At 39.9% G+C, this 144,179-nt stretch overlaps 1 protein-coding gene and 1 long non-coding RNA gene across 5 annotated transcripts; one reads left to right on the top strand and one right to left on the bottom strand.

Moving 5' to 3' along the window:
- Positions 1-24,942: 24,942 nt before the first annotated feature.
- On the bottom strand, positions 24,943-109,512 carry LOC104331180 (TLE family member 1, transcriptional corepressor). Of its 3 annotated transcripts, none has more exons than XM_075411707.1 (20): positions 108,339-109,512; positions 107,758-107,858; positions 106,202-106,265; positions 106,064-106,108; positions 87,389-87,451; positions 86,362-86,466; positions 66,694-66,898; positions 65,946-65,962; positions 57,384-57,500; positions 54,227-54,280; positions 52,562-52,714; positions 51,611-51,755; positions 50,703-50,893; positions 49,209-49,285; positions 35,591-35,840; positions 33,601-33,848; positions 31,507-31,654; positions 30,979-31,129; positions 30,474-30,550; positions 24,943-30,312 (listed from the first exon to the last, which is right to left on the bottom strand). In XM_075411707.1, the coding sequence occupies exons 1-20, from the start codon at positions 108,360-108,362 to the stop codon at positions 30,205-30,207; spliced, it is 2,343 nt and encodes a 780-aa protein (XP_075267822.1). In that variant the 5' UTR covers positions 108,363-109,512; the 3' UTR covers positions 24,943-30,204. The 3 variants fall into 3 exon arrangements, with proteins under 3 accessions (XP_075267822.1, XP_075267823.1, XP_075267825.1); XM_075411708.1 differs by having other exon boundaries at positions 66,694-66,895; XM_075411710.1 differs by having other exon boundaries at positions 86,392-86,466.
- Positions 109,513-110,280: 768 nt separating this feature from the next.
- Positions 110,281-128,775, top strand: LOC142358835 (uncharacterized). 2 transcript variants are annotated; one of them, XR_012761897.1, is made up of 4 exons: positions 110,281-110,433; positions 110,521-110,622; positions 124,763-124,904; positions 128,212-128,775. It is a non-coding gene; the product is annotated as an uncharacterized LOC142358835 (long non-coding RNA). The 2 variants fall into 2 exon arrangements; XR_012761898.1 differs by lacking the exon at positions 128,212-128,775 and adding an exon at positions 126,852-126,923.
- Positions 128,776-144,179: the final 15,404 nt, after the last annotated feature.

The following is a 144,179-nucleotide window of genomic DNA, read 5'->3' as shown; positions in this document are numbered from 1 at the left end:
AATTTAAATTAATTTAATGCTGCTCTGACTTTGCATATCAGGAACGGGCCTAATCTGCTCTCAAAAAATGTAACATGCCGTATATCTGTTGGTCATTCTATGTCTAGCACTCGTCACATTCATGCACATTATTATTCTTCAGGACTATCTGCACTGTTCAGAATTATTTTATTGTCACCCCATTTCATCCTGAATTTTCCTAAGTAAAGTCATCACTTGTTTTCTAAGATCTTTACTTTTCCTTTCTGTGGGAAATTTTGGCATTTCTACTTCTGGTTCCAGAAATCCAGAACCTTTGACTTTAGACCAGCTCTATTATCTTGTTGTGTATTACAGTAGGCAAATCATCATCATAAGAAAAGGAGCACCATGGAAAATGGAGAGCACCTTCTGTGCAAACCACTTTCCTTTATTCTCGCATGGTTGCATTTGATGTTCTCAGCATAAGAATTTTAATATAGGGCTCAGATCATCCCTTTGCAATCTTCTTTACTTCTTTCTAAAGGCTGACTGGTAAAGGCAGCGAAGACCTGAGCAGGCAACTGACAGAAGGGGCAACTGGGACCTGTTCATCTGCCACCCTGTCTGAGTGTGAGGAAAAGCAGATCTTGCCCAGATAACCTGGCCCGACGCAGGCCAGCAGCAGCCCCAGCTGCAGCTCAGGTGGCCAGTGCTGGAAGTGCCACCAGCACCTAAATCACCAGGGGACACACACAGACCACTCGCATAGCTCAGCTCTCAGTAGAAGGCAACATCTTGTTGTCCGGCTGTGTTACAAATTCTCCCCCATCTCCCTTGGGGTAAAGGTGGCACCTCTCCTCAGGGTCTCCCATAGGCCTCCCTGCTCATGCCAAGCTGATGCAACCAGTACGCTCACCTTGAGAAAGGGTGCTTTAGGCAGCAATCACCTCATGGGCGGGGCCACCTCATTATGGAGCAGAGACACCCAGCTATATACTCTGCTTCCGGTCTCTTTTCTGCAAAAGCTCTTTAAGCTGCTCCACTGCTGCTGTCCATTGCACATCCCAGAGGAGAAGAGAGAGCTGCCAGCTGGCACCAAGATGACTTACAACCAGCAGTGGCCATCTGGGGAGATGAGAAGATCCAGGGCTAGCTAGATTTAGTCATAAGATAATTTTGGTGTTTATGACCATATGTCTCTTACGTGCATTACTCAGAGGTAAAAGCAGTGCCAAAACGAGAGAGATCAAGATTATTGTGAAGCCGAAAACAATAAAAATAAATCCAAGTTTGGGGAGGGAGATGCACACATTTCATCCTTGCCTAGACATGACTCATCAGTACTCTTCTCTCCATGCATCCCAAGGAGCTGCCCCAGTGCTTCCCTGTCTCCCCTGTTCACTCACAAACCACGTCGAGCCACGGTTTTACAGCTACTTCACTTCTCCTGCACACAGCTGGGCGTATCATGCATAATAACTCAAGGACTACCATTACACTACTGTTAAATAACTTTTTGTCCACTAATGAGGATGCAATTGGATTAGCTTTCACTGCCTAACCTCAGAGCCATACTATGCAGCCACTTATAAACACTGCTTCATTTTCATCACAATGTTAATGCAACAAGGAATTATTATAACCTTTTTATAGACACTCAGAGTGATTAAATTGTTTGTTCAGAGTCAGCAGCAGAGTCCACAGCCAAAGTCATAAAACCTAAAATCCCTCAACTTGAAAAACACATAGTCATCCATCGTCTGTCTCCTTGATAACTGTGATGCTACATGTGAGTTTCCAGGGATGGTCACGGTCCACTGCTTCTCTGACCTCAATGATCATTTCCCAGATTTGCAAATAGTAGAACAAGAGAATGAACTATTATAGAACTAGTTTATCTTTAAGCTTAAGAAAAAACTGCAGACTAATTACACAATAAAACCTCAGGGGTTTATACAAACAAGTACCACATTGTATACATTGAAGCAGAAAGGAAAATAGTCAGTATACAAAGAAAAATATTTCAAAAGTACAGCTACAGCCAAAGAACTACAAATAAATTTATTTAAAGGTATTTATCAGAAATCTTACTAAGAGATTTTGATGACCCTGGAGATAGCCTCTTAGGGGAATTTCCATACTCCTCTAGGCTTTAAAGTTAGTCCTGAGCAGGAATTTAATAAGAGAGTGAGGACTCTGAATGTATTCCTGTTGCTTCAGATTCCCCCACCTCTCATTCCTGCCCTTGACAGTACACATCTTTCTGTAAGAAATCTCCCAGTTCTGAAGAACAAGATGCCAACTCACTGCATGTCTTTCATATCAAAAGAGCAAGTTTAAGCACCAGACAACACCTACTTGCTGAACAGAATCTTAACCCTGAATAAGCTATTTTCTACAGAGAAATGCATTAAAAGTGGGCAAGAAGGATCATTTTCCAGCTATGCAGGATCTAACGAAGACTCCCACTGCTGTACCACATCCAAGAAAAAAAAACAACTTCTGTTCGTCCTGTTCACTTTACGATTAGAAACCATATGAGAAGTTACACATGAATGACATAAAAAGGAACTATAACGTAAGCAGAGGAGTTTCAATCCTCTTTTCCTTCCTCATGCTGTACCCAGATGTATGCCTCAGATTTTTTTTATCCAGATCATTTTTCCTTGTATTTTTAAGGGGGCAATCTTTTCTTTTATTTCAGTACAACTAATATTTCAGAAATATATTAAAAGTTCGCACTATTTTTAATTGCAAAATAACTACATAAAAATATTGTCTTCTGACCATTTATAGATTCTTTCTGCTACAAAAATAAGCAAGTTATTTTGATAGATCTGTCATTTCAACATAGTTATTTGTGCACTTGGGTTGTACAAGGTGATATGTTCAGTTAAACACTGTTACAGTGAATAGTGTCACTGTTGGGTAGACTTAAATGTTGACAGTTTAGCCTGGCTGATCTCTAGTGATTCGTGGAGATAAGCTCATTATAACTTCAATAAGGAAACTGTATTTTTTGTTCTTTCATGTGATATAAACAAGATGTTGCTGGAGTGTCAGGAAAAATTGCTATAAGAATACAGAATAACTGCATTGCATTTTTCAGAAGAACAAGAAAACAGCAGAGGAAAAATACCATTCTCTACCAAAATAAACGTTCTTTTTAGGATGTTTTCCTGGGTTAAGAGCAAGAGGAAAAAAGGAAAAGGATTAGATAGATAAATGTTGCATACAATATACTTCAAGGCTAAGTGAAAATTTTGGCAAATAGAATAAAGGTTCATTATCCCTCTCCCTGGTTCTTTTAGTTTATCTCCAGGTAGACAACTTTGAACTGCTCATGAACCGGAATCCAGAAACCCTTCTTTATGTCTAAATAGCCACAGAGAGCAACATTTTCTGGAAAACAACTTCACAACAGAATAGCCTAGAAAGAACAAACGAAGAGACACCATAAAGACTGTCTTTCTAGTGAGGCTTTTTTTATTGTTTGAGGATGAAAAATATCAAGGTATGAGATTTATGACAGGAAAGGAATCCTACTTTCTGCACAGTTCCAATGTTGAGGAGGTTCTGCAGTATCTGCAGACATACATGCCGCAGATGGTGTGATTTATACACTCCCAGTATAAGCTTCCTTCTTTTCCTGTGCAAAACAGTTTTCTCTGCACTCTTCTCTGGCAGTAATGCCCAAACCATAGTGTTATCTGCAAATCCTTCATAATGTAGCTGAGAGCCTACCTCATGGTTTGCAGACCGCTCAGTCACCTCTTGTCTTTTGCTTCTCTCTCACTGTCCCGTGCTTGTTCTGCACCCCAGACATCTGCTGCTGTCTGCAATATATGGGACTTTCACTTTCTTGGGGTCACCAGCATCAGCAAGACACTTGTTTTCTCAGTGATTCTTCAGTACTTGGCTGACATCTTGCACTTTCTTGTAATTTGACATCAGGCATTACAGTATTTTCCCATCTTCCACACAGAAAAACCCTAGGTAAAAGTCGGTTGAAAATGTTGCAGTTTCTCTCTCTTTTTTTGTTTAAATCAGAATTTACAAATTCCGACAAATGCCACTGCTTTCAACAGACACTGATGCGGACACCTTTCAGCACTGTTGTGTACAGAACCTTCCACTCAGGCCAGCAAAGGGCATCACTTACTTCATTTTGGCAACACATCAACTGAAGAATAGTTTTCTCTTCCTCCCTCTGGCTGGCCTCCTTCTCATACAGGCACTTCTCTTGTCCATGACACAGACTCATCAGGAAAATCTCATGGTGAGGGACACTCACAAATGAAGTTGTGCTAACGCACAGGTCTTGGTGCTTGTGCATTAGCTTGTTTCCTTTCCCATATGAAGATCAGTCTATTCTTACCCTACAGTTTCGTTTGCTTCCTCCAGAGAATGAGAAGTGTTTGCAAGTCTCGTACACATACATGCATATGCATTTCTCCCCATTTCCCTTTTAAAACAACCATTTGTCTTTTAGTCTTGGATCTTTAACGTAACATTTTCATTTTTTAGGTAAAAGCAGCGTGAGATGCTGTAACTATAGACCTCAGATGTCCTCAGGAAATTCAAAGTGCGTTAGCTAAGCTGTTCTCAGTTTCAATAACCTGGGTGTTTGGAATTAGCACTTGTCACATTTATCTTATGTTAGAATGGTTACAAATGCATCACTGAAACCATGACACTTTAACAAGCTGCCAGCATAGATTAGTACTATCTAGCTTTTCCATGGCATTTTAGCTGTGAATCTCAAAACACGGTACAGAAGACGGTAAGCAACATGCCATTTAGCAGACAGAAAAGATGGAGAGACAGCGTGGTGAAACAGCCTGCCAGAGGCTGCTCAGGAAAACAGTTCGCACCCACTGAAACTGGGTTTGGCAACATCATGAACAAGGGTGCTCCCTGCCTGACTGCTGGCAAACCTCCACAAACACCTTGCAGTCATGTGTCCAAAGAGTAGGGTTTCCATGCCATGTCATGGACGTCAAGCTCTTGTTGCTGCAAAAGAGAAAAGGCAAGGCACAAGACTCCCTACAGGAATCCCTTTGCACCGATTGGCCTTCTCCTATAACGTTTCTTCAGTCAATTTTTCGCCAGGAGTGCTTTTCTGTTCTACCACAAGTGCCATATTTTCAGACTCCATTCAGACCCAGTCCTACTGCTGAAATCACTAGAAGCCTTCCCATTTTATACATGCAAAACAAAAGTGAGACTCAACCAAATGTGCTCCCTTATGAAAATGCCACTAACCATTATAACTGCAATATATTTCTTTAGCAGATGGTTACAACCAAACTGGTTTTTAGCCAGTCACTCTAGTCCACCATGGTGTACCATACCTTCCTTCACTACAGCATATTGAAGCTTTTATTATGAATCATGCAGATGAGGCTGAGCAACAGCTTTCCAGGCTAGCCCCTTCTGGGTGCGAGCTATCTGGAGACGTTCGCATTTTCGGAGCAGGGCTGCTGGAGGCACCCGGCAGGGACCCCTGGGCTACGTTTGAAGTTTGAGGTGGCAAGGCAAGCAAGCAGCCCCAGTCTCTGTGCCTCTGTGCGAGCAGTGCCATGGGCAGATGAGGCTGAGCAACATCTTTCCAGGCTAGTGCCTTCTGGCTGCGAGCTATCTGGAGACGATTGCATTTTCTCTAGCATTGATAAAAGACAGGTTAAGCAGCAGACAAAAAAAAAAAAGGACATTTTTAAACATCCTTTTGATAGAATACAATAAAGTTAGTTTATGTCAGTTTAGAGGTAAGGTGGCAAAAACAGCAGGACCCTAGTTTTCAAAAGTCAACATCTTTGTTAAACGTTCATTTCAAAACATTCTGGTGAGAAGGCCATGGCTTGAACAAACAAAATTCCAACTACAGCTTTGAAGAAAGAGAAATCGGTAAAGCAGAACTGGACATCCAGAGCTTAATTTCTTGGCTACTTCTAGGAGGAAGCAAATGCATATCATGCATAGAGGACCATGCTTGAACAGCTTTGAATCCCTGTATGTCTGACATATTTGAAGAATACTCAAAAGCCATCTCAGAGAGGACCACAGCACTATCTAACATTTTTACATGTGTGCATGCCTCAGTATCACCTCTTCTATCTCGGCAACACCTAAACATTTGCTAAGGTTGGAGAAGGGATCAGTGTGACACAGCATAGGCTTTCTGTTGCCTATTCTTTCTTTTTGCTCACTTTGAAGAGCTGATTCAGGCTGCATCAGCTAATGACACGGTTTAAAAGTAGCTGGAGTGAGAATTAAAATTTTAATTTGCATACCCTGGGTAGAGCACTCAAAACAGAGTGAAAAACACCGAGATCTACTTTCAAACTGTTGGACTTTCATGGCAATGGCAGAGTTCAAAACAGAACTCATGTTGCCCCCTCAAAATTACTCAATATATTAGGAAGAAATGAACAAGATGATGATAAAATTTTAAAGGACAAGAAAAGTTTTAAAAATATTTCATCATGATATTACACAGGGCATCTACTTTGATGATTTCATGCTCATTCTCCTGTGTAGATCAGTCTTTCCAGTTAGCCCAGGTTGTCCTGTGATGCATCACTTGTAGCTCACAGTGGTTGTGTTTCCCTCCCCACTACCCCCAGTGAAGCCCAGTGAGCACTAGGAAGAAGAGGAGCCTGAAGACCAAGAAGACTGCAGCATCTGAGAATAAAGAGAATTACATTTTTAACAACAAAAATAGATTTACTGTGGAGAAGATAACATGCCTCTTGCCAAAACTTCACATTTTCAGTTAGCTGTAGTTACAACCAGCAAACACCTTTTTAATGGTAGAGGGCCAGCAGCTATTCTAACCAAATTTCTGCGATTATTCATTATAACAATCAATAACAAATTATCTAGTTAGATACTGATATGGAAGTAATATACACTTCTAAAGGAATTACTTCACAAATGAGCAGGTTAATATATTTCTTGTAGTATGATTTTCAATTTGTCAGCCTGACAGATAATGCACACAGAGAAAACGACGAATTTCAATGTCTAAGTAATTCTGTACCCCCCTTGATATTTACTGTATATACACACAGGTGCATGGAAGAAGTGGAATCATTCAGTAAATCATGCTTAAACTTCACAGCCAGAGTACCCAGTATTTCATGTTAAGCACCAGCTGTCAAAGAAACAGTGAACATATCTATTGATATTTGTATCTGTGCATTGGTAAGTACGCATTTGCTGCTAGGTGAAGGGTTTTTGTTTTGATTTACATCAGATACTTTTTTTTTCAAAATTTTGAGAAATTGGCAATAATGTTATTTTTGGCTAAGAAAGGAACTCTCTCTATTGTCTAAAGGAAGAGCTGAAAATAAACAAAAGCTAGAAGGAAGAATGTGATATTCAAAGGCTTTAATGACACAGAAGATCATACTCAACCATCCCACTCTTAACTTTATGAAACAAAAAAAGAGGGTGGAAAAAAACCCAAAACTATTCAACAGGACAGTGTATGATTCTTTGTTCCAGCAAACATAGGAGTTCACAGCCATCTTATTCCTTGAGATAATATTTGGAAAACACTGTATTCTAGAAACAACTCCTAAAGCCCTCCATATTTTCTTAAGACAGAGGAAGAGGAGGGAAGGGAAATTTCAGTCAGCATCATAACCCATAGGAAAAAAATACAGAAAGTAAGACTATTAAAATGATACTCCAGGGATTACTATACTGAATAGATGCTCATATAGGCAGATGTTGGATTTCTTCTTAGAGGACGAGGGTTAAGAATAAGTGGTTCTGGGCTTACAGGATAACATTCAGGCTACTCTGAGTTACAAGCTCCATTTTCCTTTCTATGCCCCAAATCCAGTTTTATAGAAATATTCAACTTTTCGTTCCTAGTTTCTTCTTCATACTCCCAAGGCTACTTTCCTCCTTCTCATCTTTTTCTCCTTGCCATTTTCCTCAAATCTTATTAGACATGGTTAGGAAGAAATTATTCTTCTCAGATGAACTAAAAGTTGGAAGCATTTTTTCATAGAGAAATGACAAATACTCTCCACCACAAAAGGAAAATAAAAACAGAGGAAATTCAAACATAATTATGTGCACATTGTTTGCAAAAACCAGCATTTTTCCTGTGCTTTCTTTAAAAAAAAAAAGTTCTTTACATACTTTCCACTGAAGCGTAAGCTTTCAAGCAACAAAAATTTCAATCAGTTCCTACCAATCTCAGAAAGTCTCAATGCATGAGACAAAAAAAAAAAGGCTAACAAATCCCACAAAAACACATGAATCCAAAAAACTCATCTTCATGAGAATGCAACGGTCTAAAACAGCATAGCAGCCAACAGCAAACACTCTTCTGCAGTTTATTCCTTCTGACTGCATGAAGAAACCTAGTCCTTTGCTGAATGTCCTTTTTTCTTCTCTAGCTCTTCTCATTGACTCTCTTTTGCAGAGCTGTGTAGTTCCAGCTCAAACCTGTTTAAACAAAGCTTGGGGTAGGCTGCAGGGAGTCACACATGAGGTTCACTGCCTTCAGAAACACAGCTAGGACAAGGTGAGCCTCTTTTTTTATTTAGAATTATTTTCAAAGCTTTAACTTCTAGCTGGAAATGAGGATGGTGGGCAATGATTTATTCACCTTTTTCCTTTTTTAAAGCCCTTCTCCAACCCTGGTGATGCATATGGGGAAGGAAGCTTTGTGCCACACGCCTGGGGTAGGCAGTGGCAGTGGCTCAAAGCCAACTTAATCATCTAAAGTGGCAGACACTGAATTTTGGCATTCTGGCCTTTCTGGTCTCTGGGAAGGTGTGTCAGCAGGACTGTGGTCACCTCCGTGTCCCCTGCTCCTCATCTGCTTCCAGGCAAGCTCTTCCCATTTGCAGTTTTCCCAAGAGCAGTTTCTAGGCCCTGGAACTTCCTTCTGTTCCTTCACCTCTCACATGAGGCAGCCGCATTCACATAACTACGTTAAAAACAGTTTTCAGATTAGGAAGAGTCAATTGAAGCATTTACACAGTCCACAGGAGTGTGGGAGTGCACCTTCCTAGCTTGCTTTCAGATATCATTAAATACTACCTATCAGGTCATTTTTGCATTGGTTGCAATAATGAAATTTTAACATGTATTTGCATTACTAAACATGTTGCATATATTTTTGATGTTCCTTTGCCTTGATTTTGTCAAATGCAGCTAAAAGAACATACACAATCACTATTATAGCCTTGTTCCCAAATCAATACGTATTTATTCGACGATAGCAGTTCTTTCTTTTTGCCTGATGTTACCCCCAATAACAAGTGCGGTTGCAATTAGCAAAAGACTTGTGAAAGCAGAGCCATATCCACCTAGCTTTTGAAAAACAAAGCTAAAGTAGTACTGATGCAATTCAGCTTCCCTTCTGGAGGTTGACAGCTGTGTAAGATGCCTTTCAACACAGTGAGAACAAGTATTTCCCCTCCTCACTTGTACTGAGTAACCTGGAGATGTAATTTATGATGGATTCACAAACAAAATGGTCAATGGTTCAGTACAAACCAAACATAAGCAGAGACATTTCTAAACCTGTCTGTCATGCTGCTTACACAATCTGTTGATCCATTGAACAAATATATGTTGAAAGATTAGGCGGGAGTTGACTGCCATTCAGTAAGATAAATGTAGACTAGACTCATTTTCTGCCTGACTTAACACTTAAGGATTTGTATTAAAGGGGAGGGGGGAGGGAATTCCAGCCACCTAGATCTTTGGAATGAGATTACTCTGTTAAGGACCTCACACAGAGGTCCCCACCAGCCCTTTTTCACATACTGAACCATCTGTTTTCTGAATAAAATTGCTAGGCAAGTGAACTGGTACTCAAGGAGCACTAATTCTGGCTATTCAGTTTTTTTCTTGGCAGAAGAAAAAAAAAAAGGCAGAAGGATGAAGTTGTATGGAGTATAGTTGTAAGTTAAAAGTGCTAGCTGTGCTGCCACAGTCTTTGTTATACTGTTGTTTCACAGAAGAGTTACAGGCTATTAAGCCAGAGAGAAAACTGAAGACCATTAAGCGAGGAAAGGTATTCATGCTGCCTATGGCCATCCCCTGGCATACAGTAAACCTAGTCTTTACTCAGCTTCTTAGTGACAGTCCCTCTGAAACCTGCAGCTTTCCTAGAGGAAGAGCCCTTGGACTTTGTCAGAAAAATCCTTCACCAAAGGACATACTGCTTTTTGGAAGTTGCATCTAAAAAGATTTTGGCTAAAGCATAATTTGTTGAGATTGGAAATAGCACCCAGTGGGAAAAGAGCTTGTTTCATGACTCATGTTTCCCATGAGACCTGGGAAACACTGGCATCCACACCAAAACGGGCTATTGAAAGTTTAGGTGGGTGAATTCTAACAATTTTAAACCATCTTAGGTAATTCATCATCATGATGCATTTCCTTTTCTGACAAACCAAAAAATTCCAACTAAAGAAGAAAGTTTCTCATGTCTTCCTAGAAACTTTTGAGGTGTTATCCTGAATATTTTAAGCAGTTTGCAAAAGAGACCTGAAGAGACTTTGAAGAGACAGTAGATACAGCTGCGTGGTCAGGCAGACCTGGCTTTTAGTAACATGGAATAGAAAATGTGGTAAAATTCCAGATTCACTGAAGTCAATAGTGACATTTCCACAAGTTTCAACACATGCATGTTTTCACCACCTTGCAAAAGACAACTTTCCCTCTGGTGTCCAAAGTTTGAAATCCACATGCTACTAGGAATGTGTCTTAATGCATCGATTCCAGCAACCTATACCGTATGTCTACTTTGTGGTCCTAGATCTCCTGTCAAAGATAAGTTACTCACCATCCTAGAGCCTTCCATCCCATGACATCTGAAATGCACTTCTAAAGATTTTGGGACAAGTGACAATTTTCTAAGCATCATTATGATTCTAACTTCTAACTCTTGCTCCATTTCTCACAAAAGATAGTATTTGTCAGAAGCAGACTGGATATGGATATCATTACACAACCACTTGTCCTGCAACACTTTCTTGGATCAACACTGGCAAGTTCCCTTGGGTATTTTGCTATCTCACAAATAAAAACAAACATCTTGCATGCATCAGTGCCTATTTCCCTTGTTTTACAGAGAAGCTACTCTTTTCTTTCTCCCAGAAAGAAGTACTCAGCATACTAAAATATGCATAACCTAGGCCATCTCTTCACCTTTCTCCCCATTTGTTTCATTTACTCTTTCTAAAGCAGATCCTGTCATCTTTAGCATAGGATGCCTTTTTGTTTATTTGCTTCAACAAGTGGAGGCTAATGGAGTGCTGGTCCCTACTGCACACTACTGTAATACTGAAAGCAGCACCTCAGCAAAAGTAGCAAGCCCATTATACCAGATACAGCAAACACCGTCCAAACATTACTATGGTTGATTGCCCCTCACTGTCTCATGAGCAAACACTATTCTCTGCACATTTAAGTTCAAATTCACTGTAAGAATGGAAGCATTTTAGAACATAGATTGTTTTGCTTAACAATCACTTAACACATATGATAAAACCAAGCACACCCACGTTTCTAATGTATTTGATATTACCATGGTACTCCTACCCCACTCAATATTCTCCTTCGATCTTTGACTCGTTGTTGTGGTACCATGTACATGGCAGATAGTTTACGTGGTCTTGGATACTACCGTGCTTTATTTTCCAGCTGTGTTGCTACCACAACACAATGCAATTCTGCAACAGAAATAGATGAGAATTTGGCCCATTGCTGGGCTGTGAACAGTCTCGAGATGATGCTTTGCTGCATGACTGTTGTGATGCATACTGGGCACTGCAACTTTGCACCTGATATATTCAGTGTGAAAAAACAGCAGTCTGGCCAATAGCCAGAGTCTGAACTGGACTGACAGACTTCTTCAAAGAGAAGATGTTATAAAGCTGCTGCACTTGTTTTGAGCAGCTGTTTCTAGCACCAAACAGCTTTTGTTAGAATCTGATCTACTGAAGTAAGCACTAGGAAACTCCATCTTATGACTTCCAATTTATATGTATTTACTTAATGTTTTTTCAATGAATTAATTAATTCAAATTGGGTAGTTCAGAGAACATGATCTATTTAAATGTCATACCCCTCTCCAGAATTACTTCCTTATAACTAAACAAAGATCAGGAAGAAAAAAGGTACAACCTATTTCCTTCAGTTTCTTGTTACTGCATTAGACAGTAACAAGACAACTGTTACTGTGGTATTAGACAACATCATACGCATGTCAGTACTTCTCCCATACATCCAGGGAATAGTCATACTATCTACTGCAAGCAACTGAGACAGTAAATTCCTAAAAGAAATGAAGGTAGGGGTACAATATTATTTACATATTGAGAACTGTTCACTGTAGGAGCTTTTCTCATTGTAAATGGACAGAGTTCAGGCTCCTGCACCTTTTAGGAAGGGTGAAAGAGATGGATAAAAGCTAGATTTATTTCGAAAGTGACAAAAAAAGAGAAAACCAACAAAGTAGTGACACCCAGAACTATCTTTTCTACCCTGTTCTTTCCCAAGTTTAAAAATAGACACTGTCCCTTTACAGATGAGTCAGTGAGAATCCTATTATTGTCCCAGCATATGCTTGTTCTGTTTCATCAGAAATTTGATTTTCTGGTTTCTCAGTAAATTCACTATCAGAAAAAATCAGCATATAACACCCAGTGCTCTTCCATAACACATTTGGGTGAAAAGCGCTGATGGTTTGATGCTTTCTTGGAGTTTTACTCAGATGGATTTTTTTACATCACTAGTAGTAGGTATTAGAGTTTCTTTTAGCATCTAATTCTGTCAGAAAGAATTTGTAAAAAAACATCTTACTTAGGTTCTCAGAATTTCTTCAGTTTTAGCCTACTTTGGTTGAACAACTAAATACGAACACCTGCCCCAAATTTTGGGTAGTTTTGGCAAGCCTTTAAAACAAATCAAAAAGAAAATTAAAAACATCAAAAAGGTATAGGAGGAAACAGTCTGAAAACATGAGTAGACAAAGACATCTAGCATATTTAAGACAAATGTTTCTTATTCAATAAGTGACCATCGATGATAAGAGCAAGGCATATACCCTGGCTGAATACATTACATCTGCAGCTCCCCATTTTTTGAACATCTAGATTAATCCCAAACAAAACCATTGCATGAGCTATCTCTAGGTACCCCAAACCAATGGTTCACAGGGTTGTACACTGGTTTAATTAAAGAAAAAAAGAAAATGGAAGGGGGAAGGGGAGAGAAAGAGAGAGAGAGAGAGAAAGAGAGAGAGAGAGAGAGAGAAAAAGAGAGAAAAAGAATTGTTGAACTGTTTAAATCCTTCAGAAGAAAATATTCATGCATTTGAGATTAGTTTGGCAGTCCCAGGCTTTTTAACCTAGCCGCTAAAATTATACTAGAAAAGAAAGCTACAATATGGTTCTAATGAATTCACTGGAGACAGTTTGCATTTTAAAGAAAACATAAACTTGACCATCTGGATTAAGTTATGGCAGATTGCTGAGTATTTTTCTTCCTTCAGTCCCACATACATGTCTAGCAACATCATATTTGGCACAGCAGTAACCTGTGATAGACTCCATGGCTCTTTTGAAAGCCTGCTGGTACCTGCTCCAAACTTGAGAAGTCAAATTGTAATCATCGTGATAAATGACAGTCAAGGAAAGCCTCATTTTGTATTTTCTTTTGCTTAAGATAGCCACTACTATTGGCTCTTTCTTTTCTTGATGCCATAACATACACATAGCAAGCAGCATCTATAGACAGCCAAGTCAGTATATCAGACCAGTTAGGGTCTAAAATGAGTGCTTTACACCAAGAAAAAAACAAGACAAAATGAATACCTGCCCATAAGAGCCCTGTTATTCATAAGCTCCTAGGAGTGCAAAATATGGACCGTTCAGAACAACTTATTTGAATTCATCACACTTTCCCCACTCTCCTCAAGACAGATGCGCATTCCAGTTTTTATCCCTACTCAGCTGAAAGGAGGAACAGACAAGCTATATTTTTTATATTAGAATTAACATAGAACAACACAGACATCAACCAATGAAAGCACCCAGACAGCACATAAGAAATTCTGAGTGGGGAGAAAAGGGCTCAACAGCTACTGAAGTAGCTCAGTTCTTCATTCAGCACAAGATGCTTTTCACCAAACAACAAAATTTTGTACAACTTGCAGCCAGATCAGGCTCATGTCTCTAAAACCCCTTTAATTTTCCGTCCTGGCACTGGCAGATGGATTTGCCAGCTGCCAAAAGCAGGAATTTTACTAGCAGTACCTTACAATGTCCTACATACTTTGAAGCTTCAAACACACTTAAATGCAACATTTCAAGGACAACAAAAAGAAATCCTGTTTGAAATACAGGAAGTTGAGACTCAGTTTTGCCCAGAGAAGGAATCCCACCGTGCTTTAAAATATCTGATTCAGCAGAAGGTAAGCAGCAGCACGAAGAATGTCTTTATTATGTCTTGAGAACACAGTACAGGTCACCCCTGCTTTCTGTTTACACTGCAGTGACTTCTGAAGCTTCTGGAGCAATTTGTTCAGCTGTGTCTACAAGCCACATTATGTACCACATTTCATCTGGTAGGCCACATTTTATCTTACCGTCAATATCCACATATATTGTTTGATATATAATCATTACACTGGAAAAACAGTGTTTCTGCCCCACAGGAACTCTGCCTTACAATTTATAACTAGCAAATAAAATCTGTGTATCTCAATGACACAGCAGAGTACACGGTGTCTAATTGGACAAGAACAGAGCGGGGCTTTTACAATAGCTGAAGTTGCAAGTAGCTGAATAAGGAGCAGGAGGAGAGTAGCTCTCTTTGGATCTCCTCCAGTCCATCACTGCATCTGGACACACGTGCATATCAGACTGCACCAACAGTAGAGCTGAGTGCTCCCAGGTCTTCCCCAGTAAGTCTGCCCAGAGGAAGGTGGCCATGCAAAGATTGATATTCTTTTAAATTCACTTTTTGTGTTACTATCACTAGCCAAGCATATTCCAGTGCACATAATGTTCCTGTGACTGCACAGGTTATATAAAGAGCTTTTAGGACAACTCGGACACAATAAGAGCACATAACAGCTTTCCAGTGCTTTTGTAGTTCACTCAAGAATGAGTTCTTCTCCATAAAGTCAATGCTGCATGCAAGTGCTGTACTTGAAGTTAAGCAGAAGTCATCTCAGCTACTGCATGTGAGGGACTGACTTATATACAGAAGACCTTTAACAGTTCAAGGATGGAAACCACAATGGTATTTTTAAGGTATAAATTCCTTCTTCATATAACAAAAGGGGAAAAACCACGACAGGATTTTACAGCCCACTCAGGAATTAGTCATACCGATGGAGGAGTTCAATTTACCATTTCTTTTTTCCCTGCGTAAGGTTGTGTTTTCCAGCTCCTTCTCATCCCAGCTGGTTTCCACCTTCACTGCTGCTTCCCCATGCCAGTCTAACCTTCTCTTCTACTTCACCCCATTTGCCTCCCACACTTATGGCAGGTGATACACCTTGCCATCATTAGTGAATGCAAGTTAGCAGTTGTCCCACTCCAGCAGATGAGAAGTGCATAATAAAAACTGGGCAAGGACAACAATGAAGAGGAGGAAGAAAGTCTCTCTTCTCTCAAAGATTCCTAGAGAGAAAGAGCAGCCCATAAATTGTTCTGCCCCATCAAACTATTTCTGTGTGCCAGGACAGCATACCATTCTCTGGACTGCACAGCCAAAGAAGAAGAGGCAACAGTCCTTACTCTGACTGGATTAAAAAAAAAAGTCATAACAAGAATGGTTAGGCAGTGAAATGCGTTGTCCAGAAAACCTGTGGTATCTCTATTGGAGTTATACAAAACTCAACTAGGCAGGTCCTAATCAACCCAAGTCTGAGCAGATGTTGCACAAGACATACAGATATCCCTTCTGACCTAAATTTTATCCAATAATACTATGACAAACGACTGCCTGAGACTTTCCAAGCTAAATCAGTAACTTTGGTAAGAACTGGCTTTGTGGGAAAATGAGGTAGCAGGAGGTCAGAAGCCTTTATGATAAACATCAACATTGGTTTTACCTCCTTGGTTTTACTGAAGTGGTCACAAATAGAGACTAGGAAGCAAGAATAGGATGATATGAAGCTAGAGGTCTACATTAAATAAATGACATAGTTTTATGGTACAAATACAACAGAATTCGCTGAAAAATAACTAGATTTTATCAATGGCTGCTGGCATAGAAGTATACTTGAAGAGGCCTATGGTGGATGTGCACATGCCATGCTCCCTTCAGTCTAGCAAGTAGGTCTACTACCCTAAAAGAAAAGCTTTTTTCCAGTTGGTTATTGTTTTTTCCCCCCTCCCAATAGATTTCCCACTGGATGCCTGAATTGGTAGTTAAGTGACAACATCCCTCCACCCGCAGCAGGAAATCAAGCACAGATCGATTGCACAACATGACATTCACTGCAAAGCTAACACAAATAACAAAACAGCTTGCTTTTAGTACCAGAAGATACTAAATGCTGTAGCCTCCTAAGCTGCCAAAGGTCAGCAGATTTGGATTTATTACCATTTCTAACCAGTTTCATCTAAAGAGGTCAGTCCTGATTTACCAGTTCGCGCAGAATAGTCCAGCAGCCCAACCCACTCATCACACTGGTTCCTCAGGACTGCATAAAAGAGAAATGGGTATTTTGCTTGTGTGCAATCACAAGACAAACAAAAGTCAAGTGGAAAAGAAGAGTAGAAGAGTCACAGATGTTACACAGGCCTTTCAAATCCTCCCCCTCTTTGATTAAAGACATTCAAAAAGGAAATGCTTCCTTTAAAAAGCTCAAAACTGCAACAGAAAATAAGTGAAAGTAATATCAAATTAAAGTCGTTCTTCTAGAAGGAGAAACTTGATTGCTGTGGGATATGACAGATACTCAGACAATTGCTCAGAGCTGAAGCTGTTCTTATTGTTTAATTTCTGTTTTCTTTCATTTTGCTTTTGTAACATGAGTTTCTTCACATTGGCGTAGCAGCAAGCTACCTCCCAAGGAGCTGAAGAGACAGCCAAGTAACTGGCAATGTTTTACTTTTGATTGGATGTCTTGCTTGAGGCATGTTTTCAGGCTTTAGATGAAAGCACGGGAAATTGCTATGATAAGCGTCAGACTTTAAAGTGGTAGTGTAATGGGGAAGGCACTTTGCTATAGCACATATTGTAGAACATTTCAAAGCAACACAGCAGCACACTATTCTGTTCCTGACAGAAGAAGATTCTGTCACTATATATGAGATTAACAGAACCCACACAAATATAAAACCCACTTTTAAGGATTTCTATAACCCGAGAAAAGCAACAGTGATTTTGAACGATACCTGCAATTTTCTGTATTATTTGCCAGTTTGCAAAGATTAGAGAGCAAAGAATTTTCAGTAGGATTGCCAAAGAATTTTTTTTTTTTTTTTGGCGGTAAATGCCACGCGGTGTTCATCATTTTGTGACACTCGCCCGTAGTAGTTCCGGAACAGAAGCTATTGATTTCACATTATAGTTGCCCATGCTGCAAAAGGCAGAAGCTTCACCTGGGCAAATGCTTCATCCATTTCCTGTCCTATATCCAGGTTCCAAAGTCTCCAGCACGACTGCTCAAGAGTTAATCATCAACGTATTTGCATTGGGAATTTTCAATCTTTTCTAGATACTGTGTTCCTGAACAGGAAAGTGAAATTTCTTACAAGTAAGATGTTTTCCTGGGAACAGAGAAGAGGACCTCTGATGGTACCTATATACAGCCTGTTTTCATTAGAACAACTCTAAGCCAGCTGGCTCAAACGAGAACATTGAGGTCTCTGCCAAAAGCACATTACACTTTAACCACAGTAGTTAGCCATCACCTGGTTGGATAAGACCATTTCTCAGGAACTTATCAAACATGCAGATAAACATTTGCTTGGATATTTGCTCTTCCACTGCCTTCTTTCCTGAGGGTACTAAGAAAAAAATCAAACACCAACAGTATATCCTGGCTTTGCTGTATTTAGTTCAGTAATACAAATGTAATATTCCACTTAGATCTCTTAAATTAAATATAAAGTCTTGGCTTACCTTTCTGGTGTTACATCTTCATTGCTACTCGAGCGTGCTGTTTCTAACGTATCTCCATTTCCTCCGTAAATGCAAAAGTCTTCCCTGCTGGCAGAAAAAATAATGTTGCTTTCCAATCCAATCCACAGTCACCTTCCTTTCCAGTAAACAAGCCCCAGATAAGCAGTTCTTCGCCCTGGCTGGAGAAAGGCAGCAGAGCCAGGGTGTGCAGTTCCTTCCCCTCAGGTACGTCGAATCTGCTGCAGAGCAGCTTGCTGCAGGGAGGCGAGGGAGATGACAAGTTCGCTGTTAATTTAGTGGATACCCCACAAGTGGAAGCAGCCACAACAAGCCAAACACTTGATGTCACCCCACAAACCCTTTTCTTCTAGGTCTTTTTCTTCACTTGCTCCTGGACCATCTTGGACAGGCCCGGACCCCAAACAACACTTAGTCATGGGGCCACAAATTATTTATTCATAAATTCAACAGCTCTTCCTCACCCTTAAGAGACTTCTTTATACCGCATCTTTTGACCCCAGTTTCCCACTGCCTACACCCTCCTCCCCTATATTTTTCCCAGCAACCCTTCTCCCAGCAGGCCCCAAACACCAGTCCTCTTCCCTCTGCTCTGCACCCCTCACTTCCTTACCCAGCACTGCAGCCTCAGCCCCTTCCCCAGCAGCACTGTGGCTGGCTGTGCAAGCTGGAGGCCATACTGTGCTCCACCACCTTGTGCACGCACCTTTGCTTACTCTCCTGACATTACTGAGGGTCCACAAGAAGATGGCACCTGGGCCCCTCAAAACCCCTGGCCCCGCCATTGAATCCAACCTTTTCACCAGCCTCTCCCACCTCACAGCCAAGGGCTAATGAGAAAAACCCAGTCACAAGGGAGGCTTTGCTCTTCATCTCCCCCCTCCCCCCCCCCATTTCAACTTGCTCCCTCCCCATCCCAGCACTGAAAGCCTTAGGAAGGGTTGTGGCTGTGCTATATGCCTTCTTAGTGCCTTTTTAAAAGCAGAAAACTGAATATATATTAGAGTAGAAAGAAAAGCTTTGGGATATTTCATTGAAAAATAAGCTCTTCAGCTAACTGGAACAAGCACTATCGGATTTTGTCCTACAGTGTTGGGTTCTTAACACCAAATGGTGGGGACCAGGTTGATTTACTCTCCAGCTGGAGTATCAGAAAGGTATGGTGCAGGAGAAAGGATATTTTGGTAGAGCCCAGGAATCAACTCAGATCAACTGTTTCATAAAAATCAAACCCCCAGTAGAAGCCATTGATGGAGAACTTGAAAAAAATTGTGAATTGTTTCAACGAATGACCATGAATATAATTCTGGGTACAATGAAATATTCATAGTTAAAAATTTTTGCTGGGGCTAAGAAAAATGACAGCAGCAAAATATTTGATATTCAACAGGATACTGCAGCAAACTAAAACCATTTTGTGACATTTGAATATTGGATATTTGAACAAAGATGGGAAAAAAAAGCTGCATTTTCCTAGTGTGGCAAGTGAGAAGTGTTACACAGGAATGCATCATTTAAAAAAAAAAAAATCAAATCAGGCTGATTAAGGAACTCAGATTTTGTTTTTCTGATGTGTTATTGACTGAACTTATGCAATATGAAAAACACGGCCTGACCAAGTTCAGAGTGACCAGAGCTTAGATTGACAACAAATTCTCTTTGAACTAATTACAGAAAAAGACAGCAAGCACAGCTTAGTGTCCCGTCTTTTGCTGGCGCTCATAAGCTGTTACAGGATGAAGGGTGTTACTTACAGCTTGCACTTCTTTTCCAGTCATTAAGTATTGGCTGAGAACTGGTTTGTCTCAATCATTTTTCCCCCCCCAACCCTCTCTTAAACCACCCAACTACCCAGAACACCATTTGGTGCACTCCAGATACCTCACAGCCCAGTCTGACTTTTTGTTCTTTCCACAACAAAGCAAGAGGTTGCAAATTTGAATTTATGAAAAGAAGCTTCTGCTTTTTGTACAAGAAACTTTTGTTACATCTTTGCTCTGTGTAGAGTAATGGGCTTGGCTTCATTAAAAACAGTAGGCATGCAGGCAGCAGTGTTCATAATCCTATCAACCAGGAGAAATTAATTTCTAGATACGACATCACTCAATTCACTTTGTTACAAGAGAAGGCAAAATCAGTGATTAGCCAGGGCAGATTTTCTGTGTCCTCTAAATGGGGCAGATTGTGTGTGTCCTCCAAATGTTCTTTGCTCATTCCAATGTAAGTATTGCACTATACAAAAACCCCACATTTGTTACTAAATGGCAAGGTTTATTTTGAGAATGTAATTAGTATGTAATATCTTGGAAGATGAACAGCTATTGTAAATACAGAATAAAGGCTCAAGCACCGTAACTCTTCTGTTTCTGTATTTGTGTTTTACAAGAAAAGACACACAGCACTAAACTGCATAACTTCCATAAAAGGTGCTATAACTAATTTAGAAAGACATTGCCTCAACAAATTAGCATTTCAGATCAACATATGTGTGCATGCATGATCATAAGAATTCAAAACAGGGGCCCAGAGAGCTCTGTACCATGAAGCTACTTTAAGCTGTGCTTTGAACTACAAGCATTACCTGTTTTGTCATGCTGCCCTATGCTCAGCTCCTCTGCCTCAGCTCCATAAGGCAGGCCACCAATTTTCTCTAATCAGTTGTGTGAGTATTTGTTAGTAAGCCTTGTCAGCTCATTTACATCAGTGGACACTAATACAATAGGAAATGAACATATTGATTTCACTCAGATCCCTGGGCAGCCGCCAGTTACCAACAGATCTCAGCTGAGTTTGAAAACTGCAATGCTCTTGATTGCAAAATGACTTTTTCCCTGCTGCTGCCCTCCCCATGCTCACTTCTGATCAATACGTCATTCTGATTCACACACACATCTTCCTCACAAGGCTTTGAAACAACTAAGTACGACTGCAGGCTCAAAAACAATGTTGGCGTTTATTTTTTATGCTGCAAAGTAATTCTACATATCCCCTCTCTCAGGATTCACGGAAAAGTCACCTCTTATTGAAAGGCCCTATAAAATTGTGGTAAAGTACACGATTAGAAAGGTAGTCCTAGTAGAAATGACAAGAGGATGAAACTCAATGCATCTTAAACCATGAAGAATGCATGGGAATTTGTTTAAACAAGACAGGGGTCAGTTTCCTAGTGGGAAGTAATTTAATGCTAAAATCGATCAGAACTAGCAAGTGTCCTATGACTTCTACACTCAGCAGTTACAGTATAAATCAGCTCCATTTCACTGTAACTGCTCCAAAATCAAATGCTTATTATGGATATAGCCAAAAAGTTGTTCCTACTCTGACAAGATTAGACCAATCAGAAGCAATTATAATTTTTCTTTTTTAGATTAGTTTCATAAAACTTCTTTCAGTTTTGTCACTAAATCTTTTAATTTCAGACGTACTAGCACATTTAAATACACGGTGGTTTTTACCGATCTGTACAATGAAATTTCTGGATTAGGCATTTACATCTTATCTGCTGTCTTCCAACAGGAAGGAGCTGGGGGCAGAAAAACCCATCACTAATACTTAAGCTTCCTGGAGCAGGCTGGCTACAGCCATAGCTAGGATAGTAATTTGTACCCTCCTTCAACCACACATAATACAGTCTTTATTCAGCAAATAGCAAAGTCATTTCACACCATGCCAAAGGTCAGCTTTTGCTGTATTAATAGCTGCTCTGGGAGGATCAGTGTTGTGCTATCCTACATTTTTTCCAGGGCCTGGAGATGCAATTTCCTACAATCTGCAGGCAATTTCCCACCAATTTTCTTGGGGAGCTAATAGGCTGTGACAGGAGACGAAGCTAGCAAGCAGCAGGCGGCTTCAGAAAAGACAAATTGCATCTCTGCCACCTAACTGGGCTATCTAGACAGACAGTTTATGGTTTTGTAGTGTTATTGGGCCCCATGCTAACAGCAAATCATTCAAGCTGCTATCTGAATTTCATATTCTTTTCCTTCTGAATTTGTTATCACCACATATCACTTTGTAGCACTTTTTCTAGAAACGACAGTTAAACACAGATCATGTATGATTACTAGTTTTAACTGCCTTTTAACTAGACAAGTCTTGCTAAATGCTATTCACACTTAGAAACAGAGAAATATACAGTCGCACTGTGAAACACAGTGATATTTCTGATTATTGTCATACTTGTCAAGGTACAAAGCAGATGCCCACAGAAAGAGACTGATTTGTAAGCTAAATTCAGATGAATCTCACAGTGCAAACTATGGGAACATTTAAAAAAATCCACTACAATGAGCACATCTATTTTCGTAAGAAAGTCCCACTGATCACATATAGTACAAAATAAAAGCATAAAAAAAAGCCAAAGATAACTGGTAAGTTCTCCCTCTACTCTAGCAGTGCTTGAAACCCCAAAAGTTAAACTGAACAATCTACAATGATTCAAAACCATTCAAACAACTGCTTACCTTACAGATTTAAAATTATTTAAAGTTATTAAAACTAGTAAAGCTCTAAGAACGTATCACCATATCCACTTTAGTAGAAATGAAACCAATCTAAAGCTGCGAACCCTCACCTAAGATATAAAAAAATTAACAAATTAAAGAAAATTATTCAAAGGCACATAACACTAGCAACTATTGCAAGTTATATCTGTCACTGTATTTCCCCCTACTATTACAGCAAACCCAGGGGATAAATACTGTAAACACATTCTGTTACAGAACCCTGTACATCTGTATGTTTTTCTTCAAAATATAGAAGTTTCTGAAGGCATGGAGATTATTAAAAACAACCAACAATATTAAGGACATTATTATAATTAGCAAAATTTGCAAGGTTAATATTTTCCCCTCCCCCAATAAGAATAAATTAGGTAAAAACAATCCCATCTAAATTATTGCTGTCCACTGGGAGACAAAATTATTACTGAGATGTATAAAATTTTACTATAATTCAACCCTAAGGATTTTTTTTAATTACTTAAGTAATGAAAAAATGTAAAATTACAGTGAACAAACTGTTGAAGTATTCTAACATGCATTTTGAAACTCTCACATTTAAACCACTTGTCATTAATATCCCCATTTCATATTTGTGGTTTTTAATAAGTTACAGCTAGATAAAATACTGAAGAATCAGACAGAATTATAAATAGAGTACCAGGTAAATAACTTGCACTCAAAAGAGTGTTTACACAAACAAATAAAAAAGACTATGAAAACAATTAAAAAATCCAGAAGCACTTCCTTAAACAGATTCACTGCTAAAAACACAAGAGTATCAGGACTTGAGAGTCTTGAATTTAACAAATGAAAATTAATGATTTCTCAATATAAGTCTATAAACTTCTTGAAGTACACATTCAAAAACTCAGTTATATCATAGATTAGCAAATATTCACTCAACTGCTGTCAGAAATACACATCTTACATACTCAACAATCAGAAAGACAGAAAAAGGTAGAAGCATTATGTATGTATAGCGTATTAAAACATCTCCAGAGGACTAATACTTATTCAGGAGGAAACACAGGAGAGCACAGCAGTAAACTGGTCCCTGTATGAAAAGGAAACTTATTCCAGGAAGTAGATTTAACATACCCACAAAAGTTGAATCACTGAACTCCAAATTTTTGTTGCATGCATGGCATGCTAGGCAAATACCAAACTGACATTAAGGTCATTTACATACTTAACAGCAGTGTTTGGCTGAACAATGAAAAATATTTTGATTTTGCAAACCCATCAGATGGTATATTTACTTGAAACCTAATCATGAAAACACTCAGGTCCAACTGCAAGAAATAACAACAGCTGATTATTTTTAAGAATAAAGGGAAGCTTCATTGCTTTCCAAAATATCTTGCTACAGCAAACCACGAAGTAAGATTTATTAGCTTATCATAATTGGGGCCAATTTTTAAAGTAATGGAGTAATCCACTGCGGATCGCTGCAAGGAAATGGGACAAAGACCATGAAGTGAACAGATGGATTTTATTTCAAACAAATTAGGCTCACTACCAGAAAGTAACAAGTGATTTCTAAGTTTCCCAGTGCTACAGGTTAACTTCCATTTATGACCCCTTCATTCTGCTTGTTAATTTTTTTAATCTGCCATTAAAATCAGTCCTTGAAGGAAGTCCTGCCTTTATTATTTGCACTTACAAGCTATCATCTCCACTTTCTATGCTAACGATAGAGTGTACAAAAGGGATAATGATAACAGTATGTTTGATTACCTAATCTCCAAACTATGCATTATCTTCGCCTCTAACTCATTCTTGGCAGAACACAGATAGAAATCAGATTCAAGAGATACTATACCTTTGTACTGTGAACATAGCAAAGGCAATCCTCGCCAAGTTCTACACAATAGCAACTGTCTAGTGCTCCTTGCAGCATCTCGTCTTATGAATCAATAACACCTTACTGTGGGCAAAATCACATGTGAAATTTTAGGAGAGCAAAGATCTCTAAATTTTCAGAAGCCACCACAGAACTTTTCTATGGCAAGTCAACTGCACCAACCAGCAATTCCACAATCAACAAAAGCACGAGTATGGAACTATGACACTATTTTATCTCTGGGTGTTTGCTTCAGTAAGGGAAATTATTACAACGTACACTGGCTGATATCTACGCAGCTATTCACTAAAAGATTTAATCAGGTTTTCCTGTAGTCTGCATATCACCAACAGACTTGTTAGCAACAATAGCAACAGAATTCTTACTAATGCATCAGCCAGAAAGGGCACAGCCTGTTGTTCAGCTTCTAGGAGTGAAATGTTGGACCCGGCAATAACGAATACTGGGGGGGGGGGGGGGGGGGGGGGGGGGTGAGAAGCAGAATGTAACCAAACCAAAACTCTGCTCAGATTCAAAAATCATAACTAACATTGGTCCCCACACCAACAATTTTTTGGTATTCAGTTTTCTGAGAATAGCACTTCACCTCCAAGGAAACACAAATCCATCTCTCAAGAATTAATATATCATAGAAGCAATATTTTTTTGTTGTTTTGAGATATAGCTTCTTTAAGAACATTGTGCCCTCTGAAAATATTCTTTCATTCTTGTTATTTCCCTTCATGTATTGTTGTATTCAATTTATAGATTTTTTTAAAGTTATGTAGGAAGAAAAAAAAAAAGAAATAAATCAACACTCCACATGCATGTGCTTAAAGTGCTCAAAGCACTGGTTTCACTGGTTTAGAAAATGTTTAAATGTTTAAGCTCTCCTATACAGTTGAACAGAAATTCTGAGTAAACTAAAAAATGTCAGTAAGTTAGACTCACAGGGCAGATTTTTTAAGTACCTAGTTCCTACATGTCTGGTTTCCCTAGCAAAATCTACCACGCTGCACTAAACACTAAACTGCAATGGGACATCTGGGAGCATGCTGCTGAAAATGGGATTAGCAATTGCTGGAAAGCTGATCTTGAGCTACAAAAATATTAGGCAATGGGAAATGTTGACAACTGGCTGTGATTTAACTCTCCTCTTGGTATTAAATGACTGCTTATGGATGTCAAAGAAATGCCCAATTCCAGTTCAAATACCCAGCGCAGGTGTCCTTGAATTATGATGCAGAAACTTCTGAACAACTTTACTGAGAAACAGAAGTCAGTGAAAATACACACTGGAACCTCATTCTAGATGAATTTTTGTAGATTGCATGTTAGACTACCACCAAAATGCATCTGTTTATATGTTCCTGTTCTCCCTTGTCCCTCCGTGTATTCCCTGCCATGAAATCTTTTTTTCTTTCTGGTGTTCACCAGGTCCTACTCTGAGTTGCTTTATCTTTCCCATTCTGTAATAAAAGACCTTCCTCTGGCAAGACATCATGACTCAAGTCTTTTGTGGACTTCTCACATTCTACATTCTCACATTCTTTCTATGCACTTGTGGTAGGAAAAAAAAAAAAATCCTTCAAAGGGACAGTAGAGATGGCACCAATCCAGCTTCTCCAGTGAAGTGGCTTAAAGGGTAAACACTTTATCAGTAGCGCGAAATCTGAATTCAGTAATCTTCCTTAGCCTGAAAACATTAATATCCACATTTCTTAATCACTAGAATGGTGGAACTTCCCCGTCGACTCAAAATTGCACCAATATAATAGAAAATATGAAGGACTACTCCAATTAGATTACATGATCCCACAGGCTCATAAGTGGGACAGTCTTTCCACAAAAACAAACCACCAAAAAAATATCAATTTGTCAATCTGGGTTTAAGTTCAGTAACTTAGATGCTTCTGAAAATTCTACTTGCATCACCATTACAAAGATCTGACAGACAAATTATGGTCAACCGTTCATACACAAAAGTACGCATGTGAGTAGATGACAGATTCTACTTTGATGTTTATATTAAAAAACAACAGTATTCCTTTAACAACCTATGAACTTCATATTCATCTGGTGCTCCCTCTTCCTTCTAAAGTAACAAAAGCTTTTGAGATGCCAAACAAGTTTAAAAGAATTAATGCACATGAAAATTCTCTCTTGAGGACCAGCAGTTTGAGGGTTGATGTGGGGAACTATCTTTGCTTGGAACTATAATTAAAAAGAGCTACTCTGATACACTGACAAAGGCATTGTATGGAATAATACGATTTTCTGGAAAACTGATTTATAAAAGGTTATGTCTAGTGCACATATACAAAATATACATATTAGAGCTGGCAAAGGATTTTGTTCAGTTGAATTGATATTACCACAAATCTCCTCTTCTTCAGTTATTGTTTGCACTGACATCCAAAACGTCATTTGTAAGGACTCCCTGCTTCTGTCTGGCACTAGTGTTTGCCAGAGTGGCATTCAGACATCTCTGAATACTGAGGGCCACACAGCAAACAAAGACTGTCCCAGAAAGGGGCTAATCAAAGGAATGTTTTAGGATTGTAATTAAACTCACAAAAAAATATTAATTACCTACACCATAGTTACTGCTGTACCTCTTTTCTCCATATGCTTTTCCCAGTGACTTTTCTGCTATTGCTGGTCTGGGCTGGTCTGTTTCTTCATTTAATATGCATTTATTTCCACCCACTACTTTACACAGGACTATAAGAACTTACAGAGGTTTTAATTTCTAAAAGTTTTAAATCTTGTAGGTAATAGTGTAGACAGACATGCAAAGATTTCACCAAATGTATCTTTTCATTAAAAACTACATCTGCTGGTGGAATAGACTTTACAATTTGACAAATGGGGAAAAAAAAAAGTTTCATAAACTGTACGTGAAACCTGAAACAAAAGAATTAGGAGGACTATTGTATGATGCATCCCCAGGTTTTCAGAACCAAGGCTTAAAGTAGATCTGATTGGCAAAAAAAAAGTAGTAATATCTTAATTACAATGAAGAAACATATGGTACAAAAATGATTAAATTCATTCTCATGCATAAACAATATCCATTTCCGTAACTGCTCTGATTCACTGTGCATTCTAGAAGCTAACAAGGAAAGACAAGGTATACCACGATTTCCCTGACACTATGATTTTGAACCTCCTGATTGCCAAGAATGTGGTCTTACTAACAAACTACTATGTCATAACTTATAGTAGACTCATATATATGTGCATTTTTTTTTTTTGAAGTTACATGAATGTGTTAGAATACTTGCATTCTTGGATCCTCTGCTATCAACCTTTATGAAAGGCAAAAGAACATATATGATGTAAAAGCCAAGGTGATAGTAGTTTGGAAGAAACCCAAATGTTTGTTAACTACAGTAAACTTGCCAGTGCTGCTAAACAAAGTTGATGATCATTGGCAGAGCCAGACATTCAGAAAAATTTCAATCTGAGAACAGGGTCAGCGTAAAAATCAAGTAACCTAGTACATACTCTTCTTTTAAACTTTTCCTTTTTAAAATGGCATAGAACTTCACAGCATTTCAATGTAGCAAATATAATTAGTTTTTCTGAAAAGCCTGATGATTCTGCTTTTGGCCTCACTATGTGTGAAGGGAACATGACTACCACCTAAGCTGGTCTGTCATTTTCATACAGATAGATATTCACAACACAGCAACAGACAAAGATATAGATACATATGAATAGAACACTAATTTTAAGTGTCTAGGAAAACAGATTATCCTGAATGGTTAACATTTTACATTCCAAATGCAAAGTTAATGTATTAAGGCTATTACAATTCTAGATGCTATAAAATCATTTCAGTGGAATGGTCATGTAAACTGAAAACTGATGTCTCTTCAGACTGGAAATTGAGAAAAAAATTGCCCCCAGATGAGAAACTCCCTATCCAGTCATTGCATCTGTCAAACTTGTTTCTTCTTAGTTACATGCCTTTGAAAGAGCAGGGATATAGGTCATTGTCAAATGCTAGCAAAATGAGAAAGCAGCTCTTCACAGACGAGTCTTAACCTGTCAGCCAGTTTGTGTAATCTGAATAATTTCTTCAAAGATATCCTTCTGTTCATCTGTACAACATCAGCAACAGAAATTCTAATTAAACTTCAGAATGTAGGAAAAGTATGGCCCTCACTAGTGCAATAGCTAGGTTTGTCTAGCCCACAGTGGTAGAACTCATTAGTTTGAAAAAAACAGTTGGAATAAAACGTACATGTTCTCATCCATTTCTCTTTCGTACACCAAGAAAACTTGATCTGAAGATGCATGGCTGTGGTAACTTGGCTGCTTAGCATTGCTCTTCACAGATGTCACACACCAACACCACAGTGGAAAGGACTCAAAGATTGCTCATTATGAGTACACAGAGCCTATAGGCCTGCATAACATAGGACACTCAGGAAAATTAATTCTAATTAATTTGTACAGTGGATTAATTAAAAATCAAAATATTCCTTTGTCAGTATTCTCACAAGATATTAAGAAGCAAGTTTAACTTAGTTTAGATTAATTCACTTCACTTGCAGCCCTGCAACTATTTAACATTGCTTACACGATCCCCTGTAAAAGTCACGCTTTTGGTAACTTAATTTACCTGAGTAACTAAGTATAGACAAGACATTAAAAAGGAAATAGTCATTAACTACCATTTCTCTGTAAAATACGCACAATGCAACTTATCTAGCTTTGTTTAATCAGACATCCTTAGTTAATAAAGGCTCTGATGTACTTCGTTGAAATGTAGTCTCGCATGAACTCTGTTCAGCTGGGGGAGAAAAAAAAAGGGAAGTCACCTCTTCATCTAGAGACATGACCAAATGAGTTATGATCAGGCACACATTATATCTGCCAAAGAAGATATACATGGGACATCAGAATAAACTTAAAATAAACTGCACAACTTTATGAAATGTTCAATTTTTATATTTACACTATAATTAGTACAAAATTGCCTTTTAAATTTTCTGTAGCACAAGACAGTATCTACTGGACTTGATATCCTAATATGTGGAAACAACTACTTTGAAGTATGATAAAGGAATCTAGGAAGAGTTATAAAGAATAAGACATCATTTTCAAACTATACATAGTGTTTGCTTTTGCTTCTAAAAAGGTACTTATATCCCCAAAAGATTTCATTTTAAATAAGCAGGGTGGGCTGGGAGGGGGCAGGGGGGGAAGACCGTTTGTTGATACTAAAGCCTTTACTGTAATAAACTAAATATATTTACAATTTATACAAATGTTTGACCTTCAACAAAAATACAAAAAAACATCACAAGATGCAAAACCAGGAAACAAGTTCATCTGAGACGTCACTGCTCTACACAGGACAGAATGCAACTTGAACTGCAAGGAACACAAAGGTATTTATCCCCCATATTCAGGCAATGAGAACAATTTGCATGAGGTCACAAAGAAAGAAAAAAAAAATGAAAGGCTCCAACTTTCTTCAGTAGACTCAGCTTTTAAAAACTATGTCAAAAACCTAGGCTACATCTGTCCATCTTGCCTCTGTGTTCCATTTGGTCCACGCAGCCAATATTTAGTTGCCGGATGTTGCCTTCTATTTTGAAAAATCGTAGTAGTTTCATGGCAAGGTCTGGAACCTCAATACTTTCATTCCTTTTTAAAAGGCAAAACCTTTCTACTTCTACAATTAAGAACAATTTTGGCCCAGTTCAACTTCTAAAAGTTATATCCCCATCACATTTTTCAGTAGATAACTTCATAGACTGTAGCCTTTTTGTCTCCAGAGCCAGTGACTATGTACTTATCATCCACAGAGATGTCACAGCTAAGCACTGACGAAGATTCTTTGGACTAGAAAAAAAATAGAAATATATTACATAATTAAAAAAAAAAGTCTGTTACCCTCATCTCATCATCCCATTTTGGGTAGATCACATAGTTGAAGATCTGAGTCCACTCTTAGGACTCTAGGTGTTCTAGTTTTTTTTATTTAAAAGCATTACCATCCTCACCTGGAAGATACTGGCTCCATAAGGAGTTCTCCACGCATTAAGAAGGTTATCTTTCCCAGTACTCACAAACCATTTACCTAGAGTATAAAACAGAAGGACTATGAAAACATATGAGATACACCTGACAGATTTTGGGTTTTCAACTCACATCTACGAAAACTGTTAATTGATTACCATTACAAAAGCTCCGCCCCCTAATCAACATACACTTTTGTTCAAAATCAATGTGGACATTCATGCTTTTGCAGTGTGTTACACACTAGAAAATCCCCAGACTTTGTAAGCAGAAATAGCTTTCTACACGCAAATCAACTCTCACAGCAGTCTTTAGACAGATGGTTGGTTGTAGATAAGTACGTTTGAAATCATAAAGCAGAGATATTTATTTATAACAAACTGACACACCAAGTTATTTTTGATCAAATTAGATATGACTGTGTAATAACTAATCAGCAAATCATCAATTAAAGCCCTCATCTCCAGTTCTGTGTTCAGGGCAACTTACCGCAGTATGCAAACTTGAGTGACAATACACAACTCTCATGAAGGTGCAGTTGATATTTGTCTGGTTTATTTACATGTAGCACTTCTACATTGCTGCTCTCCATTCCCACAGCTAGCCATTCACCAGTAGGACAATAACCAAGGGAAAATATCTGAAAATTAAAACACATTTATGCTTTTAACTTTTTTTCTACAGTCATTAAATTGATTGAGAGAAGCAGAGAAAGAGAGAGAGAAAGGCCAAATCAAATTCACATAGTTCAACAGCAAGACTGCTGTTCAAAATTCAAGTGACTAAGTAACCCCTGCTCTTATCTATTAACTTGGAAAAATAGGAAAAAAGAGTAGTGTCAGGCTATCATTTTGCTCTGGAAGCTAAACATATGAAAGCTCCAAAATAGTGTATTGTGAGCAGCCAAAAGGAAGATAGGGAACAATCTCCCAGTTGCACTGGGCTCAATCTCAGCTCTCATCCTAAATGTCTCCCTCCCACTGCAAACACCCACATGCTGTAGGAAAATCCAGTTACCTGTGATGTGAAGTCGTGCTGTTGTAGCTGTCTCCCTTCTCTCAAGTCCCAGGATCTGACAGTGTTATCCAAACCTCCTGTCCAGAGCTTGGTACCATCATTAGAAATGTCAATACAGCTGGCTCCATCTGTGTGGCCCTGGAATTGCCTGATAAAACAAACCAGATTGAATAATGATTTCCTGCCAGAGCTCAAGGTAAACACTATCGTGGTGTTAGTTTTGGACTCTGTATTAACGTGTCATCTCTTCTGTGTCCGCTGATGGGCAAAAATCATCCCCTCCCTCTTACTGAGCATGAAATACAACAATATTATAAAAATATTTTCCAGGTGCTAGAGAAATTAATTGCATCCTGGCTAGCTGAACAAACTCAAACATTTCCTATCAGTTTTTCAAAAGCAAAAAAAAAGCTTGTGAGAATGTTAAAGTACAATACCTATAGCTAAAAGCACTAAGGACAATTAACACAAGTGCTAAGGGAACAAAACACCTCCAGTTTCAGAAAACACCTTCTGTATTTTTCATTGGCTGTCAGTCAAGACAATAAATAATAAGCAGAGATATTGACAGGAAGGGATCCAGATAGAGATCCAGACGGTTAAACACAAGCATTGCTGAGTCAACGAAATTGCATTCTCTGTGGCAGGAGATCACAGGAGTCTAAATGTTGCAGTTTGTTTTGAAACCTTCTCATTAGTAATTCTCAGCTTTCAGCAACCAGAAGGTCATCTCAAGTTTTCCTTAATCCTTCGGCAAAAGCTTTCTGAGGCTCCTGCATTTTTCATCAGCAATTAGCTTTAGGAAAGTCCTGTGCCTCAATGTGAAAGGTGGAGGACAGGGAGGGGAAAGACAACTAGCTTGGGAATGAAGGGTATGAATCACTAAGAGCTGTCACAGAAAGGTCATGCAGCACATTTTGGTTTGTAGCTCTGGTCTCAGAATTCCACGTTATCACTTAGGAAGACCAGCCAGCAAGTGGTGGGAACACCTACAGCAAACACTCAAAGGGCAACATAGTCATAGATGTGCATAGATGTTTACAGAGAGTAAGCATGCATACAGCAAACTGAAGATTTTATATAACTAAAATCTTTTTTGTTGACCTAAAAGTTAAAGTGAAATTTGCATGCACATTAATATAACTCTCTGCACGTAAGTTTAGGCTAATTATTGATATACAGGAAACCTAACTGAAACACGTCAGACTAGGCAGACTCTTCAGTGTTTGTGTTCAGAACTCTTAAAATATCACGGCCTTTCCCCATTTAGGCTCTCTATACTCATAATATTATAAGCCTCCACTACTTTGGTAAGTATAAATCAAAGTTATCTTCTAGTAAACCACACAGCTCGTTGCCAAAAGCCATTCCACACATGGCCCTATCTTTCTTTCTTTGTCATAGCACTAGTGCTGGATATTGACCTGCGAGACACTTTAATCTTCTAGTAATATTTTAATTAATCAGAGGTCTAACAAAATATTTCAAAAGTAATTTACATGGCAATCCATTTATTCTACTCTTTGCAACCCATTCTAAAAGCTTCAGAGATCAAATTCGCCCCAAAAACTCAAATACTTCTTCCTCATGAATGACCAAACATCAGCCCTTTATGCTTTCCTGAAGAACTGAGGGGATCCACACTTTCGACCACTTTTGCAAGATTAATTTTGTTACTTATCACTAAATAAGAACTGAAAATTCTCTTTATCTTAATCCTTGTTAAGTAATAAAGTAAAAGAACAAACCTCAAAGAGTTATCTGAAAGACACGTTCAGTCTACATCAATCACAAACCAGCAGAAATGCTTCCTGTAGAAACCTGCAGACAAATCCCAACTGAAACCAATAGGAACTTTTACACTGACTTCAGTAGCTTATGGACCTACACTTCAGGCCCTGAAAATGCATCTTCCAAGACTAGGTTGAAGCTACCAAAACTAGTTTCTGCCCAGCTCTGGTGCAAACTGTGTTCTTTGGATAAGAAATACTATTTACTTTGCTGTCATGAACCACTATTCAGGGAGATAAATATTTATGTAGCATCCAAAGAGTAACTTCTATTAAAGTTTGCTGTAAACAAGTAATGACTTACCTGACCAATGTCTGATTATGCAGATCCCACACTGCAATGTTCCCATCACTGCAGCAGGAAAAGCACACCTTGGAATCAGGGCTGATAGCCAGAGCATAGCAGGCAGGGGCTGAGGATGTCAGCTCTGCTTTTATACGAGGAGTTGGTGCTGCCAGGTCCCATATGGATAACGTGCTGGCTTCCCCGCCAACTATTAGGGTGCATCCATCAGGTAGCAATTTACAAGAGCGGATGTAGTTATCTCTGTTCTGTACAACACAAATCACCTCAGTTATGTTAATACATGCCTGCCAGTAATGACCACTAATATGATTCTGACTGCATCCAAGTTTTAAACAGCAGGCTATTTTTTCCATTACCAAAGTAATGAAGAGGAACCAGTAGATCCTAAAAGGTTTCAAAAGCCTGCTTCTCATCACTAATCACACTGCAGCTGCAGACATTAAACTGCAGACTCCTATTGCCACAGTCTACTCTGTTTTAAACCTGACGAATGGCAAGTCTTCCATCTCATTACACACAACCAGAGCCAAAGTAAGCTTGCATTTCTGCAAGTGCACTCCATCAGCTAAGGTCACCAACAACAGAAATATTAAAGCAAATGACCTTCCATTTGGCATTTAGACAACCCTATAAGAAAACGCAGTTCAAGTCACATGCCTTTCAGGTTTTGGAGTTTTCTTTCAAACACTATTTTTTATTCAACATTTGAAAGTTAAAATATTAAGTATTCCATACTGGTCTTGGATTTATGATTGGCCTTTGTTGTTCAACATGATTCTTATCATACTTCTATTAAGTTTCACATTTGTGATACTATTGCTGACTGAGAGGTACTACAGGAGATTTAGAGGTGGAAAGCATTTCAAGCTTCACTTACTACAAGCTTGACTCCTTAAGTGTATTGGATGTCCATTTCTCTGTAACAGCTGCCAAATTAACACAGTAACAGTTCTTTAGGAAATGGAGAGTTAAGATCTATAACTCAAAACATACAAAAAACCTGCAAGAAGCAGTCAACAGCATTCTTTCTACTACTTTTTTTTTTTATTCACAGCAAAGAAGCAGTAAGTAGTGCAGCGAAAATGTTGGCTTAGTTACTGTCAGCTGTTACTGCTCCATAACTAAAATGAAGGCAGCTAGGACTGTGCCTCCAGACACGTACCTGCCATGAAACAGAATACATATTCAACCACACTTTTACTGTTAGACAGCTAACACAAGAGTAGCCGTAAATAAAGTCTAAAGGCTAAAAAAAACAAACCAAAAAACCCATTGCATTAATCAGATCAACCTTGAAACTAGAATACTTTTCTTTCAGAATATACATTACTGTGCTTGATGACATTGTCTTCTCAGTCAACATGTCACAAATCTCTGTGCTGCTTCTAATATGAGAAGCATCTTTTACTGAGCCATTGAGGTGGCTTTTCAGCTACCTATACTACCACACTCAGCCCCTTCTGTATCCTGCAAATGCAAAAACAAACAACGAAAATGTATAAACTTGTGGATCACCAACAAAAAACACAGCATGTCTTAGTGACCTTAGTACCCTGTCAAATTATTTCATTATGTGGTTGCTATCCTCTTGCAAAAACAGATTGTCACTGCTGGTGTGAAACACCTAGGAAGGTTCTGTGCAGCCGCATATAAGCCAGGCTACATTCCTTCTAAACTCTTGCACAAAAATCATCAGCATGACTAGAAAGAGGAAAAAAAAAAACCAAACAGGTACAGTGTCTATACAGAAATCTTATCTAACCTGTTATTTGTTGCTTAGTGATGATATTTACCCCTAAACAAGCCAACATTCTTCTCTAACTCCACCTGTTTAGCATAAAAAAAAAGACAGCTAAATAGGTAAAGCAGGAAACAGAACTGCCTGCTATTTTCTTGTAATATGAACAAAATCCAGACAAAGACAGTTATTTCCTTATTAAGTCTCCAAGGAGAAGCTACCCTTGTGCACAAGTTCTTGTTCACTTACCAGGCAGTCCAGCTGAGAAACAGGGCTCTTGTTGCCAGGCTGGCTGATATCCCAGACTTTGACACACCCCTTCCCACCCGTGTACACGTGTCTAGTGGGGTTGCTGATGGTAACTGCACACACAACTTCGCCGTGGTTCAGAGTGTTGATCTGACGGGCATGGCGAGGGATTCCTGGACCGATGAGGGCATCAGGAGGGAAGGGAACCGGCTGCATCTGACCATCTGCAGTAACATGAAAGGAGTAGGCTCTTTTGGGGAAGGGAAAGAAGAGAGAAGAAAACAAAAATCAGCCAGTTACAGTGCTATAACACAAACAAAAACACTTTTTTTTTTTAATTTGATTTCTTTGCCAATATTTTCCTCATGAATATCAGAGCTACAGTGCCAAGTACTAAAGGCATATAAAACCTCAGAGGTGGACAAGGATTCACAATAGTTATTTTCAGTTTGCCTCGCCTTAAGTATTTGTGCATTGGGAAGCACATTAAATTTTACTCTTAACTCTACAGACCAAGGTCATGGCTGCTATCCCTCAGCCACCTATATAATTAAAGATCTTTCAGCCCCTGATTTCCAGCCAGTAGTTCCAAGTCTCAGCACCACGAGTCCTGCAGCAGCAGCCGCTCACCAGGTACTACTCTTTCAGATTTCTTCCATGAGGCTTGCACTTGTCGCCTTGCAGTAGCACTAGCCAAAGTTCAACTTTCACTGTTTCTGCACCTCATCTTTAACATTAGCACCAGCTGTGCTCACATGCCTCTTTCCAGCTGGGAACTAGCACTTTAAACAGAAAATGGAACCACACAGAGTGGTTGCACACACCTTGCATTAGAAAGCTGATACCATCTTCTCATAAGTCTGGCTTCTTGAGTAAGTATTTTGGAAAAGCTGAAAGGCTCAGTTTCCCAGGTAATTCTGGCACTTCTGTAACATTTTGTATTTGTATTCAGTGAATGATTTCAAGTATATGGAAACTGATGGTTAAGGAAGTCAATCCCAGTACTGAATAAAAAAAGTCCTCCTTGAGGAAAGTACACGAAATTATTTCTTCACACTCACTGTAATGTTTGAAGTCAGCTCTACTCAAGCACCAGGGCACAAACAGCAGCTACTAAAAGTTTTGGGCGCAGAAGGTTTTCTTTGTTTGTCTTAAATAATACTGAAAATACTATTGCAAAAGGCTGCTTTTTGTTATACCAGTGAACTCCTTTTTTACTCTTTCTGTTTTAGTACAACCATAGCTCCACTTTTTGATGCCACTGTTGCATTAACAGCATTCTTCAAGAGGCCAAAATGTGTAAAAAATGGTGATATAAGACTATCCTATTTTTTAAAACTAATGAGCTACCCTCTCCCTAATGATACATTTATTTTTCTAATATATCCTTGTGTTCAGATTTGCCCTTTATTTTCCAAATGTACCTTCTTCCTCAGAAATCTTCAGTCACTGTATCTGAAGTACTAATATTGTATCCCTCTTCCAAGGATCCAACAATACATAACTCCACTTAATCTTCTGTTCTGAGGTCTGAGCTAGTATTTTCAAAGTATTTTATTGCATGTTTCCAAGTACTGCACAGTTTGAAAGGAAGAAGCAAGCAAGATGCCTGGATCCGTAACAGACATCACAAAGCAACTGAATATGCCCAGGAGGAGAGCAGAAGATATACCATTAAAAAAGAGTGTGAAGTGGAGAGGTGAAAAAACTCTACAGTTCTTTCATAAAGAAAGTAATAGTGGGAACAGTCACCCCATGCAATATCACTGTTCTCTCAGAAGGGAAGGGCAAAAACTGCTTAACAGTAACTGCTGTTAAACAAAGAAGTCATTAGTGCATACACGTGCAATTCCTATACTTCATTCATGTTTCACAGCTGGACGTGTGAGTTGAAAGCCTGCTCAGAGAATATACAGAAATGGAGGATGAATAAGTGCAAAAGATGACAAACCTTTCTTGCCACGGAAATGTCAAGAATAGGAAATGCAAGATAAGAATGGAAGTGCAAAGTTCACTTCCTTACATATATACAATATGCACAGCATATCAAATGTGTTTCTTCCCATGGGACCCTTTCTCTTTTTTGCACAATAAAGGCTTTACTAGAAATCTGTATCATTTCTGTGAAGAGGAATAGACACAGGACTGTCCCAAAGTAGTTATTCACTGAACAGATGAGACATAGGATGGTAGAAGAAGCAGAAGAGGAGTGGCAACAAGACTGCTTGAGGCTGAACAACTGCTCAGGTTCAGGTACAGAATCCACTTCAAGAGTCATGGCACTTAAGAGGCTGAAAAGCTGGGCCCCATCCTGGGCTCCAGATCAAAGTCAGTTGCAGAATATTTGTTAGCAATAAGTACACAGAACTGCACAACTTTGAAGTCTCAGCCTGCCCTTGCATTTATTGTGGACAGAAGAAAAACAATTAAGCAAGTATTAAGCAATTTTTCCAGCATGTTCAAGATGAATAATCCACTTGTACACGATTTTTTTTAATGGAAGGTTACAGCATAAATGTTCTGTTCAATTCAAAATGCCTAAATAATTGGTGTTTTGAAATGCTTCTGTACATACACACAGCTTCTCAGTTCTTGCTGAGATGGTGTGGGAGGAAGGCAATAGGAACATTTTTCAAGTGCTTCATGCATACTGTAGAATTACGATGACTATTCTGCTCCAAAACGTCAGAGCCTTACCCACTGTACTTCTAAATACGTAGAATTTTACCATTATGCTCATGTTTAAACTGCAGTTATACAGGTAAGAGCAGTCTCTCTTTTATCACCATGAGCAGGCATTTGCTTCCAAGACTGGCTGGTTGGGACCCAGGATGACTGAGTTTGAAGACCTAACAAACAGATCAGTGATAGTTTCTCACAAGCCAAGACAGCTTCTTCTGCAGTGCAAGTTAACAGTAATCCACTGTGTAAAGAAATGGCTACACATTGCCAAATGACATTTTGCAGATGACACCAATCTGAGTGGTGCAGTTGACATGCCAGGTCATGATGCCATCCAGAGTGACCTGGACAAGCTGGAGAAGTGGGCCTGCGTGAACCTTATGAGGTTCAAAGCAGCCAAGTGCAAGGTCCCGCACCAGGGTCGGGGCAATCCCCAGTATCAATGCAGGCTGGGGGATGAAGGGATTGAGAGCAGCCCAGCCAAGAAGGACTCGGGGGTACTGGTGGATGAAAAGCTGGACATAAGCCAACAATGTGCACTCGCAGCCCAAAAGGCCAACTGTATCCTGAGCTGCATCAAGAGTGTGGCCAGCAGGTGGAGGGCAGTGATTCTGCCCCTCTGCTCTGGTCTGGTGAAACCCCATCTGGAGTCCTGTGTCCAGCTCTGGAGCCCCCAGCACAAGAAGGACATTGAGCTGTTGGAGTGGGTCCAGAGGAGGGCCACAAAAGTATTCAGAGGGCTGGAACACTTTTGCTATGAAGACAGGCTGAGAGTTGGGGTTGTTCAGCATGGAGAAGAGAAGGCTGCAGGGACACCTTATAGCAGCCTTTCAGTACCTGAAGGGCACCTATGTGAGACACTAGGAAAATCTTGTTAGCAAGGCCTGCTGTGACAGGACAAGGAGTAATGCCTTTAAACAAAGGGAGAGTAGAATTAGACTGGATGTAAGGACAAATTTTTTTGCAGTGAGTGTAGTGCCACATTGGAATAGGTTGCCCAGAGAGGTAGTGGAGGTCCCATCCCTAGAAACATTCAAGGTCAGGTTGGATAGGGATCTGAGCAGCCTGGTCTAGTTGAAGATGTCCCTGCTCACTGCAGAGGGGGTTGGGCTAGATGACCTCTACAGGTCCCTTCCAATCCGAAGTATTCTACGATTCTAAATCCCTCTGCCCCAGCCAAGACAAGCACACAAAAAAGTAAAACCTCCTGTTTGCTTGAAGATGTGTGCCATGTCATGCTAACATCATCCCTGTCAGCATATTTACTTGCTCTAGTAACTTGTATCTACTAGGTATTACAGTATAATATTTCATTACATACATTTTACTTTAAAATACTTGCATCAGTTGCAACACTAGCACTCCCTAAAGAAGGAAAGCTTTCATCTCCAAAGCATAGAGTCCCAGAGACAGCAGTGCAAATTACTATTTGCAGCTCAGTCACTGTTGTCCTTGGCTACCTCTCCATCAAGTCACCATGACAGAGGGCTGACTTTGCTGCTTCTGTGGAGGACTGTACTTCCAGTGCTACACCTACAAAGCTGTAGGCGTACTTACATACAATTAAGAAATTACTCTGTTTTTAAGCACAGAATCACAGAATGTTCGGGGTTGGAAGGGACCTCTGTGGGTCATTAGTCCAACCCCCCTGCCGAAGCAGGGTGCACAGGACCTTGTCCAGGCGGGTCTTGAATATCTCCAGGGAAAGAGACTCCACAGCCTCCCTGGGCAGCCTGTTCCAGTGCTCTGTCACCCTCAAAGTAAAGAAGTTCTTCCTCATGTTCAGATGGAACTTCCTGTGCTTCAGTTTGTGCCCACTGCCCTTTGTCCTGTCATCACTGAGCACCACTGAAGAGTTTGGCCCCATCCTCCTGACACCCACCCTTCAGGTATTTATAGGCATTTATCAGGTCCCCTCTCAACCTTCTCTTCTTCAGGCTAAACAAGCCCAGTTCCCTCAGCCTTTCCTCATAGGAGAGATGCTCCAGTCCTCTTACCATCCTCGTAGCCCTCCGCTGGACTCCCTCCAGTAGCTCTTATTCTTGCTTGAACTGGGGAGCCCAGAATTAGACACAGTACTCCAGATGGGACCTCACCAGGGCAGAGTAGAGGGGAAGAAGAACCTCTCTTGACCTGCTGGCCACACTCCTCTTAATGCACCCCAGGATCCCATTGGCCTTCTTGGCAGCCAGCGGACACTGCTGGCTCATGGTCAGCTTGTCATCCACCAGTACTCCCAGGTCCCTCTCTGCGGAGCTGGTTTCCAGCAGGTCCGCTCCAAGCCTGTACTGGTGCATGACGTTGTTCCTCCCCAGCTACAGGACCCTGCATTTGCCCTTGTTGAACCTCATCAGGTTCCTCTCTGCCCAACTTTCCAGCCTGTCCAGGTCACGCTGAATGGCAGCACAGCCTTCCAGTGTATCCACCTTTCCTCCCAGTTTGGTGTCATCAGCAAACTTGCTGAGGGTACATTCTAACTCTTCATCCAGGTCGTTGATGAAGAAGTTGAACAAGACTTGGCCAAGCACTGACCCCTGAGGGACACTTTTTTTTTTGCTAGTCTGAGATCTTGCTGCAAATTTTGTTGCTAATGAAGAAGATTGGTGGGGAAAAGAGAACTATTTTTCTCATGCAAATTAAAGACAGACTACCTTTATCTTTTAGCATTTTTCTATTTATTTTTCTTCTGTTTCTTTTCTGTCCCTTTGATGTATCTCCCTATCTCTATCTCATTTCCTACCTTCCTTCCTCCAGGATGATCACTTTCTCCTTTCACAGGGGGCAGAAAAAGCATCTGCCATGTGTTATGGGTTCCCACTTAATCCTGCCTCATCTCCCGTTGTTAGAAGGCTCCTTACCCTTTGGTGGCTTTGTGTCTGGTACAGAGGAGTATGGCAGATCCCTACAGAGGGTCCTGTGCTTTTGGGATACTTCCCAGACAGCCAGCCAGTGCCTCCAGCCCCATCTCCCACCTCTCTTAACCCAGACAGCTCATGCTCAGAATGCACTAGATATATTCACAGGCCTGAATTCTCAAAACCGAGAAGTATTTTGGTTGTCCAGCCTTAAAAGAGCAAAACTTGATAAATTCTGGAGTTCTATAAAGCTCAAGGTACTTCTTGACAGACACTCCTTGCCCACCCATGTTTCTCTTCAAATTGCTATTGGTATCTGAATTCCATAACACTGCAAAACTGTAGTGTGCATTTTTGTACTTTTATGATGATCTTTTAGAATGGACAGTGTGTGTACGCCAGCAACTGCTGTTCATTTTCATGACGATCATGGAATTCTGCCTCACAGCATTCTGCCTCTATGAAATCACTGGGTTCCATGATTATCCATCTTTGGTCAAACGACTGTTAGCATTAAGATAGCCCTTCCTCATGTGGGGCTAGCAACCACAGCAAATAAAGAAAATGTTCTTATACAATGCAACTGCAATTTAACATGAAACAAGCTAAGTACACATCAACTAATATGTAAATATACACTTGTAAATAATTGTGTATTGTGAACTGTTACAAGACAGTTCTAAGAAACAGTATAGTGTCACTTATAATTATATTCTTTCTGAATAACAGAAATATTCTTCTGACCTATTGCATCCAAAGACTTCTCCTCATCTGTGTCAAAGAAGCACAGAGAACCTTCAGAGTTCCTATACATTACGATATAGTAGGTGATACCAATGCAACCCAGTTTCTCAGCTTAAATCTGATAATTATGGCCTTCCAATTTCAAAGTAAGTATCAAATAAGTATAAAATAAGTAAGTATCATCTGACATGCTGAGGAGAGTTCAGAATAGTTTTCTCCTCTTCAAGGAAATATCTAATAGGCTTCCACACAAACTCACTGCTCAAGAACACGGCAAATAAACGAAAATACCTAACCCCCAGGTACTTTAAGTACTCAGATTCATATAATGCATGCAATTCCTGCCTACTTTAAGTACATGCCTTAAAAAAAGCGCTTCCACTTCATCCCTCCAATTCAAACAGAATTCTTTAGCTAGAATAAAAATACCCTAAATGCAAACCACAAAACCAGAAAGTTCCTTCTACTGAAAAGTGCATTTTACTTTTACCTAGTCTTTGTACTTTAGCTTATTTTTAGTTGTAGTTATCACAACAGTGAACATCTGAGTATGGTGTTTCATTATACAGGAAAAAATCCTAAGAAATAAGGATACAGGTATTTCCATAGAAATAACAAATCCTTTTAAGTTCGTCCAGAGGTGCAAGAGGAGAAAAAGCCCAGCTTCTTGTTGTAGAATATAGTAAAATTAGCCTTCCTTTAAAATCTTCCTCATTGTACGTTCACTGAACAAATGTGAAGATCATGAGAACTGATATCTAATTGTTGCCTTGAACAATTTCAGAACAGTATACTATTCCATTAAAAAAAACAAAGAAAAGTCAGCTTATAAGTAGAAGTTGAAAGAGTTCATATTTACCAGATTAAATTTCCCATTCCTACTGAAATGACAAACGTATATTTTCAGCTCTTTCTGGCGTCTGTGTACAACACCTCATGCTTCAATTAAAACCACATTTGAAAGAAAAAACCTGAGAAAAAAACCTGAGAAATATATTTGTCCTCAATGCTACTGTTAATTCACAATTTTAGACACCAGGGAAGCAACAGAATCATAGAACGGTTTGGCTTGGAAGGGACCTTGAAGATCGTCTGGTTCCAACCCCCTGCCATGGGCAGAGACACCTTCCACTAGACCAGGTTGCTCAAAGCCCCATCCAGCCTGGCCTTGAACACTGCCAGGGAGGGGGCAGTCACAGCTTCTCTATGCAACCTGTGCCAGTGTTTCACCACCCTCATGGTGAAGAACTTCTTTCTTATATCTAATCTAAATCTACCCTCTTTCAGTCTTAAGCCACTATGCCTTGTCCTATCACTACACACCCTTGTGAAAAGTCCCTCTCCATCCTTCCTGTAGGCCCCCTTCAGGTACTGGAAGGCTGCTACAAGGTCATCCCGGAGCCTTCTCTTCTCCAGGCTGAACAGCCCCAACTCTCGCAGCCTGTGTTCACAGCAGAGGTGCTCCAGCCTTGTGATCATTTTTGAGGCCCTCCTCTGGAATCGTTCCAACACATCTGTGTCCTCCCTATGTTGGGGGCCCCAGAGCTAGACGCAGGACTCCAGGTGGGATCTCACCAGAGCAGAGGGGCAGAACCATCTCCCTCCACCAGCTAGCCACACTTCTTTTCATGCAGCCCAGGATAAGGTTGGCCTTCTGGGCTGCAAGCACACATTGCTGGGTGATATTGAACTTCTCATCAACCAATATCCCCAAGTGTTTCTCCGCAGAGCTGCTCTCAATGCATTCTTCGCTCAGCCCCTATTTGTGCTTAGGACTGCCCCGATGAATGTGCAGGACCTTGCACTAATGGCCTTGGTGAACTTCATGAGACTTACATAGGCCCACCTCTCAAGCCTGTCAAGGTCCCTCTAGATGGCATGCCTTCCCTCCAGCGCGTCAACCACAACACGCAGCTGGGTGTCGTTGGCAAACTCGCTAAGAGTGTGCTCAATCCCACTGTCCATGTCACCAATAAAGATGTTAAACAGCGCTGGTCCCAGTCCTGATCCCCGAGAAACGCCACATGTCACTGGTCTCCACTTGGACATTGAGCCATTGACCGCAACTCTGAGTGCGACCACCCAGCCAATTCCTTATCCACCTTGTGGTCCATCCATCAGTTCTGTACCTCTCCAATTTAGAGACAAGGACATCATGTAGGACAGTGTCAAATGCTTTGCACAAGTCCAGGTAGATGACTTAAGTTGCTCCTCCCTTATCTACCAATGCAGTAACCCCATCATAGAATGCCACCAAATTTGTCAGGCAGGATTTGCCCTTAGTGAAGCCATATTGGCTGTCAGCAATCACCTCCTTATTTTCCATGTGTCTCAGCGTAGTTTCCAGGAGGATCTGTTCCACGATCTTGCTGGGCACAGAGATGAGACTGACTGGCCTGCAGTTCCCTGGATCTTTCTGTTATCCGTTTTTAAAATGACGGCTATGTGTCCCCTTTTCCAGTCAGTCAGAACTTCAGCAGACTGCCATGACTCCTCAAATATGATGGACAGCGGCTTAGCAACTCTGAGGCAAAAGAATCATTGAATACCTCAGTCTTCTCTCCAACCCAGGTAACCAGGTCTCCCATTTCTTTCTGCAGAGGGCCCACATTTTCCATAGCCTTCTTTTTATCACTGATGTACCTATTGGAGCTTTTCATGTGGCCCTTGACATCCCTGGCCAGATTTAATTCTATCAGGGCTTTAGCTTTCCTAACCTGATCCCTGGTTGCTCAGACAATTTCTCTGTATTCCTCCCAGGCTACCAATACTGTGGGTCTAAACCTTACCACTGAGCTTGAAAATCTATGGTCAGTGCAAAATACAGCTATTAAAAGATGTGGTTTACATCAAGCAGAAATACACAAGAACATTAATTTATCAGCTATAGAAGACTAAAAGCTAAATAAGTACCTCACTGGAAAGGCTATGCAAAACAAAAAATATGATTACAGCAACACACCAAGAACTAGTAACACAGGGCATAGCTGAAGGTATCAAGGTGACACAGAGCAAGACTCAGACACCACATGTTCATGTCCAAAACTAGTAATCATTTCCTGCCCCCAACCTAAGACAAAGATAATTATTGATTAGGTGATGCCTCAAAGAAATCTAGAAGGAAAAAACACACCCCTCAAAAAAAAAAACCAAAACAAACCCAAAACCAGAAGAACTACTAAGAAAATAATAATCTACTGATGGGAATCAAATTTGAAACCAAGAATATCAGAACTTATTTTACGCACATTCACAGACACATATAGTCCTTGTCCATAAAATTACTGAACTAAAAACAGCCAAAGAGAAAAAACAACTAATATGAGATCCATGTGTGTACACCAAAATAAAGTAATATCAAAAACTTGAAAAGCCACATAGAAAATAATTTTAAAAAATCATCAACCTGCTACCAAACGCAAAGACTCGCTCATTTGTATAATTAAGAAATTGCTGAACACATTTTGACTTCCTAGATTGTTAACCAATTTCCGAAGTACATCACCACCACTGCTAACAAGGTTAGATCCCGCAAAGAGCAAAACTGAAGGATTCACATTCAGGAACATAAAAACAAATTCAATGTGACTCCTTAATTGCACTCTAGGAAAAGGCAGATTTTGAAAACAAACCATGAGTACTCCATTAGTTTGCATGACTACATAACCCATGTACTTTGTAAAGAAAATGTAAGAGACTTGCCAAACGTAGGTAAGAGACACTGAAAGATGCTGCAGGTAACAGACAGCATCTAGCTAGCTGCAGCCAATCCAAGATTAAAATAAGAGACCATTCTAATGCTGTCAATGGAAAGATAACAGATCAGTTTATGGAAGTTTAGGTTTGCCTCACTTAAAATAAAGATAAGCAACAAAGTAACTTTACAGGAAATGACTAATGCAGTCCAAGTAACACAACCACAAAAAAAAAAATTACAGAACACATCAAATCAAGTGGAGAGTAGGGAGCCAAAATAGGCAATCTAAAATTTATAATAATATAAATAATATAATAAAGATTTAAAAAAACATAAAACCTGTAATTTAGCTATGAAATACCAGGATACTAGATGTAGCAGCGTATATGCATTGCTTTTATGCCTTGAATAGTGCAGCAACTAGAACTCAGCCACAGAAAATTTCTGACTGAACAAAAACAGGTTTTCATAGCTTATAATATAAAACATTGTCAGGCATTACTAATGGAATAAGTCATTGAAAGCTTATGAATATAGTTGTTTAAGAGTAAAAACTTACTGCCACTGGATGTGATCTCCAAAAATACTTTAAGTATGCCAGTTCTACAAAAGCCAGCAAGAATGAGTCTGACCCTTAATAACAGAATGTTTTGAGAACAAGGCCTGTTCCTTGACATACTAAATCTAAATACACTACCATCTGATATATAACACCAACTCACTGATCCCTCACTTCAGTAATCTTGTCAACATACCACAAAGATTTCTTTAAGTAAATTCAAGATTTAACAGGTTTCTCACAGTGTTAACTGATAGTTACGTCTGTTCTCAGAAGCACTGTGGATAACAATGAAAATACATTCAGGATGGCTCTCCTAATCCAAGTCTGCTGCTTTCCTACTGTTATGGAAAAAAAGTAGCAGAAAAAACACACTTTTTTACCTGTAATCTGGTGTCTTTATAAGGATGTTTGCATGACTGACATGATAATGTATCACTAGCTATCAAAACAATTTCAAAATGAAGGCAAACAGAAATGTGTGTGTATATAACTTTCACCATAGTGTGTCTTAGACAGTATCCTAAAAGCAATAGTTTCTGAATTTTTTCTGAAGCCGTGAAAGGAAAAATTAAACTATGATCAACTGGTAAAGAAGCAAGTACGTAACAGGAACATCCATCCTAGGAAGGGCTCAGTGTTAAGCGAGTTTCAAAATTATGTAAGTACCCAGATAGAGAAAAACTACTCTAACTGAAATGTTCTGTTGAAAGAGAAGAGCATGAAGAGACAAAGAACAGGTTCTAACAGCGTGTCGAAAAACCTGTTATAATTCTCTCTGTCCCACTCTCTGAAAACAGATCAGTCAAATTTGCAGTCTACGCTTTGTTTGTACCTGCATAGACTAGTTGTCCAGAAATACTTACCAACTAACCACATTTTCTAAGAGGTTATACATGCTCATGACCCTACTGCACATGGATATGCTCAGTCTCAACAGTCTACCAAAGCCAAATTACTGAAAAATTCGATGACTGCTGTTTTGGACAATTTATTTTATCATAACTGGAGAAAGGCCAATGTCACTCCAATCTTCAAAAACGGCAAGAAGGAGGACCCAGGGAACTACAGGCCGGTCAGCCTCACCTCCATCCTGGGAAAGGTAATGGAGCAGCTTATCCTGGAGGCCATCATCAAGCAAGTGGAGGAAAAGAAGGTTATCAGGAGTAGTCAGCATGGATTCACCAAGGGGAAATCATGCTTGACCAATCTAATAGCTTTCTATGATGACATGACTGGCTGGGTTGACGAAGGGAGAGCCGTGGATGTTGTCTACCTCGACTTCAGCAAGACTTTCGACACAGTCTCCCATAATATCCTCCTAGGGAAGCTCAGGAAGTATGGGCTAGATGAGTGGTCGGTGAGGTGGATTGAGAACTGGCTGAATGGCAGAACTCAGAGGGTTGTCATCAGTGGCGCTGAGTCTAGTTGGAGGCTGGCAACTAGTGGTGTCCACCAGGGGTCAGTACTGGGCCCAGCCTTGTTTAACTTCTTCATCAGTGACCTGAATGAAGAGTTAGAATGTACCCTCAGCAAGTTTGCTGATGACACCAAACTGGGAGGTGTGGTAGACACACCGGAAGGCTGTGCTGCCATTCAGCATGACCTGGACAGGCTGGAAGGCTGGGCAGAGAGGAACCTGATGATGTTCAACAAAGGCAAATGCAGGGTCCTGCACCTGGGGAGGAACAACCCCCTGCATCAGTACAGACTTGGGGTGGACCTGCTGGAGAGCAGCTCTGTGGAGAGGGACCTGGGTGTTGTGGTGGACAACAGGTTAACCATGAGCCAGCAGTGTGCCCTGGCTGCCAAGAAAGCCAATGGGATCCTGGGGTGCATTAGGAAGAGTGTGGCCAGCAGCTCGAGGGAGGTTCTCCTTCCCCTCTACTCTGCCCTGGTGAGGCCTCATCTGGAGTACTCTGTCCAGTTCTGGGCTCCCCACTTCAAGAAAGATGAAGAGCTACTGGAGAGAGTCCAGCGGAGGGCTACAAGGATGGTGAGGGGACTGGAACATCTCTCCTACGAGGAGAGGCTGAGGGAGCTGGGCTTGTTCAGCCTGAAGAAGAGAAGGCTGCGAGGGGACCTAATATATACTTACAAATATCTGAAGGGTGGGTGTCAGGAGGATGGAGCCAAGCTCTTTTCAGTAGTGCCCAGTGATAGGACAAGGGGCAACGGGCACAAGCTGAAGCACAGAATGTTCTGTCTGAACATGAGGAAGAACTTCTTCCCTCTGAGGGTAACGGAGCACTGGAACAGGCTGCCCAGGGAGGCTGTGGAGTCTCCTTCTCTGGAGATATTCAAGACCCACTTGGACAAGGTCCTGTGCAGCCTGCTGTAGGTGACCCTGCTTTGGCAGGAGGGTTGGACTAGATGACCCACAGAGGTCCCTTCCAACCCCTACCATTCTGTGTGATAACATCAATAAACCACAGCATCACATAAGAATTTTATTTAACCCCCTCTTCATCAGCAATTAAAACTTTTAAAGAACCTGTTGTAAAAGTTATCCTACATCTATGCACCACCTGCTGCGCAACTGCTTCATCATCCTTTTGCTCTCCAGCTGCACACTTACACAAACATTGTAAAGACCTTGCTCCACTACGCAAGGTGTGCATCAATTGCAAAAGTACTGCTTCAGATACCCATTGTGATGACCAGTTGCAGACTCTCATGCCTGATAAAACAGGTGCCAGACAAGGAGTCTTTAAGTGTGCAGTACAGATTTATGCTCAGTATAGTGCAAAGTTTAATTTCAATATGTTTTTATCTTACACATTTTACTGCTGTCTGACAGCCTGTAGCCCCCTTAACTTCCCCCAGAAAGGAAGAAATAAAGAACCTTAAAGCACACCTTCAACAGCTTTTCCTTGGAAATAAGCATATGCACACCTGTTTTGGGATAAGACAGCTACCATTTGAGAATTTATATGCAGTACCCCTTAGCAGTAGAAGTCTAAAACAATGTCTTGAGAACAACCAGACATTACTCTCTTTGGAATTCTTGTTCACTGACAAAAGATAACTTTATTCTCTCTAGGTATTTCAGATTTTACCAAAACCTTTTAAGTTACTTACGGTTTTCCCCCAGGAATCCCGGCTAGATTCGGAGGGATTCCAGGTACTCTCATGTGAGGTGGAGGATCAAACCCAACCTGATAATGAGAAACGAATTAATCTCACACTTGCAAATTCTCATCTGGCAAGCCCTTTTTCTTAACCCCAATGTGGCTTTTACACACAGTATTAGACATGTGCATGTCCGGGGGGGGGGGGGGGGGGGGGGGGGGTAGGGGGTGGAGACAAATATGTTTTCCCTAGGCATGCTTCTGCTAGAAGTACTCATATGCAAATAGAAAGCCAATAATGTATATCATGCATTCACACCACTGAATGTAACACAAGTACCCCTTGTGTTAGCACAGAGCGAGCCCTGGAAATCAGAGCCCGTGCTGTGTCAGCATGTAGCCACGCCAGTGCTTTTTAGCTCTGCAATGGCTAGCGTGTACCCATGCAGGCACAGCATGGTGCTGGAAAGCAGGTTCAGGCCCAAGCTAGAATCTCTGCACAGCTCCACACTGCACTGCGTGAGCACATCAGCTGAGAGGCCTCTCAGAGCCACACTGCAGGGTGCAGACAAATTTCTCTACAGCTTAAATATACTATGCTCTCTTTACATATCACAATCCTACTAAACTTCTGTAGCCTGAATAAGTATGTACATCAAATAATCCAAACAAATTCTGGACCAAACAGACTTAGTTTTTCTTCTGAACACTGTATCTGAGTTAAAATTCTTATTGCTTTAAGGAATGCATATGCTATTTAGAATTTCTACATTTTACATATAAGCTCTGTTTACCAGTTTGAAAAAATCAGCCATATCTATACCAATGAGAAAATAACAAGCTTAAGTCCTATCTTGCAAATTTACAAGCAGGTAAGTTTGTCTATGCATAAAGGTGCCACCAAGCTTGTGTTTGCAGAATCAGGCCCCTAGGTTATTCTGCTTGACAGCACTACAACTATAGTGCTTCATTTACTAACTCCATGCACAACAGTAACTGTTCTTAACACACCTTACCACAGCGCTCCAAGATATGTACCGACCAACTTCTCATGTTGATTTCCACAAAAACAAAATACAATGACAGAGATGTAGATAAAAAGACTTCTACATGCTTCAAGATTAATTTGGTATGTATGTATGGAACACAAATCTGGTTCAGCAACACAAAAGCAGATGACCACAGGACCAATTTAATACTTTGTAGCTACCAAAACTACCATTTCATTTAAAGCATAAATTATTTTTTTCAGCATTTATTTATCACTCAAAGCACTGATGAAGGTGAGGAAAAAAGGAAACATATACAGACACACCAAAATTCTTCATTTTCAAGGTGCAAATTTGTTTGTCTAACCACGCAGCAAAGCAAAGCAACACAGTGAAGCTGCCCAGCCTCTGGCGCTGTTGCAACTTAGGAAACTGACAGTGCTAAATGAAGCGTATAGCTCTTCTCAGTGAACCACAACTCACAGGACTGAGATTGCATGCAACGTATGGCCTACCATAGGAGATCTTCCATAGGCAACCACAGCAGCTGCAGCAGCAGCAGCACTCATCTGGGGTGACATATTGTGCAGACTGGCATAGGCTGCCCCTGGACTGGTTAACTCTCCATTCATGCCAGCATGAGGTACCATTCCAAATGGAGCAGGGTATGGTCCTGGTACTGCCAACGGTGTCCGCAAACCTGCAGCTACAGAATAACGAGAGCAAGTAGTTTTATTTATACACTCCTGCATACAGGGAAGAAAACAGCCCTTGTTTTCCCCTACAATACCCAATACTCCCCTCTACATATGTACACACACCACCAAGAAACACTGCCATATTTTATCAGTACCACCGCCTCTTTTCACTCAGTGTAAATAAGATCTACTGAAGTCTGAACTTGCTGATTACTTCTAACAATCTCTTCTAGCATTACCTATTTCCATTTTTGTAATATTTCCCTGTTTACACTTATCTCTCCTTTGCCAAATTAAGCAGTAAAGCTGACAGACATGGTTTACACAGCTCATGTCTGAAGCAACTGTGCTGTACCGGCTGAATAGCAAAAGTAAACTTCCCCCTGCATTTGTCAAGATTTACACTGCAGCATGTATTAGTAGACTCAGACAAAAAGCTGGAGGAGAGATTGTATTCAGAATAAGTACATAAACTTCTGCGAAGTCTTTTTATATTGTATTCAGTCTCTGGATTATTTGCAAAAAAGATAAAGACAAAAGTAAACAAAGAGGGATAAAAGATAGAAAGATAGTCAAACTCTTGATAATCCAAACATCTGCTTCTCATTAAGCCCTCTCTTGATATCAAGAACAAAGCAATACATTTAGTTAACATTCACACAGAACTACATACATAAAAAAAGATTAATTTTGGAACCATAAAAACACGTGAGGTAATGCATTACCAGCTTGGTTAACCAGAGGGTCCATTGTTGGAGGCTTGCCAAGGCCTGGACGAAGTCCTGGTGTTGCGCTAGTGCCTGGGGTTGGCACATCACTTCGAGGAGTTGGTGTGCTGGATTTCAGAACAGGCGTGCTGGCTTTTTCATGCTGGTATCATTAAATAAATTAAATGAGTATTATTTTTAATCCATGCCATATTATACAATTTATCACAACAGCAGCTGGGATGTTGGGCACCTAGCATCTAGTCCCTCAGCCAATTTCCGTAAATCCATGCAATGCTGACAACTAACTTGAGAAATGCTGACCTTTTTGATTACTGCCAAAATTAAAATAAGAAACATAGAAAGTTATTTTTGCTTCTTCCATTGGCATGGAAAAAAAACACCCAAGTTAATTTTCAGGACAATACAGCATGCATCACCAAATTGTTTTCGCTTGATATAATTACTGTCTCAATTATTACTGGAAACAGCAAATCTAAGTACAAAACCAAAACACCATTATAGCTGATAGTGTCAAAAAATGTGACAAAAGATACAGAGAATCTGATCAAATTATTAGTGATACTACAGGAAAAGTCTTCAAAGAGTAACAGCTTATTTAGAAGACTCTGACAAAAGCCTGCAGGAATTCTTGGCGACTATATATAGACTATGTTAAACCATAAGCTATTGTTCAAGAAAAAATAAACAATACTTCAGCAACTTTTGTACTTTGTAGCAAATTTGCAACGCATTTGACAGAAATGTAGGAAATACAAGACATCAAAATGAAGTAACAAATATTGCTGAGGAGGAAAGCTGAGTAATACTATAAAGGTCTGGAAAAACAGTCGTCTATTTCAGCTTCAGATTTTTAAAGTGACATACTTTCTGCCCCAAGTAGTTGCAGGAGAATGGAGAGATTACAAGAAAGAACAGCATTTATCTGGATAACAGACTGCTACCCACCATACTCATTTCTTTGGATTTGAGGGAAGTGGAACTTCCTGAAGAGGCCGTAGATGCTGGACTACTAGAGGCGTCTTTCTTCAGCAGGCGGGTTTTATCTATACCGTTTTCACGTGGTGAATGAGTGGGACTTGCCCTTGGAGAAGAAGGATCCTAAAACAATGGGAAGGGGAGAACAGCACAGAATACTGTCATGGGTTGGTACACAAACACCACTAAGGAGTCTATGAGAAAAAAAGCCAGAAAAATTTAAGTAGCAAGTTCAAGTGACAAGACACTGTTATCTCTATAGAAAAGGCTGAAATTCCTTCATCGATTTAGAGACATAAGTTCATATAGTAAACAATATGGTTTTTACTACAGAATCATAAACTGTTTCCAGGCATAGAGTTTGCAATCTAAGTATACCTAAATACAAACTAAGGCAAGCACACACAATATAAGAGCAAGAAAGACAGTAACTACAGTAAGTTTACACTGGTTTTTCCATGTATATACTCCACCCGATGCTAGCAACAACAAACATTTCAGTAATCTCTTTTAGGCCATACAAACCTTGCTCATCTCTGTCTTCAGAAGAAGAGATAAATACATGTGCTTTATTTTATATGCCATAGAACCTGTCACTTCTTTCTAAATACCACCTCTAATTGCTTAATTACTTCAATCTACAGGAAAAAATTAAATCACCTTTCAGGTGATTACCTATCTTTCTTGCAGAGGCACTTGCTGCATTTACTTTAACCTGAAATAGCCATGCCAGCAAGCCACAGTGCCTTTAGAGCTCTGCAGGTTCTCCATGCTGCTTTGGCTCATAAGAACAGCAACAGGGAGGAAGAAGTCCTCACAAGAGGGCACTAAGTCTACAATCGATTATTGAGCAGCTTCACCGTAAGCAGGGCTTCTGACAGGATTACTGAAATCCCTGGTTGGATACCCATTTTTCTGCCTGACTGGTAGCACTTTGGGCACTTGGAGCTGCTGGAGACACTTGTTCTTTGTCAGCTTCTCTCCCTGTGCTTTTCACAGAGCAGAAGAACCTCGCTACCACATTCAGGCTTCCTAAATGCCTTTGTTGTATGAAGTAAAAGATGAAGAAAAGGGAAGACCCATCCCTTGACCTTGATGCCACTGCCAAATTTCTGCTCTGGAGAAAAAAGGTGGCTACAACATCTGGAAAATTTTGTGAATTGACTGACTTCACTCTGACTTCATTCTAAAAACCAAACATTTCTGGAAAATGCTGTCTTTAACACAGACTATTAAAATACTATTAATTTTTAAGGTACCAAAAACGTTTTTAATAATAATCCTACTATTAAATACAAGGTTAGGCATTGTCTTCCCTTTTCATTTGAAGACAGTAATTTGAAAACCTCAGCCCTCCACCTGTATTTCACCACGACTCTCACCACTACAGAGCAGCTGTCAAGCATCAGAACATCACTGCAGAGGGAACAGACCTGGACAAAGCAGCAGAAGAAAAAGCCGAGAGGGCAACCAGATAAAGCTGAGAAAACACAGTAACTGCAGTACTAACAAAAATGACAAGTTGTGAATATTTTAACATATCCACACAGAGGATTCTTTTTCTTCTAACATCTAAATGCACTTTTCCTTTAACCTTTGGGCAAACGTCAAGACTACAAAAATGAAAAAATTTACCTCATTGGATACATCTACAACCAAGTTATCGTCACTCTTGTCCCCATCACTGTCCTATTAAAAATAAATAAATATAGTGTTCATTTCAATCAGTACATTAAGAGCCCAGAGAGAAAGACTACGCATCTACTCAGACATGTTTTGTTTTTCCTAAACAAAAAGCAAACAGCCTTTCATTAACTTATTAGCAATAGGGAAAACAATGAGAACAGAAAAACACCACCTTATTTCTGCTTCAATAACAAAACCCCAATGAAGTAGAACTCGTTGAAAGGTGGTGGTCTCACCATCAGTGCAAGCAGGTCCAAAACCGCTCCTCATTACCGTCACAAACAGTGTTATCACTACTCCTAAAAGAGAAACTAATTCTGTTCATATGCTAATCTTACGTGTTAATCTTACAGAAATTACTTCTTGTGCATACCTAAAAAAGCAACAGATCTCAAAAAACTGGAGCTTTCTAACATTTGCTTGATGAATCAGCTTCCTGAAAATGACAGGACAATTTTTCTCCTTTTCCAGAAAGGAATGTTTTAGGGAAGAAGAAGCTTCAGAAATGGCAAGGCATTTCAACATTTCTGCCTAAGAAAACCAAAATACTTCAACATTCTTAAATGGAAATGTTTTACTGTGACTTGTCAAGCTTCATTTTGACTGTTTCACATAAAACTGTGTTCACCTGCACTGTTCTAGTGCTTCATGATAGCTGTTACTCAATTGCCTCCTGGTCCCTATCTCCAGAATGGGCTGGGATGCCCCACGACACACATTCTATGATAGACAGTGGTCTAGTGATTTCTGTAGTGCACCACAGTGGTTCAGCCAGAAGATGAGTCTTGATTCAAAAACAAAACCTAACAAAATCAAGTGAATGACGAAACTTAAACTTTTTGTGTGGGCAAGTTTGACTCTTCCAATAAGAATACTTTTTAGTTAAAGAGTTTCTAGGCAAACAAATCGGGCATACAAGATTGCTCAAACTGTCCCTCATCTCTTGCTTTCAAAGTGTCTAGGCTATTACACTTAACACTGGCAGACAGAAAGTAAAACACCAGTTCCTTCCTGTCACTTCAGGCCATAAATGGTAAAAAACCCAAAAAAACAAATCCAATACTCAAATAAAAACCCAACAGATAGTCTCAACCCTTCCCTTCTGCTTTAGCAGCTGAATATTGCTCCAAGAAATAAACATATTTGGGACCTAAGAGTGCCACTGAAGAAACAATGGTGGCTCTGTTTGCGACTCAGGAAGTTGTCCAGCCAAAGGGTGCAAAAAAAGGAACAGTAAAGCTTCAGACCTGGTTATCTGCCACCTTTCGAAAAGTATGAAGCTCCCATAAGGCAAGAATAGGTTAGAATACATTTGACCATGTGGTAGCACAGTAGGTGGGACATTTATTCACCAGAAATACCACCCCTCAGCAGGGCAAAAATAGCTGCCAAGAAATGATTAAGTACAGTCCACTGACTTTGTCATCTTGAGAAACAGAATTTTTCTGGGACTATAAATGACACCTCCTATAGGTACTATTAATAGAAAATTCTCCTCACTAACAAACTCATAAGTTGAAACTATACAGGTCCTAACATGAAAGTTAGTCACAAGTCAAAAAGAAAACAAAAATTGCATTTTGCATCTGATTTCGAAAAGCAAAAATTCCTACAACTCCTTCATGTCCCTTCTGACAAAAGCAGTACTTCCTTGTCCCTACAATGGCCTCATCTAAAATGACCTCAAAATCAGCAACTCTGTGTTTGCAGAATCAGGGAACCTTTAAAAAGAAAGATCATCTTCCAGGTTAGAATAGTCACAACTTTCAAATCCTTGTTTTGCTGAATTCTTTATTTTTATGCTGCCTTTATCTGTAAAATTCATTTCAAGCTAACAGAATAACACATTCAAAATGTGGATTAAAAACTGCTTCTACAGTGCAATAATATCCTTGCATTTCTTTCCAGTAGAAATACAAGAAAAACAAGAAAGTTAAGCTTTTTCTTCCTTTTTTTATATATCAAATGTAACTTAAGAATGCTTAATCTTCAAATATTTAAAATGAAAAACGCCCATACACTATCAAAACCTCAAAGTTGAGGGGGTAATATGGGGAACTTTGCTAAACCCTCCTGTAATCAAAAGAAGATTATTAGAAAGCAGTGGAAATGCAACTTGCAAAACCGTAACAGTAATACACCACCACAATGTGCAGAAAGGGGAAAGTAACTCCATCTACTGTCAGTAGCTCCAGGGATAACCAATAGCTGCTAAGAGACATTCTGGGTCCAAGCGGGGAGAAATTACCCTACCAAATACTGAGGAAATACAGTGGCACCTGATTTTCTCCTGGTTTTCAGCAACCAGGAAGTAAGTAGTGATTGGAATCATATAAACCAGGCAATTTGCCACAGACTAAAACTTTATTGCTATGTCAAAGAATAGTATCTTCTGTTAGATTTAAGCTCTGCTTTGCAGTACTCTTTCACACCATTCCTAAACTCTAAAGCCTGTTCCAGTATCATCCTGTGATATGGCTGAGCATTTATACTTGAAGTTGAAAGCCTATGTGAACCTTCCGAGGTTCATGTATGCCACACTGTTGTACTGAAGTGCCTCTTTGAAACCAAGCAACAAGCAAGCTAGTCAAAAATGCAGAACACAAACCGTGAATTTTTTGTGTTTCAGTTCGCTTTCTGCTGAAATTGCCATTATCAACCAAAAGCAAACTTTAGTAAGTTGGTACGGCCTTATAACATATGCAATCTGCAATGGTAACTATTACTCAATATAGCAAGTTAGTATCAAAAAAATGTACTAAAAGCCCCCAAATCAACAAAATCTTCCATTTCAAACAAACCAGCGGGTTTTAGAGCAGTCCAGAAGGGACCTCTTGCTCAAACTCTGAGAAACATCCCAGAACACTTGTGAATCTCAGTTACTCCTGACTCATTATTCCCTGTTGAAGAGTATTACTTGACAATAGCCAAACTACTAAGTCACTACTCTTCCCATAACATGAACAATGGTTTCTCTGGCACATATATTTGTGTACTGCATCAGCCATAGGAAACACATTGCCTTGTTCTTAACAACTCTTAACTCCTCATACAAGCACAGTATGTACAAATAAATTAATCATTTCTTTGACACATATTTGCTTACATAGTGGCTGGAATCCTTATCATCCACCTTTCTCTTTTTGATGTCATTGGTATATTCAGGGCCATTCCTGCGTTTATCTGTGCTTCGCAGACTGTCTGGGACCAACAGAGAATTACTCTGTAAAGACAAAAACCAAGGTGAATTAAAAATTCATTTCAAGATTCCTTCATATATGCTTAAAAACTCAAACTGGATCTGACACGCTTTAGAAATGTTATACCTACATAGTCCTTCATTCCATTTAATTCAACTCAAAGTCCTCCATGTGAACATGTACAGCTTCATGCATTCCAAGCAGCTTGGCTTTTCATTGTTCAACTTATCAAAAGTTTAGTTCACTCGTCAGTCACCATCTATTGAACTAATTAATTCAACTGAATTTGTTGTTTAGGAGAAGCAAGCTTACTGTTTATTCATGAGCAGGTAACAATTATTTTTTTTTTTTAATATATAGACTCCATATCATAAAAAAAGACTTACTAAGTATAATCTGACTCATTGCCCACTTCTGGCCACCATAAATAAATGAGGCTTTGGTTTATCTACACCTGCAGGCATAGATAGATATACAGCAACTTGCCTTTAACTCCTAAAATGACAAATATTTATCAAATAAGGTTATGCAGTAATTATTTGTTAGCTGCAGTAAGCACCAACTGGATGCCTTCAACAAATGTATTGCAAACAAAGATCAAATATTTCTACTCCATGCATAACATTCACTACCGGTGTGAAATTAAGGTTAAAGTGTTGTTTAATCAGACTTGATCTGAAAAACTGAGGCCAACGTACACACACACAAGAGAAAAAGCAAAGACTAATCTTTTCCTCAAACTACATGGACTGCTTTCATTCATGCTAAGCTATGCTAAGTACGAACTGTTGACCCAAAGAGAAAGGCATTTTAGACATTCTTCAGTCACATGACAATCTGACACCACTGCGATTCCCATCTCCATCTCGGTTCCAACTAAAGCATTAAAACGTGTTACAATTAGTTCTTTTAAGTGCAGGATTAGCATATGCAAAAGGGCAATTTGTTCAGTGATGTGTTAATGCTGTGAACAATACTGAATGAGTTGAGAATAAAACTTCTTTCACAAAGACCTGGTAAGCTTAGTTCCCAAAAGCCAAGTACATGCTTACATAAATAAATGGTCAAGTAAATATATAAGCAAATACGTATTTACATGCAATCTCTCAAGAGAAAAGCCTATTAACCACATATATACACTGTAAGTGTAAGCCCTCAAAGGAAATACTTAGATCTACCCAAGAGCCAGAGATATTTACTCTTAATATATCATAAGCATACACTAACTGTGCACTGAATGGCTTCCCTTTGCAAACCTGATGACATCACGGTAGTTTGCTCAGACACTAGTCCCAAGGAGAACAAGATACATAGGGTAATCTGAATCCTCTTTTTCCTACTTCAGAAGCTGCACTTTAAAGCCAACTCTAAGCTCTTTTATTCCTGACTATTCATGCTAAACAAATGCCTGGGGGCTTACATAAAGCATATAGGAGTGTTTAATGAAATTCAGTATGAAGAAGCTCAAAATAATGTCTTTACTGAAATGTTTTGCAGCTAAAAAGTGGGCTTGTTGGATCACTGAACTAATTACCTCGACAAAGACAGTCTGAATTTAACCCCTCATCTCCTCCCAGATGCACACAAACTCAGGAATTCACTACTACGAAAAACATTAAAACCCATCTTCGACATTTTAATATTGAATCATGTCTTCAGCACTAGAAACATCTTAAGCTGAAGTTGCAAGCTGTCCATTCAAACTCGACCACAGATTTCAGCACAGCAAATGACTTTCCTCCTTGAGGAAAGAGACACTTCCCTTAACAAAAATCATTAAAACACCCCCCATTTTACTACTGAAGAGCTTAGAAGAAAACAATGAAGGCAAATGTAGTAAAGTGAATAAACTAAGTTTCTCATTTTAAATTGCCAAAATTAAGTGTGAATAATGGAAATGTGGCAAAGGGGCAGCAGCTGGGAAAATTTAGCAACCCTGTTATTTGAAGTTATTTCACAGAAGTGCAGGGAACAGCTTGCAAATTTTGGCATCAATATGTACAACTACAAAAGCTGGTATTTTTTTCTGGTTTAATGTAAAGTCTACCTAAACAGTGCTGACAATATTCTGCACAGTTTGTCTTGCAGAATTTCAATACTGTGCAGCACACCTAGGAACTCTTAGGTATACCTAACTCCCACTGTCTCCTAAATGCTAAAGATAGATTCTTAGATGTGATTTTTTTTCAAACGACTGATGGCTTACTTATCACATAAACATATGATTATAATAATCTACACTCCTCACAAGCCTATTCCACTAAATGTCTCCCCTGTGCTCATATTTACACTGCCTTTCTCTAACTTACCGCATTCATTTAAAGCACTGTTCTCTGGAATCAGAGCATCCATGCTAGAAGCTGTTATAGAGCAGCTTATTTCACAATGGCTATACTGGCAGTTTAGAATAAGATCATGCTGTTACTTTGACAAAATTTAACAGTAAACTTAATAATTAAAGTTACCGTCTTGTTTCCCTTAGGAGAACAAGGGAATTCTAACAATTGTGGCTAAAATTAGGGAAAAAACAACTTTTGATGAAAACATAGCTTGCTAGTATAACCTACTACCATAATTCAAACAACAAACTGTGTAAGATTTCGTTCAACAATATGAAAATACAGATCTTTTTAAGTAGTGCATATGGTAGATCCAGATCACTAAGGTATCAAAGGAAATAAATGAAAATCCAGGAACTGGGAGAGAGATGATCATATATGCCTTCGGCTACTGTCATCTCTTACTGACATAATGTTAAGGTTCAGGCCACATTGAGGAAAGCCTACTAAAAGCCACCTTTCCTCATTTCAGCTCTGGTAGAGTTAATATTTGCTACATGTTCACTGTCAAGCAGCAACAGCTTCACAACGATAGAGCTTCTCCTTATCTTCTCTTTAAAAAAAACAAACCAACCTGTTTAGTTCATCTACCAGGCCTAGTAACAAGTGACTTACTTTCAAAAATAGGACAAGCATTTATATTTTAGCTATAATATTTATATAATTTTTTCAATAATGCCACAGATATTTTCAGTTGGGATTTATCTTCAATAATAATCAGTTTGTACAAAAAGGGCAAAAAGATATATATATGCATAGTTGATTTCCTAAAGAGAAACTGCATGACAACTGTTTTCATTTTGTCTTCATTTCAGACTAGATGCATAATTGAGGGTAATCCTTGCTTTCATATTAGGACTTCAATTTCTTAGGGATTATCAATGCAACATCTGTAAATCATGAATCTCACATCAGAACAAATGGTCAAAATCCATTTTATGTAATGTGTTTTTTTTCTCCTGATAATTCAGAATCTATCCACATCAACCCCTTTTCTTCAAATAAGTCCCAAAAGAACAAAAAAGCTTAACATAGCACCGTTTCCTGTCAGTTACCAGATTGCGTAAGGGCTGTGTAACAGTCAACGTGGGATCCTGCAGCAATTTTGCTGCCAGCAAAAGTTAAACAATGAAACCACCAGGAGCAAATGTGAAACGAAAACCTAGTCATGATGCACACAGAGAAGGTAAGTTCCCTATTACAAATATAACACCCATTATTCAAATGCACTTCTTCGACTGCCATGCTCTTCCCCACAGGAACTACTTCCAAACCACAAGTACATGTGCCAGAGGCACAGACTCAGAGGCCACAGTATCTCATTTAGCCCCAGTTACAACAGCACAAACAACTCACTAGAACATACAGAACTGACAATTAATTTTATGCTGATTATTGCAGCAATTAAGTAACAGTATTTACATCACATCTGTGCTCATGGTTCAGCTACACCTCGTCCCAGTTAAGATCTGCTTTAGTGCTGGTCTCCTCCTCCCTCCTGAAGATGCACACTTGCCCTGTGCTTGGCCATTCACTGACTCACTGTACATCCAAATCAACTGCACCCACCTGGCCATTACAGCCAGTTACTACAGCTGACAACTTGTGCTTCCTCCTATCACCAAGCAGGGCCACTGTGTTTATTTAACCACTACATTGGACTAATGCTGCTGCACCACACACAAGTGCTATCTACAGATAACCATGCATAGACAGGAACAAACACAACCCCTTGTTGAGCAGGCAAAACAGGATAAAGTCTAACATCTGTGTGACCTACAACCATCAGTTGCTCAGCAGTCCCACTGCTCACTGCAAGGACTTATTGATAGGTACACAGTGGACATTGGAAGAGGGACTAGTGCTTAATGATCCCTCAGCAAGGCACAAGAAGATGGCACTCATCAACTCAAGAATCATTAACTTCCATTTGTCGAATATGCTTCTTGAAAACACATATCAACAACCCAAAAGTTGACTTCTAATGTCAGTAGGTTTTGTTTTAAATTACTGGTGATGGAAAGCTACCGACTCTGCCTTCTTTTTGCCCACCATTTTAAGTTATATTTAGACTAGCATGTTCATATTAGGAACAATGAAATCTAGAAGCCTACATGGATTAGAATCACTCTCCACATTGAATCAATAATCAGGAGACATTAACAGAGAATGAGGCTTCTGTTGACTTCAATATTTTCTAGCTAATGCTTGTCAGAATCATAAGAGTTTATATCAGACTACCCCACTCCTCTTGTCCTTCATCAGCAGCCTCATGCTGCTTTGTATCAGCTACAAACTAAACTGCAATGCAGCACCCCACAGCTCTACTGTGAGAGTAACTCCCGCGAAAGCTAATTTGTGGTTTGCATCCATAAAGACTGTAAGATTTTACTTATTTTTCAGTTGACAGAGCAAGTAAAAATAAAACATATAACTGATTACAGAAATTCAGATTTCTTGATTATGAACTATATAATGGAAAATAATACTTTCTTCACAAAGGCCAAGAAGCATACATGTTCTACACTGAAGAGTACCCTATATTTTCATAACACTCCTTTTTATGATTTTTCTCTTCCACTTGAAAGAAATAAAACACGAAACAAACAGCTTGGATACAAATTCAACCAAAATTCAACCAAAAAGTAGTAAGTAATTGTGCATGCCCCTTTTCTCCATGACTGGAAGAGAAAGAATAACACAGAGACCTAAAGACACAGAATATTTTTCTGCTGTTAAGAAAAGAGCATTTGCTTTACAAAACAACAGCAACATTTATGCTTAATAATGAAGACCAAAAAAATTATTTGAACATTTATGACTACTTGCTAAGTACTGAAAAACAAGCTTGATGTTTTTCATGAGGACAAAAGACAAACATCAACCTTAATGTAAATCCCAAGCACACAATCAAGTCAGATTTCACGGTCTAAAAATTATTGATACAATACAGCACTTCAGAACATCTGCATTTCTATGCTGTCCAAACAGTGTATCGGAAGACAAGTGATAAATGAACACCTAAGATGAGTTTGAAAAATGTTGCCAGTATGTTTCCAACAGAAGAAAAGTGGACATAAACGTTTTTGTATTGATGTATCCCAAAACTTTATTAAGCTTCAGCTGCAAAACTCACTTTGCCTGGATTCATTACCTGGAGCCAGACTGTGTCACAATTTTAGGGCTGCCCGCACTCCCACAACAGCACGACCCAGTTTTGTATGGTTAGAGCTACATCAGCCAAAATCCACCTGCCATTACCCATGTAGTCCTACATTTAATTTTGACCAAATAACCTTAGCAGCTGATGTATGAAGCATACTATTATTACTAACTTAAATGTTATGTAATTCACAAACATGCATTCACAAAGAACTTCATTTTACTTCCCGAAACTTTAAGTAACGTAAAAAAGAAAAATGTATCCCTTGTCATTTAGGTACAGCAAAAGTGAAATGGACACTGATTACAATCAAGAATAATGAAATCACTATATGTTCCTTTATAAATACATGAATCTCACCGCATTATGATGTATTTCTAAACATACAATACATAAAACTTGTGATTGCTTATTTGCCAAAGGAGACTTCAAAAAAATAAAACCAGATCTCATTTAAAAGATAAGTATGACCAAATAATATGCCACAATATGCTTCAACTCAAAGTTATGTCAAAAAAACTCAATTCAAAACTGAATAGGCAAGCACTAAATCGTAATCTTTCAAACTTTCACATTTAATGCTGTCAGCTTCTACTGATGACACTGGAAGGTCACACGTAACATATTTGATGGAAATCCTACAGTAGAACTGCACAGTTATACCAAATATCATGGTTAATTCAGGTAACTAACAGACAGCATTGGTTTTGGTGTCTTGGATGATGGAAGCAAGCCGTTGTCAGGATTCCTGGCAGCACCATTACACTTAAAATGTTACTCTGTGATCTTATCTTGGTGACCCAGATGTTATAAAGTAATTTGCAGATAAGAGTTTACTGCTCTGGTGGAACCACATGTAATAATTAGAATGATAGAATCATAGAATTAAGGTTGGAAAAGACCTCTAAGATCATCAAGTCCAACCATCAACCCAACACCACCATGCCTGCTAAACCATGTCCTGAAGTGCCACATCTACACATTTTTTGAACACCTCCAGGGATGGTGACTCCACCACTTCCCTGGGCAGCCTATTGAACCGACCTGCTGGTATGCCTTGGGGACTTGTGACCAACCTTATATCATCCTCAAATATCTATTTTAAATTTAAAAGAAATCCATTAAAAATATAAGAGAATCAGAGAAGTCCAAAGAGCAAATCATTCCCAGCTGATCGTTTTAGCCACAGATTTGAACTTGACTATCACTTGAATTATGATTCTTTCACTCAAGATCTCGTTTACTGTTAAGCCACGATTCTAATGCAACACTGTATTTAAACAATTTTAAGTTCAATTTTGAGTTCACCTGTATTCAGCTATTAAAGTTTAATTTAATTTTAAGTATTATTCTCCACTGGGACCAAAAAGAAACTATAGCCACCATAGTGTAGTAACCTGAACTCAATTTAACCATACAGCAAAGTTCTTTTAAATAATCTGAGGTTTTATTTCATAAGGGTGATTTAGTGGTAAGCCCACCATAAAAAAAGCCGACTACAGATAATAACCAAGCAGTCATGAGTTACACATCTGCAGACAGACATAACTGCAGTGACAATTTCATGTACTTCAATTAAATAAAACTGACCTCCACAGCAAACTAAACAAGTTCTATTGCAAATCTCCCACAACACAAAAGCCATGTTAAGTTTTTGGACAATCCTCCTTCCATAGGCAAGAACTATTCTCAGCTACAAGATGAATACCAAGTCCCAAATTTCACGACGATGTGAAGCATCTGATTTTAAACTCAAAAACCCTCTGACAAAGTACATAACGGATAGGGCAGCAGAGGATGGGAAGAGTAAGGACAGGAAATATAACCAAAGCAAAACACAAAGCCACCACTCCCACATGTCCACCTGCATATGCACACGGACACAGACATACACTGCAAAATTCGCTCCTTAGCTCTTAAGGGAAGTTGTTGAGAATCCTGCACTTGACTAACATCACTCAAACAAATATGTCCTTAGTAAGTCTGAAGCTTCAGAAAAAACCCACCTTAAAATTATTTCCACAGTTACACTGTCATTGATAACATTAAGCAAGCTGAAATGAATGCTGTTTTCTTAGTAATCTAGAAACAAAAAACCTTGTCGAAAAAGATACGCAGATAGTTTCCAGTAAATAATTGTCAAGACCTACTATTAGGGGGTAGGGAAGCAGAAATAAAAATCAGAAGTTTAGTTCTGTAAAGATATCTGTCAAATAACTTTTCCTTTCCTGGTTCTTCTCTTTTCTAATTGAGAAAAAGAAACAAAATAGAGCTCAAATTCACCTATGGCATCAACAAGAAGAATTAGCTTTGTTACTTAAAATGACATGAAACTTGCACATGCCCATCTCCAAGAGATTAATACAGTAATATCACTCAAAACACAACAGTATAAAAAGCTTTAACAAAGTAGTTCTTTGGCTGGTTTTTAGATAAGATTGTCTTAGACCAATTCTATTACAGCTCATGTCTAAAGTGAAAAAAAGTGTTGCTATGTAAGTTACACCTGAAGCACAAATTGAGCAGTAGACATTACTATAGCTTAAACAGATTCAGTTAAGCTCCTAGGGCCAAACACCATCATGACACATGAATTTTAAATTTCTCACCTGTTCTGCAACTCTAATTTCTGAAAATCCTACAGCAAAAATCTTAACTTTTACTAATAATGTTCTACTTGAAGTTGTAGTCAACGGTTCTGATTTGCTGCTTCCACCCCACCCTCAATAAGAAAACTAAAGTTCAAGCTTCCCCAAAATTATTCTGCTCAGAAACAAACCTGATTCATACAGTCCTCCAAACAAATGACCTGGTGTTCTGCACAAACCAAGAGATATCTTAACAGTAAACACATATGCCTAGTGTTATGAAACTGACTAAAAGGAAGACAAAACACACACACAGTGCAACATTTGATTATTACATTGTGCAGAAGTGGAAACATTAGCAGGTATGTTGGTACTTACTGTGCCCGGCTCTCTGTCTGCTCCCGCAGTAATCAAGAAACGCACAGACATGCCCGTTCAGACACAGAGGCAAGAACAGAAATAAAAAAGGGGGGAAAAAATTAGAACACAAGCCACGAACAGTTTTAAAATGGCTTTTATTTATATAAGTCATTGCACATTCCTAATACAGTGATTTCCTGAAAATTACAGTATTTTGTAAACATGACTTACAGTTTAACCATACACAAAGCCTAGTTTTATTTCATGACAGAATAAATTATTTTCTTTTCAAAAATTAGTCAAGTGCAATTTTGCCCAATATTTAATTGCGTACTAGAATTTAAGCCTATGAAACTAAAGTAACAGATGCAATTATCTAAATCTTTTGTCTGAACACATTCACTTCAAAATTTAACTTCTCAACCCCCTACCTCCCCACCCATCCATTTAACAATATTACTTTCTTTGAAAAAATTACCCATTATGCAGTATAACAGTTTTCCACAATACGGTGCAGGCCACTAAGCATTTACCAGGATGTCAAAATGCCCTGCAAACTATAGAGCAGGTGACACCTAGCTATCCCCTTTTAAAATACTGAAAGCTTCCAAGCTGAATTTTGCTTCAGTGGTATATATGCAGACATTTTTAAGTTTGTCAACACTTTTTTCTCATTCTATATAACTTGAAATCTTTAGAGATGCACATAATTTGCAGCAATGCGCAAATTTGACAATGTCCTAATCAGGCCTGCCATGCCTCTCACCTCTGTGGTGTTCTGCATCGTGATGCTTCTTGTCATCTTTTATTGCCAAGTGAGACTGCCCACCCAAAGCACTAGAAAGGGCAAGAAGGCCAGCACTGCTTCCAAGTGGAGGGATTCCTGGAGGCTGAAGTCCTGATGGATGCGGTGTTAGAGGCACTGGTGGTCCATGGCCATGGGAGAGATGTTGAGCCTGCAACTGCTGCTGCTGTTCCCAGAGGTATCATCATCCCCAGAAGAACAACGCATGCCACAGTTTGGAAAGGAGAAGGGAGAAGTTTGGTTAATTACTGAGAATCAACAGTGAATTTTTTAATTTATTTGGTTTTTTTTCAAATATAGCCTCTCCTCTTTGTTCCACCACACTATACATACTGCATTACATGATGTCGCTTGTGGACAGCTCTGCTTATGTCCCATACACCAAAAAAGGCTAGCTCGACACCTGTTCTGCAGCCTGAGGAACAGGTTCAACTACTACAGGTTGTGTCAGGCAACTACTGCCTGCCACAGCATCACCAGTGACAAACAAACAGCAGCAGCAGGTCTGAATACCTCTCCCTTTCTATAGAAATAAGCATCACTGCTCTGGGGAAAAAAAACAAGTTTCACTGGCAGACTGATTTAAACTCACCCCCTTCTCTTCCCCCAACTGAAAACAGTAAGTAGGTTTCTATTTTGAATAATAAAAAAATCTAAACGACATTGCTCAATTCCATATTCAGTGTAGTTATAATATAGTATAATAGTATAATATAAAGTTATATTTTATTCTAGTGAAGCTTTTGAAAAAAAATTGCTTAATTTGATATTCAGTGTAGTTATAGTATAATATAAAATTGTATTTTATTCTAGCCAAGCTTTTGAAGAAAAAAAAAATTCGTAAATTAATAGTGTGTTCAGGAACCATCTTTGAGCTTAAAATCCAGGTATTACCGATAGCATCGATAAGGTTATGGAATTCCCAACAAGAAACATGTATTAATGAATTAAAATATCTCCATCTGTTTCAAAAGCAGCTTGCAAGATCAATATCATAATGAGTGGACATACGACCCTGCAACCAATCTGGCAAAACAAGCCATAAGCAATTTTAGAAACACAGTCCTTATAATGGAATGACTTCCCCATAGTTTAAACACTAAGATAATCTCTATGTAAAGCTGTTATGGTTTTATTAATATTTTCCAAGTGCAGCTAACCATTTAATTTGTCCAAAATGCTCAGCACAGACTTATCTAGAAAATTAAGCTTCAAAACCATGTTTAGCTTAGTCATAGCTCCCCTTTAGTCAGCTACGGGTAAACAGTTTTTCTCTTTCTTGCTTCCTTATGCCTGGACAGAACAAAAAAGACAGAACAAACCTCTCTACCTTGGCCATGCTCCGCCATCCCTCTGCTGAAGATAAGACACCATGAAAAAAAGTTAGAGTACCACTCAATTCATGTGATCAGAGAGAGGACAGATAAGGAAATGTTTGAACATGATGAGTTCAGACATGAGAGTTTGAACTGGTGAATGCCAGTGGTCCTGTAAGAGCAGGCAAAATTGTTACAGTACTGCTCACAGATACAGAAATCACACCTAGACTAAAGCTCACAATATTTTACAAGTTACTACAAAATAACTCAACTCAAAATAATCAAAAAATATTTTATCTGCTTCCATAGGTCTCATAACTCTTCAAGACAAACTGTCAACAATACCTGCATAACATCTACTGGCATCTCAATGACAATTTATTACTATTTAGGCAACTACTACTCCCCTATAGTTTTATTTCTCATAACCCCATCCCAAGACATGCCTTGAGCTGTTTATAACTTTATGTAGAAAAAGTTACTGACACTGAAGAACTCTGGACTGGACCTGCTAACTTTTCACTTTTCTGCTGTCCCAACTGTAAAGCAGGCATCATTTACTTGTTTTTGATACAAAAGACAAATCTTAAAATTTAGCACAATCCCTTCAGTCAATTCTATAAAGTCACAAGTTTACAAAATCTTTGTCACACCATGTAGCAGGAATTTATTTTCAGGTGCTGCATAAAAAGCATTACTGGTCTTCACTATAATACGTACATTTATTAAGACTGCAGAGTTTTGGTGGATTTTTTGAGTTTTTTTGATCCAGCCTCTAAAGAGCAAGAGAACATGTCTCTTCACACAGACTTGATCAAGACTTTAGTAGTTTCCAGCATGTTTCCTCAAATCAGGAGATAACCTGATGTTTTGGCAGGCTCTCTCACAGTGAGAGTATCTTAGTTGTTCCCTTCGTCGTAGACCACTTAAGCCAGGTCAGTCATCTGCACTCTAGCCATGAGACAACATGCACCAGCAGCACTGTACTGCATTCACGGCATTGGTCTTGTCCCCAGGGGCACTATCACACCCCATTACCTAGTTGTGGTGTGCAATTGGTTAAGAACAAAAATTGATTTATCCCTTCCAAATTGGTTTTGTGGTGAAAAACCTAGTCCCTTCTCCAACAGCGAGCTTGAATTAGCTTCTTTTGCAGTGTGGGCATAGGGAGGTCAAGGCAGGGAAATGAAGTTAAATTCTTTCCATTCTTGTCCCTAACCCTTCAGGAAGCCTGTGAAGATTCTCTTTATTCATGCCTCTCTTGCTAGGTTTAATTAGCAAACAGGTTAACCTGCATGATTTCAGGAAGCATAGCTTGACATCTTTAGAAATCGGACTGTTACGGACACATTACCCACACTCTCCCTAGCTCTGCTTTGCAGGCTACACACAGGGTATTTCAGAAGTCCCAGAAATGAAGAACAGATTAATCCCCTCTACCAGGTTCTGAAGCTGAAAGTATGTGTCGAGCTACATCCTGCTTCTCTGATGGGACTGCATACAAATGGTGGGGAGCAATGCCTAGAGTAAGGTGTAGAACAGAATATGAGAGCTGCAAATGGAAACACATCACTGCATAACATCTCAGCAGATTTCAAAATGGTTACTGAGGATAGCAGAGGAAAATGGTAGCCAAAGATGCTTAAATATCCAACTACATTAAATGGACCTAAGACTGAAAACCTGATCATGGTCTTTTACACCAGCAAAGGAATATTGTGATTTAGTGTTTATCATCTGGGGCTCACTGTTGTTTAAGACTGAAATATATTGATTTATTGTTTATATATTACCTATTCATAATAGGTTTAAAGTTCTCTCTAACACATAGGGATGATCCTTTCCAGAAGTCCATGCTCTTTTTATTTTAAAAACTTGGATTGTTAAAAGTATGTATTTTCCCCTAGGAGTGGAAAAAGGAATATGTGCTGCACACAAAGGGAGAAACTAAAGACCAGGGAGATGGATAACAGCAGCACTCACCAGATGCATTCAGTAACTAGACATTTGCCATAGTAGATCCTAGAAACAATTATGTTATGCATATAATCACTTTCCTGTCACTTCAAAGACACTAATGCCTGCTCTGTCACCTTTTAAGAGCTCAGCAGCAGTGAGATATAAAACGGAGTAAGCTGGCAGCAGTATCATGGTCTACTAGGCATGTTCATTAGCTGTTAATTAAAAACTAGACACCTGCCATAAGAAATGTGCTCAAAAAAGAATGAGTAACAGGTCTGTCTTACTACCAATTATCATCATTACTCGCAGAGCAAGAGCTCTGTACACTCTCAGAGGGAAGTGGCAAGATAGAGAAGAGTGCAACGATGCATACATAAGTGACTGCACTGAGATAATTAGCCATAGTAGTGATCCTAAAAGCATCAGTAGTTCACCCACCATTTTGCTGCAAAACCAGAAGTTCTTCATAGAACACGTAGAAAAGGCAAATTCAGCTTACTGTACTGTCTAGATACAGGTTTTATTGCCTCAAATTTTTTCTCAGTATCCTCCTAAGCAGCCCACAAAGACACAAAAATCAATGTATGAAAAGCACAGCACTTGCTTCTCTGAGCAAGCACCTCCTAACAAGTTTAAAGGCAGTATAGTTTTTTTACCTCCAACATTCCAGGCAATTTCCAGCTATAAAGAGCTCTTTAACTGGGATATAAAATTTGGAATTAATTTTCAATCTCTGCCAGCGACTTCCAGCAACAGTCAGTAAGTCTTTGTGAAACAGATTTCCTATAAACAATGACACATCTCCTTCAGGCTCCTTGCTTATTAAGATCGAGCATGAGCTCCTACAATCCCACTTCCCATCTTGAAGTAGCTCTGCTGAGGTCACAAACACCTATGACTGACTTCAAATCCAGATTTGAGTTCCTAGCATTAAATAGTTCTTCATTCTTCTGTTCTTAAACAGATGTGTGATGTAATATTCAGTATCTGTTGAAAAGCACTGAATCAAAAATTCAGATGTGATTGTACATGAACAGTGGAAAAAAAGGTTACACCTGGTGCCAAACTACAACAGCTGTCTTCTGTTGTGCCCTTCTAAATAAACACCTAAAAGCAGAAAAAGTTTTCAAGAAAACCTTATTGGCACTAGCACGACTAATACTATCAACAAATTCCCCCAAGCTCCACAGAGGTGTTCTGAAAAAAATATCTGGCAAGCACAAAAGTTAGAGACCTAAAATGTAAAGGGCACTATTTCATTTCAACTTCTGAAAAACTGAAGAAATGCAATTTTCTTAAACTCAAGCAGGCAGAAAGACATAAAAGCAAAACACGTATTACTGTGTTCAATTTCATTGCCATATTCTCTCACTTCCCAAAGGGAAATCTTCAGGTTTTTTATTTGCTTGCTTAAGCAGCAGAAATGAAATCTTGTATCAACATCTATGGCAAAGGAACATATGAGGGCCACTGTATGAGCACACACAGCTAGCCGACCAAGCAATCACCTTCTCCCTCACCGTTTAGAAATATTCTTAAAACCAACATTGCAAATGTAACCTTCCAAAAAAGGAAACAACTCCAGATTATGCTCTTGTCAGATCCAGTCTTCTCCCTCCTTCTAAAAAAACCCCAAACTCCGCACACACCTCCCACACTACCAACAGTCAAATCTAGTAGGAGTAAACTCATTAAGCCATTAGTAAATACTTGCATTCAAGTTTCTGTAGGTAATTTCAGATGAATATTTCAACGACAGGGAAGAACCTATTGTAGAATGACAAACAACCTCCCTTAAAAATATTTCCACATTCCTCTACAATGGAGTGACTGCATCGGTGGACAAGGGAAGAGCTACTGATATCATCTACCTAGACTTCTGGAAGGCCTTTGATAGGGTCCCTCCAACATTCTTGCCACTCAGTTGGAGAGAAATGGGTTGATGGATGGATTGTTAGATAGATGAGGAACTGGCTGGAAGATGACATCCAAAGAGTCAATGAGACTCAATCCAAAGAGTCAATGGCTCAGCATCCCTGTAGAAATCTGTAACTAATAGTTGTCCCTCAAGGATCCATAATGGGACCAATGCTACTCAGTATCTTCATCAATGACATAGCCAATAGGATTGAGTGCATCCTCAGCAATTTTGCAGATGACACCAAGCTGAGTGGTGCAGTTGATTCGCTTGAGCGAAGAGAAGCCATCCAGATGGACTTTGACAGGCCAGAGGAGTGGGCCCATTTGAACCTCATGAGGTTCAACAAGGCCAAGTACAAGGTCCTGCACATGCATTGGGGCAATTCCTAGTATCAGTACAGAATGAACAAAGTGAGAGCAGCCCTGCAGAGGAGGATACTGCTGCACAAAAAACTGGACATGCACTAGCAATGTGCACTTTTAACCTAGAAAGCCAATCATATTCTGGGCTGCATCAAAAGAAGCACTGCCAGCCAGCTGAGGGAGGCGATTCTCCCCTTCTACTCCACTGTCATGAGACCCCCGCTTGGAGTACTTCATCCAGCTCTGGGGTCCACAGTGCAAGAACGACGTAGACTTGTTGGAGCAAATCCAGAAGAGGGTCACAAAAATGATCCAATGGATACAATACCTCTTCTATGAGGAAAGACTGAAAGAGTTGGGGTTGTTCAGCCTGGAGAAGAGAAGGCTCTGGGGACATCTAACTGCAGCCTCTCAATATATAAAGTGGGCCTATAAGAAAGACAGCGGGAGACTTTTAATAGGGCCTGTAGTGACAGGATAAGGCACAACAGTTCTAAACTGAAGGAAGGCAAGTTTAGACTGGACATTAGGAAAACATTTTTTACAATGCAGGTGGCAAGACACTGGAACAGGCTGCCCAGAGAAGCTGTGGGTGCCCCATCCCTGAAGTATTCAAGGTGATCTAGTGAAAGATGTTCCTGCCTAAGGTAGCGGGATTGAACTTGATCTTTGAAGGTCTCTTCCAAACCAAACCATTCTATGATTCTATGATAGGTGAACAGACTGATATATGAGCTACCCAATACGGATTGCTTACTACTCCATTTTCTAACTTTGCTTCAGCAGCAGAAGTTGTGTTTCCTCTTCACTACTTTTGGATGTTTCTTTTTCCTTGATACAATACTAGACTAACTAATCACAAAGTGTGTTAGGATTGCCTGCAAGATACTTCCTTCTAACCTATTTGAACTCTAAATCTTCAGTACCACAGCAGCAATCCACAAAATTAAGCTCTGAGTTTGTTTTCTGTTGCCGATGACGCAAAACTGGGAGGAGTGGCTAATACACCAGATGGCTGTGTTACTATTCACAGGGATTTCAGCAGGCTGGAAAAATAGGCTGACAGGAACCTCATGAATTTCAACAAAGGGATGTGCAAAGTCTTGCACTGGTAGGAACAATGTCACACACCAAAATATGCTGGGGGCCACCCAGCTGGAAAGAAAAGGACCTGGGAGTCCTGACAGTCACCAAGTTGAACATAAACCAGCAGTGTGCCCTCGTGGCAAAGCAGGTGCATGGCATCCTTGGCTGCATTAGACAAAGTATTGCCAGCAGGTCAAGGAAGGTGATCCTTCCCCTCTGCTCATCACTGTTGAGGCCACACCTGGAACACTGTGTCCAGTTCTGGGCTTCCCAATACAAAAGAGACATGGACATACCGGAGAGTATCCAACAATGGGCCTGCAGAAGACTAAACAGTCCCAGCTCTCTCAGCCTGTCCTCCTACATGAGATGCTCCAGTCCCTTAACCATCTTTGTGGTCCATCGCTGGATGGCCCAATGACAGGGCAAGAGACTATGAGCACAAACACAGGAGATCCCTCCTGAACATCGAAAAATACTTTTTAGTGTGGTAATGACTGGGCACTGGCACAGGTTACCCAGGGAGGGGCATCTCCATCCTCAGAGATACTCAAAAGCCATATGGACATGGTCTTGTGCAACCACATGACCTCCAGGGGTCCCTTCTAACTTCAGGTATTCTGTAATTCTGCAATTCTTAGTGTTTACTGTTCTCGCTTTGTTCAAACATGTTTTAGAAAAATGAGTTAGCTACCACTATCATTGCTTAATTTTCTATCTAAATTCCTTTGAAACATCTGTGTTTATTTTGGTTCATTTGCTTTCCTTACTTACTCTCAGATTTTATTCTGACAGATAGGAAGCTACACTATACCACAGCAAACAAACTTGAAAGTGTCCACTACCGCATCTCTAGCTAGCCAGCCAAGAACAGAGCCTCTGTAGTTTTGTAGAACTTATTTGAAAATTATCCATTATGTGAACAAGCCACAGTGCCTTGGGTGCAGGAGGAGAATGTCCCTTCAGAACAAACTGTGTCATCAGCAAGCTTATTCTGTCTATAAGCCACATGAAATGTCACTGTTAAGTCCACAGAAGGACTGTATTGGCAAAAGCTATCCAAAAATCATATACTTCATACATATAAAATTTGGGTCGCAGTGGTATGATTATTTTAAAGACCCAGCTGTCTCACAGGAAAAATCCTGTTCCTTTTTCATCCTTTATTACAGAAGATAGATAGGAAAGTGTATTTTGGTCTTACCACTTAGTTTCCACTTCCACAAAAAAAAAAAAAAAAAAAAATCAAACTTTTTACTGTGTGGAGAAATGATGTCAGGAATCAAATATAAAAGTCAGTAAGAAGATGAAAAAGTTTTAAGTTTGTCACTATTTTCTACCATGGGAATCTGCTTTAAACTAATTTTAAATTTCTGAACAGAAGACTCTTCGAAGTTTTTCAAAGTTCCTGTTTCCACTTGTTCAAACAACACAAACCACACTAATAAGTCTCAATTGCACATCAACTTGGTTGCATCAATCGCCTCACAAACCAGAAAACTGATGTTTGACTAGGATAAAAGCAGCTCCCCCCACACACACTCCCCAAGCAGTCCTTTTCTCACAAATTAACTTTATCACTAAGGTAACTGAAATAAGGCTGAGAACTTGTATTTCACTGCTCTGCTGATACAGCAGTTATGGGAACATTAAAAAACTAAGCCTTTCTACCACCTTATCTATTAAAAAAAAACAAAAATCAGGTACAAGACCATCAGCATGTCCGAAGTACTCCATGCAGCTACCGCAGAAACCCATGAGGTTTATGGTTCTCAGTTAGAGTTTTTTATCTGTCTTCCTTTAACTCCTTTTTTACATGACCACTTGATTTCTTCCTCCCTATGTTACTCCCCTGCTTTTCAGAAATCACTTTCAGTCCTCTGCTATGGGATTCTCCTTTAGGAATCAAGACTTGTCTCTTCTTTGTTCTTCAGAAAACTCAAAATAAGAAAAGCAATGCTGATTTCAGCTGGCTTACAAAGATTTAAAAGATCACTTAATGCTCTAGTGCTTTCACTACACTTTTACAATGATGCACACCTGTTTCACTGTAAAATATATTTCTTCCACAGATTTACGCTATACAGTTTTACCATAGAATACTAAACCTGGCCAGCTATACTCTCCGTGTTGTTTTTTTTTCCTTGCATTAGAGATCAATCTACATTCTTTAATCTTGCTAAAGTTAGCAGAAACATGTTGAAGCATAATTCCCTATATAATTGCTCTATAAGCCTAAAAGTTCTCCTTCTAAAGAAAGAAAATAAAAACTAGTTGCAGTCATGAAGCTACCACGCTAATTTCTCTGAAAAAAATAAGTTATTGACTAGAGGTGTAGTTCAAGAGAAAAATGATTCCACAGAAAAATTACAACATAGGAAGAGAATGCAGATTCTACTGTGGGGCCAGCAAGCCACTGGTGTACATTGGTCACCTCCAAAGAGGTGACAGAAGGCAACTGAGACAGCCAACAAAGGTGAAAGCAGTTATACTGAAGCATGCATCTACCTAGTAAAACTCTAAAATCTTTCATTACTACAGCAGGAAAATTTGAGAGCTCCTTAAAAATCATTATAGAAGACATAAATAGTAAATATATTCTTTATCTTGTATTTTACAATCTGTTCTGTATTCCATGTGTTTGTTTTTTTTTTTTTTAACATGGAAAATGAAGTCTCTCAACACAAGAAAGGCTTGCATTACTATCAATTTGAACTACACGGCCAGTACCAGCCTACCTACAAGTACACACACACACACTATTTTTGTTGAATCACAAGATCTCATTTTTAAATTTCAGTACTGTAGTTAGCTTTACAACTACAGAACTGAGAAACAGCTCTTTCAATACTCCCTAATATAATGCAAATAGCAGATATAAAGATTATTTCCAAGGGTAGCTTATTAACCATTGATTAGCTCCCACATCATCATTACAGATTGCAGACATACAGACTGCCAGGGAGAAAGCAGCACTCTTATCTTTTCCTTAGCACCACACTGAGCAGCAACTCTAATCTTTGCTGCACCTTTCTGTCTCGCTTTAAGCAGCTAGGTTTCTCTGCCCTACCTTCTGGCATTTTGGAGGGCAAGCTCAGGCACCAGAATTAGAAAGACAAGGCGATATTATACTTCAGGGCTCTTCAGAAAGATCGCTCCTGCAAACACTAATGACAGATGTGGGTGACCTCACCCAAATTATTTGTCACCACACCCATTAAATGAGCACATCAGCTGTTTTTCTGCTACAGTGATTGGCAATTAACTATTTAACAAAAGATTAGTGATAATTTTTAAATGGCAAAATTTAACATCCCATTGACATAGACAGAATAACTATATAGTACTGCCAGCAGGACTGGCACTTGTCACACGAGTGGACCTGCACTAGCAGCCTAGCCATGCTGTGGAGCCTCTGCGCATCACCCCATGGCAGCAGAGCCCTGCAGCGAGGATGCAGGATATTGCCAGCAGATGGAAGAATTCCAGTTCAGTGACATCTTCTCCTCCAGGTGCATTAGCACTCCACTGGTGTAGCTGCATCCACATAAGGGCTTTTGCCAACAGAAAAGAAAGGTTTTCTTCCATCCTCCATGCTTTTAGGCACTGCAAGTCAACCTAAAAGTTAGTAGCTTGTACTAAGTGCAGACCCATTGAAGCATGGCTAGTGCCTGCATCAGCAGCTATGTGGCAACAAGCAGCCTATGAACTAAAGAAGCCCTTTTGCTAGCATAACCTTATATGCATATACACACATATAATATTTTATATATCATAGACACACAATTATGTATTTTATAACAATATATTAATAATATAGTAAGATATCTACTACCTACAGTGTATGGAATATATTATACATACTATTCTGTATATTACATATATATTGTTTATACTGTTATATAAAAATATGAAAGTTCTTTTATGTGTTTGTATATATAGCTTTTTCACCAATAGCTATTCTTCTAAAAAAATGTACTACAGGGCTCGCTTCAGAATAGTTCCTGTCTCAATTTATAGCAAAAAAGGAACCAGAAAAAAGTCAGAAAAGCAAGTTTTAAGAGTCCTTGTATTAACAACATCTATCTGTCCTTCGATTAAATAATGTGAAGTTTTTTTTTTTTTCCTTAGGCTAAGTTGTAAAGAAGTAAGGAACAAATAGCAAAGCTGAAGTCACTTTGAAGGAAAAAGACTTTAACAACGGAGTGACAGATGCCACAGGGCAGGAGGGAGTGGAAGGGTAGTCAGAGTAAAAACGGAAAAAAATGATCCTTGCACAGGAGAACATGTCTTCATCAAAGGGCTTCCCAGACTCTAAAGGAAAGTAACAAATTCAAAACCACATTCTGAAAACCACAGAAGACGACCTTAAATTCTCTTAGTCCAGACAAGACAAAGGCTGGTTTTCTGAAACCAGTTACATTACATTCTTCTGATCACTGTCAGTGTAAGTCAGTTCAAGAACAAAGCTTTTCTTTAGTTTTAGACAAGTACATATTTCTTTCTCTGAAGACTGAGATGCAAACCTTAAGTCTATAGAACGAAGATGTCAGCACACATTGCTTCTGGTTTGCAAAAACCGCTAGCACGTTTTTTTTCTGGGGCAACCACAAATGCCTGTTATTACTCACCTTCTAACCTCAAATCTACGTATTTGTCTTTTTAGCTACTGTTAGCATGCTGCTAATCATCCAATGACACTTCAAAAGCATGCTCCTGCTGCCACAGCAGCCAAAATCAACTCGTTCAAGCATGCATCAATTTGGAAATGACTTCTAGATATTACTCTAGGGGGTTTTATTGCTGACATATGATTATCTTAAAAAGTAGTTATTTCCCTCCCAGGCTCTTTTAGTCTCCAGAAATTTAAATGCTGCTGAACACGAACATAGTAATGATGAAGCAGAAAGGCTTCTTTGTAAATTAAAATCCAGAAGTTAAATACAGCATTTCAAATTGTGCTCATCACTCTTTTGTCTCAGCTACTGCTAACTCCAAAAGCATTTCAGAGACAGCAAAAAGTAAAAAAAATGACAGTCGTGAGAAAAGCATTACATTGATTTTTATTCACTGTTCCAAGCCACAGATCAGATTGTTAGAAATTTCCTATACATTCTGTAACACCTTCCACCTACCAAAAGACGGTCACTTCTGAATATGCATTTGAGCAATGCGCTTTTGCTAATCCTTGCTTTTACTACCTCAACACTACTGCTTGTATGTATTCAATTTAAAGAGTTACAGTTAGCCGGCACCTTTAAAAACAGTACTGGATGTCCTCAGAAAGTGTTATACAAGACAACCTTGGTAATTCAACAAGTACTACAAAAAAAAGAAAAAATAATGCAGTTACCAGACACCAGAAATACTGCTGTTCATACAAACTCTTCAGCGTATTGAAGAGTTACAGCAAACTGCTGTACAAACTGTGCCTTTGCCCTGTCTTTTATACTTGCTAAAGTTATCCTAAATGCCTGTGCTAGTCTTGCTCTGCGCAAAAAAAAGGAAAGCAAGGTTCTCTCCCTTCTCCTTCCAGTCCTCCCACACAGACCCCTATCTCGACAGTTTGCCTTGCTTTCCCCTGAAAAACATAGCGGCTTGCTGTTTTCTTGCACATTTCCAATGTTTAATGGACATGTGGTTAACATTTAAATGTTTAATATTTACAATATTTGTGTCCCCCTGTATCTTCCTTCAGCCCCTCTGCATTATCTCTTTGCACTTCTCTACTCCCACTGACTCCATCTTTGTCACAGTCATCCAGTTACAGGTATATTTTGCCTGTGCAGTCCACACTACTCCCATTAGCACACTAGCAGTTCACCTCAGTCTTAGCCTCTCAAAACTAGGCTTTAGATCTTTTCGGATCTGGTTGCTTCATTCTTTGCACCTCTCTTCTACTGCAAAGGAGTCCAACTTACAGCCCTACAACTCCCAACACCTCTATTCCTGCTCATGTTGCAGGACAACTCCCTGACCATGCTTTGCTTCATCCTTGCTCAACTAACTTCTTTGCATTTGATTTCAATTCACCTCATGTGCAGTCCCAGCTGAGTTTCTCTTTTGCCTGGGCCAAATGATTCATTCCTCCCACCGAACTCTTTTCTCCTCCAAACCTACTGCTTCTCAGACTTCTTTCATGAAGGTCACATCACATTTTTATCTCAGCCTACCGACTCTTCACCTACTCCAATTCCCCCACTTGCCTCACTTCAAGTGTGAATGCAAAGCAGACATTTGTGAGAGAACAAGGTATCCTCATCTCTTCGGTTTGCCTCCTACTTCCTTGAAAAGTGGACAATATTCAGAAAAACGATTTTCAAACATGGAAAGCTATTCTGCCCGCATATGCTTTAATCGAGAGGTGCTTTGAATCACTCTCTAGAGGAAGTAGGCCTTTCCTCTGGGATTAAATAACATAATGTTCTGTTCCAATGACATATATGCATATATATATACACACACACACACACACACACACACACTCCTCTGTCCCAACCACCTTCAAAAGCAACCCAACCCTAACCCCCATTTTGTCTTTCTGGCAGCCCTTCCATACTCTCTCTATTAAAGCTCACACTTTCCGTAAATCCTTGCCTTGAACTGTACTATTACAGCATTTTGACTCAACTTTAGTCCACTCTATTCCACCAAAGCTATTCCTTCCAAACCAGTCTAACAGAATCATTTGGAGTCAAGTTCACAAAAATAAGGAATCTTCTCTTCCAGCATATCAATCTCCTCTGCTTCTATTTACTTAATCCTGGTGTTCTGCTTACTACTGCCACATATACAGATTTTTCTTATCTTACTAGTCCCCCCATATCTCCCTTCTGCTGCAAAACAGACCAAGATACAGTTCTACACTGTTCAACGTGTACTTCCCATATCCCCAGCGTCTGCTCAGTAGACAGTAATCTAGCAAACGGTACCAACTCACTGTTGGTACCTCACGTGCCCGTCTCATCAGAATTTACCTTCTCTCTGCATTCACAGTTGCAGCTGTGTATCTTCAGGTTTGAGCTCTAGCTAACCACATTTTCTTCCAACCATCTCCCTTCCACTCCTTTCTTGAAAGCTGTTTAACTTCACAAATTTGTAACCATATACTTGGGCTCACCACTGACTTGTAGCTTAGATACTAGGTTCTAGATGAGAGAGCCACCTGAAGATCTTTTATTTTTCTTTTTGGACAGGACACAAGATTCAGCTTTTTCTATCCACCCACACACGAAACCTTGCAAGATAAGGGAGGTCTGGCCTGCAGCTCAGTTACGTTTGACTTCTGGACACATTTGACTCTTTTCTTCAGAATAACCGAGAACATCTTCTCCAGGAACTTCTTGTCTCTTTTACACTTTATCCTCCTCTATGTCGCTGCTCCAAGGTCCCCCATTTCCCCATCAGTCCAGAGAGCACAGAGGCCATGTGTTGTGGGTGGAGGAGGTCAAGTGGAAATGAAATTTGGTTAAACCTATTAATTCACATTTTACACCTTCTCCCAGGTTTGTTTCAAGTAGTACAAACTGCCAATACATATTAATAACGCTTTCTTATTCTTCCTTAAAATTTAGTGGCACCAACAGTAAAAATCTGACCACTATTTAAGAATACCAGTTATCATGCTGACAAATACCTTCTTCCTTTGCTACCTATTTTAAACTTAATTTACAAGTCTGGGGCCTCTTAAGCCAGCAGTGTGCCTTTGTTGCCACAAGGGCCAATGGTATCCTGGGATGCATTAAGAAGAGTAAGGCCAGCAGAGTGAGGGAGGTTCTCCTCCCCCTCCACTCTGCACTAGTGAGACCCCATCTGGAGTACTGCATCCAGTTCTGGGCTCCCCAGTTCAAGAAAGATGAGGAACTACTAGAAAGAGTCCAGAGGAGGGCTACAAAAATGATTATGGGACTGGAGCATCTCTCCTCTGGGGGATATCTGAGAGAACTGGGCTTGTTTAGCCTGGACAAGGCTGAGAGGGGATCTTTTAAACACTTCTAAATATTTTAAGAATGTGTGTCAAGAGGATGGGGCCAAACTCTTTTCAGTGGTGCCCAGCAACAGGACAAGCGGCAACAGGCACAAACTGAAGCATAGGAAGTTCTGTCTGAATACGAGGAAGAACTTCTTCACTCTGAGGGTGACAGAGCCCTGGAACAGGCTGCCCAGAGAGGCTGCAGAGTCTCCTTCTCTGGAGATATTCAAGACCTGGCTGGACAAGGTCCTGTGCAGCCTGCTGTAGGTGACCCTGATTCGGCAGGGGCGTTGGACTAGATGACCCTGTCCTGGGTTCAGCCAGGACAGGGTTAATTTTCACCAGAATCCAGGAAGGGACACAGCAGGGTGGGCTGACCCCACCTGGCCAAACAGAGCAGGGTATTCCATACCATGTGCCGTCATGCTGGGTTCCGGTGGAGGGGAGCAGGGCGGCAGGAACTCACTCGAGGCTCGGGAGCGCGTAGCGCTGGTCCGATCCGGGAGAGCGGCTCTCTGGGTTGTGCGGTTCGTGTTGTACATTCTCCTTATCTGTACCGTTGTCGTTACTGTTCCCTTTGTTTGCTGTTCTGTTAAACTGCCCTTATCCCAACCCACCAGTTTCTGCCTGTTTCTTTCCATTCTCCTCCGCACCCCGGCAGGGAGAGGGGCGGCCGCGTGGCGCTTTTGTTGCAGGCTGCAGTCAAACTGTAACAGATGCCCAAATGTCCCTTCCAACCCCAACCATTCTGTGATTCTGTATTCTAGAAGTACCTACCATGACAGAATCCTAGGATGTAATAAAGGTTTCTACATACTTTAAAGAAGCAAAATACGAAGAATAATCCAGGATGTTCCCACACAATAGAGTTCCTACTGATGGAGTTTAGTAATTTAGACTTGGGGTTAGCTAGTTTATGTTAAAAGTGAGGACACAGTGTCTTGTGCTCACTAGATCTCATTTTATTTAATTTAAAAGAACTCAAGCAATTTCCCCTCCCTCAGCACATAATGTAGATCACGGCTGAGGAGGATCTAAAGTAATACTACAGCTGCTTAGCTCTTTCCTTGCACTAAGTTCTGCATTCATTTCTGCTCTAGTCTGTATTTCTATTTTATAATGAAACACACAGCCTAGTTATTTATAGGCTTTCTAAGGATTAACTACACACTCATAAGAATAAACCCTCAAGAGGTTAACCTCATCCTCTTAAGCTTCACACACTACAATCCCAGAGATAGCTGGCAACCACAGCCAAGAGAAAAAATAATCCCACATCTTGCTAATCCTTTAGCCAATCACTTCATGCAACAGTGGAGAGGTGCCTCAGAGGCCTACAACTCAATCTGTCTCAAGAGTACTGTCAATCCAAAAGATACGTATTTCACAGAACCATTAACAACCCACCTTAAAAGGCAAAATAAGGCATACCTGGCTACTCAGTGGTGCACTGAAATTGTGCATCTAAAATGCAATGCTAAGAAGATTCCAGTTTGCTGCTTGTATTTACCTTTCAGATATTTGCATATTCTACTCAAAACTAGTTTATTAAGGTAAAAGTAAATCTAATAAATTTTGCATTGTTTACATCTATACAGACCAATTTAACTGTCCCTTAAACTTTCTGGCATGAACTTTGAGTACCTGTGATTTTCCAGCCAGATCTCATCTCTCAAAAACACCAAAACAACCCTTCAAGTTAAAACATGATAGTCTACCCAATTCATTCATATCATTATCTGGATTCTCTCTTAACCCCAAACGTGGACACTGCCTGCAGTTGCAGCACTGCCAAGGAGTTAACAGGTGCACTTATCTGAAGTACAAGGTTTCTGTTTGTTTATTATTTATCTAGCAAAGCTGCTACTTCATTCAACTCTTATAATAAATTTTAAATGGCACCATTTAAAAGAAACTGGTGAGGAGGCTGTTTAGCCACACTGCTACCCCATGGCTGGAAGTCAAACTTTTCAAGAACATGCAGGAAAAGTATAATGCCAGAGGTATGACTGTTAATAACCAATTATCATCCACAGTCCTTTCCTGAAGTAAGAATTTTTAATCAACACAGAGGATTAGCACTGCTTACAAGCTCACTGAGTCCAACGATACTACTTTTTTTTTAAAATGTGTCCATTCATTCTTTTGTACATGCTTAATACACACCTATTCTAAAGCCTGGCTTTTGTCTTTGTAGGTAAATTCTCTGGAAAATCTCAGTCCCATGAGACTACAAGTCCCTATCCTCACACTCTGTCCTCTTAACAGGCTTCCACTTTTCCACCCAGAAATAAAAAAAGTCTAAAATAAAGGTAGTTCGAAATCACCTTGCATTTCAAAGTTGTTCCCAGTAATTCTAGGCTTTGTTCCCTTCCAGAAATCACATATGGCCCAGCAGCAATAGGAACTGCCTTAACTCAGGCAAGCCAATAGGTAACCTTAATCATCTAGTGTCAGGAAACAATGGCCCCTTAAGAGAGAAAGCAACAAGGGGGAAAGAGTCAAACCTCGACAAAAAAGCAGATTTTAGCTAAGCAAGAGGCACTATGCAAGTGAACATCAGCTAGGAAAACTAAACTTCCCTCCTATCCTCAAAATTTATTGTGCATAAGTATCCTCAGTAGCACGACACCACAGGCTACTCGATTGCATCTTCCACTGTTACAGACTGCTCCAGCCTATCTGCATTCTGAAAAGAAGCTTCATGATCTTTCATGCTCATAATAGATGTCTAAACCGTTAAATCACTATTTCTTTTCTTATCTTGAAAGACACTGCACTTTAACAGCACGGCCCTTCCATTGTTCTTTACACTAAGTTGGGTCCCTGAACAATACTGACAGCTGCTATCAAACTGGGCCATGCCCACTCCCGGTGCAGCTGCCGCTTGTAGGAACAGACAGGCTTCTGATGTGTCCTCCCCTCTGGGGAGAGGGCTTGACACGCTGTGTGCTCAGTGAGGGGGAGCAAAGGTCCACTGAATTGTCAACTCAATTTTATGCTATTCAGGTTTTCCAGGATGCACACCATCCCTTTCAAACAAAATCAAGCATATGTCAGAGCATGAAACTTATTATGCAGCACAAGGTAATTACTGATCATGTAAGACTGCAAAAGACCACTCCGACATACATCTAATTTTAGCATTACGTATACGCAAGCATCTACATGGTCAAAGAAACCCTGTGCCAAACGTGTTCATTTTCTCATTCACAGTTTTGGATTTGTATGGCATCATTCAGAAGCCTTTCAGAAGACACAGCAAAGTATCTCTTCCAGCGAATCTTAGAAAATTTAAAAACTGAGAAGGTAGAGGCTTCTATTCCTGCTTCCAAAGAGCTTTCCTCTACAAAAAATTTCTTAACTGCATGTGGTACTTGCAGATCCTATGGCTTTAAATGACTATATTCTGCAGACTTTCAAAAGACGTACGTGACATGCTTCAGATAGCAAAATTTGTTTTGGCTAAGAACGTTTCAAAATATTTTTTAATACTTATTCCCATGTACAGTATAAAATATTCTTTAACACTAGTTCATTAAAAAGGGCTTTCCATTCTGTTTTCATCCCAAAGTAGTAATTCATTTTAAAAGATGCAAAAGTACAGTTCTCTAATCTTTGCTAATCAAATACCACAAATGTACACGTGCTGTATTTCAGGATCAGATCAGGTATTCATAAAGTAATTCATTACACAAGCAAAGCATAGAGGAGATTGTGACAAATAGAGATGTAATTGTGTGGGTTTCTAGCATGTTATTAGCAAATCAACTAAGTAACAGCCAAAATTTGATATGAAAGGAAAAAAACAGCGCAGATTTGAAGGGGGGGTATGTTTATGCAAAGCTGATCTGTCAAGTGTAATAAAGCAGCTTGAATAAAATTTAAGCTGAAAATCCACTGAAGCTCCCCATTTCAGGGAGGAAAAGCTATTAAAAGGAAATGAAGGTCACCCTCCCAGTTTATTTCACCTAATTGACTGCCAATAGCTTACCACAGGCAAACCAACTGCAGATCTGCAATTGAGAAACTGATGAAAGGAGAGTTTTCAAGCTGAGGCTCATTCTTTTAATCCTCCCTCGCTCCTTTTTTTTCCTATCTCCAGTTGGGATGTAATTTTAAGCACAGATGGATTAACTGGTTCCATTGTCTGTAGACGTCATTGGACTATGGCACTGTTAATCCGTACAGCAGCATGTCTAATTATCATTACAAAGTGTCTGAGGGAACTGTAAAGACCAGCAGGGCATCTTCTCACAAGCAATTAACATAAATTGATAAATGAGTAATTTGAATCTGCTCAAGGCGCTCACATATGAATAAAATCAGAAAGGACAGGTTCTTGTTTCGGCTACTTCTTTTACTTAGTCTGGAAGGGCAGAAAACATGAGAAATATTCTAGACTTAGTGGCAGGGGAAATGAACTCATGCAGTGGAAGGAATGTACAGTTCAGAAAGTTCATTAATACAAAGCAAATGACTTGTGATTGACAACCAGTCACAGGCAAGTAGTATTAACTTATTTCAGCATATTTAGAAGCACAGACTTGGTGAAAGGCTATTAGAACACTGTGTCAGACAATTAATACTACTTCAAAAGCAAGTGAAGTTTCTTTTCAGTAGCTTGCTAATTTAAAATTCATGAAAGATTCACAAAAAAAGGGACAGAAAGAAGAATGAATAGTTGTACAGGCTCCAAGAACTCAAGTGTCACAAAAAGCATGAGGCAAAGGTAACTACATCAACTGATATACAATACCTACAAATAAACAAGCAACTCTTCTAATCACTATATTTCTTGCAGGAAAAGTTTTGTTACACCCAGCACTGCTGCACAAAATGATGCTCTGACAAAGTAAACTATAAACTTTATCCCTGCTAAAATCTGTGTAAAGCAAGGCAAACACTTCAGCAACACCAGGCATCAAAACAGCATTACAATATCATAACATTAAGCTTATTTTAAAAATAGCAAAGCAGTAAGATATGAAAGCAAGTTATACACACTGTAGGAGGTAGACCTGGAAGGCCACGTACCCCGATGATGGCATTCAGTTCAGCCATGGTCACTTGTTTGGCACGTTCTACAGCTTGGGCCACTTGCTGCTGATGCTATTAAAAGAAGAAGGGTATGGGGAGGAATTTGTGTTAAGGCATTGACCACACCAAATCAAACCAGGACCACAAGCATCTGAGTAACTGGTTTGTCTGCAGAAGCCCAGGCTACCTACTGCAAGACATCATACACAAGTAAAAGGTAACAGTGCCCTATTTCTCACCTGTTCAAAAGCAAACAAGAACCCTGAAGGCAGCCAGCTCACCTCTTGCCCCGTGCCACTTCAGTATTAGTTCTCTGGCAAATGAATAATCAGTTTCTAATTGAGTTGACAGGATGACAACGTCAACTTCACACCAGTGTCTATTTTAACATTTATATACTCTGTGCCCACACAGAAAACCTACTGAAATTTCAAACAGGGAAGAGTGCTTCACTGAACTCAACACAAATTAGAAACACTCTTTGTAAATTGTAGAGTTTGAAAAGGCATATCCAAAATAGCAGGCTTCAAAATGTAACAGCAGCTGCCCACCATACACTACAATTGCAGTCATTCAGACCAGATGCAGGTTTGTAAACTTGAACAATGCTTTGCATCTGAACTAACTACTCACCTTTTACACTAAAATTGATACAAATTATGTAGACAAGATAAGCATGCTTATTTCACTAGATTCACATTTGACAACCAAATATCAAGCAAGCAATCACCATTATTAGAAAGGAAAGCACTTGGTTGCATTGATAGTATCTTACAGACTCCCACTCTCCTCAGGCAATGAATGAGGCTGAGCCATTGTCACTAGTTTGAACTCAGATTTGTTAGACCAAATTAGCAGGGGGTTTGCACACTTCAGCTATAACAGATGTTCCTTACACTCGTGTATTGTGATAAAATTTACATCTTAAAACTAGCTAATTTGCAAACAGGAAAGCAACATAATTGCACTTTAACAGCTGAACAGTTTTACTTACTTCCTGAGACAAAAATGGGATGACTTGTGCACAAATTGTATTCAATCTCTTGGCGATTTCTGTCTATAGAGGAAAAGTATTTTGATTAAAACTGTGTTTTAGGTTTGTTGCCATGTATTAACTAGTGTAAAGGACTATACTAAGTTCACACAGTGAAGAAAGTAAAAAAAACAAATCCACATCTTCATATTACTGCAAATATAAATAGTTAATATATAAGCCCAGATGAGCAAAAAGATTTAGTTAGCTACTCTAGGACATCTGTCATGTCTAAAGCACCTAATCCATGTACACATTTAGGCACAAATCTGGTCCTTGTACATAGCTCATTAACAAGTACAGCATTTTTGAAATCCATTAAGTCCAAGATAAAGCCTTTTAAAAGGTAGATTTATTATTACTCAAATTATCAAGCAGCATAACATGAAGGTGACAGGCATGGAAGAAAAATGTTTCTTTCATGATCAATTTTATCTGCCTATTAGAAGGTAAAATTAGTTTTGCTGACAGAAACACGCCATCAGGAGTACAAAAGAAATACCAAAACAGAAGCAAGGCAGAATGGAGACAAAAGGTACATACTTCCAAAACATCCATACCGAGAGAGTATTAAAATAATGAAGACAAGAAAAAGAATCTGATCAGAAAATGTGATAGTCAGTAACAGCAAATTAGTGAAACTGTGAGTAACAGGAGAACAATAAGGCTAGGAACCAGCAGAGAACAGAACAATCCTTCACTAAAAGTAGCAAAGACAGCAGGATGAAGTGTCTGAGTCCCACCTGTCGACAGCTTTATGTATCTCCCACTTTTATATCTTCCACTTCTGGCACATCAACTTGAACACAGCATTTCTGGTGGGATACTCAGTCTTACCTGTGCTTACAGCTTTTCAGACCTATACATCTGCCCACCACTCAGAACCACCATTATAATTAACCCTCAAGGTATTCGTCCAACTCCTACAGTTTTTCCTCAAAAACATCTCCTGCAGTCACTGTAGCACAGTTGCACAAAACCAAAATTAGCTTCCAGGTGCTAACTCATCCTACATATAAGACACTCTGAACAGCTCTTGTCAGTCTCTGTCATATCATTAATCCATATAGACACTTCTTGGGGTTTTTGTTTTATTTTAAGGTACAAGAAACAAAGAGAACCCTGCTGAGAATTATTAGGCCTTCCATGAAATGATATGCATAAACCTGATCATTTCAAAGAAGTCAGATGAAAACATGGCTGACTTCTCTGCCAAGCCTTTCCCTGAGCCTTCCCATCGTCCTGAGGTTTTTTTTACACAGACGCTGTGCTGTGCTTATCCTTACATCAGCTGAAGTCCTCCCTCCACCTGACCGACATCTGGCATTTGACACATCCATTCTAAAGTTTGTTGGAGACAAGAGCCTCTGAAGCATACATGGGACAGTTTCCTCCTACGACAAAAAGATTCCCCTTAAATAAAGGCAATGAAGTGACAGCTGCTTTACAGCAAACCTTTCTCCCCCTACAACAAGGGCAACAGATCTCTCTCCTCAGTAGGAACAGCCACCATTTCAGTACCACCGCAGTGTTTCTGTTTTGTCTGTGTCACAACCATAAAATATTCATCATTCTGTGTGTGTGGCCTTTAGTACTCGTACTACATACACACCAGCAGAGGCAATATAAGGAAGTTACCAGCTTTATTATCAGTCATCAAACTTAACTATTACCACTTCTGTTGGTACTTTCAGCGTACATTAACAAGGAAAAAATAAAAAAAAAAACACAACTGTGAGTGTCTATGTAATAAAAGACATTTTTCCACATACCTGGTATGTCTGCAGAAAGCAAGGTATGTCAGCTATGGAAAGAAAGTCTGTCACACAGTTTGGTTGCCTGATGTTTAGCTAAGATGTTTAGGGTCCAACAACTTAACTGCCCTAGACCAGTACAATTACCTTTGCGTTCAGGACAGACACAAGGATGAATCACAGCAAGTGAGAAGAGGGGAAAGAAAAAAGTAAAATAAGAAGCTCCTTTGGTTTCTCCTGAAGAGTTCTTTGGCCTATACAGCCTACACAAAAGTCTCCCTATTCTGTAATACTGATATAACCATCTTTCTTGTAGCTATAAGGAAAAAGCTTCTTTTTTCAACAGTCTATAAAACATGCAAGTTGTCCACATTATTGGGTTTTCCTGCACAGGTCCCAAAAATCTGAGCTTCACTGTAATAACACAGCACACAGAACAGCACACGGTAAACAAGAGAATGCTACATCATGTGATAATTATTAGTCCCAACACAGGTCAATTAGAGTTTTTAAAATTTTTATTTATTTTCTAAAAAGGCAGCATAATCAACTTTCCCCCTTTCCTCGTCAATCTTGCTTTATAATTGTCTGAGTACTATTACACCTTAGTATCAGAACTGAAAAAAATTATCCTTTTGAGTTTGTCTTTACCAAAGCAGGGCATCACTGATGATCTTACATGACCAGCATCCTTAACATTTATCCACAATGCTAGGTAAGCTCAATGTACACGACAAATAAGTTTGGTTTTGAGATTTGCTGCTGTTACAAGTGCTAGTTAAAAGATATTTACACTGAATGTAAACTGAAAAGGCTATTCTATACTTCATGACAAAAGTCTGGTTACATGTAAAAGGCAGTTTGCCTACTAGCACTATTTCTAACACAATTTCTCACACATAATTAAATAATAAAGTACTTCAAATTATTTATCCTCTATGAGATTTCACATATCTCCTGTTTGCTGCCCTCACGTGTTTCATAAAAGCCATTCTTATTCAAAAACATGTTAAAAGAATATTTCTGTTCCCTAGTGAGTTGCGAAAGTCAGGTTTTAATGCACCATTCACCTAATCTTGCCCGTTAGGAGTAGCAATAGGTTGTTTTCAGAATTGAGTAAAAGGAACTTTCATTACTTTAAATATAAATCTAGCTGTTCAAAAGGCAATGTACGTTCACTTTTCAAGGTGAAATATCTTTGAGTGTATACGCGCACGTGTGTGTATATATCTATTCTTGAAAGCAAAAACCTTTTTTGAAGGGGTTTAGAAGAGCTTTGTTAATCAAGACTAGCCATCATTAATTGGTGGCATTAGAGTAAACTGTGTATTGCAGATTTGGGGCTCATGCATTTGAAAGTCTTAAAAGAAAGATACTTATCAGTTACTTCTAGAGGCTTCCCAATATAATGTAGCTATTATCTAACCCCTGATCTTGAGACATGTAGGTCAGTCAGAAGAATGAGTAAACAAAGAAAATTTTGCAGAAAGCTGCTCGAGCATAGACAAACATGACTAATTGCCCATGTTCTTTGGCTCCTTCGTAAAGCAGACTGTAGAAGCCTGCATCTCTCATGAAAGCCCTCCTAGCTCTATAGCAGCTCTTAGCAAAGCATCTGAAGTGCCCTTAATTGTTTGTGTTCTTAACACAGAGCCTCTTGAATACATTCATTTTTAATAGAGGACTTGAGTGTGGGGCCCATCAAAGAATGGCAAAACTACATCATTCACTGGTTCTTGCTGTTGTAATGATTGTCTTTTGATTTATTTGCAAATGACAAGCTTGTCAGACCCCTAACTGAAGTGCTACCCTCCTTTCTGAAGTATCATTAAAAATTAACATGAAGGAATTCAGCTGCATTTTGTAAAATTAAGTTGAGCCAACGGATTTTTTTTTCCCCTTCACTCATGAAATTTTTTTGCCTGTTCCATCTAGTTAAGGACTTAAATGTTTTGACCTAACCATTGCCAAACTCAAGTGTTCGTACTTAAGTTTGTCTCTTGTTAAAGTGAATTCTTAGCATAATAACAAAGAACCAAGAAGCCAGACTAGTTACTAAATATAATATTCATTTAACTAAGTCATTTTACTGAGCAGTTAAGAAAGAGTTTGTATATACAACTGTAATTTTTTTCCTTCTGCATTGTGAAAAAAGAATTGAAGTGTTCTCTTCTACAGTAGTCTATTCCAGATAATTTCGCATTTTGACAGACTGTACCTTCTGAAGCACCATGTAAAATATCATACTTATAGCAACATGATTTCTGAAACCACAGATTTTTGCACTAGAATGAAAAGGAAGTGTAACACATGTATCCAAACTCTAACTGTATTTCTTACCACACCTAACATACATGTATATTTTAGCACTAATGCTGGAAGCCCTAGCCTACGAGAGCCACCACTCTCACTCCTGAGTCAAGAATGCAACCTTCCTCTGAGGAGAATTAATCACTTTTGAACTTCAGAGGTTTCAACAACAATAATTTGGGTTTTGCTCCAATCACTGCCTACCACACACATCCCAGGAGTGACTTTAGTTATAGCGTCCATGGTGCTACATCAAATATCAGTATTTGAAAGCACTCCATCACCGCTTCTCAAGGATGGGCTTATGCAGTCTTATTTATTACATTTTTATTTACTTTAGTTGTTTCAACATAATTTCTCATTAGACTGGGAAGAATAAAGCTTAGGAACAACACGATTAAAAGCAAGAAAACATGAAAAAAGCTGTGTCCTAATCCATTCTTTTAAAGCCAAAGACTCAGAGAATCAGCCTTTAATGCACATGAAAAGAATATACTGTCAAATCACATTCACAAAAGCTTTAGAAGGTAATTCTTAAGTACTCTGCCTCAACTCACACTTTCAACACAGAAAGCCAAGTACAACACTGAACTCCTTCTGGAAGAACAAAATGGACTTCCTGCCATTTACAGCATGTAACACAGTAATCCACTAGGGAGTAAAGGTCAATGTTGCACCTTTTGGTCATTACTGAATCATTTGAGATTATCTGTGGTGGGGATGAGAAGAAAATCGAAGGCTATGAGAATGCTGCAAATGGCTTGACCTCAGACCAATTTTCATCTCCATCTGCCTAACAGACATGTGGTTAAAAGCCCTTTTTATGGGACATCCTTGACCATTTTTAAGCCCTGCTGCAAGCCAGAAATCAGTTAAATACTACAATCCAAAAGTCCCTGGGTAAGAAACTGCATGTGTATGTTTAGTCTTGAGCTAAAGTTTCGTACCCGTTTAGTATTTTCATTTTTTCCAGCGGAATCATTGAAAGAAGCGGTACACTTAAATGATATATCCTTTATTCTTTTTGTGATTGAGATCTTCCAAGACAACAAAATGCACACATTCACAGAGTAATAACAAAAAAAGAAACATTTCGCTGTGCTTAGCTCTCTGCTTGCTTTGTTAGAACTTCACTACAGAAAGACTCAAGCACTTCCAAAAATTTCTTGCTGCAAATTCAGAGAGTGAGGAGATGTTGGAGGTATAATTAAATCTCAAAACTTAAACATTCAAAAGCCTTAAATGATTAAGGCTAGCATTCTATGAACTTTGTTGTTCATGAGTTATTGAATCCACACTGAGCACTGAGATATGCATATATTATTAATGCCCTTTTATTTAAAACTAATGCACTACAGTCTGTTTTGGCAATGGCTGCAAAAGGAAAAAAAAAATTAAAGGCAACACGCCATTTAAAAGTTTAGGCCCCCATAGTATATCAATGTCAAACAACAGTGTGTCAAGCTAAGATTCAATTCAGGTAAGTGCCACTGCCAAATTTTCTTGTTCCCAGACACGCTTTAAGATTATTTTATTGCTTAAAATTTAATTTGTTCCAACTCGCATCTCCATGACAACGTTGGCTAACCCTGCAAATCATTTGGGTAATTGGATATCTTATCTTTCTATTGCCCTCAAATCGAATGATTCTGCTAGAACTGCAGCAGCCAATCAAATTTACAGGCCTCCTGAGTAATAGACTCACACAAGTAGCCACATTCATCTCCCCTTTACCGCCATATTAACCATTCTGCAACAAACTGTGGAAGTTGGCCTTCAAACTCTATTTCAAATTATAAACACTGTCATTACTAATATTCTCACCAATAGGAGGGGTGGGAAGGTTTATTCTCAACAGATACTTGAAATTCTATCTGACAAGCGGCAATGAGTAGCACTTATTTCAGTGACAGGAGCAATCTCTGTATTTTGAGCATAAACTGCCAGTTTAACATGATATACCATTAACACACACAGCCTTCCCTGTGCACCACATTTGTACTACTCATTTTAATTGCAAGGTTAGCCACCAACAAGACAACGATATTAAAACCCCAGAAGACTGGCATGAAAAATCTTTAGCTATGAACAGAACCAAAACACCACCATATTGCAAGTGGGAGGGGGGAGAGGAAGAAGTAACAGAAATATTAACAGAACAAAACCTCAAAATGATAAAGTCACAAAACATGAAACAGTTTCCAAATGAAATTGGTATTTTTAAGATTTACAACCTAAATTACATTTATCTGAATCCTCTTAGATGTCAGTTTAAATTACAGAAAGGTCATGTTAATTTCAACATAAGCTACATATGATGCACAAGTCAACAGCTACACTTGCCAAACATCTACTACAGATTTGGACTTCGTTCAAGAGTAAAGTGAAGTGACTGGATATATTTCAAATGTCCAATTTCAATGCTTTCTACAATAATAGAAAGAGGCTGCTGCATAGCTCTCAGTGAACCGCTGTACACAACTGCCCATCCCATTTGCAGCTGTAAATCCTGTTGAACCCAAGCCAACTGGCAACAAAGAAGCTGTTGTCAGGATGTTAAAGTGCTCCTTTCACACATGTTCACTGTGTCAAGACTCTTCTTAAACTTGGCTAAACAGGACAGTTACTGCATTTCTCCTTTAATCCAGCTGTAGCCCACCTTGCTACAGCACTCACAACTACAAATGGTATGTTTATCCAAATTTCAGTTCCACATCTTAGCTTCCATGTCTAAGCTAACCTTCAATACACACAGAAGTACTTAAATCCCTCAAGTGAGCACACAGCTTTATTTTACTGCCAAGTTATTTTTTAGCACATAGATCCCATTTTTATCTAGATTTCATAAGATGTTGAGCAAGGCAAATGCTAAGTACAATGCAGAAGAGGTCTTGCCACCTTTGCTTCCAGACACACCTTCTTTGAACCATGCTGGAGACAATTGGACTTGTCCACTATCTCATCTAACTAGCCAAGCAGAAAACATGACTACAGGTGGAGGGAAAGGGCTAGCTTAGTAAACCACCATGTCAGCGAGTTAAACAGGCTCACAGATAGCATCTGTCAGATAGCAGAACAGTCCAAAGTACCAGGAGAACCAAGCTGGGAGCAGAGATTTTAGGGGGAAACAAGCTACTGAATGAGCTCCTCTTTTCCCATAGGGCTGCATCCTCATGTGCTCTTACAGTGTTCTAGAAGCATGGTCTCCAAAATTATCCAGCATGCTTTGCATTATTACTTTTAAGGACATCAAGAATTTCATTTATCCTGGACAAAAGACAGAGAAGCACTACACTATACAAGAACAAGGAGCAGACGGAGAGCAGACGGAGAGCAGACGGAGAGCAGACGGAGAGCAGACGGAGAGCAGACGGAGAGCAGACGGAGAGCAGACGGAGAGCAGACGGAGAGCAGACGGAGAGCAGACGGAGAGCAGAGAGCAGAGCAGAGCAGAGCACTTTACTTTTTGTTTAGGACATTATTTTAAAAATACCTCCTATTTCACTCTCACTCCCATAAGTCACATCCAGTTTTCTGCATACACCCTTGCTTCACTTGTCATACTGAGACACTTTATTTGGACAGCAGTAGAAAGTCAGAGCTCTTGCACAGGAGAAGTTTCTTTAACCACGCAGCTTCTAAAAACTAGAGCATAAAGTTCTTCAAAACAAGTATACACGTCTACAGTATGTAAGTCAATAACAAAAGTCAGTCAGGATTCAGTCTTTATCAACATTCCGGTAAAACTGTAACAGCAGTAGAATCTGGACTTGACTAGAACAGTAAGCATGCTATCTGACAAAAAAAGATGACACATTAAGACAAAGAAGTAGACACATTAAGACAAGGACCTGAAATCTGGGGGGAAATTCAATATGTTACTTTCACCAGGACTTCAGAAATAACAACGAAATGAAACTTACTAAGGAAGTCACATGCACATGCATGCAATGTCACCATTTTACAATACTTAGTACATTCACAGCTCAGTTTCAAAAAATCTGTCAAGTCAGAGAAACCACTTAAGGCTTTAAAAGGATGTTCATATCTGTTTCGGGTGTCATCAGGTGACCTACAAATAATTAACAAGTTAAGAAGGTTGACAACTCCTTTGTCAGCAACTAGCAGAAATACCCACCACACAGGATTTGGAAGGAAGGTGAAAATAATGGAGATTCTCACCATGTGGCAAAGTTTAAGCAAAGCTTTAGGAACATGTCAATAACTTTCCTCCCCATTTTATTATTTTTACATGTATATACTGCTCATAGAACAGAAAAAACTAGTAAAGATACCACCTAGATTACATTCTAATAGAGAAGAACTGATTGAAACTGTCCAAACAGAAACTAATTTGATTGAGACTGACAATCACTGCAGAGTTTACAAGCATCATGACAGAAAGAATGAAACAGCCAGTAAGGCTTCAGGAAAGCAAATGCCAACTGGTAAGATCAGCTTTATAGGACTCATTACTGAGGAGGGAGATAAAATGGCATTATGGACAGCTGACATTTTCTTCATGAAGCAGTATTAAGGGCATGGATGACAGTTAATACATCTAAGAAAGGAAGAGGAAGGGACAGAGGAAAAAGGGGAGGAATGGCATTGAGCCAAGAGACTAAATCCCAAGTTCTTAAGAGACTTCGTACAAACAGGAAAGCATACAGGAAGCAGAAGCCAAGTCAGGTGAGACAGCACAGAGATATGCAGCATAAACACATATTTTTGAAACTATGTGTCACTAGTAAGCAACAGCTAACAGAACTACTCCTCTACAGGTTGGAATAGTCAGAGCAGAACAAAAACATGGTTTGATCCCCTTAATTAGAAAGGAAAGATACGGTCAAGCAGCACTGAGAAGGCCAGAAAGTCTACACTTTTTTGTATTCATGTTAACTATACAAGAATCATTACCAACGGCATAATTAATACAAATTATTAGTTATGTAAGGTCAACACTGCAGCTTCAACGGGAAAGGAACAGATCTAAGAGTTTCAGGTAAAATATCTTCAAATTGACTAGGCCTTATGAAATAAAAGGAGCACATTAGTGAAGACCAAACAGCTAGTGGACACACCTTGCAGAACCTGCAAATGTCAAGTGGATAGGAAATGACGAAAGGACAGTGCCCAACAGACAGAAAACAGCAAATGAAGGAGCAAAGACATTCCAGCTTCATTACTATTCCTTATGTTTAGGGCATTAAAAAGCCTCTTCTTCATGAACATTTAGATGAAAAAGGGATCTAAATCACAACTCAGCAGTATTTTTCAGCAGTAAACAACATTAGAATTATGCTATGTGCAGAAAGGTAAAGCAATTATGGCTAAGGGGCAGACAATGTTAACATCTTTGCTAAGATTTTGACATTCATAGCACTATTACGAACAACAGAAAAAACCCAGGTGAAATTTCACAGGAACAAGTACAAAACTGCTTGATGATGAAACCATGTATGAATACATCCTTCTCTTCTGCAAATTAAGAAGTTCTGCATGCATGACAGGTCCAGTATTTTTAAGTATTTCCCACTAACAAACATAAAGATCTCTTCATTTGCCCTAATCCTTAATTTGAAGAGAGCTTCAAGCTGAGAAAGACAGAATATCCTGGAGAATAGCTTCAGAACTCACTTCACAGTGAATGGAAAAATGGACTACAAAGACAAAAGAAGGACAGGGATAAATAGGAATAAAGAACCATAGCATGCCTAGACAGGAACATAAAGGAAAAGGAAATAATGGGCCAGGAAGGAACTTATCAGTCACAGCGGATCATAAGTTGAACATAAATCAATAGCATGCTGGTGCAAAAAAGGCTGCCACCACAATAAGCCATACGCTAAGCAAACTTTCTATGCTACTCAGCACAGCATTTCGTCCTCTGGAGTACTGCACTTATTTCGGGCACTGTACTTCAGCCAGACAACAACCTTCGGAGAATGAATGTTAAGACTGTAGAGGTACACAAAACGGTTCTGGAAGGCAGGGGAATAATCTGTTCACCCTGTTCAGGGTGAAGAAAATGCATAGTAAAGAGCTGAAGCTGCAACAGAAAAAAATGAAGTTGTAACTGAAGAAGCACTTCAACAGCTAGGACGTAAAAGCACTCTGCTCCCTTGAGAGGTTGCAAGTCGCCACTACTGTTAAGTCTTTGCTAACCAACAGGACAAGCACCCTGTCAGCAATGACACTGGTACAGCCAGTCCTGCTAGGACACAGGGAGGCACTAGGTCTTTTCTAGTGCTGTGATTCCACAGTTCATATTTCAGTTTAAAGAAACAAACCAAGAGCTTCCCATAGGTCTTGTTAATTAAAGATTTTGTGTTTGCTTAACTGGCAATTTATGTCCATCACTTGAGGCCACAGACAGCTAGCTGTCTGCAAAGTAACAGCTGGAAATCTCATAACCAGTTACAAAAAAAGAAATTCAGAATGACCTTACACCCGAACTCACAAATTAATGTTTCAGCTTCTTTTATTTTTTTTAAACAAAACAAAAAAACTTTGTGGTAAATGGAAACTTTTGTGGCAACACCGCAAAGAATGACCTATTAGTTATTTTTCCCAAGAAATTGTGGGTTTTCCATGCCCTCTGCCAATGATTTAATTCAACCTTCTACATTTAAAAAAGTTAAGATCATCATACCATGAAGCAGAGACCACAACAATTCAGGGGTTTTAGAACAAATAATTAAAAACAATTTCATAAATAGGCAGATTCCCACAGACCATAAAACCCACCCAACTTCAGATGCTCTTTCCTTTTCTTGACCTAACAAAAAGCAGGTTTCCTCCTAGACTTCATACCTAATCAAGATGCAGCTGAACAAGCATACACATTCTTGCTCCCCTGCTCCAAAACTGAAAGCTCTCTTTCTGTTTTTGCTTGCTAATCCATAGAAGCCTTTAAAATGGCACAAACAGAGGCAGCAGCATTTTGTTCTCTAAATCAATTTTATCCTCAGCCATCAACTAGATGTTCCAGCACAGAGAAAGAACAGTCCTTCCCTTCTAATTCAAAAATCCATACTACCATTGCCCTTGCAAACTGCTAAACAAGCAGTATCGGCAATTCACTTGTGTTCTGTAATATATTTACTGCAAATCCCAACGGCTTGCCTCCTAATGCAGTTTTCTATTGTGTCTGTTCTTGTCAATACACTGACTGGTCACCTTACAAGTAAGTTGCTTTGACCGACTGTTTACACAAACATCAAAAAGCTTCAAGAGGAATAAAAAAAAAGACTGAACAGAAAAAAAAAAAGTAACATCCATGCTGCTGAAGGGAGAAAACAAAACAAAACAACAAAACAAAAACTCCCAAAACCTACAGCAAAACAGAAATTAACCTCAGTTTTCTGTTTTGTTATCACACAGCCAAAAGGGCTAGTTAGCTCTTTGGATCACCCCAGAAGTACAAAATATTTGCAGATAAGCAGCCCTGATGCAAAGTTTACCCAACACCCCTCAAAGAATTTGTAATATAATCATCTGTGCTAATATGTTCGCATTTCTGAACAATGTTAAGAAAAGGTGAGAGCAACTCACCCAGTCCCCAATTATAGATTAGTCTTCTTAAACACTGTGCAATTTACCATTAGCCACAGAACACTATTATAATCATAAAAAGTTCAGTGAAATCTACCAAACTGCTTAATTTCCTGAACTGTTTTCCCCATGCTATAAAGTATATTTTGTAACAGCTAGGCTTGCTAACAACTAAAATCATCCTGAACACCTACAAACTTAATATACTACTACCCTATAAAATAATGCTATAAATATTTTTCTGTTCCAATTAAACATACCATGATTATGGTTCCAAGCAAGAGAATTGAACATTGTTTCCATTTATTTATATGAATCTTGACACAGCAACAGGGCAGGCTGACTTAAGTCCCAGAAAAAGTGCATCACTAGGCCTTCTTTCAAAAGAAATAACCTCAGGAAATAACTGATTTTTAAACCTAGTCAGATTTAAACAGGAGTTCAGTTAAGAATAAACTCAATTTCAGCAAGCTCTAATCTAGTCTGCAGTCATCTCCAGCACTATGCCATGAACAGGTCACTGGTGGAGTTTCATAAGGGCCTCTCCTGCAATCTGTGAATTTTATCTTATGAATATGTTCAGCAGTACAGCCTGGAAAAGACAGTAAGCAGTGAGTAAGCAAGCTTGTGCTGTAAGAGAATTCATTCAAAGTAAAAACAATGGCTGAAGAACTGCAAAGAGACCTTACAACTCTAGGCAAGCAATAAAAAGAATCGTATATAAACCAAGTTTACACACACTAGGAGTAGCTATCCCTAGCCTCAACATAAAGTGATGACTCCTGAGTTTACAATCATAATTCATGAGCAAAAACTCAAATGTGACAGATGACCCCAGCAGTTTAGCATTTCATAGCAGCCAAAAGAGAAATCAGATATTAGGAACTTCACTATAAAGAAAAAAAAAGGGAAAGAAAAATAACAACTTCCAGAAAACAGAATTATGTGATAATATAAATTGCACCCCAAGAACTGCATGTAGTTCTAGTCCCCTTATTTCAACAGGCTGCCTTAAAAAATAAAACGGTTGAGGAAAAAGCAAGGAAGATGACCAAAGAAAGCTGAACAATTGTGTAGGATGAGATTGCCCAACCTGAAAAAGAGTCGACACAGGTAGGTTACAATAGAAAACAAAAATTTGAGTGCACTGAGAAAGCAGCTAGGCATCAACGACTTGTCTGTTCTGAAAACTAGGGGCCATGAAATAAGGCTAGTGAAATCCAGTTTCAAAGCAAACGAAGGTTGTTTCTTTTATCCTGCAGCTGGGACAATTTCTTTCCCACAACAGCACAGCCAGAGTGGAAACACAGTAGCAAGCAGAGGGCACAGGTGTCCTGGAGTACAAGTTAAACATGCATCAACCCCATACCATACCCTTGCATTGATGAAGGCTACACCTTGTACTAGGATGCACTAGTATGACTGTTAACTAGCTGGTTGAGTAAAATAAATTGTTCCCCTTTTTGTTCCCCTTGTTTGGCAAGAAGGAAAATGTTGCCAAACTGAAGCAAGTCACCAAGTGAAACCAGTAAGATGATCAGGGAATCAGAGCACACAATATACCAGGAAGAAGTTAGTCTTGTTTAGTTTCAAGAAGAGGAGGATTAATGGGACAGGAGATCTGATGGCTGACAAAGACGTGATTATGGAGAAGACTAAGCCAGACTCTTCTCAGAGGTGCACAGCAGAAGGACAAAAGGCAGGTAATGGTCACCAGTGCAGAAAGCCAAAATCCCAGTTAGTGAAGGAAAAAATTCTTCACAATGATGGCAGGTAAACCACTGGAAAGTGTTGCCCAGATTAGCTCCACTAAATACTTAAGATGAAAATTCTATACTTGCAAAAGCACCAGTTGCAAGTTCAGGTTGAACATGGGACCAACTTGCAAGTACTTTAAAAGCCATGGCCTATGAGTGATCATAAGGACTGATTCATTAGACTGGCTGTTTTGACAAATACCTGCTGAAAAATCCAGAATTCTCACTGTCATTTGCTGGGTTTTCCCTTTTCTGAAAGGAACGATGTGAGCAACTACTATTGCTCAAATAGCTACATCCAGAGTCCAATCACGAAGTGTGATGCAAAAGACAAAAATAGTAGTGTTTGACAGAATTGCTGTTAGATATCCTTAAATCTCACTTCAAGTGGAAGGATAACCTCATTAGTTCTACTCAAAGCTGTTACCATTTTTAAAATAACAGTACTGTGCAGTGTTCCAATAAGTGCCAATTAACCTAAGACTGTTTCTAATGGCTTTTACTGTATGCCAACGGTGACCTACTATCAAACCCAGAAGATCCTGTCTTCCATTTCGTACTGGAGAAACAACGCAGTTACATCGCTTTGCTGCACACGTGTAAGTGCTGGAGTAGTGTAGGAGGAAAGGCAATTCACATACTCAGCTTCATTTGGTACAACAACCAGGAGAAGGAAGAAGATCTTTTTCCCTGGAATCTATTACAACAGAAGGAGTACTGCACATTCACAAAGCATCTTCCCCCTTACTCTTCTCCTTGCCCCAAAAAGTACCAGGAGTTTTTTTTCCCTCACTTGAATCAATTCATAAACTGCATCAACATACATTTGGCAACATAGGTTCCATCAGTGCAAGGGAAGTTTAACAACACAGCTGGTAGGAACATGTTTCCTCTCTCCCTCCATTCTTCTGTGACAAACCTGAGATCTGGCAGACCAAGTCTAATAAGCGAGATGATCAGGCAGTATTTAACATACATACAGTGTTTACACTGTGACATACTTTCAGATTAAGTTGTATATGGAGTTGACATAATAGATGGTATCTGACAATACGGTTATCTAAAAGCTACATGGAGATGTATTTCACAATGTCCTGAATCTGTCAGATAACTCCTTCACAGTAATGCTGGTCTTGAGCTTGAATGTATGTGGTTCAAAAGTCAAGAAAGTTGAGGTCATTACTCTAGCCTTTCCTCCCCATTCAAACTGGCAACTATAGTTGTGGTTGAAATGGCTGCACTGGTGATACAACTGTACTTACTTAGAAACTCAGTATTTGTAGAACAAGTACAAGTATTTGAGTGAAAGATATTGTGTCCCAATCAACCTTACCATTTTCTCCTTTAAATAAAAAAAGGTTTTGCATGTTTCATGTGGCAATGTGCTCCTGAAATGCTCACTGCACATCACCAAAACCTTAAGGATTCCCATGAAGTTTTTCATTCCAATAATTAAAATGCAAGTAGCAAAAAAGAAAAAAGAATTAATTTATCTTTAAATCCCTTTTAACAGCACAGCCATCCTACTCAGGTACTGTAGAGAGCTAACTAAGCTCCTTAATTCCCTTCTATTTAACCAGCTCCTGAAGACTGATGTTCTAACGAGATATCAGTAGAAGATTCTGTCCTTTGCCGTAGAACATTAGAAATAATTCCACAAAACAGTCCAGGCTAAGACAGACATTTAACTCCTGTACAATTGGTTAACATAATACAGTTTGGAAGTTTGTATACTCTTCTACAAGAAGCAAGGTACTGAATGACAGATCTGCCTCCAGGCAGGTCACAGAGATCACAATAACGCACCCAAAGAGAGGGAAACCGAGCTGTCACCATTGGGATAGCAGAAACCCACACACTGTAGTAGTTTATATAGTCTGTCAGTTGGTTCAGCAGTGATGAATTTTTCTTTCTTTGGCTGCCTGCCACAGAACAAAGCTAATCTTGCACCTAAACAATCTAGGCATTAAACACACAGGAAGCCTTATCTTCTGACTTCTGACAGAAGATGACAGACAGAGCTGGTGCAAACAGAGAGGCACTGCCCTAATAGCCAAGGGCAGCAACTCTAAGTACAATGGGATTTTTAACACCCAACCAACTCTACATCTTCGCACTAGCAGTGGATGCATCTGCTTTGCCAGCGACTTATGTCACAATGGGAAAAATCTGACTCGGACAGTATAACACAGAACAGAAACTTAAGACCACACAAAACATCCTTCTTCATTCTGTCTTCTTGACACATACGAAAATTATATCTGAATCAAGTGCATCTATCCTAAATTAATCCTCAGGTACTTGTTTGTTTCAGGTATACTAATCTTAATCAGTAACCATTCACCTTAAAATAATTATCTGCAAACATTGTAAGAATCCACATACAACATCCCCTTGAGAGCTAACCTTTGAAATTCTCAGAAATAAGAAATATTTAAAACCCCACATAGAAACAAGATTTAAAAAAGCCCCAAACCAGCCACAAATATGCTAAAAAGATTACTTTCTGACCACTGTTCAGCCAGCAGGTTGAAATGCAGCAGCAGTACCTGTATTTAAGCACACAGTCATGCAATTAAACACTGCAAAGTGCCAAAGCTGAAGTTGTGAAAGAAACCTTATCATCACCATTTCTGGACTCAAATGCAACATATTCAGGTGGAAAGCTCTACAGTATAGTTGTTTGTGTATGGAAAGTTCACCTCAATTAAGTGTGTTCATGGCAACAGTCAAGTCTTGACTAACTTTGTTTTAGTGAAATAGTAATAGATTACCAAATCAAATGAAGAGGCAACTGCCGATGCAACTGTATCAGTACAAGAAATCCACCCTTTCATACACAGGCAAACTGCAACTGCTTGGTTTTATTGAAATGACTCTACCTTAACAGTGATCTATGCACCACACTGCATAAAGAAACACTGTTGCAGTGTAATTTTTTGTTTTTTCAGTCAGCAGCCCAAGCACTCTGAAGGGCTTCACACAGAGCGAGTGCAGCACCCACATACGAGGCAGGCCTTAAAAACGTTAAAGCTTGTTCAAAGTTTCCCCATCACTGCATTTTTCAGTAACAAAGATGTTGTCAGAAGTGACAATTTTTCGTGTCCCCTGATGATGCCTTGCTAGCATTTGGTTATAAGCCATAAAGCAGGAATAATTTCAGCCTGTCAGGAGTCTAGCTAATGCCCAGTTTCCCCCCAGAGAGAATTCCTGTCAAACGTAATGAGAGCTCCAAAGGCCCTCTCTACAACATAATGAGCACTTAGGCCATGCTGGTGATCAGCCAGCAAAAAGCATCAATTTGAGCCTGGCTACACCCTTGGGGCTAGACATCACCAGTTTTAATAAGAATTATGATTACTATCTGCCAAAAGCCTCCTCAGAACTTATCGTTAGCGGTGGAAATGCAGAAAAATGTCATTGGTAGTTTTTTTTGTTTCCTGTCATCTGAGACCACCTACATACTGAACTGTAACACCGTTTGGCATCCTCACTGCAAGCATCTAAATCAAGAGCCTTTAACATGCAGGTGCTACTTTTATCGAAAATTAGAATTACTTAACATGTAAAAGCATAGTATCTGGATTCATATGCAGGGAAATGTATTTATGCCTTCAAAAGCTTCTTCTTAACAGGATACACTGGCTAGAACCAACACAAGTAGAACACTGTCATATATCTTAAAAGCTTCTGAAGTATCCCTGCCTACTGGGTATGTAATTATAGTTGCCATACATAGAGAACATTAAACCCTTCCAATACACAGATGTTAAGGTCAAAGTGGAAACCTCCATTCTGACACTCTTTAATCTTGTGGGCTTAATTGATTTTATCCAAAGTTAATTCCTAGTACATTTACTGAAGTCATACGTTCCCTTCAAAGATCTTCTGAAAACAACATCGATTTTGCACCAAACGAGGCTCCTATAGAGACATTGGCTTCCTCACAGATTACAGTGTGCCAAGAAGTTGTTTAAGAAAAGCAAAAAAAATCCAAGGAAGAAATACCCAGATCAGAAAGCCTGGAAAAGTCACCCCACAGGAAAACTGACGTTCTTCTAAAACACAAGACACTAGCAGACTAGTGCATCCACAGTACCGAACCAAGACAAACACTGTTCTGCTTGTTCTGTCTACCTATTTAGTGCCTTACTTAACAAAAATGAGGTGGTTGTAATATTTTTTCTTTTACCAGCATTTTGCATTCAAACAAGCGTATCTAAAAACCAAGAGAATACCTACACAGCTTTGCAGACAGAAAGTTATCACACAGTTACAATACCACCTTATCAAACACGGTATTTTTAGGGGAAAACAAAACAAAAATGAAAGAGTTCTGAGTTACAAAAGCAAAATTCAACTCTGCAATTCACTTGCTTAATGAAGGTCTTTGAATATACTGAGGATCTGAAGCCTGAACTAATCAATTTCTTCGCTGCTCCCTAGCCGGTCAGCCATGCTCTTTAATTTAAGGAAACAAGAGTTTTAGATGAAATAGCACATACACATCAAGAAAGAATTGTATTGTTGCACTTTGAAATGCGTCCAACTGTGCAACTTCATCTAATGATAATTTTTTTAAGAGGCCATCGATTTCTCAAAGACTTATTGTACCAGCATCTTGATGAAAAAGTGAATGTCAGCACATCTACAGAATACTTACACTCTGCCATTAATGCTTTATTTGGCAGACAATGACTACTCAATTGAGGGTCCTCTGGGCTGAGCAATCATTTAGCTTTTCTTCTCTTATGAGGTCCTTAGTGTCTTGTTCCAGTTCAATACTCTTTTTATTCACCATTATAGTGGCCATAAGTGTGAATTTTATGGGAACTTGCAAACTCTTAGTCATAACTACAGCTTTCCAAGTCACTAATCTTTTCATACCTTCAAACGGCAAGGATTTGAGCAACTACCACTACAAACACTACACAGGCATAAGACCAGTTCTACACATCAAAGGCTCTATCGCCAACAAAATTAAACCATGTAAAGCACTGAATTGTATTTTTGAAACCACAGACAAAGACCTTTCCCGTTTTTGCCAACGTCTTTCAGGACCAATACCAAGAAAGCCTTGTCGCTCAACCTTATCTATATCTCACTTGACAGCAGGTAGGCAAAGGTTCACTAATCATGGCTACAAATCAGCCTATTGATTGAGACACATGATATCATCACACAAACATCAACAGAACAGCTACATTTAAACACATTAGAAAGACTGCAGATTTTGTGTTTTAGAAAACAAAATGCCTTACCTGTTTGTGCATTTCAATGTTTAGTCCGTACGACATTTCATAATACTGCAAATAAAGGAGCATACATTATTTTCTTATGCTGGCTTATGTTGTATTAGGAGACATTTACTGAAATAAAGAAAAAACAAATGTACTTACCATCACATAGTGCCTCTGCATTTCTGTCTTTTCGCTTGCCAGTTTCTCACATTCCAATTTAAGGCTACAAAATAGATCACACTTCAATGTAACTTATGTTATTTGTTTTGACATCTACCCGCTTTATTTGTATTTTGACAGAAGCAGTTAATTAAAAAAACTCCTAAGCTAACACATAAACGCAGAGAGAAAGATTTAATTCATACATTAAATACAAAGGCTGAACGGGACATTTAAAAGGTACTTCATGGGTGCTGGGTTCTGGAGACATTCTGGGTCTCCTGCAAACATATCCAATCTTCACGCTTTGACAAACAACTGCGATGAAGTGCTACAACTCTCAAGCTGTAACAGGATCTGAATTTCTCCAAAGTACTTCTCAGTAGTAAAATACAGGTATTTCTTTGTGTACGACATTTAGTAAATTACTGCCAAGTAACACCACTCACGTTTACAACTACAACCTGAGCACGTCTGTAATTCTTAACCTTAAGTACACTCTGGCTAATATTATCTCGCCCACAGCCTCAAAATCAGTAACTTAGACTATCACTTACCAGCAAGCTTGTGTTCTATTTTTGTTTCCATAAATGAAAAGAAGTTGCATTTGGCACTTGCATATCTCACACCTAACAACAGCAAAATTCTGAATGCTTTCACTGAGGGCAAATGCCTCGACATTCCCTTTGTTCTCTGGCAAACTGGTTTGTTTTTTTTTTTTTTCCAATGACACTAGTTATTTTTAATGACACTAGTAAACACCCTAGGCAACAGCGTGTAAGCCAGCATTTTTACCTTACAGCTGCAATATTGAATGTTCATAGTTTACATCGCGTTTCTAAGGTAATAAATGCCTTTAATAAGCTAAGGAGCAAGCAAAAAAACGAAGGAAGACGAATGCCCCAGCACGCCAGCCGCCCTGCGCACGGCAGGACCCACACGCCAAACCTCCGCGGGCACCTCGGCCGCCAGCACAACCGCAGTGAGCACGCCTGAAGGGCCGCACCGCGATCGGACACGCACGCCGCGGCTCCACCGCATCCACGCCGACTTTGTGTCCGCGCTGCCGTGCGCAGCCGGTGCTTCCCGGCTCCTTAAGCCCCGCACGCCGGCATTCTATTACTTAACACAGTCCACAAGTGAGCAAGGGTGAGAATTCGCCCCCTCCGCGTCCTGTGCCACAGAATTAGCGCAGCTCTTGTCTCTCGACGTACTTAAAAACAATCCTCCGCCGCAGGATCCCTAGCGGGTTTTTTTAATTCTGTTTAGGGTTTTGTTTTGTTTTGTTTTTAAACGCGTACGAGCGCCGAACCGCTCCAGCTCCGACCGTACCACCCGCTCGGCGGGCTGCCTCCGCCTCCGCACCCCCCGCACCCGTCCCGGCGGTGCGGGGCAGGCCGGGTCCCGCCGCAGGGCTCAGCCGCGACGCCGCACGCCACCGCCTGGACACCGCCGCTCAGTGCAGCCCCCCCCCCCCCCAATCCGGCCGATGACGGGGCAACGACCCCCGGCCCCCCCCCCCCAGCCCAGCCCCGAGGCGGCGCGCCGGCGCTCACCTGTGGTACTGCGCCTGGAGGAACTGGAACTCCTCCTTGATGCGGTCCAGCGACTCCGGGATGGTGAATTTGAAAGGCTGGCCCGCAGCCTGGTGCGGGGTCTGGCGCGGAGGCGGCCGGCACGGGAACAGAGAGAGGCACGGTCAGGCGCGGCGCGGCCGCCCCGCGGGGGGAGGAAGGGGGGGGGACACCGGCCGCTGCAACCGGGCCGGAGGGAAGCCGGGGGGCGGAGATCCCGGCCCGGCCCGGGGAGCTACACACTTGTTACCCACCTTGCCGTCCCTCATCTGCAGGGGGCAGGGGCGGGGGGGGGGGGACGAGGCCAGCCGCACTCCGGGAGCCGCTCCGGCCCCGACCCGCCCGCTCCCGCCGCCGCCGTCTACCCGAAAGCGGGGCGTGCCGGCTCCTCCCCGCCGACCCCCGCCGCGGGGGGCACGGCCGGCCCCGGCGGGGAGGGGGATGCTGCCCGGCTCTGCGGTGACCCCCCCCCCCCCCCAGCCTTCGCTCCCGGGGCACATAAGTTGCCCACGAAACGAGAAAGGGACCGGGGGGGGGCGCGGCGCGGCCCGAGCCGTACTTACGGGGTGCCGGCTCTGGGGGAACATGGCTCCGGCTGCGGCGGGGCTCCCTGGAAGCGCGGTCCTTCGCGGCGAACCCCCCGCCCGGCCCGGGCTTCACAGCCGGAGCGCCGAGGGGGCAGTAGCCGGTCGAGGCGCCGCTCAGTGTCCCCGCCGCGGGGACATCCCCCGCCCGCGGCGGCCTTCTCTCCTGCTGTTCCGGGGGAGGGCTGGGGGCACCCGGGGCAGGCGGACGGGCCGCGATCGGGACGGTCGGCGGCGCTGCGGCCGTCGCCCACGGCGCCCGGCCGCGGCGGGACGGGGCCGGGCCGGACCCGACGGTGCGAGGGTCGGGGGGTCGCGGCCGCCCCGCCGCGGGAGCGAGTAATCCCCCCCCTCTCTCTCGGGCTCCCGATGCGACCGTGAGGCCGGAAACCCCGGGCGGAGGCGAGTCCTCTCCCCGCTTCTGCCTCTTGCCAAGGTGGGGGGGAGGTGTGGAAATCCAGCCGGAGGAAGCGGCGTCAGCGGCGGGACCGTCGCAAGCCGGGAGGGCGAGAGAAAGTCTCCGGGGAGGGCCGCGCTGCTCCCGGGTGTCGGCGGAGGGTCCAGGTCATCGGCGAGACGCGGGGCGACGAAGCGAGCAGGCAGGCGGCAGGAGGAGGAGGAAGCGGAGCAGGAGGAGGAGGAAGGAGGGGGCGGGGGGGGGCTCCGCACAGCCGGCCCCGGTCGGAGCGGCCCCGGTCGCACATGCACAGAGCGCAGGAGGGCGGAGGAGGGGTAAGCACGCCGGCAGCGAAGGCTCTTCCGTCCGTTGCGGAGAGGTCCCTCGGACAAAAGAAAAACAAAACTCCTCAGAAACGCCCGCTGGCCCCGTCGGGGCGGCGGTGAAAACGGAGAGAAGACGAAAGCGCCCGCGCCGGGGCTAGATAGGACGGGGAGCTCCTCGCGGCACCGCGGCTGCAGCCTCCTCCGGGCGGGCGGGCGGGCATCGGCACACTGCGCACCTCAGCAGAGCGCGGTACATCGCGGCGACCCCGGCACCATCCCCCTCCTCCGCGCTGCCCCGCCGCTCCTCGCGGGCGCGGAATTAAAGTTCTCCCCGGCTGAGGCGTGCGGGGTTCGCCGCCGGCCTCCCTTCCCTTCCCCGCCGGGCCGGGCCGGGGGTCCGGGGGCGCTGGGGCGGCCCCGCGGGAGGCGCTCGGCGGGACGGGCGCGCGGCCGTGGGCGAGCGGGACGCTCCGCGCTCGCCCGCGCCGCTTACATTAGCACGCGGTTTCACACTCCGCCAGCTAACCAGCGGCCCGGCCCCGCCCACGCCGCGCGCGGTTGTTGGGGGGGGGGGGGGGAACCGCCACCGTCCAATCGCCGTCCCCAGTACCAACGTGGTGCCGTGATGCGTCCCGGCCCCGCGGACCAATGGCGAGTGCCCGAGTCCCGCCGCCTCTTAGCCTTTCGCTGGGACCCGCTTCTGGCGGAGTGGCAGGAGCGCTCCCAGCTGGCCAATAGGAGGGCGCGGAGAGCGCAGAGCCGCGGGGAGGAGGGGAAGGTCGGCGGGAAGGAGCGGTGGAGAGGCTGAGCCGTCAATCAAAGTAACGTGGGGCGCGCGGAGGGGCGTGGTGATACGGGGCGGGGCGGGGCGCGGAGGAGAGCGGGGCCGGCTGTTGGCGGGGGCTCCGCGGGTAGGGGAGTGGCCCCCGCGCGTTGCGTGCCTTCGCCGGCGGGGACTCGCAGCCGGGTGGCAGTCGGGGCCCAGCTCCCCCGGGCCCGGCCCCTCCCCCCGCTCCGCCTGCGGGGGAAACCCGCCTTTTTTCCCTGGGCGGGGGGGGGGTCCTGCCAGAGGGAATCCGTCGCAGGCTTTCGTGTTGTCCGTGGTGGATAGGCCCGCCCGCGGTGGGTGAGGGTCCAACAAATCCCGCGGGCTCGGTGCGGGTCTGCTGAGGTGACCGAGCGGCGACGCGGCCGGCAGCGGGCAGCGAGCGTCCGAGCGCGTCTGCTACCCGCGGCTTGCGGCAGGACGGGGCGAGGTGTGAAGCGCCGCTACCTGCGGGCTGGGAACGACGCCCAGGGACGCGCGGAGGCGCTGAGCGTGGCTGCGCGCCGCCGGGACGGAGGCCTGGAGGTGCTGCGCCGTGCCGTGCCGTTTAAACGCAGGAAGGGTGGTTTTGCAATCTGCGTTTTCTTACAATTCCCCGTTAATATTTACTAGGTGCCCTTGTTTAGAGCCACGTTACGCTTCATCTCGCATCCTAAAGAAGGAGCATTCTGTGTCTGAAATTGGATATGAGATCTGACACGTTACCATCCCAAGGTACGGCTTTACTCGTTCCGAGTGCCGCCTTCTGTACTACGTTACTCCCGGTTTTACACACAAAAGACCAAAAGAAAAAGAAAATGGAACTCCCTCAGTCTTCTGCAGTGGGGTTTGGACTTCATTCTGGGACTGCAGAGTTTCGGCACTGGAAACAGGTGCATGTATGTCTCTGCCCATCTCTGCCCCTGCGGCTGTACCTACAGCTGTCTGTACCTAGGCAGACGTACGTGTGTGTTCGTATTTAGACACACACAGATACGCCCATACATCTTTCTAAATACATAAATAAATGTGAGGACTTTTCATGTTTTCTGGGAGATAAGGCAATGCACCCTTGGCAGGGACCCGTGATAGATTGTGGTTCCCAGGCAGGACGGGGATGTAAACGTGTCTGGTGTTCCACGTGCGTGAGTAAAGCGCAAAGTCTTGCATTCTGTTCCCAGTGCTTCTCTTGTAGCCTTGGACAAGCCAACTCACTGCTCTGTTCATGGCATTGGAAAGCTTGATTAATTAATGCTTATAAAGTACAGAGATCTTCAGATGAAAGGTACTATAAAAATCCAAGCTATTATTACATACTTTGTGTGTGTACCTAGTAGCTATGGAGTCTGTAATAACGTAACACTTACCTAACTTTGGTTGTACTTTGCTTAACCTGCTGGCACAAGTTGTTAATGAGATATTAACAGATATGACATTAAAACAACACTGTGTTTTGGAACATAAACAAAAGCTTTTTTTTTTTTTAATTGCTCACCTACATGAAAGTTGAAATGTCTTGTAACCTTTATTTGTCATCACTAAAATGTCCAAGGCATGTTTTAACAGAAACAGAAAAGCTCTATTTTCTTGACTTTTTTAACAAGTGCTTTTAACCTACTTAGATTCTGGAATCAGACACTTCAGGGCATTTTGAACCGTCTCCATCGTAATTGAGATGGAAGAGCTGTAAAAGCAGTAGTAGAAGCAAATGTGATGATTTTTTGTTTTTTCAAAGGAGAACCACTGAGACTGTGTAGTATGAACAATAACCAACATGATCTGGTATTGAACTGGTTTATAATGCATCGTCATTGGCTGATCAGAGCGTAAAAATTTCCTTTTTGTTAGGTGGGTATAAATCTGGATTAATCCCAGAAAAGTGAACATGCTCATTCCATGGCAGTGCTCACTATTTAGACCACTAAAAGGCCGAAATATGGCCAATCATGTTGTAAAGAGCTGTATTCAGCTTGAAGGTAGTACTTTATACCAGATCGTTATGTCACGAAACTGTACGTACTCTACATAATTCTCAAACTAGACTAAAAGTAATTGTGTTTAAATCCTTGTCTCGTGTTTCAAAAATACAGTGCAAAGGTTGCCTTCAGTATTAACCCACTTCCCCCCAAAACCCTTCTGTTTAATCGTCCATTTGACTCTGCGGTTTGATATCAGTTGCTTTTCACTGTAAGCATTTTAATGTAGTGTTCCCACCTTGTATACCAATGGAGCTAATGCTGCCCTGACTATGTACTGAAAACTCACACTGGAAGCAGTTGGACTTTGAGTCAAAAAAAGCAGTATTGAGTCCAAAATGTGGTTTGAATATACTGAAGGGGTTTCAGATGTAGCAGATGTATCTCTTCTTTAGGGAGATAACGTATTGTATGATGTTCTGTTTACCATGCTGTTTGTGTTTTTTTCCTTTACTGTTAACAGTACTACTTACAAGCAATATTTTTTAACTTCCCACAAACTGGCACATATAATAAAAATGTTGATGATGTTAAGCACTAGGAGTTTGCTGAAGGTGGGTAGGAAGCTATTTAGCAAATTTGTGACTTATCCCACCGTTCTACTACCTATGTAGTGAGAGCAAATCAGCGGAGGAAGCAATTCTAGAATTCAACAGATTTTATGCTCTCAAAGTTTTAGATTGAGAGGTCATTGGATTTTCAACTGAAAGAGAGAGAATGAGTTTAAAAGTTATGTATACGTGCACAGTGGGAGGGGATTGTTCTATTTCAGTTTTTTTTAATGACAGGATGGCACAGGTGGAATAGAGAAAAAAAGGGTATCTGAGTCGTACGGTGCGTATGGTGTAGTAGCAACTACCTATACAGCTGCAAGAATAATTATTTTTATGGGGGCATGCAAAATAATATCACTTTTAAAACATTTCTTTATTTATGAAGTGCAAATGATGTGAGCAGGGTAAAGCAATTACATTTCTAATTATTCGCTATCTTTTGGCTAATAGCCATCGCATACCCTCTTTGTAATTTGATTTCTTTTTAATTAGTAGCTTTCCTTGTAGGCAAGAATGTTCAAAAAGTTGCACTAGGTCATTTTACCATCATGTCTGTATTCCCTTCCCCCATTCTTTCACCCTTAAAAATTCCCCGAGTTGAATTAAAAAAAAAAAAAAAGTCAGTAGCAGATCGTGCAGCAGTAAAACCTCAAATAAAATCAGATCCAAAGAATCCCTTGTGGTTTCACACAATATGGTAAAATTAGAGATTGCAGGAAACCAACCAAATTAAACTGGGAACATTTGAAGAGAAATGACCAGGCTTTAAGAAAATGACAAACTGGCTGGCCAGTGTGTTTTTTTATCAACAATTTCTTTGTTGAGGCATAGATCAAAGAAACCTGCATATGTTTTCGTTTTGTTCTAACTAGAAAATTACATCCAGATGTTTAATAGGCATTCTGTTGGTTTTTCTGCATTGATTAGATGTGTTGGTACTGTTTGCTTACAAGTGTAGCCGGATCATTAGCTAATGCAAAGAAATGTTTGCAGCGAGTTGCTAATTAGGTCTTTTGGAAACTCTCCATACTCAGGAACAATTTGTACAGTGGCCAGAAAAACTTGCGGTACTTGAGAAGTCGCTTTCCCTTCTGTGTATGGGAAAAAACAATCAGTCGCTTTCCCTAATCTTCTTTTGCCTACAGGGATTGCAGCTTGATCCCAGTGGGTTGAAATGCAAATAAATTAGGAAGAGACCACACACACGCCCGCGCGCACGCATCCCACCCCCATCCCGGTCTGCTCTTTCATTCAAAATGCAGTTGTACAATCTTACAAAAAAATGACCAAAGTGCAGTGTTTAGAACTGAAATGTATTAAATTCTCAACTTTCATGTTACCAAATACACAGCATTTTTGAGCATACTTTAGAGACAGATGGGGAAGCCCTTTATGATGAATGAGTGTACTTGAATTCATTACTGTGGTACTTATAATTAAAGTAGCTCTTTCACAACTTCACTACTTCTGCAGGGTACTTCAAGACAAAGCTTAGGGGAAGTGTATATATGGATGACGGGAGGGGTGAAAGAGGCGCAGAAGAACTTTAATCTCCTGTGTTTTGTTAAGTCTAAAAAGGGGTCAGAGATATTACCTGTTTACAATATTGTCAGAGAAATTGTTGTAGACTTCATGGCCCTGACCTGATAACCTTTTAGGTGCAACGTCACCTTTCAAAAGATGCTTGACAATGTCAATGACCTTTCTAATAAAGACCACCTGCCAGTATATCACGCTTCAGTCTGTTGCAGAATGAGGTCTCCACCACAGGAGATGACAGCAAAAGGAGCGATGTGTGTATATTTTGTACAGTAAACGGGAACACATCCTCATACCAGCTCCCTGATCCTGTAGTCACACAGATGACTGAGTTTACTCCTGGAAATACTCCCTTTGAAGTCAATGACAATACTTGCATGAAAAAGGAAATCTCTGTGTCAGACTTCACCAGATCAGGGCCAAGCATACAGAATGCGTAGGCTGTGTGTGACACACATTTGCAAAACACATGTGTTTTTACCAGTGAGGCTATGCAAATGTAGAAGACTGGGTTTTATCCCCTATTTAGGGAGTTACCTAAAAGGGAAAGGTGTCACAGAAGTACAGTTAACCATTTCACTTTAGTAAACTAGTCGTGGTAGACTATTTTTCCTTGACTTGAAAAATCCTAAAATTTTTCCAGTCTGTTTTGGTTCCCTGTATTTTGTCTTTTGCCACAAATAGTACATTTATTTTATTTTTCCCTAAGCTGTCAATAACATCTTAGAAAGAGTCTACAGAAGATGCTTAGGCTGAAAACCACAGGGGAAATAGCATTGAGACAAATGGTCTTGTAGAAATGTTGCTTCCACAACGTTTGTTGAAATGAGTGAAGGAAGTTTCGTCTTAGAAAGAAAGGAATTATCTGAGAGGGAGAGATTGCTCGAAGTGCACTGGCATTTCAGGGTTAGGAAAAACAACTGCTTGCTGCTGCAAAGGTATGTGAAGCCCTGTCCTTTATCTGGATACCGGTTCCCCATGTATGGACGCAACAGCCTTGAGGAATCCTTTAAGTACAGATGTGATACAGAAATATTGTGTGCAAAGTCATGACTCTCTGTCAGCCGATAGGAATTAGGTTCAACTGGAAGATGGCTGGAGTTTGGCAGCTGTTTCTCTTAATACTTCTCTCTCTCAATTCTTCAGAATCTGAGTTCTTGCCTACACTGAGGTTATCAACCCCATATGAGCTGCTCTTATACCAACCTTCTACTCCAGACCTCAGATTTCAATCTGGTGGAGTCTAGATGAGAGCAGATTGTGCTGTCCTGCTGTCTCTTCATAATGCAGATGCTATAATGCACTGGCACGCTATGTCTGCAACATCTGCAGAGATGGTCTTCCAGCACTGGTGGCACAGAGGCACAAGGTCTGTTTCCAGCTTTCCCCATGCCGTAAAAGCTCTGGGCTCCCGTATTCTTGATGGAATGGATTTACCAATATGTCTTTCAGGATCCAATGGGAGGTGGAGATATTATAAGAAGTTGCTGGAAAGGGAGAGCGATGGGGAGGAGAACTGGGGAGAGGGAAAGGAATTATACAGAGAGGGAACATTTCAGTGCCAATTCTTAACAAATGTGGAAATTTCCGTAGAAAAACACCATTAAACTTCAGGCAAGATTGTAAACAATAGCAGTTTCTCACAGTATAAAAAAGTAATTGAATGTCTCAGTCATCCAGCACTGTCCACTTCTCTGTTTTCCTTCCCACTCTGAACTTACTGCCCTTCCACTACTTCAAATCCGGGTGTCTCAGTTTATATCCTGAAGGGCCAAAATGTAATGACAACTGTGATTATTAATAGAGCATATCCATCCTCCAAAATATGACATCATAAATTCCATAGTTCGACATACATGTAGAACTAATCGCTAATGCAAATTATCTACTCAGTCCTGAAGTGAATGCTCAAATGAAGCATCCCGTCAAAAAGACATGTCTTGTAACTATTGATCTTTTCTGATACACTGGTATTCTTGTAATCAGTGGCATCACCTAGTATAAAATTGGTATAAAGAAGAGGAAAAATAGATCCACTACATGCAATTTCACTTACATATCACTGCCTCTAAAATACCAATAAACCTTCTAGTGCAGAAAACCACATGATATGATTACACAGTAGGGTAACCATGCACCACTAATCCAAATATCTGAACATTTAGCAGTTAGAAAGTACAATGAAGGGTTAAGATTAATACTGGTTGTTGAAGAGAGAGAAGCCAAAGAGACTGAAAGGACACTTTTTGCAAAAACAGAGGCCTAATGAGTACAGTAGTACAGTACAGTAGAGATGGGATGTTGTATGCTGAATTGCTTGGACGGGGGAGGGTGGGAGTGGGGGGTGGTTACGTGGGGTTTTCTTTTTTTTTTTTTTTGTGGTTTGCCATCTATCCACCTGAGCTCAAAAGCAATGAAAAGTATGCACATATTCATAATTTACCATTATAAATTCAGTAGCTGGTAGTAAAATATTTTCTATCTAGCCTTTTTCATTTTCTGCTGTAGCTTTACTGTCTGCTAATGTGCTTATGCATACTCAGGTGCTTAGCTGTCTGAGTTAGGTAACATCCATGCAGGAGAATATCTTGATGTTACATGACCCCAGAGTATAGCTTGGGAGAATGTCTGCTCTAAAACTGGCAGTAGGTTGTACTTTGGGAACAGACTGGGCCACATAAGTGAAATCATTTTATCGCCATTAATTTTGCAGTAAAATAGTTTGCAAATATCACCAATGCAAACCATCAGAAGCAGGGAGTAAGCAGCACAAGGCATGCAGGTGTGTCTGTATGCCTTTTAATACAATTATACATTGGTTTATATGTTCTCATATTGCCCATATGGACTAAGTGTGTTAGCTCAAATGGATTAAGTGTCACTATTTTGCTTTTGAATTAAGGTCTTTCACTTAAATGAGAGGTATGTGATCAGTCTTCTGAAGGTAGTTCAATACAAGAGCAATTTTACCAGTGCTCTTCACACCTGCAAGTGAGATGTCCTTGAAAAGGCAAGAACAGAATTTGGGGTTTTGTAGAAAGCCACTGGCTGTGTAGACCATTATTAACGAGGTCCTATGAAGTCAGGCACCTTTTGTGAAAACCTCATATTGAGTCATAACATGTTGACAACTCTTTACTTTTAATCTTTTTCTTTTCTCTTTTCCTTTCTTTTCTTTTTTCCTTTCTTTTCTTTTTTCTTTTCTTTTCTCTTCTTTTCTTTTTTCTTTTCTTTTCTTTTTTCTTTTCTTTTCTTTTCTTTTCTTTTCTTTTCTTTTCTTTTCTTTTCTTTTCTTTTCTTTTCTTTTCTTTTCTTTTCTTTTCTTTTCTTTTCTTTTCTTTTCTTTTCTTTTCTTTCCTTTCCTTTCCTTTCCTTTCCTTTCCTTTCCTTTCCTTTCCTTTCCCTTTTTCCTTCTCTTTCCTTCTCTTTCCTTTCCTTCTCTTTCCTTCTCTTTCCTTTCCTTCTCTTTTCCACAGATTTTGCTTTTAGCTCAACAGTGCTGGGGAATATTTGCCTAACAAAAGGAAGAGGTGGGTAAGCATTTAGGGATATTTTCTACATGCATTTTACATGGCCACTTCTGCAGTCTTGCAGAACAATTCAGAATATGGCATTTAATTTCCAAGAGAAATGTACTACCTGCAGTGAAGTGCAGTTACTTCAATGCAACTCCTTGAAAAGTGTGGGGGTATTTCATTCATTTAATTAATCTGGTAAAGCTTTGTCCATTTTGGTTTTATTTGCATCCTTTTCTTAGGAGCTTGATTTTGCCTGTGTTTCTTATATGTCTGAAAGTAGATAGACACCTGAACATCTACCACAACTTGCCACTTAAGTAAGCAGGTATTTTTATTTTGAGATCACATACTCTGGTTTGAATTAGAGGTTTGTACAGTTTGTTTTCTTATACTATCAATTCCACTGGAAAAAAAGAAGAGCAAATAAATGTGAGGAGAAAAACCAAATCACAGGTCATTGTTCAACTTTAGGTCTGTCATAGGCTGAGATACTATGGGAAGTATAAAGGCTGTGTTCTAAACAAGTTTTCTTTAAGTGGTTCACATGGGGCTCCTGCTGAACTGGCCAGATGGTGCAGGCAAGGTCACACATGTTTTTAAATAATTTTTGAATATTGGTTGGTTCTCTCCAAACTAGCCAGCCAAACCACAAGACAACTTCTGAATCCTCAGTTGAGAAAAACTCCCACAAGCAAATTGCTCAACAAAGCCTGGCATATTTTTCCCCTGTGTTTGAAAACAATAGGAACGGGAATCCTATTTCCAGACTTACTTCTGTCCCAAGCTGTGAGACACCTCACAGAAGGCTGTAGGACGGGAACAGGTCATGTACGGAAGAAAGAGTATGGCACTGCGATGGCTGACTGCTAATGGTTTCTCTTGAATGTGGGCTGTCAGTTGCAGCGCAGCCATAAACCTGGTCTTTTCTCTGCCCCACACATCACCCTACCTTCTTTAATATCATAAATCAAGCTCATGTGTGTCCCTGTGCCCTGGGTCAGAAAGCATGAGAGACTCTCAATGCATGAGGTACAGGGCTAACTATAGGAATATCAACTCTAAAGGTAGGTGGGGGTAGGATTTTGTCTCAGGTACCTGACATGTCTAATAAAATGCACTGAATGTCCCAAGATATACTGAGAGTTTTCCTGCTTGGGTGTATAAGGAGAGATAAAAGCAACCATACAGAATCGCCTAACCTGACTTCCAAACGTAGCTTTCTTCTCAAGAAACCTGTGCCACTGCAGAAATGTTGCTGGGTGTGGTTTGCAGAATTTTGCTGTAGGGAATATTTATCCGTCTTTGTACACTCTTTCTTATTTTAAGGTCTTTCATAATTTTGCTGTTCTGCGTGAATGCCGTCTTCTTTTGCCTGCAAAGGACATCTGGGACTTGTTACTTACTTGCACAGAGGAGCACTACAATATAGTCAATCTGGAAACAAGTACTAGAAAATATTTTATTAGCAGCTGTTGAGTTCAGGAAAAAATATGTCTTTCTCTAGATAGCCTTCTATCACTTACTTTTGTTTTTTTTTTTTTGTTTATTTCACAAAATTTTTAACTTCTAATGGGAAAGTAGTGGAACCTTGAAAACAGAAATCTTAAAATCAAGCAGTTTATCATGTTGGCAGTCCCCTGGAAAGTTGTTACATCTTTGCAAGTTTAAACTCCACAGTAAATCCCCAGTAAAAGCAAAGAACATGTGTATCTGGGTAGTAAGTATTAGAAAAGCATGAGAGAGTGGAAAATAAAGTTTAATTTATTTTTAAGTGCTACTTGAGAAATTTGCTTTGCTGGATTATTATTTTTTTCACTGGAAACATTTTAGGCCTAGATAGATATTTTCTAGATGAGTGGAAGACTGTTTCAAAAAAGCTAGACTACTAGCGTCTGGCCTGAGCCACAAAGATTGTTCTCTTGCGGAGGACAGTGTTGCCTTAAGCCTCTGAATGAACTCCATTTTCTGTCTGTCTAGTGTGTGACTACTAGTTGCCTACTCATGAATGAGATGTATCACTTTTAATATGTTACCTGAATGAAAAAGTGAGTGCTATGCTTTCCCAAATTTTCTGGAAAAGCACAATTTTATAAGCATCCTGTACAGATAAAATAATAGCAAAAATGTATAAAAGTTATTCTCATCTTTCTCTTGCATCAGGTAAGAAGAAAGGGAGGCTTACAGGCACTATTTAGGACACCAAGTGTAGTACATACTAAATGACGGATATGATGCAAAAGCTTGCATGATACAGGGCATGATTTTGTGGGTTTTGATTGTATGAAAATAGACATATTCTTCAGTAATTTGGGAACTTATTTATGTGTACATGCATATGTACACACACAGGTATACATACACAACACCATGGGGTAGCAACTGATCTGTTCAGTTCCCAGGCAGGCCATTCAGTGGAGCCAAATGCTTAAGAGGAGAGAATCTGATCCAGACGTGTAAAACTTTCATTTCATGCAGTGATTAATTGAAAGTCAAAGTAACCTCACTTTTTTTTTTCCCTATCCCCGTTCCAAACGATTATTCAAAATGAATGCAGAATGCTTAAATATGTCCCTGTTAGAACATCAGATGCCAGGGAATGCTGTTGTCTTCTGCTTTCACCATTTTGTACCTTCTGTTCCTCAGTATAAATGGCAAACTGCAACTGGCACCTGAGAAAGTGTTAAAACACACTGGAAGTATTGAAGCGATGTTGATAAATGCAAACAGCCTGCCTGAAGGAATACCACCTTCATTTAGATCATCTGTTTTCAAATGTGCGTATCTGTGAAAACAGACATATTAATGTAGCTTTTACCACCAAATCAGTACTCGGAGAATAATTTAAATCATAAATATCGGTTGATAGCTTAAGAAGAAAAAAGCTCCTGAAGATAATTCTGTAATTAAGAGTCCAAAAGACCTTATCTTTTTATCGTATGATAAAACATATGCAGTACAAGAGTTCCTGTTTCTTTTTTTTTTCTAAAGTCTTATACAAAAATTAGACTGAGTATATTTCTCCCTTTTCAGTAAAGAATCTGATTTTAAGAAATGCAAGCTCAGCTGTGAAAGTGACACCATATTAACTGATTCAAAGTTGTGCTTTAGACTATTTTGTTTTATTGTTGCACTTTACTTTCAAGTCAGTCTGTCCTTTTCTGGGACAATATGCTTTATTCAGATGTCATTTAACTCTCAGGTATTGTTTTTAGAACACATCATGCTTTTTCTGAGATGACACTTTTTCTGTTCTGCATACCATTCTCTCATTTCCCGTTTACATTACTCCTGCTGCTTACTGGCTAGAGGGGGAAAGGATCTATCTTGCAAGGCTGCAAAACATTACAACAGGACATGCTCAAAAGTTAGGTCTTGCTCTCTGGCTGCTGTACAACAAAATGAGAGTCAGTGGTTTATTAGGGGATTCCAGCAACTTCCACTGTGGCGTACTCCTCTGGTTTTATGAAAGAACCCTAGAGTCAGTCAATTCAGAGGTTCCTGTGGTTCTTGATATGTATGGTCATGTTGGCTAGGTCCCACAAAAGCATTACTAGGTGGCGCTTTTTTTTTTTTTGTAACATGCCAAGTAACACCCCCAGGTTTCGGGGTGAAAACAGCCACAATTATGAAACCCTGTTTCATCTAGACTTGTAATTCCTGATTGGAAAAAAATGTTTGGCTTGATGTTTAAACTATTTACTTTAAAGGGAAATGAGAATGCTTCTATGAAGCAAGAAAAAATTAGTCAATTTTTTTTTCATTACATCAAAAATATTCTAATTCAAAATTATATTTTTGTCAGTCTAGATCAAAGAGTCTGTGGCTGTATTACATCTTAAAACTTATCTTATACTTAAATCTGCTGAATATTCATATGCCAGAGGTATTTAAGAAAGACAATTTAGTCAAGTGGAGTTATTAATCATTTTGTTGCAAGTAGCTCGGGCCCAGTCATTTCCCTGCTTGTTGTAAGTCCAGCCTTTTATCCATGGATATATGAAGGACTGAGGGGTTTCTGTTACTGAGGATAGGGATGATTATGTGTCTAGTGATTGTTTTCAGTTCAGTAAGGACTTACAGGTCCAGCTACAGCTCACTGCTAAAAGACCTCTCCTTTTAGTTTAAAAGGAAGAAATCTGTAGTTTGGAAATGAAGTGCCAGGGTTCCAGTTACAACACCTGTAGGTACTAAACATTATTAAAAGGAAGCAATCACATAACGAAGATTTGGGTTTATCCCTTTTTGATTTTTCTTTTTACCAAAAAGATATCACATGGCATTTAAATTTAGGGCTGGTCATAGTTTAACGCGGCAGCTGGCAACTAAGCACTAGACAGATATCTTTGGCAGCTAGACTAGATTAAAAATGTTGGCCAGAAAAGTGAGTACTTCTTTTAAAGTATTTTTTAATAGCTGCTTTGGAGTATTATGCAAAGTGCCTAGGTTTTATCTTCACCTATCTGATTATTGTGCTATTTTCGGCACTGTCGATAAAGTCAAGAACACTAAAAAATAAGCAAAGGATATTTAATGTTTTCTTTCATGTCATCAGAGGAGAATTTGAAGGGGCAGAAACAATGATTAGTGTGACCAAACTGTTCTTCAAAAACCCTGTTTAAGATCTTGCTTCAAACTTTACCGCTCTATGCTCATAGCAGCTGTGGAAGAGAAGACTTAAAATTGAATAGGAAGCATGTTAAATACGGTACAGAGGTGCAGTTCAGAATCTGCTTTGCAATTAGTGATCACAGTTATATCACCTTCAGTGTCCACACTGCCTTATTTAGAGCTGATTATCAACCATGTACTGGGTAGTCTGGTGAACACTGGTCCTCTGGGCTTCTCTGCAAAGGAAGAAGCTTATGTGAGTGGATGCAGTTTTGCAGTACGCTGACTTACCTTGTAGAGGAAGTGTGAGGTAGTTCAACACGTTGCAGTGGGAAACTAGCTAGAATAACCACAAAACAACCTTGAAGAACTGAAGAAATGTGACTGCGTGATAATGTTATATATTAAAATAATTTGCAAAGACCAAACTCAGGCTTCCACTGGGAAAAAAACCAGTCAAAACATTGAAATTTTTGCTTGGCATTTACAGTTGCTGACAGACAGGAACAGCAACCCTACTTTACTGATTAATGCAAACTACTGGAATGAGACCAGCACAACACGATAATGTACCAACATGAGAGAGGAGCAACAGCAGCCATTGTGGATCCTGTCTTAACTTTCCACAGAAGATCAGGACAGCCAGTAGGTACAACAGCAAGAGGAGAAGCTTGCTTTTTCAAAACAGAGAACAATTCCCATGGTTCCCTTCTCCTTGTGTCATGGAGGATGCTATTATCAGATACTTGGACTTGACAGTGCACAACAGTGATTTCTGATGTCAAAAGCTCCTGTGCAGGTCCTTCTGCACTGCCACAATTTCCTTCTACGTCTTGAAAAATTTTGGGTGCGTAGTCAGGCATGATCATGAAGATACCTCATTTCTTTTGCTTTTGTTTTTTGTTTGTTCGTTTTCATCAAATATTTGCTTTGACATTTTAGACAGAAATTCAAGATAGAAAAAAGATGCAAATAAATAAATAGTGAAAGACAGCTGATGTACCCAGAGATACAGCAACAAAGCCAATATGAGAAGAAAAAACTCCAGGCATCATGGATGACAGCTTTGTGCTCTTATATATCTAGATCCAATAGGGCTGGAGTAACTGCAAAGGAAAGGAGCCACATCAGCAGACACACAGATTTCATACTAGCAACCCCATGCTACGTTGATAATGTGTGGTCTTAAGCCATGCTTTCTTCCTGGTGGGGTTTCTACCAGTCTTTAGCCAAAAAGAACTTTAAAAAAATCTTTTGTGGGAACTCGTATAAAGCAATTTGGGAAATATAAGCAGACATTTCTATACAGAGTGCGTGATTTGGTCTATGTATACTGAAAACCTCTATTTTAAGTATGTTTAACTGATAAAAATTATGGAAAGTATGAAAAAAATTTATTGATCTAGGTTTTAAATCAGGTATATGTTGAAGTTTCTTGTAAACAGCAAGTCACGGGCATTCCTACGTTTATATGTATGTATATTTGAAATAACAAAGCTCATTCAAAGTGAGTATGGTTCTCTTCATGCTGTTGTTCGGGTCCTGCCTTATTTAAGAAAGGCAGCTTCAGGAATATTTTTTTTCATATTCTCTCTTTTAGAAGCATTGACTCAGGTTTCTCAAACCTGCAAATGAAGCTTAGTGGGATTTGATAAGCCTTGCTTAAATAAGAAAGAGACTTAGTGGCTGTGAGTTGCTATTATGTGGTAGAAGTCAAACTCAGTTATCTTTCAGTTCTACAATTCTGTGCCAAGACACTGTTTTGAACCTCTACCAGGTGACCTTCTTCATTTAGATTCTCACATCTGAAATCCAGCATAGTGAGGAAAAGCAAAGAGCTAGTCTGTCCCCATGGAAGTCTGACTCTTTCTAGTGGGAAAAAATACCTCTCTGTCAAGCATGGATGAGATTTCTTCAGGACTGTCACCCACATTTTCATAGTACTCTCAGCTGGAATTAGTGGATCAATCAACAAATGGTCACAGGTTTCAGTATTCAACGACTTTTACTACACTTCCTGGTATGTTATTGCTGTTACCTTAAATTTAGTTCATTGTCCTTCAGAAATTGAATGTTTTCGTTCTTTTTGTAAAAAACAATGGCTTGTTATAGAAATGCAGGTTCATCCAAATTGCTTGAAAGAAGAGACATTCAATTTCTGTATCTTGTAACATAATATCATTGATTCTTGATGGCATATTCCCACTATACCTTTCAGCAGATTTGAAGATTATGGGGTTGAAAGCACTTACAATTTAAAACTTGTATTTAAAAATATCACTTTTCCTAGATGAAAATAATTTTGTATTAAAATGATCTGGTAAACTTTTCAGAAATTTTCATGTTCCTTTGGTTCATCTGCTGTCCATTGCATGCAAGCATCATTGCTACACATCAATTTGTAGAAATACCCAGGAAGGACTTACTAGCACTGAAAAGTCATAATTTTTGGTGTGCAGGGGCCTAATAAGGACCTTAATTGTTGAATATCTGTAGCCTTTCATGGGCTATGTCTTCTGGAAATAAACATTTTGTGTGGAAACAAAGGTTACTTCCATATCCTCTATATCTCCTGGAATGATTTTTTACCACTGTTCAGGTTTGCCGGTTGAAAAGAAGACTCACTTGGTTTAAACTTGAATAAACACCTTTTTCTTTTCTTTTTTTTTTTTTTTTTAAGGAAGGAGTGACGCATCAAGAAGCAACAAAAGAGTGAAGTAAGGTATTTACGAGATAGCACGCCATGTTTCTTTTGTAGCATGCTGTATTCAGTCTGACTCAGAGAACGGCAGATGCCCTTGGGACTTTTTATAAATTTGAAGGTGAGTTTTATAACTTTGGCAAGTGGAAAATACCAATTTGTTCCAATATGTACCAGACATATCTTCTGTTGTACTGGTAGAATCTCTAGACTCTAGACACTGAAGAAGGGACTTTATGTCTCTTTCTGTAACAGTTGATTTTGCCTGTAAAGAACTAATATGTATAGGATTCCAGAAGACCATAAAAAATGCTACTAAACTATTCACCCACAAAAAACCTAGAACAACATCTGGGTGCTCCTATGAAGGATCCTGCTTCTGCAGATACCAGTCTGCAGGACTCTTGAGTATGCATGCTTCCCTGTCACAGCCCCCTAGGAGACAGACCCCTCTAGGAATTTCAAACCAGTGGCTGTCAAGAAAGAGGAGAGTCCAAAATTAAAATGCGTTCCTAAAATCCATAGACATTTGATTGCTTACTGGGCAAGGTAAGGCACATGGCCTCCACTTCTGTAGGCCTTTCCTGTTAGATGGAAGCACCTTCTTAAAAAGGCTTAGAAGGGTTTTTGCACAGAGGGCAGGCAAGTCCCAAAGACAGACTGTGTGGGCAGGCCTCAAAAAGTAGAAATGCAACAGGAAGATTTCTGCTCCAAAATATAAAGTAATGGAGAAACCGGTCATATTTCTTGGCAATACTTAGGGACATCGTAAAGCCACAGAGCCTGCACTCAGGCATGTGGCCGGCAGACAAATATGCTTGGTTTCTTGTGGTAGATCTGTGAGATTAGCACTACCGCCTTTAGAGCTCACTAGAAAACTGCCAATGGAACATTATTTCATCTCAGAATGCTGATTCTGCAAAATAAAAAATTTCTGTGAGTATATGTTGACTCTGTTGTAAGATTGAGTGGATACCAGGCAGACAGGTAGTCCAGGATTACTACTGGGTGGGGCAAAATATTATGCAGAAGTTCAAGCTAGGTGAAAAGCAAAATTTCCATTTTGTGGCTAAGATTCCTCAATCTATGGAACTTAAGGTGCATCTTTCTCTTGAAACAAAAGTGTCTTTCATGCTTCATGCCAAAAATCTTCCACAAAATACTTCCTAAAACACACAAAAAAAGATGAGAACAGAATTTATGTTCTGTTCAATACTGATTGCTCTCAGTCAAAATCTCTGCAAAAGGCTTCCAGTGGAATTTCTCTCAGAGTGTCATTTTGTAGGTATTGCCATGGAAAGAAAACCTATGCGTTTTGCTGTATGGGTTAATCCCATGCATGCCGCAGTTAATGACAAAATATTATGTTAAGAAAGTGATAAGGAATCAGGCCTTCATGAGGTAAAAGCAGGTACTGTACACGTAAAGTAGCTTTTAAAAATTGATGGATAAGCTATTTAGATGAAAAAAGATTAAACTTTAATTGTACATATAATGTTAACACATTCTGTATTACATATCAGCGCTAGGTTTGATTGATGAGAAAGCAAGCACATATTTCTGATAGCCTCATTCAACTGATTTCAGCAATTAATAAATAATATCATGGTGAGTTTAAATTGCAAAATAGCTTTCTCAGAGGTTTAGTGCCTGAAAATTCTGGCCCAAATTCTTGATGAGTGCAAGGGAAGTGATTATTTCACCTAAAGGAGAAATGCCCACTAGTAGGCAAGCGGACAGATATATGCCACTGCAAAACCAGGAGCATGGACTCCATTGCTTTTTAACCAGTAACTTAGCTGTGAGAATCTGGTTTATTAGCTAGACTATCACCTTTTATCCTTTGTTTGTGGAATATGAAACATGCTGTTTAAACAGAATATTTTCTTTCAGATTTTCAGGTGTTGATAACTAGGGTAGAATTTATCTTATTAATCCTCTCAGTTTCCCATGTTTACATGACTAATATTCCTGCGTCATGTGTGTCTGATGCCAACACATGGCTCCGTTGTCTCTTTATCTTCTCCTCTAAGCTTAAAATCAACAACCAACTTTTCTGTCTTTCCAGACTTGGATCTCAGCTTACACACCATTGAGTTTTTAGAGGGCATGTGAAACTCCTTTGGAAAGAAAGTAGTAATTCATGTTTACCACTGAAAGAAACAATTATGTGTCTCTATTTCCAGTAATCCACTTCTGTGAATAAACATTGTTTTTAAAAAAACCCACCTTCATAGAAAGTGAATTAGCTTCGTTACTGCTCAAAGCCTTTCATTAGTAATAACACATCTCTGTTTATATTGCTTGTATCTGTGTTGCCTTTTACTTCTGAAAAATACAAGTAGAGGTATATATTCTGGAGTCTGTAAAGCAGGTGACTAATGATATTTCCCTGAAGTCTGACTGTCTGGCAGGTTAGTAACCAGACTGCCAGAACAAAAGAATAAGGGTACATTTATTCTCTGGCTGTGCTCTAAAACAGCTGCGCTGACACCAGCCCCAAAGGATGAGTGGGAGAGGAGGGGAGGGGAGGGGAGGGGAGGGGAGGGGAGGGGAGGGGAGGGGAGGGGAGGGGAGGGGAGGGGAGGGGAGGGGAGGGGAGGGGAGGGGAGGGGAGGGGAGGGGAGGGGAGGGGAAGGGAAGGGAGCTTCTGCTGGTGCTAAGGAGAAGAAGAAAGATTGTTAGGTGAATATGGCAGAAAGGGACTACCTGGATTGCTCAGTCCAGTTCCCTACTTCCACATGTGCCACATCACAAAAATATTGTTTCATGGTTGTAAGATTAAACTGTCTGCCTTGACAATTCTGTATTTAATAGTTAAACAAACAAAAATACTTACATGCGTCTTTAAGTTCTGAGTGTCAGTTCTGTAGTATGAGACTTCATTATGCTGTATTACAATTAAGTTTTGATTGATCCTTGTGGTAAGTTCAATTTACTTAAAGAAAAAGAAAGTCTTTGTGACTGGAAGATGACTCAATTTAGAATACAAATTTAATAATTGAAAAATTCCTTATGAGCCTTATATTTACCTTAAATATTTTTTCCTAGTTATATTCTTTTAAATACTTTTCTTCTAAATATTGCAGCTCAATTTTGGCTTCTGTTTGGAGAAAATTACTCAGGCATCACATTTGCCATTTACATTACATGGAACCCATTTTTCAAGGGTTTGCTATTGCCTATATTAATTTATACTAGAATTATTCACATTTTAATTCACAGAGGTTGTGAAAATTTTTTAGGCATTACTATATTGCTGGACTATTGGCTTCTCTTGTTGTTTTCTAAAAATAGAAATTGTTTAATGCTGTATAAAAATGCATTCTTACATGCATGACAGACATTTTATGCTGCAAAATCTGTGCTCATGTGAGTGTGCTTCTGTGTGCCTTTCACAGAAAATCATCAGTGTCTCCTTACTGTAGGGACTCCAGGTGAGGCTTTGGATCCCTGTGTGAATCACACAACACAAAGCAAAAACAAGACACTTCCTGCTTCAGAGACTCACAATCTGAAATTAGACTTTACATTCATCCCTCCTGGAAGACGTTTTCTTTTCTAACAAATAAACACAATCCGATCTACCTTTTTTGCAGACTGAGTCATCGTGACAGATGCAATGCAGGAAGATAAAAGGGAAAGATGGGCTCTTCTTAAGTGTCTTTCCATGAACTGCATAAAATAAATGCATCCTAAAGTTCTACATCCTTCTGTCGTGGATAATTCAGAAATCCACATAATAATAAGTGCTGGGTAAACTCTTTAATTGAATTGACAACACAGTTGATGTCCAGATGCACAAATATTATGAAATCCAGTGGCAAAATATACAAATGTGTAACCATCATCTAATTAGTGGATTATCTTTAAAAAAAATTATGGAGGAGTGGAATTATCTCTAGATGGAAAAGAAGTAGGAGAGGAACAGAGTTTCTGAATTATTCTTGTATCTGCTCTGACTTTGCCTTTTGCTGATTTTACAAAGTTGGTCAGCTACTGCATGGAGACTAAAGATCTGTCTGTGTCAAGGTCATTGCTTTTTAACATCAACTTTTACTGGAGCAAATGCTGTGTCGGAAGTTCAAGGCCTATACAGTGAAACATCTGATGAATTACTATTCGTACTGTCTGATTAATAATACCCTAAATTAGTATTTCTATCTCTCCTTTTTATCTGCACAGGTATGTTTTTTCATGGTTTGGCCTACAAGAACTACTTTAAGACTGAAACAGATTTTTCTTTTGTTTAGTTTTGATTCAAGTCAGCACATAGCAGGGAAATAGTTTTCTGGTTTTAATCCTGCTTCTTCAGCATTTAAAACAACTTTTGAAAGTCACTTTAAGTTCGAGAAAATGTGATGGCATCCTATGCAAGACATACAGAGCAAACACCCACTTTCAATAGTAAACATTCATTCTGAATAGTATCATTATAAGGGAATTCAAGCAGTGAGTGGGAGACTAAACATCATAATTTTCGTTTCTGTTTATATGTCAGCCTATCGGGGTCATGTCAGCAGCAGTGCGTGCCTTGCTGTGTGACATGTTCAGAAGAGGGGTGGCAAATGGAAATACTGCTCTGAGGCAGAAAGCTGACACCTGGGATTGAATTTCTGGCAGATACTAGATATTTTTTATAGTTTTCTGCAGGCAAGGAGACTTCTGAACACAGGGACAAAATTTAAATTCCATTGCACACACCCCTCCGATATTGTCACCAATCACTTTCTTATAGAAAAATGTCATTGATCTTACTAGGGAAAGTGACAACAATTAAAGTTCTTTTTAAACACAATAACAGTATTACACATGAGACTAATTGTTCATAATTAAAATGAGCTGTTTCTTTTCAAATTAGTACGCTGTTACATTGTACCAGGACTTCCAGATGGTTATTTTTCACTAAGACAAGTGTAATCTTGGTTCTGTGCAATGTTGCGCTTGGTGTTAACATGAAGGTCGTAGTCATAGGGATTTTGAAGAATGTAGGAAGGAGAATGAGTTAAAGAGCCCTCTGGGTTAATAAATTGTTCCAGTATTTCTTAGTTATGCTTTCCCCCATTTCAAGTAAAACCAAAGCCTTATTTGTAGTGCAGCTTGAACCTTTGTTGACTTGGGTAGGGATATGGTGAGGACATGAGCTGAGGCCCTGTTCCATGCAGGGATTTAAGACTTTTGACGACCCTTGATTTTAGGCCCTTGTCCCTTGTATGCTATGGTGAATGTGCAGTTACGTGTTACGCATTCAGGCTACTGGTACAATGCGTGTGAAAGGTGAGGTCCCATGAAAGTGCTGGATAGAAAACAGAGTTGCCAGAACTAGGATGCAGGGCAATTTCAGATCAGTCTATGTCTTAATTTCTGTCTCAGTCCATCACTTAAGCTTGGGACTGTGGGGGCAAATTTCTCACATGGAGCACCTACACCCACAGCTGAGGGCATTAGCCTTTTGTTTTGACAGTTGGGCGAATCAGAGTCTTGTAAGTGCATCGAAGGAATAGAGAGGAGAGAGAAAGAGGGGAATTTCACTCCCTTTTTTCCAGCTTAGCACCCAGTTTCAGTTGAGCACCAGCCACCGGAGTACTCCGTTGGGAAAGGGTTCAGCCTGAAGAATTCAAAGCTATTCTTGTGTGAGGATACTTTCGTATTTTTCCATCTTTGCTCCAGCCTACCTAAAAGGCCGGTGTAACATATTATTCAGCACATTATAGGGTAGGAGAGAATACATTCTTTCCTTGTCAACCATTAAATTATGAGAACTGGGATGCATCAAGAGGAGTGTGGCCAGTAGGTTGAGGGAGGTTCTCCTTCCCCTCTACACTGCCCTAGTGAGGCCCCATCTGGAGTACTGTGTCCAGTTCTGGGCTCCCCACTTCAAGAAAGATGAGGAGCTACTGGAGAGAGTCCAGCGGAGGGCTACGAGGATGGTGAGGGGACTGGAACATCTCTCCTACGAGGAGAGGCTGAGGGAGCTGGGCTTGTTTAGCCTGAAGAAGAGAAGGCTGTGAGGGGACCTAATAAATGCTTATAAATATCTGAAGGGTGGGTGTCAGGAGGAAGAGGCCAAACTCTTTTCAGTGGTGCCCAGCGACAGGACAAGGGGCAACGGGCACAAACTGAAGCACAGGATGTTCCGTCTGAACACGAGGAAGAACTTCCCTCTGAGGGTGATGGAGCACTGGAACAGGTTGCCCAGGGAGGTTGTGGAGTCTCCTTCTCTGGAGACATTCAAGACCCACCTGGACAAGGTCCTGTGCAGCCTGCTCTAGATGACCCTGCTTGGGCACGGGGGTTGGACTAGATGACCCACAGAGGTCCCTTCCAACCATTAACTTTCTGTGATTCTGTGATTCTGTGAGTCTGTGATTCTGTGATTTGTCAAAATAAACTTCAAAACATATATAATATATATATATTCCAACATCTACCATTCTGTGATTCTGTGATTCTGTGATTCTGTGATTCTGTGATTCTGTGATTCTGTGAACTCAGTCAGTGTGTATATTAGGCAATTATAAATAATGAAAACAGTCACGAACTTCAGAAGTGATGAGGGATACCACCACACTTACAACGAGAATCCTGGCTTGGAGATTCTTGACTCTTTGGACAACGAGAATTTCCACGTTAATGTTGCTATAATGTTGCTTTTGAGTGTAATTTTAATACATATATTATTTTACCTTGCCTTCCTTGGAGTGGATTAAAAAAAAAAGCCCAGCTGCAGTCCAACTTCCCAAAATATTTTGGCATCTGATGATGAAATACTATTTTATAACCACAACAGCATTTCTCAGAAGATGTCTCTTACCCTTCCACAAATAAGAACATATTCTAGAGGACTTTCTAGTTCACATAACGTGTGACCAAACAAACGAACAGCTGTAACAAAACTGCTGAACTGTTCCTGTCTACCACATTACTACTAAACTGTTATTCTGAAAATGCATATTGTTGTGAGCCTCCAGATAAAACTTTGATGATAAAACCTGTCTAATGTCCACATTTTCAGGGTACAAAATTGTGCCTCAAGTCTTCCAATATTTCAATAATAATAACTGTGGAGGTCAAATTACAAAGGTAATAACAAGAATACTCTCCTTCAAAAAATACCCTTTAACTTTCTTAATGTTCTTGTTTATTTTTTTTATGACTATAGTATCAATCAAGCAGCAAGTCTACTTATTAAAACAAGCAAGTGCATACTAAAATCAAACCTAGTGTAAGAGGTATAATGTCACTGACTTCTGTGGTGTATTTGGGATGTATTTGCCTTGAATATGTAAACTTCACATAAATCGTTAGCTCCTAAGGCACTGAAGGACTGTGATAGTTTTCAAATCAACTCTGTCCTACATACTGCATATGAGTAATAGCATTTCAATTAGTCGAAAATAGTTCCTCCCTTTTCCTCCTGAAAGCATATTGTCAGCATTATAAAAATCAGTTTTGTGAGCTTTTACCCCCTCTGAGTATTTTATAGTCTTTTCTCACAACAAGAAACTGAAATGCCATCTGTTTTTAGCCAGTCTTGGCTACATTTCAGTGATTTAGAGGTTCTGTGACACTTCTTTATTAAGGATATACTGACAAAATACTTACACAGAAGTAATCACAGAGGACTTCTGATCCCATGACTGTCTTTGTACACACTTCAAACAGTGATCTTTAAACTTGTGGTGTATGTGTCCTGTTGCCATATCTCTTAACCATGCAGTCCCTTAATATTGAGGTATCTTACTTGTCAGCTGTAAATACATTTCAGTATTTTATAATGTTTAGTCCTGGTAATGGCATAATGCTATGGTAGACTATGATTAAATATACAGAGTCAGTTTCATTACCCTTCCTTGTGTTGAATGAAGCTATTATTTTTAAATAGCTGCTCTAGTTTTAGTGGAATTATCTGTAAAGTAGAAAGAAAATGTAAAGAGACGTCAGAAAATAATAACAAGTATTCACATTGAAGTAGACTCTAGTACTAGGTTCATCTAGTTTAGAATTGTCACATATGTTCTGTAAAAAGAAAGGAAGGAGATTACAACTTAAGACTAGAGCACTTTCCCCCACCCCCGAAAAAAAAATTTGTGTTTATTAATTGCCTCCTAGGGATACTTGCTAGTTATCTGAAGTGCTTCATCATATATGTTATTATTTTATACTCCAGGGTCTTTGTTAATCTCCACAGGTGAAGGCTGCTCTTTATATATAGGAGCTGCCTGAGTTAGCTAAGAAGAGAATATATGGGAACACCAACGTTGTTCTGAGAGGAAAAGGTTATAGGCAACTGTATAAGCACAGCTGAGAAGTGAATCAGACTGCTAACTGGCAAAACAGCGATAATCACCCTTCTTCCTCTTACAATGAAAAACTATCTTTGTAAGTATCTACTTTCTTAAATTCCAACAAGTGTTTATGTCACTTGCATGTGTTTTATGTGTACAATGGCAATGACTCAATGAAGGGCCCAAATTTTTCTGTTAAAGAACTTCTTGAAGACTTTGTCTTCATTTTTTTGGAAACATGAATGTAAAATTCTGTGTTTGTGAAGCAAAGTCAAAGAACAACTCTGTTAGAACTGTTCAAGGGGACAAACAAGAAAAAACTGTAAGTATAGAAGAGTGAATCAATAATAAAATTTTATCTGAAGGTACAGTTTCATTTAACACCATCACACTAAACTGTGTTCAGATTAGAGGTAAGAATAGGTTTGGTGATAGACTTTCAAGCACAACCAGCATAAAATAAGCTACAAGTTTTTTTTGTTTGTTTTAAAAATGTTTAACTGCATTTTTTCAGACCTGGGTGTGCAAATGAGGGAGGGGTTAGATTCCCTCTAAACCTCCTAAGAGTAAGTTCGGAAGTACAATACCTTCTGTTGAGGTGCAGAACTGCCAACATGGCCTTAGGGAGACAGGATATGTGGAAGTTTTAATCTTTAAAGAGGGAAGGATGCTGGCCGCTTTCGTAAGCTGTGGCAAGATAAAGCTTGCAGAATTTTGTGAAAAGGAGGGTAAGTAAATTTAGCTGTGTAGTGCATGGGTGGGCAAAGGTCCTGACCCTATGGACTACATGCAAAAATGTGCCTGTGCCTGAGAGCCACAGAGACAGATCACATACTTTGCTGACCCAGGGAGAGAGGAGTTGTGGCAACTGCCTATGGGCAAGAGATGTATCTCTGTTTCTGTGAGGGATGGGGAAGGGTATGGTGTATATTCCTCTCAGTAATATCAGGGACATCACTGAGGGTAAGAAGGCTAAGCCAGAATGAAGAAACGCTCCTGGAAATTTCCATTTATAAGACAACCTCCTCAGAAGCCTGTAAATTCAGTTTGCATGCCACTTTATGCCACAGGGGTGCCAGAAGTGGTACGACTCTTTTTCCATTGCTAGTTTGCAAGTACAGGCTGGAGAGCAAGAATGTAAAACAGAAGAGCTTTGATGAGGCCTAACACTCCCATTGTTTCCAGCAAAATTCAAGATAATTCCATGAAGTAATAAAAATTTTTATTCGGAGGCAGATAAACTGCCAGTGAGCTCCCACCTAAAACTCAGACAGAAATGTAGTCAGCATTGACCCTGGATCAGAAAATTAACTTTAGTGGCAAGCTATTGTTCTGAAATTGATGCTTGTACTGGCCAATTCCATTAAAAACTACAGTATTATAAAATCTCTATTTGCTTAGACCAGTGTCTGTTATTATATGGGATGTGCCTATTTTATTCTTAGGTAAACTTTAGAGACAAATTTTTTTAACCAGGGTTGATATCTGTGGTTGTATAGACTCCATGAGCAGTACACATTTCTAATTGTGATCTACTTTACTAGTTACTTAAAGTTAATGCTAAATTTCAGGGTCATTTGAAATGGAGCTCCTACTTCTTTGGTAATCACTGTAATGTCTAAGGCATACATAATGTTGTTAGGATATAAAGAAGAAATTTTAATAATTTAAAAAAAAATATACTATTAGTTACGCTTTCTGGCTTCTCTCTTGTTTTATATGGAAATTTTTGCTTAATTCATTTAATACTATGCCAATTTCTTCCCACCTCCCATCCCTTAGGTCATAAGGTGCTGAAAGGAGCATCAGGTCCATTTTCAAAGAACAGGTCTAAGAGGCACCTCCCAGACTATGCAGACATCCGAAAAACATTTTTAGTATTCCAAAAGTCTGCACTGAACAAGTTCTTTTAAATGCTTCATTACGGTTATTCTGGCAATCATTCACGAGAATGCCATATGTTGCCAATAAATAAGCCTTCACTAGATAGCCATTGTCCCCTACAACAGACATAAACACTTGTTAATTAAACCTAATTAAGCCAATAGCATACATATTGGAAACACGTGCTGACCAGTTTGCTAACCAAAGTTGCCCTGACCAAGTCTTCAGCTTTTGGCAGATTGCTGACATCTCAAAGCCATGTGCATTAAGAAAAACATCAGGCTATTTGGGAAGGTGGACATGAAAAAGGTCTGTGTACACAGACACAACCATCATGTCTGTACAGATGTAAGGCTAATTTTCTCTGTTGCCTGAGAGCCAGCAACGCTTCCAAGTCAGAGAATTCAGTCATGGAAAGTCTCTCAGAGAAAAGAGAAATCACATACAACTTCCTCACCACTTTGTTGACAACTATGGACAGGAAACACCGGTGGTTTTATGGCCAGAAGTGTTGTGCCATTACAAACTGACAGACAGCCACATTGCATCTCCCAGGACAGATGACAAAGGCTGGTTCTCCAAAAGCACATACTCACCAAATACTGCGACCCGCTCACAGGACGCTGACAGTTTTTATGAAACCAAGATGTCTTGGTTCACTGGTACCTGTGTGCTTTCAGGATCAGTAGCAGACAATTTTCAGATTTTTTCATAATTACATTAATACTGTACAAACTTCATCACCCTTTTATACATTAGCAGGCTACTATGGTATGAGAAACAGTAGGGGAACAATACATAAAGCTACATCACAGCTGTCACTCTGCTTTAGAGTTAGTGCCCTCTTAACGAAAATATTACTCACTTCTTTTTTCTTTTTTTTCCGCCCCCTCCCCCTGCCATCCCTCAATTCACCATTTCGGCCGTCTGGTTAATGGCTTATTAGTCCAGATATCTCAGCTAGTACTACTGGGGGAAAGTCTGCCTGAAGTCTGTCACCTGGGGCCGTCAGTGTGGAGAAGGACACAGGCAGTTAGCCATGACAGAGCCTGCAGACAGGGTTGAAAAGGCTGCCTGAAGTGTTAGTGCACATTTAGTGTTTTGACTGTTAGAGGCTTTTTTAGCTTAGTGGTAAAGCTGCCTGATGGTTGCTGTGCAACTTTCTTGCAAAGCATGCAGTATAAAAAAGTGCAGTGGGGTTACATTTTCCTGAGGTTATATTCTTATTTTAAAATCTTTCTTATTTTGACTAGCAAATTTATTAGTCACACCTGCTGCCTTTTAGAAGCTGTAAGCAGCAATATACCATGAGCAAGCTGAGGACATATCTTTCAGTGCAACTAATACACACTGAAATAGAGCTATTTTTAGGAACATTGACAGGAAAGACATGATTGTGTTTTGCCTCTAACTACCAGTCATTGCAGTTTCTTATCGAGAGATTTTTTTTTATAGTATAAATTGTTAATAAGACTGAAGAAAAGCAATATGGTTATGCATGTTCTGATATTCATAGTAGCCTTAATCTTACTGTGAAAATTCATTCATTTTTCCAATGTCTAGTACGACAATTTAAGCCTAATGCAATAAAATGAAGGCATCTTTATTTTTTATTTATTTCAAAGCAAAATTTGATTCAAATGTCTCACATGCAACCAAGTATTTGTGTGAAATATCCTGGGTTTATGAATATTATGTTAGGAACATTTATTAGTTGGCAATTTCAATTAACCTATATTTACATGTGCAATATTAAGCCACAAAATTGCTTAAGTTTCCAATTACTATAAAAGAACTGAAATTATTTACAGTGTTTAAAGTAGCAGCAGGGAAGTTATTGCATTGGAATAATGGGACAAGAACTGGATTTTAAAACACTGCAAATATCTATGGCTTCCTTAGAGGGCAGATTTACACAGAATTGCCTTCAGTCAGGAATTAAAAGTATCACAGACATTTAAAGTTGAGCATATAGTACCAGGAGATGGTGAAATTATGACCGGATGATGAATGAGATCACAATACCACGTCATACAAAGTGATGGAAGTTTGCAGGAAAATGAGCAAGTAATTCTTCCTACTGGAAGTCATTTGAATAATTTTCCCTCCACATACAAAAGGGAGATAACAACAGGACCAAGTATTTCTGCTAGTTTTCTGGTTGTCTAGAACTGCATGAGAGCCACTAAATGCACATGTGTACTTCAGGAAAAAAAGGATTTATTACCAATGTTGATTTACCCATCCTAATCTTTAAGAAGCAGCAAGTAAAATGAAATAACTTGTCCAGACTATTTTTTTCTCCTTTGGTAGAACACGAGTAGAGGCAAAGACAAGATTAAGATGCCAGAATATACATTTGAGGTCATAGGGACAATATTAATTCTTGCTGCTTTCTGAATTTTATTTTTTTTCTCAAAAAGGTAACTGCAAAATAAATCCTTAACCTCAGCTATGAAATTTTCTATGGATTAAATCAAACCAACATTTGACAAGGACAATCTAAAATAGACTCTTGTTTTTAGAATAAGTAACTAGTAACAGAAGTTTGCAGTTTGTAATGTTCTGGAAACAGGCATTCAAGCCATCAGGCGCTCATGTCCATTGGTTTTTCTAATGAATCTTCCTTGAAGAGGTCTCTGATTTACTTAATTACTTAACTGTGCATCATATGCTTACAGAGATTAATTTCAAATTAGAGTTTCTTTCTTTCATATAGTTTTAAAATATTCTACATTACTTTACATGAAGGTTCTGTGTATCTTGTGCAAACTATATGTATGATGGAGTTTGTGAATTCCAGAACTGTGCTTGCAAGGGAATAGTTTTGTTTATGGGGCAGATATAGAAAGATATGCTTACAACTGTAAGAATTTTACTAAACTCTGAAGAACTTTCATAATCTATGCTTGCAGAAAATCATTTGTTGCAAGCAGGTGCAGGTGAAATGCAGCAGGCTTCATCATGCCATTGATGAAAATCCATTGCAAATCTCTGGTGGACAAAATTGAATTTGCATTAAAATAGAGGATTTTTCCTCCTAACAGCATCATTGTCATGTTGAATCTCAAGATTTTTTGTAGAAGCTTGACCACAGATTTCCTCAGAAAATATTCAGATTTTCAGGTCAAAATGAACATTTCATGAGAAACCATCATAAACACAAGACACTTAAACATGTGGATAGATAACCAGAGAAGTAGAGTCTAATTTGAAAGTTTTAGCAGATCAGATCCTAATCTTTTTTTCTCCAGATTTTTGATTCAGAAACATTTACATAATTTCTATTTTTCATTCCAAGATGAAGGCAAAAGCAGTCCAAACTTTAAAATTCTAGTTGGAATTTTGTTCCCAGCACCATGCAGATATTATACTATTCTCCACAATCCTTTTCATTACTTTTCTTGAGAAAGACATAAGATATCTTCCTTAGATCAATATTCCATTTCTTCAGGTTTTCATATGCAAGAATGCTATACCAGCCTTTTTTTATAATAGTCTGGCTGAGGATGGTGAAAGGTTCACTGCCATACCTTTATATTTGGCTTGTGTAAACCAGCTTGATCTCCCTTCATGTCAGCAGTTTCATCCATAAAATAGGGTAGTAGTCTTTATTTCATAGATCCTTGTAAAAATTAGCGTGTTTTGGCCACTAGCCGTTTGAAGATTTTAAAGTATTACTAATAGATCTTTGTACTGTGCATGTACTGTTCACCTAGTAAAGCCCGGTCTTCCAAATTCTTGCCCATGAAAGCTTATCAGGTTCATTAAGATACTCGTATGAGAAGCAGTTTAAAAAGGCTGATTATAGAATAGAGCGCAATGATTTAGAAAGAATAGTCATTCTTAAATTATTTCTTTCCCAAACTGAAAATGTAATCATCACCACAAAGTCTGTGATTTCTGTATAGTTAAGTCAGTATAGAAAAAGAAAGCATGTATGTGTCAGGTTTGGGGGGGGGGGGGGGGGCATGAAATGTCCAGTAAAATAAATTTTGTTTAACAAAGCTTCTTTATCATCAGTTTCTTATTGGACCTGTGCTGATGCATAAAACTATGCGAAGACAATCAAGAACCTGATTTGAGATGACAACCTTGATGTCTGTGGCTAGAACAGCAAATAGTTTTCTGAGGATGGTTGTGTTAAGCATAGGCTCTCTATTACCAGTCACTTTCAACAAATCTGCTAACGATTTTAACACAATGTTTAGGTAGGAATGTCAGTTCTCTTGACTGCCAGGAACAGGAATTTTACAAAGAGGTGAATAATGAGATCTGTTTCCTCTCCAAATGAGGATAATATTACTGTCTTCATATATTTCTGAAGCAGACCAAGGAAAGACAGATACAGCACTTAATGTAATACATTCTTTTATTCATTACAGTTTGTGTAATTGACAGAAATCTTTCAACCAGACTGATGAAGGCTTGTGTATCACAAAGCTGTATTTCGAATAAGTTTTTTTCTAGGACAGAAGATGTAGAGAAACCGGAATGCACTGAAGAAAATCAGAGTCCTTTTGAGTGAAGCATTGCTGATAAAAGCAATGCAACTGTATACAATTTTTATAAATTATTTGAATGCATTATGTATTCTGCCCTTCAACTGTTTCAATGTTTGTGGTGGGTCTGGTGGGGTGGAATGAACTTTCTTGTTAGCAGACAGTACAGTGCTGTATTTTGGGTTTGTGAAAAAAACACTGTTGACAACAAACTGAAGTTTTGTCTACTAGCAAGTAGTCCTTGCACAGTGTCAAGGCTTTCTCTTTTTCCCACTCTGTCCAACCCCGCAGTGAGTAGGCTGAGGTCAGGCAAGAAACTGGAAAGGGACACAGCCAGGACAGCTGACCCAAATTGGCCAGAGATGTATTCTGTGCCATGTAACATCACACTTGGCAAAAAAAATGGTGGTAGTAAAAGTAAGGGTTGTTTGGGGTTTTTGTGTTTTCCAAGGTGGCTGTTATTCAGAGACTGGCTGAGCATCAGTCTGCTTGTGGGAGGTGGTGATTTGCGTCACTTTTTTATCTTTCCTTCATTTATTAATCTTTCTCTCAACCCGTGAGTTTTCTTGCTTTTGCTTTTCCTGCTGTTTCCCCTGTCCTGCTGGGCCGGGGGGAGTGAGTGAGCAGCTGTGTGGCTGCTTGGCTGCTGGCCAGGGTCAACCCGCTACAGTGTTGTACCTATAAAATAGTTTTCTTGCACTCTTAGTTGCATGTGTTTGTATTGGAGAAATAGCAAATGCTTGTCTTTTGAAAACACACAATGTACTTCTGTTATAGGTCATGACACATGAAGATTATCTGACTCCTTTCTCAAGTTTAAGCCTATATGGCTTCTCCCCAAACCTTACACACATATGTGTATGTGTATTCATACAAACTATTTAGTTGTATTGCTCATATTTCCTACATCCCCTGCCTCCAAGTTTCGTCAGAAAATAAGGAGATTCTGGGCCCACTACAGCAACCCTTAATCCCATACGTACCTTGGCTGATGCAAATTTACCCTCTAAATATCTACTAATCTGTATAAAGTATTACCTGGCCTTTCTTTTTTTCTGTCTTGATGTTCTGGTTCGGCTGCAGCTGGCAACTAATGTGCCACACGGCCACCCCTCCCCCTGCCGGGGTGCGGAGGAGAATGGAAATAAACAGGCAGAAACTGATGGGTCGGGATAAGGGCAGTTTAACAGAACAGCAAACAAAGGGAACAGGAACAGCAACGATACAGAAAAGGGGAATACACAAAACAAACCAGCAGAACAGAGCCCACAGAACAGAACCGCTTTCTTGGACCGAACCGCCGCTGTGCCCTCCCGAGTTGCGAGTGAGTTCCCGCCACCCAGCTCCCTCCCAGCGGAACCCAGCATGACGGCACATGGTATGGAATACCCTGCTCTGTTTGGCCAGGTGGGGTCAGCCCTCCCGGCTGTGCCCCTTCCTGGATTCTGGTAAAAATTAACCCTGTCCTCGCCAAACCCAGGACACTTGAATTCGGACTTGTTTTGTTTTTTTTGCAAACAGATTGACACTGAAAGACTTCCCCATATCTAAGCAAACTCATATGTATTTTCCCTGGCATCAGGAAGTGTGGTAAGCATGAGGAACATTCATTTGATTTAGAGATTTTATTGAGCATAACTAGTCTTGATATGATCTGTTTGACACAACATTCTTGGTGTAGTGGCTTCATGGTTAAGTTCTGCAAACTTTGTGCAACCGGAGCCCTATGTAATGGTTTAGTCTGGCCATGTTTCGAAAACAGACAAAACATGATGCACTTTTATAGGCTTCTTTTCAATTTGTGGCTTTCACTTGGGAAATTTTTTTTTAATGACACAGTATGCCCTTTTACATATGAATGGCAGCGACGTGCTAGGAAGGAATGCTTTTTGCAATATTTGATGTCAAGAATTTGTTTACATGTTGTTGTAACAATTTTTAAACCTTGAATATCACTCTACTGATTCAGATACTAACCTAGCTTGGAAAGCTGGAGGGTAGCAACAATTTTTGCTAATTACACAAAGAGTCAGAATTTAAGAATCTGTAAACACAGTGACATGATTTGTATATCTTCTTTTAGACTGAGAGATGCAAGCAGGCATCAAGGCTGAGATGCAGTTCACCTCGCTGGTTTACAGTGTGAACATCTGTCTTAGCTAGGAACCTCTGAGGGTCAATGGAGCAAAATGGGCACTACTAGATAATGATTCGTCTAAGTTATTGCAGAAAAATTGCCTTAGGGTGAGAAGAACGACAACCTAGTACTGCCTTTCTATGCTGACTACAAGGAAAATGCAGACACCTAATTTATATGTAGATATGTCGATTTGGACAGAGTAATCCCAGTAGTAGTTTCATTTTCAAAGACTGCAGGATCCCTATAGATTTACTTTATTTCAATCACATTTTTAGGCATCTAGTAAGCTGTAAAAAATCTGGCCTACAGCTCCCAAGGAACTTGCTTAGATAACTGCACAGGCATTACACTAATAGCCAACCACCAGTATTCCTTTCCTCACAAAGACTAAAGAACTTGAGACTTACTGATCAGGTAAGTGCCTCAAATCAGAACATTCAAGCTTATTGACCTCAGCAGCAGAAGTATAATTAATAAAGAAGAAAATATAACCTAACCTAGCCTAATGTAGTACTCTGAGGGTTCAAAGTTGACCTGGAGAAAAAGTTTTGAAAAGCAATGGTATAGTGCATGGTATTCTCAAATGCTCAGCTTTAAGTCTTGAGTAAAATTCTCTACCATTTCTGATACAAACAGAGGTGGCTGTTTTGAATTTGGGTTTAGTTACTCAGTGCGTAATTACCATGTGTGCTCTCTGAAACTGAGTATATGATGACCCTGAAAGGAGGAAGTTTCTTACAATGCTGGTGCTGTATTTTTAAAGCTAAAACAGTTGACAAAACCTGGTCTTCTGTTTTGAAGAGAATACCTGTTTTCCAAAGCTTTCAGGATACTTCACATTAAAAAAAAAATATATTTTCAGTACTACAGAACATGAAATCGTTGTTGGATTTTATACTGTATTACTTTCATATGGAGGCTTATAGGAAAGTGGAAGAATCAGAGGCCCTGCCTTGTAATTTATATGTTAAAGCTTTGGTAAATATGCAGTTCAGACACAATAGTCAGTATAGTTTGTAGGAAGTTGCAAAGTTTCAGGTTTCAGAATGGGAGTAAGTAAAGTATAGAGAAAAACAGAAAACTAAGTACTGTTTTATACTTTCCAGGCAAAATGTCTCTGGTATCTTGCAGTCCTTAAATAGTAAGGCATGCAAGGAGAATCTGTGCCATATGCAAAGATCTGCTGTGCCAACATAGCACAGCAGTGTGCCTTTCAAGGCACACAGTGTGGTGCCTTGAAAGCTACTTGTATAGCCACAGGCTGTGCGACAAAGTGGCTGCACTGCTTCAGTTCAGTTTCAGCTATAGTATCTCTGCATGTCACTGCTTCATACTTCACAGTCCCACCCAATCAGTGCATCACTGAGAAAGCACATTCATTACCTAGCTTATTATTAGACTTCTGTGAAACATGATTTACCCTACCCACTGCAATACACCGGTGTGCAGCCATAGGTGAAGGACAGAAATGTAGGTTCTGGAAAAAAACCCAGTATAGCTGGATAAATGACCTAACAATTCTGCACTTAGTTCCTATACCTTTCTCATCCTCAGATATCTGAATTGCCTTCAGCTGGGCATTAAACAGCCATGACTAATATCTGCCGTATGTGGTTTGTTCTTATCCTTCATCTTACGTACAAAATGCAGTCTTTCGTTTTGTTAGGGTTCCATTTATTTTTACTATACCTACATAAACATGTGTTGTGTTAGTGCAATCAAAGGACTTGGTCTTGGAATCAGAAGTAGAAAATGATAAAAATTATGAAGACCTTTAGTTTCCTTTCATATTCTTACACTACTTCATACAAAAAGCATTTCTATAATGACTAATAGGCTTTAAAATTCCATTGCCCCAGAGGTACTAGCTGTCAGTCATGGTCTTTAACCTGGCGTATGTCTTTTAGGTACAATGAGACTGAGCAATCAGCAAGATTAATATAAAGGACTAAGCCTTTAGTGTGTCTCCACATTCTCTGATAAACCAGCTTTATGAGTACAGTGTGTTTGTTATCTTTATGTCAGTCTGAGCAGCTAAGGACAGCGGTGCATCTTTCTTTATAGGACAGATTTCCCCAGAGACTGATGTCTTTAGCTTTACTGTAGTTTCAAAGTGTAAGGCTCTGAGTAACATTTGGCCCTCACACTAAGGCAAAATTCTGGATCTTCATCCCATTAGTAATAAGCCAAGAGGGAAACCAGCTACCGGCAAACATCCATTCCCATTATTGTCCTGCATGGCAATACCAAACAAGATCTGAGCACTATGATTCTGGAAAACATCAAAATGACATAACCATGCAGTCATGCTGGATCCAACAGCTACAAGCATAGTGTCAAAAATCAGTGTTTCTTTTTTGCTGGAAAATTTGGAAAAAACATAAGCTAAACCCCAAAACAACAACCAGCCAAAGTTGAATTTTTTAATATAAAATAGATTATTTTTAAAGAAAAAAAAGGATGGGAAAACCACCCGTAAAAATTATACTAGTTGTGAATTAATAAAAATATTCTGTGTAGAAAACATGAAAGAAGAAGAGGTTTGGTGTTCGGCTCTGCAAGCAAGCACGGAAGTCATGTGA

Source organism: Opisthocomus hoazin, chromosome Z (genome assembly GCF_030867145.1).
Source record: "Opisthocomus hoazin isolate bOpiHoa1 chromosome Z, bOpiHoa1.hap1, whole genome shotgun sequence".
In the NCBI taxonomy this organism is placed as follows: domain Eukaryota; kingdom Metazoa; phylum Chordata; class Aves; order Opisthocomiformes; family Opisthocomidae; genus Opisthocomus; species Opisthocomus hoazin.
This window is presented reverse-complemented; position numbering and strand designations above follow the sequence as displayed.

Excerpts from the sequence above, each read along its gene's own strand:
- LOC104331180 (XM_075411707.1), bottom strand. The coding sequence starts at position 108,362 with ATGTTCCCCCAGAGCCGGCACCCC. Across the intron at positions 54,281-57,383 it reads ATAAGGATTCCAGCCACTAT|GACAGTGATGGGGACAAGAG; the intron begins GTAAGCAAATAT and ends TATTTTTAATAG. Across the intron at positions 35,841-49,208 it reads GGGATTCCTGGGGGAAAACC|AGCCTACTCCTTTCATGTTA; the intron begins GTAAGTAACTTA and ends CTTCCCCAAAAG.